Source organism: Pararge aegeria, chromosome 9, assembly GCF_905163445.1.
Source record: "Pararge aegeria chromosome 9, ilParAegt1.1, whole genome shotgun sequence".
Lineage (NCBI taxonomy): Eukaryota > Metazoa > Arthropoda > Insecta > Lepidoptera > Nymphalidae > Pararge > Pararge aegeria.
The window spans coordinates 16,835,806-16,957,701 of record NC_053188.1 but is presented as its reverse complement, the minus strand read 5'-3'; the positions used below and the strand labels follow the sequence as shown (position 1 = coordinate 16,957,701).

Here is a 121,896-nt window from a genome sequence, read left to right as displayed (position 1 = left end):
ATGTAGGTAGCGATAACATTTAATAACGATCGGTAATGAGGTTGAGTCAGACATAGTTGGCAAACAAACAGACACACTTTCTTAGTGTTTTATAGTACTCTGTAGTACTCTATCTAGTTATCTACAGTACTCTATGGGTATTGCTTTTGTAGTGATAATATGTGGCTAACGTTGTCTTCGAGGCACAGGAGTTTCAATGTCCATTTCATAGCTCCGGGCGAACTAAGAACTGCTTTACAGAAAAACATGATATCTCACATTCTTACCGGGGAATCATACACAGCACATATTGATCCGTTATCAAAAAGGCTGAGCGTTAAACCGAGAGGCAACGAGATAAATTACCTCGCGCAAGATTTCGATGGAGAGTTTCGGGATAGTTTTCACCTCAGCAGAATGTTTGATTAAAGTTCATTAGTTTGTTTGTTTAAGTTGAATTTAGAATGGGTTTCTTGATGTTTTTAAATTAAGGAATTGTTTTGAATTATGTTAACCCAATGTCTGGAACACTGGAATGCCTGCATTGTTATAACTCTTTATTTGTATACCTTATCAATTTAAGGTATATACATGAAGGTAGAATATAAAGGCGGATTTATCTTTTAGCAGCGATCACTGCCAGGCAACTTAAGAATGAGAAAAAAAGGAGAAGGTTGCAAGTGAATTATTTTCATTCTCAGGGGGTAATGAACTCATTAAAACCTCCATTATAATAGGTTTGTGTGTCATCACACTTTTGAAACAGTAACTCTAGCACTGGTTTGGAAGGCAGATTATGTTATGTCTTTAGCCAGACTAACCTGTAAGGGTTGGATATGGCAGTTGCTTTAAATCCATGCTCCTAAATGGTTTCGTCGCGAAATCGTAGCGGAACGTAAATCGCGTGGCGGCACCTCTTTTTTGAGAGGCTGTTAACTAGCAACGGCCGAAGCCTCCCGCCAGAGAACATTCACAACTCAAATTGGCTAAGTTTAGACCTTATAGCCCTATTTTTGGTTTTCATGAAATAGTTTACACAGAATCAAAACGTCATTCATGTTAGCGTAAGATTGAAATAATTTCGTAAGCAGAACCGACGTCAATATTGCATTTAAGTTACTTCTAAGTTTATTTATATCCGACTGGGTAACAAGTTCATATAAAAAAATTTCATTCTTTAGATGTTTTATTGGTATATAGCTTATTATCTAGAGGATTAAGATGGCATATAAAAGTAAATAAATTATAACGATATAATATCATAATCACATTGAATACGTCATTCGTTACATGTAAGTCCTATGTTAAACCTATTAATATTAATAAAAGCGGGGCCAATTTTGCATCTATTATTATATTATTAATGAGCTTATAAAGTTACGGTTATAATTTAGTTCGTTAAAGAGAACACGTTAACCATTAGTATATATTTGATGGCATGTGCTGCATTCACATTGCAGTCTTCAACGACTATAAAATAATAGTTGTAGGAATACGCTGCGAATTGTGGAAGATGGTTATAACAAAAGTCATGTTATTTGATCAAGGAGTTATTTAGTGCACTAGTTGAATAGATTTATCTCATTACCGAATAAATATTACTTGTTTCAAGGAAAACATCGTGAAGGAATCGGCATGCCTGAGAGTTATCCGCAATGATCTCAAAAGTGTGTAGAGACTACCAATCCGCACTTGGCCAGGGTGGTGAGCACGACGATTCGCACGACCTTTTTTATTCTGAGAGGAGACCCGTGCTTTGTAGTTGAACGGTAATGAGTTGATAATGATGGTGATGACGATCTAAACACATGATTTCTTAAAGTCAAAGTCAAAGTCAAAAATATCCTTATTCACGTAGGCCCATAGGTGGAACTTTTGATGCGTCTTATATATAGGGGTGGAGAAACAATTTCCAAAATAAACACTCTTGTGCTTCAGTTATCACTTAACTTTAAATTGATTGAACACTCGCATATTTACTCATATATAATTAGAACAATTGCACAATAATAATAATCATATTATTTCTACAAAAAGTTTTAGCAAAATCGGTTCAGCTTACCGTAAAATTTTATTTACCAATAAAAACACGAACCAAATCATCGTCTTAAATCATAGGACTTACCCTGATATTTCCTAGACTTGGATCTTTAGTGAGAAATTGATAAAAAATATCGCAGTAACTTAAGCTCAAAAAAGCTAAAGGGGCACTTAAACTCCAGAATAGATAGTACTTAACCTGGAAACCACACACAAGTAATTCCACAGCAAGTCAAAAACCACTAAACACAGCTTACACCTACTTTAAAATCAAAGCTCTCGGAACCGTTAAACTATATATAACAGAGTGGTATAAATAATAAAATTTCCCAAAAGCTATAGTTTTGTCCGAATGTATAATTTACCGCAAAGCGTGGAGACGTTATTTGGGGACTACGTCTGGAAACACTGCGCATGCCTATTCCATTTGCTAGTGATGTGGTATTGTCAATTGTTCTATCGATACAGCAATCCCTTCAGGCTCCATGAATTGCTTGATTCTCTCAATATAAGTAGATCTCTTGCTTTGGCTCTTTTCTACCACTTCCAGCTATCGGTCCCGTTGATCATACAAGTTCTAATATTTGTTTAAACCCAAACAACCTTGGGGTAATATCAGTTGATTATTGTTGAAATTTGTTGTGTGTGTGTATACGCATAACGATTTTCCTAGAACATCATTCGGTTCTCCTTTTACTAATACACTATTTTTGATGTTAATATCTCTGGTAGTTCTTTTAGAAAATCACTAACAATTCATAGTTCCAAAATGTTTTGCTTTACACGATAATGGATTAAACAGATAACATTAGTATTCAACTACTTATGTATAAGTAGTAGAAGATCTATTACAGTATTTGAGTACGTATGTGGTGAAGTAACTACGTTCTCAAAAACGCAATTTTTTGTCGTTTTCAATCCATTCTACAGAGCATTTGAAACCCGCGTTGCTTTAGTTTTAAGAAGTTCCAATACCTCACAAATCAGAAGTGATTCTTTTCCTATTTAAATATGTAATTTAAAAGACTCTAGTCATCCGTCCTTGATTTATGAAAACGCATGAATACATTACTAACGTGTTTAAGTAATAGTGTAATACTTCATTTAAAAACGAATAATGTTTGTGTTGCCTGTTTTCTTTACTGTTTTCCGTACAATCATGTGGCTCTTTTCTTCTTACAATTACAAACTAGGGTTTTAATGTTATTTTAATTATTTTATGAAACTTTGCCAAAACTTGAGCTACTCATTCACTTATTAATCTGACCAAGTCTAGACAGTACGGTCATTATTTCCAACTTATCACTATACAACGCCAACAAAGAAACCCCCATGTCGATACAACATTTTCACATCCCTATTCTCAGTAACCCGTAGTCCGCAGCCGGAGCTCCTAAACCGCGCCCGTGTTTTAATATTTTTGCTTTTAACACATAAATGAGTAAAATTTACCTATAAGTGACAGTGTGGCAATAGGTGCAGGGGATTTTGACACATGTGGCACAAGGGAATAAGGTTCGACACAGCGTGGCATAAGCCTGGGTAGTTCAGATTTCTCATTGTGCGACGGAATGACAGGGTAAGTTTCTAGTATAAAACAAAGAAGTTTGTTAGTAAACTAATTATAGATACCTACTTTAAATAACAATCATAAATATTAACAAGCTGAATAATAATTGTTTGCATGCACATCTGCATTATTAATAATCATAAAAACTAAATAAATTTCGTTAAACTTAACAAATTTATATTCGCGACTGTGTTTGCATGGAATTCAACATTCGACTTAAAAAAAAAAAGTAAACCTTATTAATAAAGAGCAGTTGTCTCATACTACTAGTGGAGGTGTGAAGAGGAAAAGAAAGGAAAGACAAATTTCTTTTCCTTTCCCAAAGCTGTTTTTCCTATTAAAAAAATAGCTGAACAACACTTTTAACCAATGATGCTATATATACTTACAGCTATTGCAAAACTTTTTATTAAATCCCTTCCATACCCTTTAAGCAGTTACCACCAGAAGGACAGAGAGTCTACCCTACCGTGCTACTCTGATGCGGGTTTCCGAGTTAGTGTACTGAATACTGTTATACTTTATCATCCGCCTATTTCCGTCCAGGACTGTTGCTAGATGCCTCTATAGAGCTTTTTGAAGAATATACCCACAATGCTGCTGCATTGCGGATATGTGGGCTTTAAAGTTTTTATATAACTACAAGTTCGCCCTCGACTGCAAGCTCACCAGGTGGTAAGCGATGATGCAGTCTAAGATAGTAGCGGGCTAGCCGGTTTGGTAGTATGGTCAATGGTCATACTCCTAATCGGTTTCCGCGCGACATCGCACCGGAACATTAAATCGCTTAGCGGTAGGTCTTTGTCGGTAGGGTGGTAACTAGCCACGACCAAAGCCTTACACCAGACCAGACTAGAGAAAATTCAGAAATTTTAATTTCCAATTTGCACCTGCCGGGAATCGAACCCAAGACCTTATAGTTAAATTCACAGCGCTCACCGTTGAGCCAGGGAGGTCGTAAGGAATTTTAATTATCATATTAGCAATAATAGCTCGGGAACGCTAGGGAAAAATTCCTAACTTCACTAAATATAAGATACTAATTATTTTTAACCGCACCGGTGCGTTTTAGGAGATACCGGAGCTTCCCATCATGTACTGCCCCGAGGGGGTCTAGTGGGTAGGAATCCCACGAAACCCAATTCTAGAATTCGCGTATCTCGTTATCAGGTTTTTGTATAACGAGAGATTGATATACCCAATAAACCTCCCTTGTCAGGGGATATAATTTTTTTTTTTGCTTATGCTAGCCGTGCAGGGTGAGTTAGTACACAGATCGGAGAAAGCAATCTAGACAGAGCAAACATGCAGTAAACGCCAGTAAGGGTTTGATAAAAATCACTACAGCCGTACGATGTTTTATGATACTTAAAAACGCAAATTTTACATTTTACATTCTACTACCATAATTATAATTTTTTGTTAAGATTAATATTAATGTTAGTATTACATATTGTTATTACACAACATTATTTATTAATTTAATTATTCCTCCATTTTAATTCACAGCTTATATATAAACATTATACACAAATACAATACTTAAAAGAATGATAACTAGACAAACGAGTGCTAAATTTAAATTCACAGTTTATAGGTTCTTTGATTGTATACAACGTGTAAATGAAACCGAAATAATACTTTACAGGCTTTAGAGGTTACTGTCTTTGAGACTGTGATAACGAAACGTTTATAGTTTTTGAGTAAACCTCTGACATAGGTTTTACTGAAAATAATCAGATACAACCCTAACATCACATGCAAAATTAAGCTCAAGAGACTCTTGTTAAAATACAAGTTAGGCCTTGACTGCAGTGGCTAGCACTTCATACATGCAAAAAAGCACTGCATACCCAAATTATTTTATATAACTCGTTTTTATAAACTTCGGGAATTTTTTCCATTTTGTGCCATGTACCTGCTTTATGCATACCCTGGTCAAAAACCCTGTGCACGCCATTGCTTGACTGCAATCTCACCTGAAGTCAAGGGCCAACTTGTACTGAAAAAAAAGCATGGTTTTAGCCATCTGGACAAGCTAGAAATACATTGTTTCACTCATTAGAAGCTTCGCCAGTCACATCGCGCATAAATTCTTGCGACTCGAATGTCCCGTGGCCAACACACAGTGGCGTGCACAGAGTTTTCGACCAGGGTATGCATAAAGAAGGAAGATGCCATAAAATGGAACAATCCTTCGCATTAATGAGTTATACAAAATGTTTAGGGTAGGCAGAGCTTTTGTGCATGTATGAAGTGCACGCCACTGCCAACACGTTACAGCAAATCAGACTAAATAGTCAGAGTTCTGTAATAACTTAAATTGCGGATTAAGGTTAAAAAGGAAACTTCAATAAGAGCTAAATAGGAAAGAACAATAAAATTCTTATGTGCATCATAATGTAAGCTAAGAGGTTCAAACGAACCTATTGAGACAAAAAGATGATTTCATCACGGAAATAAAAATGTACAGAAACCGTATAGGTACACGGCTAATATTAAAGCATCACCAACCACTCCACTTTAGTAATGTTTCTCGAACAGTTAGTCAGTTCATTCAGCAGCTCACAGGAATTATTTGACATTTAATGTTCGAGGTAAAATAAAAGTTTGCGAGCTAGCAACGTTCCGCGGGTGTGAAGTGAGACGTGCTTGGGGCATTTTCACTGTTTTTGGACACAATGCATGGGCAATAAAAGCTGAATGAGGGTTCTGTATGTTTCTAATACTATGGATTTCATATAGGATTACGCATTGCTCCTTGATTTGACCTTGTGATTTTTTAAAGTGATTTTGGACTTTGGCAAATGCTTAAACTCCTCTTTTGATTTTTACCTTCATTTACGATTTTACTGATACAACGGTAAGCGCTGTGGTTTTGCAATCGTGGTTTCGATTGTCGGCTGTGTCAATTTCTGATTTTTTTAGGTTTGGATTGGTGGGATCCTTTAGTTGTGGGTAATTACTAGCCTATCGATAAAGACACACCGCTAATCGAGAATGTTCAGCAAGCGGTAAATTTTGATATCATTCAATGGAAGATGTTATATTTAATGAAAATAAAATAATACGTTGATACATTATTGATTCACAAATAGCAATAATAATTATTACTATAGAAAATAAAGCGTTGGAGGATATAGCGCGTAGAAAACCATAAGAGGTACGGGTTTAACATAACTACCATATCTCTAACAGGTTAGCTCGTTATGAAATTATGAGGTTCGATTGCCGAGGATCTGTTTGGTGTGGAGTATACGGATTGAACTTAACGTTGACAAATTCAGTGACGGAGAGTAACGTAAAACGCATTCTAAACAAATATTACCATGAAATAAATCTAACTTAAAAACTTTAAACATAGTAATATTGGAACACCTGTATAACGTATGCATTCGGGGCAGCGCCAAACCGGTCGCTCGTATCTACTGAGCGACGCGATGGCTCGCAGTACAGAATTACCTACACTGGATTTATTAGTGTACTACCTGCTGTATACTGTATACTGTATTGCTTTTTAATGGTTAATATATGATATTGTATATATTTAAACTTATGAGATTTTAGAGGAATGTGCAGCGTCCAAATAAACTCATGTGAGTTTCAGGATGCGAAGAACAATAATTTTAGTAGTTTGTGTAATAAAAAAATAAATTAAATAAAAAATAAATAAGTAATTATGGATTACACCATACAGATTCTCCTGCTGTTTGCGGAGTATAGCAAATTAAGTTTAACTTTCATAATATATTTTTAATTTCCGCAAAGTAACGCCTGCTTCTATCCAATATCCAATGGTTCGCTCGTTATTATCTAAGACTGCATCATCACGTTCCAGAAGATGCGATTGCTGTCAAGGGCTAACTAGTAGTGGAATAATAAAAAAACAAGGTGTCAATAAGTATACATTTATAAGGAAATTCATCAAATATATAGTAACTTGCGGTGATAGGCCAGGGAGTAGGTGGTGCTTGAAACGGTAAAAGCTTGAAAGGTAGGACTTCGACTTCGCTTTCGGGGGGCCGTATATATGTAAGAGTAATATATGTGAAAACTATTAATAACTGTGTGTAGTAAATATATTATATAGGTCGTCACAGCGAAGAAATATATGTTATTCGCTTTACGAAACAATATTACAAAATGTTATATAATTACCAATTGTTATTAAAAATACTATAGGTACATGTAAACATAGTGATTTGATGATATTTAAATGTTTTTTTTATTTTTTATTTATACCAATCTTTCGTCGAAATGTACAAAAGTGGTAAAAATATAAAATTTAAAACTGAACTCAATGCCTCCTAGGAATCACCAAAAACGAATCGCAGCGAAACTATACTAAAATCGCATCCGGTAATTTCAAGCTCCAATTGAAAAAGTAACCTTGTATACAACAGAATTTGATAGCAATGAAAACCTAAAACTATAGCTGTTTTTCTCTACAATAGCATTGTGAAAAGGATATCACTACTTTAAGACTAACTTTTAGACTAAGAGAGATAACTAATTTAGTTTAGTTCAGAGATTCCTGTAAAACAGAATTGGTAACAATGCAGCTTGTGGCCTTGCTATTCACTCTTGATTTGAATGTACTGACATTATAGGAGGCGGGAAAAACGGAAACCGGAAGCCGGAATGGAATTCCGGATCTTTGCCGTGCGTGTAAGATACGGGAATAGCGCTTGTCACGTGTACACGTACGCTTAATATTTTTGAACTATATTTACAGTTTTTTATTGGTGTTAAACATTAGTTGGTTAGTTATCACCTTACCAACAAAAACGTAGTACGCTACGACGCTAGTAAAAACAGATTAGTAGCAAGACTTCAATACAACTGCTATGCACCTAACAGATTAGTCCATTAGCATCTTAGACTGCATCGTAACTTACCATCAGGTGGGATTGCAGTCAAGGGCCAACTTGTCGGAGGTTACAGACTGACAGACACACACTCAGACGCACACACGCACGCACACACGCACGCACACAGGCAAGCACTCACGCAAGCGTCGTTTTTGCGTGTGGGATTGAAAATAAAAACGGTGATATAATTCTTGGGGTTGTAAAGAAAATCAGTCGCTACGCAATTTCAATAATAAACGAAAGTTTCAAAGAAGTAGAAGTTTGATTACAGCCCGGCTGGGTAATTCAAAATTGAAGCTCTAATTACAATAATTTCCGACAACATTTTGTCGCTTTTACCTATAAAGTTTACTCAGGTTCACTGATAAAAGAAATTCAAGATTTTGCCTTAATTTTGCTTTTGCGTATAACCGTCATTTTGTATTTACGGCAGAATGCTCGGATATTTATAGCATTTAAACAAAAAATATTATTGAGAAAGAATATTATTTTTTTAAATTTCGAATCTGAATAAAAGCGGTCTTTCTTTTGTTAGATTCGATTTTGAATTGAGAATGAATAATGTACCATAAATACACATTCAAAGAAAAAAGTGTAGTTACACTAGATATGAGCACAGAAACCAAGATAGACCTCTTCCAATCTACCAAAGCCGTAAAAGGAAACAGCTTCTATATTAACCACACCAAAGTATATAAAACATAAATGATGCTTGGTGAAAATCTTAAGAATTTTCTTCTTCTTTCTTCTTCTTTTTGTTTTTCCAAACCATTGGCTTAGGATTGCAATACAAGATGTACTTCTTGGCCCCATGCTTCACTTTCATTGGATCGTGTCCGGTATGATGAGTTGTAACAGTTCGTATTTTCAGTTTCTCATTATGTTGCCGAGATATTCTTGCTTTTTTTCCTTCTAAATATATACCTTCTGGTTATTAAAATTTACATTAGGATGAAAGTTTGTGTCGCGATTGTTGACGCATTCTTTTTATTTTTATATAATTGACTTCAGCTTCTATCATCACTCTTCAAATCATAAAGATAAATTATTAAGAAAGTCAATGCCGATGGTCTGGATTTTATTCATAAGCATTTCTCTAAAAAGTGACTTATATTTTTTTTTTATATTGATGTTAGTTTGTAATTATTATTATGTGTTTTCTAATTTGAGTTATATTCATGTAAATTAATTTAAAAAAAAGTGACTTGAATGAAAATAAAATAAAAAATGTACGTAGAAAACAATTGACTTTCGCGAAAACTGACATAAACAATTGTCTATCTATAATTTAATATAATCTAATCGTATGATGTGTTTAAAGTAGTATTCGTACCAAGTCTATAAACAATAGTTACACAAAGATATAACATGATCGTTATATAATATAACGAGACGAAGGTAAGCACGGAGTTTTTGCGCAACTATCGTATTTCGAAGGACGCCATTAGCTTTCTTTGCCCAATACATACATTTACAGCGTTACATACATATAAGCAGGAAATTGAACCTTTCCTGTTATGCTGTCAATATATACGAGGCCAGGCACGTGTGACGGGTATCGTATGGTACCTTAACTAGGTCCTGATTTTCTATGGCATTGAGAATTTAACAACGTACGAAATGTTGATTGTAAACTTTTTTACAAATAGTGTGACTGTGATTTAAAAAATAGGTGTTGCCCGCGTTTTTCATTTATTATGATATTTTTAAATAACTCGTTGAACTGTTTGTTTTCGTGTCTCCGTCCTTTCAACTAACTCTATGCCATAAAACAAGTTGATCGGTTGCTGAAATAGGGCGTGAAGGAAGGACAAAGAAAGAAACAAACATAAAATTTTCCTCGGGAACTACTTAAGGAATGGGGTACTAAGGTAACCTATGTTCTTTTCCTTGTCAAAGGCTACATGCGTGCCAAATTACATCCAAATCCGATTAGCTGTTTTTGCGTGATTGAGTAACGAACATCCACACTTTCACATTTATAATATAAGTTGGATCAAAATCACGAATATAAATCTGAAGCGATAAATAAAGAGCTCCAAAGTAAAGCTAAAAGAAATGTAAAAGAAAAGTATGCTCTTATTATCTCTGAGCTACTAATATTTAAACTTAGGTTAGGTTATGCTAGAACATAAATATTCAAGAGGTGTGCACTGCGTACTTAGTTATATTAGGGTAATTCATAGTGAAGATGACTTTTAGTCGCCATGATTCCAAGACTTGTAGTCGCCAGAATACATTCGCTAGAAAGTCATATAAAATTATGATAGGTACCCAGAAAATCTTGTGCCGAGATATTAAGGACAGAAATCTGGTCTAAGTATATGTAGATTATTTAAATGTCCCGTATGTACCTTAAGATTATACTCCACTGCGGCATTGCCAACACTTGTTGACAAATTGTGTAGAAATTCACATTCCAGAGCAATAAAACAAAATATTTCGGTTCACTATAAATATTTATTTTTTATTGAAGAACGTCTCTATTTCATGATGCATGCAGAATTAGCCTATAAGTGGTGTATACAATGTAAAATTCAGAATATTACTGTTATGTTTATAATAATTTTAAGACATTGTATATAACGTTGGCTTCCTAAATAAATAAATAAATAAATTTATTATTGATCAGTAAACATCGAACACAGAAACAGCACTTGCAGACGCCAACGTTCACCGCCGACAGATGGCGTCACAGGGTGCAAATATTCTATTCCAAAATATTTGAGAGAAGCAACAGTGAAGTCACGGAATAAGCGCAGTCCTTTCTGATAGAACTAGGAGCTACTTTGAGCAAGTCAATCATATACAATGGAAATGACTGGTCTCTTGGCTGCACGCTATCCCTTTGCCAAGATTTGTTGACCTCCCTGGCGCATGGCGATCTGATCTCCAAAAAGACCAATTTGGGAATTCATAATTCCTCTACTTTTGTCGTTCTGGTCTGGCTTCAGGTGTGTATAGTTACTACCCTACACAAGACGTGCTTACCGATTTAGCGTTCCGGTACGATACCGCGTAGAAACGAAATAAGGATTGAGTTTAGTATAACTCCCAGATCCCTAGCAGATTGCAGTGGAATCAAAGAAAAAGTTTTTACTGAATCGGTTGAATTGTATACGGTACAAATCTTCGCCTCGGGTGGATAGTTGTCTGGGATAGAAAGACTCGTTTTATGTATTCGCTATTATTTGCGAGTTTAAGAACTTGGTGTTATTGTTAGGAATTGAAGTTTTCAGTCTAGCGAATTCTCAATACCGGCGAGGAGTTACGAAATTCTTGTTGAAAAACCCCTCATTCTCATCATCATCCCTTCAACCAATTGAAGTCCACTGCTGGACATAGGTCTTTTGTAGAGAGTTCCATAATCCACGGTCCTGGGCCGCTTGTTTCCAGCGACCAACACTGCGTTTACCTGTACGGGGTCGCCATTCCAACACCTTGGAACCCCAACGTCCATCGGTTTTCCGAGCTATGTAACTATCAAGTCCCCCCCCCCAACTATCCAGTTAATATCACCAGCTTGTATTCATTGTGGCACTGATGTGACAAAAGTCCGTTGTCCGCAGGCGCGGGAGGTTAAGGGTTATGAAGAAAAATTACGTTTTTGAGTAAATAAAGTATAGTTAGTTGGATCAATATCATCCTCATCATCATTACCGGCCCACTACAGGGCACGGGTCTCTTCTCAGAATGATCAATGAGAAAGGTTTAGGAAGTAGTCTACCAAGCTGGCTAAATGCTCATTTACAGTGTTTGGTTAGATGGTAATTACATCACGGTAAAGCTCTCTCTACCTAACGCAACTATATTCTAAGATAAGATAGAGATTCGTTGGAAATTCGTATAAATAGAAATTTCAATCGCGAGGACGGATTTAAGTTAGCGCCGAGTTGAATCTATTGATAGAGTTATGGATAAAGGTCGCACGGCTACAAAATTGAAAAGTGACGAATAGCTTTTGATAATAAACCTACAAATAGAATGACATAAGGCGCACCTTCACAGTCCTGTCGTGATCAAATTCAAATTTAAAATTCATGGGCCTATGACAGGCTCTTATGAAGCGTTCATACATATATGTTTACATAATTGTAAGAGGATGGTGTTAACTTCGTTCGCCAACTTAAACCTAAAGCTAGGGTTCCAAACGTTCCAACGCGCCCTGGTCTAAGAGCCCGCATAGCGTCCGCATAACAAACATAGCGTCGTTATCACCATCCCACAGTAAACTTATATTAAGCTATGAAGTATGAGCAATTCTCACCCAAGCTTTTTTATCGTTTTAGTAATCCTTAACATTATAATTGGATTTTTCTGTAAGCTTAAGTATTATATGAACTTTGAACTTATTGAGAGACAGCTCGATCTATTAAACAGGTCGAAATATTGTCAAATTTCAAACTATTATTATCGTATGTGATAACCTAGTGGCTAAAACTTATACCATTAGCAGTTTAAACTAATTATTTTACCTCTAATGTTCTAAACGTTAACCATGAAAAGGGAATATGAATAAATGTGGGATAGCAACATTCAGTGGGTGTAAAATGAGACGTGCGCGGGGCGTTTTCACTGTTTTTGGACATAATGCACTGCATACAATAATGTCATGAAGGAGGTTTCTGTATATTTATAATTCTATGATATTTGGGATATAGTTAATCGAAAAGACGAAAAGAAAGGACATTTATTACAGGGCTAATTTTTTTCCATGGAAAACAAACGTTTACCACGGGATTTGTATAAACGCATAATAAACGCGGACGCATAACTAGGACAATAAAAATCTAAACACCCTTGACTTGTAATATCGTGTACATTATTCTACAAGTCAAGTCCTTACATTGAGGGAGTGGTGAAAAACTTTTATTTCGCCTTATTTTCGCATTATTATTAGAACGATCGCGACTAATTGAACTTTCAAACAAAGATACAAAAACACAATCGGTTCATCCATTCAGGAGCGACGATGCCGCACATACACACACAGCATGTCAAACTATCTATAGTTTTTACGTCGGGGGTTAATAAAAGGACAGCTGTGTTGCGGACGATTACTGCGCCAGAAAGGTCGTGGGAACGCGGTTCGTTGCCAGCTTTCGTTTCTCATTGTTAAATATTAAACGAGCGCATAGCGCATTGCAAAGGAGGTTGGTGTTATGTATGGGAGCCTAGTTGCCGTAGCGAAAACCCATCGATGGCGACGGTTCTTCATCTTTATTTTGACCCACTACCGGCTCACTTCAGCGCCTGGGTCTCCTCCTAATATGAGAAGGGCTAAAGGGTTAAAGCCGTAGTCCACCACGCTGGCCCAGTGCGGATTGGTGGATTCCACACACCTTTGAGAACGTCATGGAGAACTCAATAAAAAGGGCAGGTTACCTCACGAAGTTTTCCTTCACCGTTAAAGCTACTGATATTTTAATTGCTTAAAACTTAGTGCATATAACTTGCGGCTGGAATTCGAACTCGGCCACCCCGAAAGTGAGGTCGAAGTCTTACCCACTGGGCTATTACCGCTACAATTGCGCCAATTAAACCATGCCAATTAGCGTTTCATTACGATGCAGTGTAGAAACCGATTAGGGGTTGTTAGTTTTAATACAACAGCCATAGCTAGCTCGCGACTAGTTAAGACAACATCTTCGCTTCCCACCAGCTCGGCACGAAACATCTGTCTCCTCGGGGGAAAGAATAAATTTGTAAATACTCCCACAGCTTAATCAACTCCCCGAACATCACCGCACAAGTGCAAATAATATTCAAATAATATACGTGTTACCGTTGGATATTGGATGATAAACGGGGGTTAACTTCTCCTATTCCCTGTTGCCATGCTTTGGCAGGTGGGCACATTATTTTTATCCCTTGTCAGAGTATATAATTTTGGTCTCATACCTATGCTAGCTGGGTAGATAAGATTGCGGCAAAGGGCCACCTTGTAGTGGATGAATGAATGCATGAATACATTTTTATCGTACACCACGCATAGAAAATTCACAAAATTCAAAAATTCGCAATTCATTTATTACAAGTGGCCTAGTTCATAAAGCACTTTAAAAACGTCCCGTCAGTCTATGTGTAGTAGTAGTACTCTACCACCGGTTTGGAAGGCATATAAATCCAATTTGAAAAGAGCGTTAAGGTAGAAGGTACAGTGAGGGTTGTCGCTATAGCGAACATTTCCAGGCAACCACAGGGAAAGGAGAAAATATATATATATAATAATAGATTTTTTGTAGCTGGTGCAACATATATATGTATATATAATTTTCACATATATACACATATATATTTAAATATATATTTGTTGTTACACGCTACGTCTTGCAACCCTTACGTACCATTCTAAAAAAATTGCAATAAAGTTTTTTTTTCAAAACTTAAAAACGTTTTGTTTACACACGGTATATTCAAATCTTGACGTCTTTCCTTTCTTCGTTGTATAGTGAAGCTCTTCAATCTCTCTCTCTCTTTATATCTTTGTCATTGTGTAAATATGTTTCTGTCTTTAGTACATCATTGAACCGACATGGTAGTCAAAGAGGATACCAACACAACGTTAGATTGCTTGTGAAAACTTTCTCCTATCCTTAACTTACCGTAGATAGCTTTTACAAATAATTTCTCACTATTAAATATTAAATCAGGCGCTTTGAAAATATTTACGGCAATGGCGTGTTCACATCTACTGCGGAAACATTGCGATTTCCCCGACAAATATTTAAGTTTTCTATAATCTTGATGAATTTTATGTTTTATTTTTATTTTCTTTGTTTGCCTGTGCTGTAATTTACATTGCCTTATCACTTTAATTTAAATTAAGGTTTTATTAATCAGTAACTTTTGTTTTTATGCGGACCTCCTGTTTTTTGTTATGCTATCAAGAATTTATTATATTTGTGTGTAATGATCCACTTTTCATGTTTTTAAATGGGTTTAAATTGATAACTAACCAATTAACGAGGCTGTCTTTTACTTTGTGTCTGTTAATCCTCGTGGCAATCTCGCGGCCATAAAGAAACTGACATGGTGCCTATACCATCGAATAAATCCCCGTGATACATGTACAAACTCGTAGTCTAATAGCTGGCTCTAGTTGACCCGACACTGGACACTGGAACTTCGAGATGCCTAATTTTGTTTGGGTTTATTTGTTCTTTAACTGTCTCTTTTCCATCCCTTGATCTGGTGCTTTATGTATGCGGGAAAGAAGAGCAATTCAACTAACACACTTTCGCAGATTAATAAAAACAAGTATTGATATATTTTTGCACTGCAAGTTGTATCAGAGGATACTTTTTAGTCCAGGAAACCTAAGGGCTTCTTTAGCCTGGAAAAACTGTCATTTTTTGCAGAATTAAAAAGAATTAGAAATCCTAATGAAGTCGATTGTTTTAATAGATATAGTTATGACGACAGTTTTAAAAAAAAAAACAAAACAAAAAGACCTAAGACCCTATCTGCACCCCAAAATGACGATTATGGAAGTATTGCGCTAAATCCGTAAGCGCCCAAGAATTGGCCATTGGCACAAATCCATCTGGCATTACACTTGTCCGTGAGAACTAGGGCAGTGTACAAGACGTATATTTAATAAAGTACACGAACGAACATGTTTAATGCTAATTATATTGTGTTTACAATCAGACTAAAGATAATACGTGTATACATATCATATAATACACATAGTTAGTAATATTCCAGCACATGAATGGTATGAAATCGGCATTCAAATTAACAACTTTGTCCCAAATATTGCTACAAGTTAGCTGTAATCTCATCTATTGGAGAGTGCTATTGCAGGTGTATGGCAGTTATATTAAGGCCATAACCCGAATCGGTTTCTACGCGACATCGTACCGGAACTGTAAATCGCTAAGCGGCAGAGGTAACACTCTTATGTACTAGATAGAACCAAAGAAAACTACTTTAATTGGGATAATAAATTCCGCACATGACCTACCGAATCGAGACGGTAAAGTTATTTTTTTTGTTTGTTTAACTTACAACACTTATTCAGGACTGAATTATTTTCATCAATTTGTTTTGTTATGTACAATACGATTGTTTCCTACTTTTATTTTATTTTAATTATACTCTTTATTTGTACACAAATAAAAATAAAGAAGAAGAATAAAAAAAAACACAGACAGAAAACAGAAGCAGTATACAAAAGGCGGCCTTATCGCTTCGTAGCGATCTCTTCCAGGCAACCTTAGGATAAGAAAAACAAAAGGATAACATACTGCAGGTTGTGCATATTAAAAAAATACATACTAATACCTACTTGAACTAGATTACACAAATAAAATAATAGATAGTATAATAAACATTAAAAAAAACTAATATATACTTTAACTTATCATAAATACATTAATAACAGTAAATACTATTACAAGTCGTCTTTAATGTATGGTAATGTAGTGGTTTGACAGCTTTCTACTTTTGCCGTTGCACAAGTGATATTTTGTTTGTGGGCTTACATTTAATGTGTTTCTTTGTGTATAGTAAGTATACTTTCTTTCCTTTTTGCTTTCTGTTTCTTAAGTTACTTATTGCCAACGTCTACGCTTATAACGGTTTTTACACATCCCGTGGGAACAGTTTCTTTTTCTGGGATAAAAAGTAGCCTATGTTATTTTCCATCCTTTCAACTAACTCTCTGCCAAAATTCAGGCTAACTGGTTGCACAGTTGTCTTCCGAACATACAGTTTAGATTTCCTAAATGCCTCTTAGTTATACTCGTATATTGATTTATATTCTAGAATAGATCCTAGAGACAAATAGAGAGGTTGAAAGGTGCCAAAGCAAATGATTGTTATATTCAACTTTACCGCAGTATAACTAACATAATGGGGATGGCTGTTGTACTAGATAGTGATCCACAGGGCCGTAGCGTTGAAGTCAAACCGCAAGGGTTAGTGACCGGATTATTTGCAGCCAGCGCTGTGGATGAAAATCAGACAATGAATAGTTATACGCCAGAAACAGGTTTCTTCTAATTAAAATTAAAAAAACCTCGACTTTTAATAAACTGTAGTATTCTACTAGAGAAGCAGTGATAGCGCAGTGGGTAGGGGTTCTTTCACTTTCGGGGGGCCAAGTTCGAATTCCAGCCCACACCTCTGACTTTTCTAAGTTATGTGCGTTTTTAGTAATTAAGAATGTCACTTGCTTCGACGGTGAAGGAAAACATCGTGAGGAAACCTGTAGGCCTAAGGTGTGTGGGGACTCGACCACCTTTGAGAACACCAATCCGCACTGGGCCAGCGTGGTGGACTACGACCTTAACCGCTCCGCATCGTGGGAGGAGACCCGTGTTCTGTGGTGGGCTGGTAATGGGTTGATATGATGATGATGATTGAGAGAGTTGAAAATTAGTAACTAACACCCCCGACTGACAGACACACACACAGGCACGTCAGACTTAGAACACCCCGTCGTTCTTGCCTCGAGGATTTAAAAGGCAAAGATAGGAAGGATTTTACTCGCCGGTGAAAGGACAATAATGTATTATTCCCCACAGCTCTATTCACTCCTCGAGCCTGGGCGCACGTGTGGTAATAATGGCCAAATATTATACATGTAATCGAATTGGATAGAAGCGGGCGTTACTTAGCGGAAATCCATGATAAAGTATGAAAATAAAGCTTAATTTGCTATAGTCCGCGAACAGCAGGAGAATATGTATGGTGTAATTTATAATGTCTTCTCTCCTTATACTCCACACCTGCTTTTCGCGGACTATAGCAAATTAAGCTTTATTTTAATAATATGTAATCGTGATCGTAAACGGTGACAGCCTAGTGGGTAGGACACCAGCTTTCCTTTCATTTCGATACGCGGCACGCACCACCGACTAGTTAGTTATGTGCGTATTTAATTTAATCAATTTAAGTATCATTGAAAAAGTAGATCGAAACTGCAACGTTTCCTACTAGATGACGCTACAGTCGCTATAAGACTGATGTGAAAGGCTACTAATTTCGACATCGACGGTAGGAGAGCCGTAGCTTAAATGGTGAAAGCGCTCAGGCCGCGATTGCCCGAGAGTCGCAGGTTCAAATCCTGTCGGTTCCGAAATTTTTTATATGCATTTTAAATTTATAAAATTGTACTCCATAATGTTCTCAAGAGCGTGTTAAGTTTACCAATCCACACTTGACCAGCGTGTTGCACTACGGTCTAAATCCATCTGATTCTGAGAGGAGGCTCGTGCTTTGTAGCAAGCCAGTAATGGTTTGATATTGATAAATATTTGCGCACCGGAAACGTAAACAAAACCTTCTTTGAGCAATAAAAACATTATATAAATATGGCCGCGAGGTAGACTACGGGCTTCGCTTCGCTACGCTTCTCATTCTTAGAGGAGACCCGTAGGGGGTAGGGGGTCGCTAATCCCTATCCCTATCCCTAATAATATTATAAATGTGAATGTAAGTTTGTTTGCTACGCAAAAACTACTTAATCCAATCCTCATGATACTTTGTACACATATTCTTGGAAGTGTTAGAAGTAATATAGAATACTTTTTATCCCGACATTAAGCTCGGTTCTTTTGGGAGGGATGAAAGTGTTTGACGATTTATACCATAACTCCGACAAATTATAACCGAATTAAATAATTATTTTTGTACTATAGAGGTTATAACATGTGTTTAATTTTGTCCAAATTGTGGTTGGAGATAGAGGACAGAACTCCTCAGCGGACAGCAGCAAACCCCTTATTTAAGGCTTAGCGATACTGAATTACTTTATTTTTTTTTAGAACTACAACTAATTTGAATGCCACATCAAAAAACAAAATCAAACGCAGACGAAGTCGCGGGAAAAATAGAAATAAATAAATAAATGTACTACGACAATATACACACCGCTATCTAGCCCCAAAGTAAGCATAACGATTTTTTTTAATGAATAATACATGTAAATACTTATAATATACATATAAACACACATATACTAAAAAACACTCATGTTCACCACACAAACATATTCCAGTTGTGAGAATCGAACCCACGGCCTTGGACTCGAAAAACAGGGTGGCTACCAACCCGTCACTACACAAGTCTCTCTACGGTATGAGGGGGCTCTCAAGCTGTTCCACTCCTCGTTGGCGTGGGAGCCCCAACAATCGGTTGGGGTGGTTGGTAGTCGTACGGGAGGTATACAACGGGTTCCCCGGGCATCTAACAAAGCCAACAAGAGGGACATGCTGTGGTGGTTTTTAGTTTGGGTATACCCCTTTAGAGGGGGGAATCCCAGATAACCTCTGTCCGGCCAAAGGGTCGGAGGTAGCAATAAAGCTATTCCAGATTGCTTAAAAAAATAAAGTTATTCCAGAACGCTTAAAAAAAAGCGTCGGTGCCCATTGTGCCAAACGGCCATGATGATAATGATACATGTAATAAGGAACGGGGGTAAACTTACTCTTATCTATGTTGCAGTGCCAGTGGACACTGTAATTTTAATCCTTGAAAGGGGACATAATTTTTGTCTTTTGACTATGCTGCCAAAGTACGTAATAAGGCAGGGCGTAGGGCGACAGGCAACAGGAGTAGGGTGTAATTACAGGAAAAACCCCAATAAATAATTGCTTGTTTTCCGATTCGGTAATCGATTGGACCTTATAATCCGTAACTTGTTAACTAATGACGCTAACGAGGCAGCGATTTTTTTGGACCGTTTGAATTATCTTAACTATTAAGTATTCTTTTTATTGCATCATCCTTTATTTGCGTCCTGTGGAAGGCATGAATAAACTCGCTTGGCAGACAAAGTTGGTTTGCCTGCCAAATGGAAAACATTGCAGTTCGCGACACTGAAACAATATTGGGATTTATATGGTGTGTGAAAGAGTATTTAATAATGTAGGACAGCGAATATTTTCAAAATTTTTATCGACTTCATTGGTCTTTGGTATGTTTATTTTTATTTTTTATTTATTTATATTCTTATTCTAACACTATCATTACAGAATACTTAAACCTAATGCGATAGTGTAGTTTTTTTTTTTTAAATAATCTTATCATTATAAATTCAAATTCAAAATTCATTTATTTCAAGTAGGCCTAATATAAGCACTTTTGAAACGTCAAGTCTGTCTGTTTGTAGTGAATCTACCACCGGTTCGGAAGGCAGATTCTACCGAGAAGAAGCCGGCAAGAAACTCAGCAGTTGCTCTTTTCCAACATCAACAATTTACATTTTGTATTTTAACATTCATTTTTCTATCTTGTGAGAGCTGAAAGCGGAGCCGGATGCTTCCAAGCAACCTTGTCATTAAAAAATTCATCAATTGTATAGTAACCTCGCTCTAATAAATGTGTTTTAACAAATTCTTTAAACTTGTGCATTGGCAGGTCCAAAATCACCTTAGGAATCATATTATAAAAGCGTATACTCAATCCCACAAATGATCCCTGTACCTTACGCAGACGATATGCAGATGACACTAATTTATGACCATTTCTTGTAAGTCGACTGTTTATGTCCACTTTTTGTGTATAAAGACTAATATGTTGTCTTACAAATACTATATTATTATAAATATATTGAGAAGCTACAGTAAGTATGCCTATTTCTTTAAACTTCTCACGGAGGGATTCGCGTGATTTAAGTTTATATATTGACCGTACAGCTCTTTTCTGCAATATAAATATAGTTTCGATATCAGCTGCTTTACCCCATAACAAGATTCCATAGGACATAACACTATGAAAGTACGCAAAATAAACTAGCCTAGCTATTCCAACGTCAGTAATCTGTCTAATTTTTCTGACTGCGTAGGCAGCCGAGCTTAGTTTACCCGCTAGTGAAACTATATGGGCACCCCACTGTAGCTTATTATCCAAGGTCACGCCCAGAAAAACTGTGGAAGTCTCTATTTTTAGTGATTCACCAATTATCATTATATTTTTATCAATTTTCTTTACATTTGGTAAGATAAATTCGACACACTTTGTTTTTTTTGCATTTAAAAGTAAGTTGTTAACTGTAAACCAGTGCGACACATGCGACATAACACGGTTTACTTCGTCAGAGTTATCTTTACTCCTATCAGTCTTAAAAATTAGAGATGTATCATCTGCAAACAATACAATGTCGCATGTTCCACTGACATGGTACGGTAGATCATTTATATACACTAAAAATAGAAAAGGACCCAAAATCGAGCCTTGTGGGACACCCATTGAGGTATTTGAACCCTGAGACTTTGCATCATTTATGCAAACTCTTTGGGTTCTATTGCTGAGATAAGAGGCAACCAAATTTAGTGCAACGTTTTGGATACCATAGTGGCTTAGCTTAAGAAGCAAGGTTTTATGATCAACACAATCGAAAGCTTTAGATAGATCACAAAAAACACCCATGGCGTTCTGTGAACATTCCCAGGCATCATAAACATGTTTTATAAGTTTAGCGCCTGCGTCCGTTGTGCTACGACCTTTAGTGAAGCCATACTGCTCAGGGTGTAGTAAGTTATTTACATTAAAATGATATAAGAGTTGATTTAATATAATTTTTTCAAATATCTTACTAAGAGCTGGTAAGATTGAGATAGGTCTGTAATTGTTTATATCATTTTTATTACCAGATTTAAATAGAGGAATGAGTTTACTATGTTTCATTAGGTTCGGAAAAGTACCTAAATCAACACATTCATTGAAAATTATGGCTAAAAGAGGAGCAATGACGTCAATAATTTGAGATATTACCTTTACCGACATTCCCCATATAATATTTAATTACCTATTCCTGTAACAAATAACCCACATTGCGATCCTTGTGAATTCACTCAGAGCGCTACAATACAAATCACATTGCTCTGATATGACATTGAGGATGCGGTGGCTGTCGTTTTATAAGTCCACTACTAGTTTTTATCTACCACTTGTTTTATTAGTGGTGATTTGGCCCGAAACCACAGGTTTCGATAAACTGTGTGTTACGTTTTTCAAATCCAGCTACACTGTCACTGACATTCTTTGCACAAAAAATGAGCCATCTGTTACCAGATGAGGCAATTAACCGCGGTGTTGTATGGCTCGTAACGATTTATTTGTGAAATATTACCTTCTCAATCTTACACGTATTGTAAGTGAAAAGCTTCTTAATATTTAATATTAAGAAGACGTAAGTCGACAAATAATCAAATTACGCAAATTGATCACGTTTTGTACTCCAGTTTAATAGCACGCAAGTTCGGCTGGCCTTCGCTAAAATCGACGAAGAAGCGGTGATAGTTTAGTTGAACTTCAACTTCACTTTGAGTCGGGCCGGGTTGAGTTCGAATCCCAACATGCACCTCTAACTTATACGCGTTTTTAGCAGGTCAAATATCACTTGCTTTAACGGTGAAGGAAAACATCGTGTGGAAACCTGCATGCCTGAGAGTCCTCCAAAGTGTTCTCAAAGGTGTGTGGAGTCCACCAATCCGCACTGGGGAAGCGTGGTGGATTACGGCCTAAACCCCTTCCTATTGTGGTTTGTTATGATGTTGCTGATGAAAGTAAATAAATAAAAAAATTACCCAAATTGACCACGTTCTACTCCAGTCTATTTGCACGCAAGTTCGGCTGGCCTTCGCTGAAATCGACGAAGATGGCTGCAACGAAGGACAAAAATATGTAGTTCTTTGTTCACGACGATTCATGTTAAAGTGCTCAATTAGTTCATTGGTAAGTACCGGCTTCACCTTCTGTTTAAGTTTTGTGGGCTAATACTAGTCGCTAGTCGTAGGTTTTGCTCGCGACTTCGTTCGTTTTGGTTTTGTAAAATATAAAAAGACAAACATTAACTAGATAAGTTTAGCTGTGCCACCGTGTACCTATTGATAACAAATGCAATGTATTTAATTATCATAATACAACATCATCATCTGATATCGTCTTCATACCATCTTAAGAAGATTTCGTTTGGTTGTTTGATCAAGTCTTGAAACGGCGTGTATTGTGAGCAGGCTCCTGACCCTGTACCACTGACCACCGGTTGTATGGGCATTCAAAAGCCCCGCCAGTGGAGCAAAGATTTTTTTATATTTTTTAAATGTAAATACATTAATATTGTTAAAAATTAAAAAAAAAATTAAATGAATACATGATAGATATTATACAATATTAATACCGTTATTTTTAAGATTTAATATCCATAGAATTTAATAATTACAATAATAATTGATGTTAGTAACAACTAGTTTTTAATAACTATGTTAGCAAATACAATTTGCTTGACTGTGTGCTTTTTGGAGCTTTCAGACAGGAGGTTAGCTTCTTTCTCAAGTATCTCGCAACTTTCATCGCTTTAAGCAGTATCATTTTTATATTATTGGCTTTTGCGTAATTCACCGATCTTTTTTTAAAGTCTCTTTGTCTCTCCTCCTCTCACCTCCACAACAAACCCGCACTATAACACTGGAAAGACCAGCTAACGGATACACGCTCTACAGCGGATAGATTTTCAAGTCATAAAATCAAAACTGCCTTCTCTAGACTTTGAAGAGAGATGTTTTCCAACAAACATGGCGAAGTTATATCTAAGCAATGCGTAGTCAGATCACGTACATGACTTTACCTTTACGAAAATTGTATGTTATTCTGGAGTGTTTACTTCAGTATTAAATACGGCTTCAGAATCCAAAATTGATGATATAAAATGCCCGTTTTTAGTTAATTGAATACTTTAATATTACTAATACGTATTAATTTTTAAAGTGTTAAGCTTGAGTTTATTTCAAAACTAGTTCCGATCGCGTTTTGATATTTTTAACTTGAAAATATATTCGTATTTTAACCGTTTTTCCTGAGGTTTGTTTTCGGAAGTCTCGCTGGTGTGGTTTGAGGAGGCTTTGGCTTTGGCTAGTTACCACTCTATCGACAAAGAAGTGCCGCCAAGCAATTTAGCTATAGCCTGGTATGATGTCACGAAGAAAAGAATAAGAGTAGGTATGGCTTTGACATACCCGCCCTAGCCTAACAGTTTGGCCCGTTACTATATTGGATTGCATCATCATTTACCATCATCGTAGTCAAGGGCTATCTAGAAGAGAAAAAACTTTTCTATTCCAAAATGTCCAGAATATATTTTTCTTTGCCTATGCAAAATAGTGAAGTAGGTAGAATAAAAAAGAAAGAAACACACGATACAGAAACTCTACCCGAAAATAGTTAATGAAAAATTCTACTCCGAATCAACAATAGAAGTAATATCAAAACAATACAAATAAAAGCTATACAGACTTACAAGAAAAAGCAATTAGTCTAGTTTCAGAATACATTTATAAGTCTAAAACAGACCGGCTTAAAATGGATGCATCAGTTTTATTTTGATAGTGGGGATTTTATATTTACCTACGTTTGTCCTGCAGTTTCACCGCGACATAACCAAAAATGAAAAAAAAAACTACAACATGTTACCTGTCCGCAGTAAGCGGGCTATCTAGACCATAAATCATGTTTCAAATCCGACTGGTAGTTCCTGAGATTACTTTCGAATATACATCCTACTAATATTATATCCTTTCCAATCTATCTATATTTCTATCTAATCTATCTTGAGACACTCACTACGTGATCAAATCAGAAATGAAGAGATCCGTTGAAGAACTAGACTGATGTAGCTCGGCAAGTCGCGAGGCTGGAGTGGGCGTGGGCTGAATGGGCGGGGAACATAGCTCGAAGAACCGATGGACGTTGGGGTCTTAAGGCGCTGGAAACGCTACCCCTCATCGGTTAATGCAGCGTAGATCGGCCTCCAACGAGGTGGACTGACGAGATCAGGCCAGTCGTTGGGAGCCGCTGGAGACAATCTAGAAAAGACAACAGAGGGCGTCAATTAGTTGAATTGATGATGATCCAATCTTACTTTCTACTTACTATCCCACTAATATTATAATGAGAAAGTTCGTTACTTTTTCACGTAAAATCTTCCAAATGATTCGATTAAAACATAGATTACTTTTTATCCCGGTACAAAGTATGGCTCCCACGGGCAACAGCTGATAGTGTTGGTACAAATATAAACAAGCAAGACCGACTAGTTGTGATAATAACTGGAATCATGCGATCTGCGATGCGTGGGGTGAAAGGCTTTCTACAGAAGTTCACTTGCAAAAGTCTAGACCACATAATTAATAATACACAGAACCCTCATTCAGCCATAATTGCATGCAGTGCATGTGTCCAAAAACAGTGAAAACGCCTCGGCGCACGTGTCACTTCACACTCGAGAAATGTTGCTAGCTCACGAACTTTTTCCCATTTTATGGTAAACATTAGATGTAAAATAATTACCATCAACTGTAGCTTAATCGTTTGAAGTGACTTACCGCCTGTTCGAGAAACACTACTAAAGTGGAATGGTTTTTGATGCTTCAATATAAGTCGTGTACGCGGTTTCTGTATGTTCTACATTCTTTCTGTATAGTCTAGACCTTTACCTAATATAAAAAGTATCGTTAATATCGATTTATAGTCAAAGTCAAAGTCAAAGTCCAATATTTCTTTATTCAAATAGGCACATATATTGCACATTTGATGCGTTCATTACATACAAAATGTGTACATAGTAGTGAGTAATGATGGCGTTAACTACATTCGTATACTTGAAACGAATTTAGAAGGTTCCAAATGCGCCCTGGTCTAAAAAGAAGCCCATGATTCATTCCCAGGTCCCATTTGACCTTACGTAAACACAGCTGATATAATGGTTGTCACCGCGTAGATTTTAAAACATTGCGTTTAGCAGCCGATCGGTGCAACGGGCAGTGACCCTGCTTTTCGAGTCCAAGGCTCCGGGTTTGATTCCCACAACTGGAAATGTTTGTGTGATGAACATTAACGTTTTCAGTGTCAGGGTGTTTATTTATATTTTATAAGTATTTATGTTTTTATTCGTAATAATATTCAGTCATCTTAGCTTATTTTAGACCTAGATAGCGATGTGCGTAGTGCTGCAGTATTAATTATTTATTTATTTACTGTTATTCCTACCAAAGTATTGATCCCAGGAAAAAGTGGTAGGACCAAAGTTTTTCAGTATTAAGAGGTACGGCATTAAATAACATATGTACAATGTATCTTCCTTCATCAGTTATCTTAGTACCCATAACACAAAGCTACGCTTACTTTGGGACTAGATGGCGGTGTGTGTATTGTCGAAGTTTATTTATTGTCTTTATCAACCTAGTGCCAGTGTTTTCTTTAATATAGTTCAACGGGTACATACCACGATAATATTTTAGGATAGGTCGATATTTCGACCCTGTTGCATGGAGTCTTGTCGTGACCACGATCCATGAAACTGGGTCGAAATATCGACAAACCCATAAATATTATTGTGGTATGTACCCGTTGATTTATATTTAAGAAATCTTGTTTAGCTACGAAAATCTTAGTTTAAAATCTCTAGTACCAGTCCACTACCGCTGTAGTCGGGTCTCTTTTTAGAATGAGAAGGATTTAGGCCTTAGTCCACCACGCTGACTAATTGCAAATTAGTAGACTTTACACGCCATTGAAAACATTAATGAGCACTCTTAGGCATGCAGGTTCCCATAAGATGTTTTCCTTTACCGTTAAAGCAAGTGATCATTTTATTGCTTTAATTAAATGGCACAAAACATAATAAAGTTTGAGGTGAGTGCCGGAGTTCGAACGTCCCCACGATAGTGAGCCAAAGCCCCAATCACTAGGCTACCACCGCTTCGAAAGTACCTATTGTTAATGTTACAGTTATTTTATAAAGTGACTAAGTAATTAAACTTGAACTAAAGATTAATATTGGCCAGATATTTTTTTAATAATATATAGACTAGGTTTTTTACAAATACGCCAGTTATTATTATGGAATTTAATAAATAGTTTCGATGTAAATACGACTGCATTATATACACTTCAGTCCTACATGGACTCGAACGGTGAATACCTTCCGGTGTCTTTTAAATCCAGTTCAGTTCAGTTTATTTTAAATCCAGTTCACCAACACGTCATTCTGCTTAATTACAAAGTTTCATCACTACACTGACTGAAGTTAGAGTTTCTAACTTCGACCTCTTACGATCCTCGTTTATATTCTGAAGCGGGCAAATAAAAGTCATTAAATAAAGCTTCAAGAGCAAATCTCTTGAAAATCTTTAGAAAGCTATTAGTTTATTAAACTTTGAAGCAAGAACATATGTTATTAAAAAAAATTTAAAACTCCTAAATTTCAAAAGAGTTTAAATTATTCCCTAGCCCTTTCATTTGATACCCATATTGAAGGAGTGGTGAAAAAAAATGTAATTTGCATACCATTTAGTAGATGACAGTAATTATTTGACATCTAATGTTTTGAGCGTTCACCTTAAATGTGAAAATGGGAAAAGTTTATGAACTAGTAACATTTAGGTGTAAAGTGAGACGTGCGCGGGGTTTTACTGATTTTGGACACAATGCACAATAACAATAATGGCTGAAAGAGGATTCCGTATGTTTTTATTTCAATGTGTAATATATTACCATAAGCAAACGAAATATACGATTTATTTTTATTCGATTTCTTACCCATAACATGTTAGCCCACTACCCTGCATTATTACTTACAATTCAAGGGCTGACCTGTAGTAGAATAAGAACAAAATAAACCATCCAGTTATTTAAATCGATTAGTACTGTCACAAATAGATAGTTTAAACCTCAAGGACGGAAAATGTCATTCAAACTACTACGATAAAGGACCGTTAGTTTTATGAGAGCTTCTACATGTTACCCTCATTTATAACTGGCAACGAGCTAATGAGTTTACTGCCCCGGAGTCAAAACTTGTTTTAATAGTTATTCGTTTATCCGCCACGAAATACCTTTTGCAGACGCTTATTATCGTATTATTTTTTAAAGTCAAACTTTTCAGATGGTGATTTGTCAGTTTTTTACGTGACAATAATAATAATAAATAATAATAAGAACCGAGACACTGTGATTTTTTAAATTTTAGGCCGCAATGGACGCAGTTTAGCGAAAAGGATCCCATTCTGATTGGTAGTTCCGTGACATTTAAATAATGTGGCGTAATGTCGCAATATTTATGCAACATTTTTTTCATCCACACTTTGACTGATGCATTCAGACGTTATGCCACGTTTCTGTCATCATAACCAACCCATTACCGACCCACTGCTAGACATAGGTCTCCTAGGACGGTAGGCCGTAGTTCATTACACTGGCCAAATGTGCATTGGTAGAATGTACACACCTTTGAGTACATTATGGAGATCTCTCAGGCATGCTAGTTTGCGCGCGATGTTTTCCTTCACGGTTAAGGCAAGTATTTTTTTTTTTTTTTTTTAAATATACTACGAAAATTCACACATCGCCGTCTAGCTCCAAAGTAAGCGTAGCTTGTGTTATGGGTACTAAGATGACGGATAAATACTTTTATGAATAATACATTATTCATAAAAGTATTCATCCGTCCACTGACACTGAAAAATCACCCAGACACTGAAAAATCATTCAAAAATCATTCATTGTAAAAATGGAGAAGTGAGGCACGGGTGTCGGTGAGCGAATTTGGTCTTACCTAAAAGAAGGTTAGAGCCGTCTTTAAAAATAAATCTCAAATTAGTTTACTTTTAATCTATTTCGTTACATGAGAGAGAAGAAAGAAGTAACGAAGAGGAAAGGAGAAACAGGACCAGGTATTTCTCATCATCATATTGAGTGCAAAGCGCATGATCGCTTTGTTCAAGAAGTTTCACTTCTACAAGTTTGTCAAACAATTAAGAAGATAACTGCTTGAAATACAACTTCCAACAAACCTTTGTTTCAGCAATTAGTAGAAGTTCAACAATGAACTTTATTAAAAGTCAAATATTTCTTTATAGGCCCATAGATGGTACTTTAGATGCGTACATTAGATTAAAGTTTGTGTATGGTAGCGAGATGATGGTTATAACTAAGTAAATTCGTAAACCGAGATAAAGCTACGAGGGTTCCGAACGCGCCCTTATCAAAGTTTCATTACTGGAGATTATAAAAGTTATTTTCAACTGAGTGCATAGCGATTCAAGGATTAATGAATATTAATTTATTTTCTCGGGATAAAAACTATCCCGTCTGTTTTCAATGCAAGCTATATATGAGAATCAATTTCACTAATAAACTGTGCGTAGGAAAGTACTAAAAATCTCGTAGCGGTCTCGCCGCCAGGTTAAAAATAATATATATAATGATAAAAAATTATAAACATAAAAAAAAAATTTCATATAAATTCTGGTGGGGCAATAGTGAAAGATATATGTGGTGTGTAGTGGTGCGTTTGCGTATATGTAAGTGTGTTTCTTGAGTAAGTTATTCAACGTGTATTATATTTCATAAGAAATCACCCTGTAGAAATATTAAATCAAAAGAAGAATATTTATTTTTCAATATAAAATTATTCAGAACTCTCACCCTATTGAAGACAAAACCGACACGCGCATAGTACCTACGCTACGCGAAGCGTACCTTATAAAGGTACAGGTCAAAAAAAGGTTTTTACATTTATCGTTGACGGCCTAACCTCATTCTAAATGGTAATGTGAATATGTAATGATTTTGTAGAATGAATTTGTCAACGGCTGGGCGTATGGAAAAAATGTTTTGAGTTTATGCTTACACCTTGAAATTAAAACTGTGATGTTTATTATGTGTGATGAGTCAATAAAAAAAAAAGGAGTAACTTAATTTCATTTTGCAAGTGATGTTCTGCCTGCATCTAATTTCTTTCTGTAAAACTATGGCAGTGGTTTACTCAAAAACTATGTGTGTTTCGATTTCACAGATAAGACTCAGAGTCTGTAAATAAAATAACTCTAAAGAGTGTAAAGTAATATTTCGGTTTTTCATTTACACGTTGTATCAGGTATTTTGATATGCTTAGAGGGATACAAAGTTTAAAGTCACCACGTTGCTTGAATGCAATTTGGTGATCTCATATCATCAATCGTAGTAGAAGGGTTTCAGGACCCTTAGGAAATCAAGCAAATGATTTTTATACACTTCATATTGTATCAACGAGCAAAAATCGTCTTCATAAATTAATCCAACCACTTGTTTTTGATTGCTTGTGATATGAGTATTCCCCTCGCACAGCTACGAGTACATCTGTGATATCAGAAATGTACATAATATTTTCGCGTTGAAATAACTTCGCATACACATTCAGACGTTCCCCCCATGGGAGTAAATCATATCTCGCGTATTATAAAGCGTTCATCTTCCGAGAGCGCCTTAGATGGTGCATAAAAGTGTTGGATTGGATATAATTTTATTGGATCAGTTAAGCATCTGTGTTGTTAAACCATCCATACAACATATGACAGTCTATTGGCGCAGTGGGCAGGAACCCTGCTTTCTGAGTCGAAGGCCGTGGGTTCGATTCCCACAACTGGAAAATGTTCAGTGTCTGGGTGTTTATCTAAATTTTATAAGTACTTATGTATGTTATCATAAAAAAATTCATCAGTCATCTTAGTACCCATGACACAAGCTACGCTTACTTTGGGGCTAGATGGCGATGTGTGTATTGTCGTAGTATATTTATTTATACTATTCATTAGTATAGAAGAGTGAATAGCACAATTCTACTATTATTAAAGAGGCGAAGAGGAGAAGCGGTGATAGCCCAGTGGGTAGGAGCTCGACTTCACTTTCAGGGGGGCGAGTTCGAATCCCAGCACGCACTTCTAAATTTTCCAAGTTATTGCGTTTTAAGTAATTAAAATATCACTTGCTTCAAAATTGAAGGAAAACATCGTGAGGAAACCCGCATTCCTGAGAGTTCTTCATAATGTTCTCTATGTGGAATCCACAAATCCGCACTGGGCCAGCGTGGTGGCTTCTTCTTATTGTGGAACGAGACCCGTGCCTTACTATTTTCGTATTACGTAAAAAACCATCGGCACGACACGATGCGTATTATTAAAAAAAACCATCTTCTAAAAAACTCTTTAGTCCAAAGATCGCTTTGAAAATGTAAAAAAATAATGAAAGCATTAATTCATATAGAATATCTAATTTTATTTCATTCGTTTATATTTATATCCATGTTTCTTTTTCTGCAATTTGAAAAAAATACTTTAAAAAGTAATAAAAAGTTTGTTTACATAATAAGACAAGTTAGACAATATAGGTACACATTTACTCTATCGTTTACAATACAAAGCAAAGTTCATTCGATTTTGCATTTACTTGTGTCCTTTTGAAGGATAATGACTATAAACGGAAAGCGGTAAGGTGTCGTCCCCGTTTAATAGATAACTTTTATCGAGCTCAAAGCCCGTGCCAGTCGCTGCCAGGCGCTAAGCAGAACCCCCCCTGTTATGACTATTTAATTATGACCAGGCAGCCATTTTGTTTACGTTAAAGCATAGACGATGGCAGTTTTGGCAATAAAATTTAGAGTAGCTTAGTTCTGGATTTGGAGTTGATTTGAATTGATTCCATAAAATATTCGTCTCGTCTCGTCTCGTCTTAACAACCAATTATCGGCCCACTACAGAGCACGGGTCTCCTCCCACAATGAGAAGGGGTTAAAGCCGTAGTACACCACGCTGGCCCAGTGAAATTCAAAATTCAATATTCACTTATTTCAAGTAGGCCTAATACAAGCACTTTTGAAACGTCAAGTCTGTCCGTGTGTAGTGACTCTACCACCGGTTCGGAAGGCAGATTCTACCGAGAAGAAGCCGGCAAGAAACTCAGCAGTTGCTCTTTTCCAACATCAAAAATTTACATTTTATATTTTAACATTCATTTTTCTATCTTGTGAGAGATGAAAGCGGAGCCGGATGCTTCCAAGCAACCTTGTCATTAAGAAACTCATCAATTGTATAATAACCTCGCTGTAATAAATGTGTTTTAACACATTCTTTAAACTTATGCATTGGTAGGTCCAAAATTACCTTAGGAATCATATTATAAAAGCGTATACTCAATCCCACAAATGACTTCTGCACCTTTCGCAGACGATATGTGAGGATTGGTGGACTCCACACACCTTTGAGAACATTATGGAGAACTCTCAGGAATGCAGGTTTTCTCACGATGTTTTCCTTCACCGTTAAAGCAAGTGATATTTTAATTGCTTAAAATGCACATAACTTAGAAAAGTTAGTGCATTGGAATGTTGGGATTGGAACTCGCCCCCGCGACAATACATACATCGCCATCTAGCCCCAAAGAAAGCGTAGCTTGTTTTATTACTAAGATAACTGAAGAAAAATATTTTATGAATATAATACACATAAATACTTATAATATACAGATAGAAACACCTTGACACTAAAAACATTCATGTTCAACATGCAAATTTTTTTTTCCAGTTGTGGGAATCGAACCCACGGCCTTGGACGCAGAAAGCAGGATCGCTGCCTACTGCGCCGACCGGCTGTATATATAATATTCACTTAATATCTTTTTGGTGCTCGTAAATACCTAGCTAAAGTTCAAATTTGGTTTACTTTGGTGGTAACACTAACAGAGATTAGTAAGATGTAAAATTTATGCCTAAAATTTTAATTTAATATGAGGATTTTATTATTGTCAAACCGATGCTTTTTTGACATTTTATTTAACTATCTGTTGCCTGATACAAGATCGGAGCTGTGAAACAGTGCATGAATAAAGCAAGATCGATGGTGCAGTGGTTCAGACGTACATAAGTAATAAACACAAATGAAAACACAATTAGCAGTTTTTTTTAAATAAAGCTCACTGCTACGGTTACGGTAACCAACATGCAGACGAAACTACAAGGATTTCATAGAAGCAAGTTTTTTAAGTAGGTTGCTTGCCACACAGTTTTAAGAGACAATGTGAGATGGTGTTAACAAAATGCATACCCAGACAAGTTTATTCTAGGCGCATTTTTCTTAGACCATAGCGCGTTTGCATCCCTCGTAGCGTTTAAGTTTACGAATGAAGTTATTACCATCGAGTCACAACAAAGTTAAAACGTGGACATACCCATTTGATGGGTACGTCCAAGTTTCCTTACTAAATTCTTCTAAGTTTGCTCTTCCTTTACGCTCTATCTCAGCAACTAATCGACTTTATTTTTAGCATATAGTTATTGGAAAGGACGCAGAGTAACATAGGCTATATTAGATCCTGGAAAGACACCATATTCCCAAAGATTGTTTACAGGAACTTTTTTATTTTTCCACCAAAAATCGTCCTTTCTTCACGTCCTAACAAAGTAACCAAAGACAATCAACACGGGTAACACAGCGGGACGCAGCTAGTACTATAAAAACAAAAGAATAAGTTGTAGCCAGTTTGCTATAATTTTCATTTAAAGGGTTGTTTGTAAATATTATAGCCCATATTATATTATAGCCCAGATTATTCCAAGTATTGGATAGGCGTTATTTTGCGGAAATCGATGATATATTATGAAAATTATCCTATACGCACGTTTCGCTCCGAAACCGGAGCATCATCAGGAGATGTGGACTTTACAATCTCCTGAGGATTCTCCGGTTACGGAGCGAAACGTGCGTAGAGGGTACATCGCCAAAGATATATTTGGTGTGCAGTATTTATTTACTCATAACAACAAAAACAACATAAAGAAAAACAAAACATAAGGAAACTTAAAAAGTAGGATACAAAAGGCGGCTTTATCGATTAATAGCGATCTCTCCCAGGCAACCTTAAGATTAGGAAAACCAAGACAAACCGATTGGTATTTGGTGTATTATTATTATATACATAAAATAAAATAGCCTTTAATTCCAAAACGTCATTTCATACACACTAAAAAACATTTATACTTTTAAATTTAATAAACATTAATATATTGAATTGTTAGGTTAGGTATAGTTTTACAAAAATATTGAATTAAAATTATGTACTTAAATTATTAATTGATTATGTCACGAGTTTCGGATTGCCGGTTGGCAAAGGCCTCCTCTAGCTCTCGCCACTGCTTCCTGTCGTGCGCTACTCTGCGCCAGTTATGTCCCGCGGTCTGTTTAATGTCTGTAAAATTATTATATACATTCATACGAATAATTACAATACTTATCCAGATTACACACATAAAATACTAATAATAATAAATATAAAAAAATAAACTTATAAATGAGGATGCAGGGAGCCAATCACTCACTCATCTGAAACCCACTACACGATTATGAAAGGAAAAGTAAAAATATCCGATCGAGCTAAACCAAAAAGACCCGGCTATGTTAAAACGGCTAATGAGTTTACCTTATGCACTTGGAACCTTCGGTCACTTCACCGATCTGCGGGACTTAAGTTGCTCAACCAACAACTTCAACAGCACAGGGCTGACGTAACAGCTCTACAAGAAATGAGATGGATAGGACAAGGAGTATTGGAAAAACCAGAGTGCGCTGTGTATTACAGCTGTCATAAAAAGCAGCACATTTTCGGTACAGGCTTCGCTATTAGTAAGAGACTTAAGCACTTAGTTATCGACTTTCAAGCAATTAACGAACGAATGTGTAGTATAAGGATAAAAGGGAGATTCCAAAACTTTACTTTTATAAATGTTCACGCGCCTACTGAGGAAACTGATGACGAAGAAAAAGAGCGTTGGTACTACGACCTGGAGAATACCTATGTACGGGCTCCAAAAGGTGACGTTAAAGTCATAATTGGCGATTTCAATGCTAAAATTGGCAAGGAAAGCATATTTCGCCCAACAATAGGTTTCCACAGTCTTCATGACAAGTGCAATGATAATGGAACACGGCTGGCTAATCTGGCAAGCTCCCTTAATATGATCATAGGCAGTACATGTTTCCCACATAAAAATATACATAAAATAACCTGGATATCTCCTGATGGCCGAACTCAAAACCAGATTGACCATGTTCTAATAGACTCTAGGCATTTCTCTAACCTTCTTGACGTAAGGACGCACCGAGGTGCAAACATAGACTCTGACCACCACCTTGTTGTTTGCAAAATACGCGCTCGCATCTCTAGGTATAAATATGGCAAAACGACAAAAATATCCAAACTCAATATAGAACCGATAAAAAGTGACAAAAACGTGCAATTGAAATATATTGATACTGTAAACCGTTTACTAATCGATAAAGAACCTGGATATAGCGAGGACGTTGAACAGCACTGGAGTCGACTAAAAAGCGTACTATATGCAGCTGGAGAGGAGACACTCACCGTACAAAAACACACAGAGCGTTCTAAGTGGTTCGACAAAAAATGCCAAGAAGTAACAAAGAAGAAAAATGTGGCATGGCATAATATGATGTCATCTAACACCCGGAGCAAGAAAGAAATTTATAAAACTCTACGAAGAGAAGAGAAAAGGTTACATAAAAAGAAGAAGAAAGCCTTCGAAAAGCAAGAACTTTTAGAACTCAGCAGGGAATATAACCAAAAGGAAACAAAAAACTTTTTCGGAAGAATAAATAAGGGACGTAAAAAATTTAAACCAACAACAATCGCATGCAGAAACCAACAAGGTGACATCTTAAATGATAAAGAAGATATTTTGGAAAGGTGGGTAGAACATTTCAATAATCTCTTAAATACTCCTAAACCCCTGGCAGCCACTCCCGAACTTGACCTAAATATCGATAATAATGAGCTACCGAGACCAACCCTCGAAGACGTTGAACGAGCAATCCAGCGCCTTAGAAACAATAAATCGCCAGGTTCTGATAATAGACAAGGCGAGCTAATTAAATACGGAGGACCGAGACTTCACAAAGAAATTCATACTCTTATAGATCAAATATGGAGTAAGGAAAGATTGCCCGATGAATGGAAAACAGCGATCATATCTCCATTACACAAAAAAGGTGATGTGCTGGAGTGCACTAACTACAGGGGTATTTCACTTCTCAATGTAGCTTATAAGATCTTTGCAAATGTTCTGTATGACAAGCTATTAAAGTACACTGAGCCCTTATTAGGGGAATTCCAATGTGGATTCCGGCCAAATAGATCCACTACCGACCAACTATTCTGTCTGCGGCAGATTCTGGAAAAGACTCGAGAATTTAATGTCGACACCCACCATCTGTTCATAGACTTTAAAGCTGCCTATGATAGTGTACATAGAAGCTTCCTAATCCAAGCCATGAAAGACATCAACATACCACCGAAATTGATATCTTTGACAAGAATGACCCTCGAAAAAACAGACTGCAGAATAAAAATCCAAGCAGACCTCTCGGACTCCTTTCTGGTGAATGACGGTTTGCGACAAGGTGATGCGCTATCTTGCCTGCTTTTTAATATTGTGCTAGACAAATGTATGCAAGCTTCAAAAATTGAAAAAGACGGCACCATTTTCTATAAATCTGTTCAGGTTTTAGGATACGCCGATGACTTGGACATTGTAAGCAGATCTCGACAAGCCCTGAACAATGCGTACCTAGCACTAGAGAGTGCAACCCAAGCAGCGGGAATGTGTGTCAACCAAGATAAGACTAAGTACATGCCGGTTTTAAGCGTCCAAAAGACCCCACTCGAAGAAAGTATTAAAATTGGCACGAACACCTTCGCCACAGTTAGGGATTTCGTATCAAGATATACGAAATCCCTAACTGTTCTCTTGTCACGGCGGACAACGAAATATCATCTGAAATTAACAGGAGAATCACATCGGCAAATAAATGTTACTTCGGACTTTTACCTTATCTTCGATCAAAGATTCTGTCGAGAAGTCTGAAAATACTCGTCTATAAGACCTTGCTCCGGCCAATACTTACATATGGCGCAGAATGTTGGGTCTTAAGCAAGAAAGACGAAAACAGTCTGCTCATTTTCGAACGAAAGGTCTTGCGACGAGTGTTTGGTGCTATGCAGGATGATGGTTTTTGGCGCATTCGGTATAACCACGAGCTATACGAACTATTTAAAGAACCGAATGTCGTCAGAACTATCAAACTGTTAAGAATGCAATGGGCAGGGCATGTGCAACGCATGGAAGGCACGAGAGCGCCAAAGAGGTTGATGGAGGGCACTTTGGAGGGGCGTAGAAGCCGAGGACGACCTAGGGGTCGGTGGAGTGATGGAGTTGAGAGGGATATGAGGGTTCTGGGAGTTCGGAGCTGGAAAGAAGCAGCTTCTGACCGCCTCAAATGGAAAAATATGCTTGACCAAGCCAAGGCCCACCCAGGGCTGTAGAGCTTTGATGATGATGATGATGAAACTTATAAATACTATAACGTACGATACATACTTAAATATAAGTCGTCCACCTAATGTCGTCTTCAAAAATCGTACAGATTCTCCTGCTTTTCGCGGAGCAACTTAAGCTTATTGGACAGAAGCAGGCGTTACTTTGCGGAAATACATTATATATTATGAAAATTAAGCTTAATTTGATATACTCCGCGAACAGCAGGAGAATCTGTACGGTGTTATTTATAATTTCTTCAATCCGTATTCTCCACAACAAACAGATCCTCGGCAATGTACCTTCTATGCACGTTTCGCTCCGAAACCGGAGCATCCTCTGGAGATGTTGACTTGACAATGAATAATTGTTAATTTTTTTATAATTATTTTATTTTTTATATTATTGAAGAATGAAATAACTAAACTGCATCGCGAGTGATAACAAATGATGTGAAATCATTCATTTTTGCACACTTACGAACACACGCACACACTTACGCACACTCACACCCACTCACACTCATTCATGCTGTTGTGAATACCGTAACTGATTATTTTGTATATTTTGTACTTGTACCTATTGCTTTATATATGTAATCTAGATTTGGCCTTATTTTACTAATAAGATAAACCCTTAACAAAAATTGTTTGTAACGCTGTTGGATTACTAATAAATAAATAAATAAATAAATAAATATTTATTCATTGTAAAGTCAAGTAAGCTTAATTTTCATAATATATTCCAAATATCGTTTCCATGACTAGGCTATTAGGGTTCTATTTAAAAATGTCGAGAGTGTTTGGGGTTGTCAGCGGATGTATTGATTCAGCAACGGTAACGCTGTTATCGCTCTTCGATGCGATAGGCTCAACTTTAATTGGAGGCTCACACCTCGACGTTTTGATGAGCCGATAGGGCGCTTTGATCAAGTTTGTTTTCTCTCAACATACGTATTATAATATATAATATTAATTCAAACGACAAGGCTACTTCAAAGCTGGCCGCTCAGCTCTCATCTCTCACAAGATAGAAAAAATTCTAAAGATTGCTAAAATGTAAATGATGGTGAAAAAGAACAATCTGCTGAGTTTTTTGTCGGCTTTTCTCGGTGGATTCTGCCTTCCGTACCGGTGGTAGAGCCACTACAAACAGATAGACTTGACGTTCCAAAATTCCTTATTTAAAATTCAAAATTCATTTATTTCAAGTATGTCTAGTTTATAAGAACTTTTGAATCGTCAAGTGTTGGTTTGTAGTGACTCTACTACCGGTTTGAAATGTTGGTTTTACCGAGAAGAAGCTGGCCAATAACTCAGCAGTTCAGCAGTAACTGTAGCTCTTTTACAACATCAGTATTTTAAAAATAATTATTCTGTCTTGTGAGAGATGAAGGGGATCCAAGCAACCTGATATTATTAAGAAGTTCATCAATTGTATAGTAACCTTGCTGTAATAAATGTGTTTACACATTCTTGAAACTTATGCATTGGTAGGTCCAAAATTGCCTTAATTGCATATTATAGAAAGATGCTTAGCGCCACAAATGACATATGTACTTTTTTCTGGCATTTCTTTGTCTATTTTTTGAACTCACAAATATGTTATAACTTATGACATAATTTACCCATAGTTCAGTATGATATAGAACTGAAATGTAATGTCTTAGACAACTACAAGATTATATATTCAGAGGGAGTGGCTTTTTATATCCTTATATTATAAACTAAATATCATAAATGCGAAAATGTGTTTGTATGATTTTTTTGTTTGTTTGTCCTTCCCACCTTAACTAGGCAACCAATCAACTTAATTTCATGCATAGAGTTAGTGGAAAGGACAGAGAGTAAGATAGGTTAAGCAGGACAACAACCGTTTTTAAAAAAACCGTTATAATCGCCGACGAAGACGCGGACAACAGCTAGTATTAAAGAATTTTAGAAAAAAATAATTTTATCTTACCGTTAATGGTATTTCTTTATAAAGGATATTAAAAATATCTGAATGTAAATATAAGCAGCAGAGGTAACCTAACAGATTGTTTCGCATTACTGGGAGATTGCCAAAATTATAACTACGCTCCGCTTAAGTACCGTAAAATACTAATGAAAAGAAATGAAATGAAATATTTAGCAAAAGCTAAATATAGGTTAGTTATTGGTGTTTAGGATATAAAGTTCCAACATATTCTGTTAACACATCAACATGCAAAATTTAAACATTAAGTTATATTAATAATAATCTTATTTGTTATCAATTATATAAATAATGCCGTAAGAGTGTAGTGTACATTACAAAAATTTAAGCGTTTTTTACGATGCTAAGCCTTATGAAAATTAAGCTTAATTTGCTATACTCCGCGAAAAGCAGGAGAATCGGTATGTTATTAATGAACACCGATGTAAAGTCAACATCTCCTGAGATTACATCGGGTTCGGAACGTCCGTAGAACCCGGGTACATTGCCGTAGATCTGTTTGGTGTGGAGTATAAGGATTGAAGAAATTATAAATTACACCATACTCCCGTATCCCGTATCATGGATTTCCGCAAAGTAACGCCGGCTTCTATCCAATAAAGATAAGCCGTCTAAGAAAAATTTAGATCACGGAAAATAATATTCTTGCTGTGGAAGCTCCCCATGGCACTATGGCATGCAATAACCCAATTTTCTAGCTTTGGTCTGGTATTTGTCTAATAGCCTTGCTTAGCTTCGGCTGACGGCTATCTATTGGGAAGCTTCGGCCTTTACCCTACCGTCAGAAACTCGTTGTCAAGGGATATAGCATTCTAGTACGATGCCGCGTAGAAACCGATCAGGGGTAAGGACTTGATATAACTGCATTTCCGTACTAAATCAGCCTGTTACTATCTTAGACTGCATGGTCACTTTCCAACAGTTGAGATAGATAGATAGATAGATAGATAAATTCTTTATTGCACACAATTTATAATATAAATTGAAAACATAAATATAAGAAGAATAAAAATGCGCAAAGGCGGTCTTATCGCTTTAAGCGATCTCCTCCAGACAACCCTTAAATAAAATAAAATAAATAAATATACTACGACAATACACACATCGCCACCTAGCCCCAAAGTAAGCGTAGCTTGTGTTATGGGTACTAAAGATGACTGATGAATATTTTTTAATGAATTATATATAGTATATACATAAATACTTAGAAAATACATATAAACACCCAGACACTGAAAAACACGTATGCTCATCACACAAACATTTTCCAGTTGTGGGAATCGAACCCACGGCCTTGGACTCAGAAAGCAGGGTCGCTGCCCACTGCGCCAGTCGGCCCTTAATGAAAGAAGAAAAGGAGTATGGAAACACTATTATATTGAGATTACAGACTTACAAAATAAAGTGTGTGCGTGTAACCATTACGCGTGATCGAATTTTTATTATTATTTATTAATGAAAGAGTAAAATGCTCCTGGGACTGCACCATTTCATTTTATATTCTATTTAAAATTGATTAATATCACTTTCACATTTTATAAATATTTACATTTGTTAAATAGAATAATTGAGCTACTCTTAATTGAAGGTTTAATCAGCACATGCCAATATAACCTTGTCACTGAATATTATAGAATGTCGCAATCGTCAGAATTTTTTTTAGTAATATATTTATAACAAAAGTATATAAATAAACAAGTATATTTAGAGATTTTCAAAAAAATTTGCAATTTAAAATATTTTTTTTTTCCCACAATTGATCCGTTTTAAAATATTGGAAATAAGTCGTAGAAGTCAAGAAGCGTGAAGTATATGATATATACTTACGACCAATCCAAATTATTATTTTTAAATAGCGGAATCTACAGAGACGTCTGACAGATGCATTAATTCTTTCAGAAAAAAGATCTAGTCGCGCCTAAAGAAGTTTTACTGCTATAATAATTTACTGAGATTTCCAATATCTATAAATCCGTGTTCTGTAAAAGAAAATGGAAAATGGACATATTCTTGGAAGTGTTAGAAGTAATATAGGATACTTTTTTTCCCGACATTAAGCTCGGTTGCTTTGGGAGAGGGGATGAAAGTGTTTGACGATTTTACACCATAACTCCGACAAATTATAACCGATTTAAATAATTATTTTTGTACTATAGAGGTTATAATATGTGTTTAATTTTGCCAAAACTTTGTGTAGATCTGAATGTGGTTGGAGATAGAGGACAGAACTCCTCAGCGGGCGGAAGAAAACCCCTCATTTAAGGCTTAGCGATACTGAATACTTTAATTTTTTTTAGAACTAAAACTAAATTGAACGCCACATCAAAAAACAAAATCAAATGCAGACGAAGTCGCGGGCAACAGATAGTATGTAATAAACACGTACATAATACGTACGGACGTAAACGTACATACACATCATATTATAGTTTCCGGAATAACTTACTCTCCTTGTGCAGTCGGGTAAAAACGTGCCATCATTGCCGGAACATCCATTCTACTTTATGTTGGAGGGAAATTTAATATTATGCAAATGATGCCGCGTCTACTGCCAAATGTCAAAACATTTTTTATAGCTGAATGTTTTTGCCTAATTACGTAAAATATTTTAAGTTTAAACTCATACCGTTTAGGCAATACGGTTTAGTTTTTTTATTATATACCTACTTTATGATAAAATACGTAACTATTATAAAGTATCTTATACATATATTTCTTGTGTGATGTGTGTATGTCACTGAACTCCTCCTAAACGGCTGGACCCATTTGAATCGATTTTTTGGTATGCGTTTGGGTGGCACCCTGGATGGTTTAGATTCACAAATCAGCCCGACAGATGGCGCTGGGGCCCGCTAGTACTATATATATATATATATATATAAACCTACGGACTAATAGTTCTTAACTGAAATTAAACTTAAATAAATTTGTCGTTTATTTTGTGGGCCATATAGGAAATATCTAATCCATTTTAAGAAAATTGTATGTGGTTCCTAATAAACTATTTCATGTCATATTTGATATGGCATTCAGAAAGTTTATTCTTTTCTACAAAAAAGTTAATACTTCCCTACTTACCTATCCCTACTAATATTATAAATGTCAATGTAAGTTTGTTTGTTACGCTTTCGCAAAAACTACTTAACCGATCCTCGTGAGACTTTGTACACATATTTTTGGAAGTGTTAGAAGTGTTAGAATATAGGATATACCCCAAAAAAAGCTCGGTTTCTTTGGGAGAGGGGATGAGTGTTTGACGATTTTACACCATAACTCCGACAAAGTATAAGCGATTTAAATAATTATTTTTGTACTATAGAGGTTATAGCATGTGTTTAATTTTGCCCAAACTGTGGTTGAAGATAGAGGACAGAACTCCACAGCGGACAGCAGCAAACCCCTCATTTAAGGCTCAGCGATACTGAATAAAACGCAGACGAAGACGCCGGCAACAGCCAGTACTCTTATAAATATGCTGTTATGATTATTACAAAAATGTATTTTGGATTAAAAAATCTTGGGTTTTGTAGTTATTTATGTGAAGCAGTGAATTATGGTATTTTTATGTTTTTTATGACCACTAGATGTTAGTAACTGTAATCTCTCCTGGTGTGTATGGTATAAGATGGTAGTGGGCTAAAGTGTATAGTAGGTACGAGTATATTAAACCCCTACCGGTATTCGGTTTCTATATAACATCATACCGTAACGCTAATTCTCTTGTCAATACGTCTTTGTCGGTAGGGTACTAACTAGCCTTGGTCTAAACCCCTCACTAGACAAAACCAAAGAAAATTCAGTTTTATAAATTCCCAAAATGCATCTGCTAGAGATTGAACTCAGGACCTTCACTTGTAAAATCACAACGCTATACGTGACAAACAGATCATCTAAAGTAACGTGAAGGTCATACTACAAAATTCTATGATTTTCAGCCTGAAAATATCATTATTGTGAGTGTTTATAGATATGTTATGTATTTACTCGTGTGTTGCTCCGCTTCAGCACGTCAAGTCGTTAGGGTCGTATAACGTGTAATCGATAGCTATCTTACTGTATCAGTAGTCACGAGATGTTTCAAGGGATACTTCTAGTAATATTGTAGTACTGTTATAAACTGTATTATCCCTCCTATACTTATTATCTCGTTATCCTTATTAAAAGGGACAAGGTATTAGTATTGTAATGCGAAAGTGTTTTTACTTATTTGTTTGTCCATCCTTTACGCCCTCACTAAGTAACCAATCGACTTGATTTTTTGCATAGAGTTAGTTGCAAGGCCAGCGAGTAACCTCAAGTTATATATACTTTTATCCCAGGAAATCGGAAAAACGGTTCCGACTCGCGGGCAACAGTTAGTAACATTACAAATGTATGTTAAAGACTCCCGAACGTGCGTAAAGAAGTTTTACTTTTAAAATTCTATCCCTCTAAAGCTTATAACATCCGAGGTCCAGATGATCCCCCGCATGCGCCTCGTACTTTTAGGAGTTGGAATAAAAATATCATTTGCTTTAACGCTGAAGGAAAATAGCCTGAGGAAACCTGCATGCCTGATAGTTCTCCGTGGAGTTCTCGAAGGCGTGTGTCCACTGATCTTCACTTGGCCAACGTGGTGGACTACGGCCTAAACCCTTGTCATTCCGAGAGGAGATATAAGAAGATGTAAAAATAATAAGTTGGGTTTTGCGAACTTGCTATAAAACTTAATATTTATTTTTATCTGTTCGTGTATAAAATATTCAGACAGATTTTAAACCGGTTCCAGTCAGTTTAAAAGCAACACAATCTTTTCATCTCAACAATAGGACAGATTGAGCCCGTTTGACCTTTTAAACTTCTCATGCAATCTTTCTGTAGCCGTTTTGTATCGATTTCGATTGGCCGGCCAAACGGGCTTTTCAGACGACGATTGGATAACTGTTAGGCGGAGCACAAACGTAGACACCGAAGTGAAGCTATAAACGCCGCGTTCTGCGCGCAACCAAAGACTCTTGCTTCAACGCGTGCTACTTTTAATTGGTCATACTGTTGACTCCGGCATTTGTTGTGATGAAAAAAATAAATACACATATTTCGCGGGCTATAATGCGTTTCATAAGAAGTCTCAGAGTTACTCAGCGGGCTATGGCGAGAGCTAAGTATTTCTACGTGATTAAATCAGTACCTAATGAGGAGTTCCGTAGAAAAACTAGATTTACCGACATAGCTCAACTAGTCGCGAAGCTAAAGCTGCTATGGGCGGAGCACATAGCTCGGTAAATCGATGGACGTTTGGGTCCCAAGTTGCTGGAACGAGGTGGATTTTTTATAAGTATAAAATAATTCTCCAATATTTCTTCGACATTGTCTTTAGCTAAATAAATTTACTATAGTTTGCAACGCGAACCTACAAAAGGTCTTTCTGCTTTTATGTGCTCAGGAGCTTAGCATATTGTTAAGCCAGAATTGCAGGCAGGTCCGTAGTTGTGCAAATATTCGACCAACACTAGAACGACTGACTGGTTTCTGAAAATAGACTGCCTTATAAAGATACATATTGATGATCCAATTTTATTATTCAGCTCAATAATAGTAAGCTTTTTAATTTATTTTTATCAAATTAAGTTTAAATGATGCTTTGTCAAGTGCATACACTTGTGGTTGACATGGATATCAGTGCAAGTTATTGTGTGTGCTGTATTAAAAAACATGTAATATATTTCTTGTCAGTGCTCTTAATAAATAAATAAATAGTATGCGAGAAATATACATGATAGTATTTAAGGGTTAAAAGAATGTACTACACTATACTAGGCAAACTTAAACGCCGCTGGATGCCGGGTGGATGCTGTTTTGTCAATGCCTTAATATGATACATTGGAAACTGTGGTTGCTGTATCCTTTGATGTCATTTGGAAATGGTCCCCGGGTGATACTAACGGTCACTGGCAACCATGTGAACATTTAATTCACCGCTTGTTTCTCTTCCGTTTACAAAGAATGCCGTCATATGTACGATGCAGGCGACTAAAGTATCCAAACTAGTACAATTGCATGGAACTTTATTTTTGTTGCTTTTGCCTTAAGCTGACAACATTTTAATAATAATAATAATAATTTTTTTTTTTTTATAAATTTTTAATAGTGTTTTTTAATTTATTCTTAAGCATTGTTAATAATTTAAAAAAAAAAAAAAAAAGAAAAATAATAAATGATAGACAATAATAATAATAAATCTTTATTTGGAACAGTTACAATGGCACTTAAAATACTAGCAAGGGTGGCACTGCAATAGTAAAAACTGTGCTGCATGTACCACCGCCCACCTCCGAGATAGTACAGTAATTATACAAATGTTCCACTAGATTTAGTGTGTGTGTGTGTGTTTGTGTGTGTGTGATCGTGTGTGTGTGTGTGTGTATGTGTTTATATGATAGATACTCGTACGTACTACAGGATGGCTAGGGATGTCATATATTTGATAGAATGAACTCTTTCGTTTGATCATAGCTCATTTGCAGTAGCCATGTAGTAATTTTCGTTTTAGCTAGGTATTTAGTCGTAGGATAGATATTTAATTTTTTAATGATCTTGTTATATATATAGGTAGCTAAGAATGAATGTTGGTGTTTAAAGAAGGATGTTCGAGGCTTGTAAATGATATCATTTACAAACGTATTTTAGTTTACTTGTAGTTTGTTTAAAGCAGTGATGAGATGAGTGGTTTATTATAGCTTAATTTCTGGTATGGTGGCTCGTGGCAAAGACGTGCCAAGCCATTTAATGTTCCTGTAAAATGCTGCCTAGAACCGATTAGGGGTATGTCTATAATAGACTACATAAAATTGCTAATTCATTCAAGGGTATATGTTGTATATTATTTTATAACAAATTACCGAATGAAATCTTTGAGATGTCTCTCAATAAGTTCAGTTTATATAAAACGTTAGCTTACAGAAAAATCCTATTAAAATGTTAAGGATTACTTAAACGATAAAAAAGCTTGGGTGTGAATTGCCTCAAAACTTAATATAAATTTACTGTGGGATGGTGATAAAAAAAATACCCAGCTAAGTTTGTTGTTGGCTCTTCTTAGACCAGGGCGCGTTTGGAACCCTCATACGAGTAGCTTTAGGTTTAAGTTGGCGAACGAAGTTATCACAATAATCTTACGATTATGTAAAGTTAATGTTTGAACGCTTCATAAGTGCCTGTGATAGGCCTACATGAATAAAGAAATTATGAATTTGAATTTGAATTTAGAGCCGAGCTGAAACCGATTTGGGGTATTTTTTAATAAAGTGTGAAGAAAAGTTAGCCCGCTACCATCTTAGACTGGATCATCATGGAATATATATTGGAATAGAATAAAAGTTATAACCATCTTCGGAATCTCACTGTCTTATCGTCCGCAGAAAACGTCACCCCACTACATCGCTTCATACCCTTATAAAAACATCTTAGCCAGAGTCATAATTCTATTTCGATTTTCAGTTAGTAACACACTTTTTTTCACATACCATATCACGAACATGGTTCGCAAACTATTATTACCAAAGTTCTAATGATTCATATAATAATCGTTTTAATGGCTTAATGATTCACATCGTACTAGCGTTTCACACGATAACTTTGCATAGTAAATAGTTTTTTTTTAATTATATTTATTTAGTTAACAATTTGTTAACCGCAACTGTACACCGAAATTGAAGTGTTTTTTAATTATTTTCATGTAAAGAATTTTTATTTTATCTGCACGATGTCTCAAATGTTAAAATTTTAAACTATAATTTTCGATTTGGATTTTATATGTTCTGCGAGTACTAACTAAAATTTGAAAAAGACTACGATCCACCAAGACGCAAAATACGATATGAAATTTCGATTTGTGATTGAATTTATTGCTGGGAACGAACACCACTCAGGTCTTTTGAAAGCACCGAATAAGTCACAAATCATAATAAGTCATGGGGGGTCATAAGGGGTGAACATTACATAAAACGAGTCGCTAGATCCCAGCGGTACAAAACCGTAGCAAGAGAAACATCTACAGAATACCTTTATCCAACGGTGGACGTCTTTTTGAGTGGTGAGGTTGAGACGATGATAATCATTTTGTCCAAGATTTCCCTGGGGCTAGTAAAAAATATGTCATTTTATTATGACATTGATGTTTCTTTTAAAATAAAGTGATGTATTTAAAATATTTAGTTCTGTTACGCACCAATATATATTTCAGATACTTAGTTGATATTCCAGTTGCGAACCAAATAACAGTTTTATGGATTGCTTTTTGTATTTTATTCCTCTATTGTATATGATTGGTAAAATACTTTGTAGATCAAATTGCTAGTTTGGTTTTAGATATCTACAATATTATTGTACCTGCCTGCTTACAAGGTAGAATTTCACTATTTTGTTTCAAATAATTGTACGTCTGTAATTGTATGCATAATTCCAGTTTCATTATAATATTTTAGATAAGCAGTCCGACACAAAATGTAACAGAATAATTGCCCCATTCTTGCTTTATACTGATGGTTATTTGTTGTGTGTTGAAATATTTCAACTAGGTTTAATATTTTACATCTGAAACTTCAAAACTGGCTGGTTCCAGAACAGATTCTACCGAGAAGGAGCCGGCAATAACATTTTAAGAATTTATATATAAGTCATAAATTGTTTAGAACTTGTGTATACAACGTGTAACTGAATTACAAAATAATATTGAAGGATGCATAAGTATATTTCATAAGGAAATAAAAATAATTTATTAAATCAAAAGAAGTATATGTATTTTTACATACAAACGAATTCAAAACATTGTAATTGTTTTCTTATGACAACCCTATTGTAGATAGAAGACCGGCACGCGCATAGAACTTACGTGACGGGAGCCACTGTATTTTAATTTTGAATGTGATGTTAGGGCTTTATCTGATTCCTTTCAGTAAAAACTATGGCAGTGGTTTACTCAAAAACTGTAGGGTTTCAGTTTCAAAGATAAATCACAGAGACAGTAGATAATGAACCTCTAAAGCCTGTGAAGTATTATAACGGTTTTCATTTACACGTTGTAAATAACGTTCAGGTGTAAAAACTTTGCTAGCGCGATGTAGGGTGTTCCGTTGATCATATATTTGTTATAACACGTGGATTCTTGTAGTGCCATCTAGTTTGATAATATGGAAACCGCAACAAGCTCGAAACATTTTTCATCCCAGTTTTGTACATACTGCTAAGGTGTGAAACGTCTTCTCGGCAACTGTGTTTCCTGCCGCGTATAACTTGAGTACCTTCAAGGCAAAAGTGAATAGGCATTTTCTAGGCAAGCGTGCTCCAACCTTGACCTCATCATTCTTGACTGTCATCATGCGCTGGCCTATCATACATTTTAATATATTCATGCCGTATTTTATATGCAAGTTTAAAAAAATCCAGATGGATAAACCTTCATATCATAATATTTTATAGATGTAATTTTTCTTGAAAACCTTTTTCAATTCGCTGCATACCTACCCTTAGGGGTTGCAGTGGCATAACAAAATCGTTTAATTTATAATTTGGAGAGCACTATGAACATTTTAAGAATAAGGGTTCAAATGTCAAAGGACTTGCTGCAGCCCTTTTTTATTCTATTTGACATCGAAAGATGTAGAGTGGTATGAAAACGCAATAAGAAGACTTCTGTCGAATTCCTCGACAGAAGTCTTCTCATATACAGAAGTTTTCTCTAAACTATATATCACTCATCGCACTAAACCCAAATAAACATAATTGGCCGATTGGCGCAGTTTGCAGCGACCCTGCTTTCTGAGTCCAAGGCCGTGGGTTCGACTCCCACAACTGGAGAATGTTTGTGTGATGAACATGAATGTTTTTCAGCGTCTGGGTGTTTATATGTATATTCTAGGTATTTATGTATATTATTCATAAAAATATTAATCAGTCATCTTAGTACCCATAACACAAGCTGCGCTTACTTTGGGGCTAGGTGGCGATGTGTGTATTGTCGTAGTATATTTATTTTATTATTATTTATAATGCAACTTTTTTCAGCGCGGTACGCATATTTTTAGATGAGATAAAATCTCTGCACGCGCGAATCCGTTCGAGACGCAGCTATTTGAATCCTTGAATAAAGAATCAATACACGATAGTGTATCAGCCAAGGTCCAGCCAAGAATAAAGAACTGGCTTCGCAGCTACCGTTTGTAATATTTACACGAACCATTTAAAGCCACTTTTACTTTCTTAATAACTCAAAATCTATTTAACATAAACGTTCATGCATTTGGTTTCACCTTCAATTTCATAAGTACAGCTCGAACGGTTATTGATATATTAACGTCTTAAAATCAGTTTCTATTTTAGATTGTAATAATTTTAATGATAATAATGATGATATATTGTCGAAATTGTAAATATATAAAATACATTTAATATTATTTTATGAATCATTGGATTCATAAAAAAATATGAAATGTATTTTAAAGTTTCTGATAATTAATAAAATAAAATGCAATTCATAACCCTTGTACCTATACATAAAATATCTAACGCGCCGAAATAATATATTTAATGAATTTAAAATGCATATAAAAATATAAAAAAAGCAATGTGTCATCTCTTGTTTCAAACGTGTCTTATTGTAATATGGACCTTTGAAAAAGTAGATCGAAACTGCAACGTTTCCTACTAGATGACGCTACAGTCGCTATAAGACTGATGTGAAAGGCATATACTAATTTCGGTATCGACGGTAGGAGAGCCAAATTGGTGAAAGCGCTCAGGCCGCGACTGCCCGAGAGTCGCGATTCAAATCCTGTCGGTTTCGAAAATTTTTATATGCATTTTAAATTTATTAAATTGATTATTCCTCCAAGTGTAGGTAAAAACACTAATAAAAATTATAAAAATGCGCGGAAATAAGTTTTAACTTCTGTCGGCACTCCCGGAGTGCAAACCGTAATTTTTTTATAACCTTTAAAGCCAACTGAGCTATGATAATAAGCACAATAGGAGAATAAACTGCGACCGTTAATTATTATTGCCAATGTTTATGTGATTGAGAAATTCAAATAGATAGTGTGTAGTTTTAGGTGGAATATGCCGGGTTCGATCGCCGGCTAGATAAATTTGAAAATTTCAGTATTTTCTCTGGTCTAGTCTGGTGGGAGACTGCCAAACGCCAAGCGATATAGCGTTGCGTCCAGGAGCCACGTACAAACAGATTAGGGTTTTGGGTTTAATATAACTGCCTTACCCTTAACAGGTTAGCCCGCTTCCATCTTATACTGCATTATCACTGACCTAATTTGTAAAACAATATGCATGAAATTACCGTCTTTTTTTAACGTAAGCGACAACAATATTAAGCAAGAACTGGCATCCGCTACGAAGGGTTTTAATAAATTCCTATTGCACCCATCCTATACATTTTGTGCGTAAATAAGCTGCGTTCCAAAAAAAATGGCTCAATGTTTAGTAAGGATGTTTGCGAATCATAAAATTTGTATACCTAATGTGGAGACGACGTTATTTATCTAAAATATGGAAATGAGCCAATTTTAAGCTAGGTTAAGACACTTAAAGCTGGCAAGTTGCATAGCCAATTGTTTGTGCGCGTTTTGTAAAGCAAACACAATGCAACCACTGATATACATATCTAGAAATACAGCTAGACATTTCTGTCAAACCGGTTAAGTGCTAGTCAGATTTCGCGCATCAAGAGTTTTTTCCTGAAAGGAAGAAGGTTTGATATTAATGGTTTAATAAGTAATCGTACAATATATAAAAAAATTGGCTAGTTTTCCATAAGGGTATTAACATCTATTCAAGTTATATTAATGTGGATTTCATGTTGAAGCGACATGTTTTTATAATGTATTATGTATTCATGAATTTTAAAACTGCAAAAGAGGCGAGCTCACATGTTTCTCGCAATCGAATTTAGTGCTAGACATAAATAATATCTGGTATTCCGCCCACCGATGTTGAAATTCTGTTCCGTTATACAATTTTGTGAAAATTGGATAAAACTGGAATAAAATTTTGGGAAAATGTGGTACCTACCTCATAAGAAGACTCAGAGTCACTCAGCGTGTGATAGAAAGAGCTATGTTAGGAGTATCTCTAAGTGATCAAATCAGAAATGAGGAGATTCATAGATGAACAAAAGTTATACCGACCTAGCTCAACCAGTCGCGAAGCTAAAGTGGCAATGGGTGGGGCACATAGCTCGGAGAACCGATGGACGTTGGGGTTCCAAAGTGTTTGAGTGGCAACACCGCACCGGTAAACGCAGAGTTAGTCGACCCCCAACCAGATGGGCAGACGACATCAAACCAGTCGCGGGAAGCCGCTGGTTACAAGCGGCCCAGAAATCGTGGAGTTTGGAATGCCCTATAAAAGACCTATGTCCAGGAGTGGACGTCAATCGGGTGATTTGATGATGATGATATCTCTATGTTACACATAAGAGACGCATTTCTAAGAAACTTAAAATGCTTACTTGCGAAGTGCATTTTGTGAACCTTAAAATTAAAAGACTAATTATCTTTGGTATTATTATATCAGTGTCTACAGTTAGAAATGAAGATAGAAGGATTCCCAGTTAAGGCTCATGCCGATGGAAAAAGGCAATTCGCAATGCTTAAAGTATACCTCCAGTTAGAGTACAGTTAAATTACTAAAAGCGAAAAATTAACTATAGGATGATATTTGTAAGTAAATTTATAGATTACTTAACTAGTTTACACTTTGTTTAACTATTAGCTTTATTTTCTATGTGAGAAGGATTGATTACACAATTTTCAAAGCAGCTACAATCAGTAGTAGTAGAGTTTTTTGTAACAGAGCTCGTCCAGGCACCAGGCTTAACACCTACTCCTCAGATTGATGTACAGATCATTTTTTAAGACGTGTTTCTTGCATGTCTTGTGAACTTTCTCTGTCTTTTTTTATAAGTTTAAAAAGCATATAAAAATTTTCGGAACCGACAGTTTTTGAACCAGCGACTCTCGGGCAATCGCGGCCTGAGCGCTTTCACCAATTAAGCTACGGCTCTCCTACCGTCGATGCCGAAATTAGTATATGCCTTTCACATCAGTCTTATAGCGACTGTAGCGTCATCTAGTAGGAAACGTTGCAGTTTCGATCTACTTTCCATAAGTTCCATATTACAATGAGACACGTTTGAAACAAGAGATGTTTTTTATATTTTTATAATTTTTATTCGTGTTTTTACCTACACTTTTAGGAATTATCAATTTTATAATTTTCTTTTTCTGTCTGTTATAGTTATCTGTTTATAGGTATTGGTTTCCAGTTGTCTTATGGTGGGAAACCTTTTCGGTCAGCCAATTTCACTTTATGAGAGATTATTTCTATACTTTCTATACAATCCGCACTACGGCCTTAACCCCTTGTCGTGCTCTGTGGGGGGTCAGTCATAAGTTGATGTAATGATGTTGATGATCTATACTTTCTGGGATAGCTTTTAACAAACGTAAGACACCGAAATAAATACCTGTGCAATATTCGTTCGCTGATGCAAAAGTGCTTTTAAATTGTCACTCTTAACTGTAACCTAAATATAGGTGGTATATATCAGGTTAATGGCCCTAACTTGAAATGGAACGGTGAAAAGTTTATTTTGCTGGTCAATTTTCGGCAGGAGCGTCCCAGGCGTATGAACGTTCCATTAAAGTATCCGGTTGCACTGAAATAGCTTACATGTTGAAATATTGATAATTTTGCTGATAAAATATTATATTTCCGCAAATGGTGATGTGTTTTGATAAATAATAAATATGAAATATACTACGACAATACACACATCGCCATCTAGCCCTAAAGTAAGCGTAGCTCGTGGTATGGGTACTAAGATGACAAGAATATTTTTATGAATAATATACATATAATATATAGATAAACACCCAGACACTGAAAAAAATCCATGTTCACCACACAACCATTTCCCAGTTGTGGGAATCGAACCCACGGCCTTGGACTCAGAAAGCAGCGTCGCTGCCCACTGCGCCAGTCGGCTGTCAAATAGTACAAATAATATAGTGTCAATGTAGTACAAGCTATTATAATATTTCAAAGGAAAAAGTGTGTGTTGGTTTTTTTTTTACCTACGAAGCCTTTTACACAAAGATAGTTTGCTAAAACGGTAATAGAACTTTTAGTCCAGTACAATAAACGGTTTATTCAGTTTTTTAAAAATCCGAAATGCGGACAGAGTGGCTTGCAACTCCTAATACTGCTAGTGGTGCGAATGTTCGACTGCAGATCACGCTGTCCTAGGTTCGATCCTATTTAGTCGGGTCATTGCTATTCACTCACAAATAAGGTTTATCTTTCAAGAAATTCTTAGTGGACGAGCACGAGAATAAATCTCCACTCAGGAAATGAGTGGAGATTTATTCTCGTGCCTGTGCCGGAGACATGTGGTCTCCGGCACAGGCACGAGAAGCAGACTTGCACCTGATCTCAATCTGGTAGTGTCGATGGAAGTAAGGGAATAGAAACTGCACATGAGTTTGTGCACACAATTGTACACTATAGTATTATCCCTGTAGTTGGAAATTGGAAAATCTCTCTGAAGATTAACTACCGTGGCGGAAATCGGCCAGGAAAAACTGTTTTATTTTAATATAACATAAACGGAAATTATGTTAGAATGGGTATATCCATATAGGATATTATAACACGATACCGAAGATAGATCTACCTTGTATATTAAATCTTTGTTAATAAGACAAGGCTGTTGGAAGAAGGCCGCTTTGTTTTCATTCACAAGATAGAAAAATTCTAAAGATTGTTATATGGCAAAGTGATGTTCAAAAGGAGTAACTGCTGAGTTTCTTCTCGGCTTCTTCCCAGTAGAATCTGCCTTCAAAACCGGTGTAGACTGACTTGACGTTTCTAATGCCCTTATAAACTAGACCTACTTGAAATAAATTTATTTTGAATTTTATACCAAAATTGTTTTGCTTCATTCGTTTTCCAGTATAATACTTTCCGTTGCCGTTATGGCGCCGTTGAAAAAGGCTCTATTTAAATCCTTCAACTATTCAAATGTCTTAACAAGTTCTTCAGTAAGATAAAAGTTAGCTTTTGACTGCAATGTACGTCAGTGATGATACAGTTTAAGATAAGTACCGGGCTAACCTGTAAAGCTAGATCTTTAGCGGCACGTCTTTGTTAGTAGCGTAATAACTAGCCAAGGTCTCCTAACAACAGAAAAGATAGGACTCCAAAGAAAATTCAGAAATAATTAATTTCCAAACCCGGAATCGAATCCTAGACATCCCATATAAAACCACAGCATTTATTGCTGCGCCAGAGATAAGTGCTGCGGGAGGTCACCAAAGTTCATTTTTATGTAAATACATAAATATTTAGTGGCACAGATTGTTTATATTCAAACTGAATAATTAATACAGTTTTTAAGTTACATCTTATTCCGTTAGCATAGATTTTACTATTTTTTTAGTTTTTACTGATCTTTTGATTAGTTCAGCACTAAAAAACTTTAACTATATTTAGAACTAAGCATAGATCCATTTCAGTAGTTTTGCAATCACTTGAAAATAACAACTGCAAATATAAATTGTCTTCGGAAAACTAACTTTAAGGCGTAAATGACCCCAAACACGTGACTGCATTCAATCAAGACCGTGCTTTTCTTCCCGGAATTTCCCTCAGTGACATGTTATCCAGTTCCACCATAACCTAAAACCGACCCTAAAACAAGGAGATTAGAGTTCAAATTCGCTTTTTTAAACTACGCATGCGTGGAACTATTACCGCAGTGCGCGGCGCCTAGAAGACGTGTACAAGCGTGAGGTTACCCCATTAAACTAAAAAAACTTTTACAGCAAATGTTTGGGCCAACGCAGCGCCAACAACCAATTTTCGAGTATGCAAGCAACTGCATGGTCGTGATAATAATTTTATACAAATCAAAACAAATTGCAAACATAATCCTTTTCCTTGAAAAAAAATTCGACTTCCTTTGCTTATATTTAAAGTACAACTTACACTAACATGTTCAAAACAAGGAAATTTTTACTGCCATTAGAAAAAAGTTACAAATATTTGCCTTCGAAGCAAAATGATTCTTTAGAAATCAGATTTGACGATGAAGGGTTTAGAATACTGCTAGATGACATTCAGGCTATACGGATTATTCATTACTAGTATAATAATTCTATCAATATTACTATTAGTTTGAGGAAAAAGTTTCTATGCATTTTTTAAGAAAATTCAAAACATTTTTTAATATAGTTTATTTATATTTAACTAGAGTATGTAGGTACCATTTTGTTTGAAAACTTTTTGCCATCTTGTAGGCAGAAACATAATCCCAGTGCTATAGAAATTTCGGGGCTTCTGATCAAAAATTTCGACAAGTAGTTAGTTTCGTGATGTTAACCTGACTCTGCCTTAAGAATTCTGAAGAGACCGAAACAGACTCCCTTAATTTTTGCTGAGTGGTTAAAGATGTGTGAGGTTAAGCGTTATCATGATGAAAAACTACACTCCTTCTGTTGATTAATTCCGGCCGCTTTCTCTTAACACGTCGTAATAAAGAATCACAAATGAGTACACAGTTCATTAGGTTTATTTCAGTGAGCTCGTAAGGTACCCAAATATCCAACTTTTTTGTGTACCCAGTTTTTTTCAAATGTGCCAAAACTGTTTTGTGGTCAATTCCCAGTTCTTCAGCTACGTTGTAACTACTGATATGCCGATCTTGCTCCACTGTTTCAAAAATGGCATCAATTTTATCCGTAATAGGGCGACCAGAGCGAGGTGCATCATTGACGTCAAAATTTCCGGATTGAAAACGCTTAAACCAAATTTGTGCTTTTCTCACAGACGCTGCACTAGGTCAAACTGAGTTTCTCAAAGCCAAATACTTTAAAGACACTGCAAATTTAACATGAACATTTCCTGAAGTCAAATGAAGTGAGGCATTACCATGGGTACGGAAAAAAGATTGAAATTAATAAAATTTTAAATGTGGAATTGGACTTATATTTACCACTTCACTTTTTTTATTATCTATGGAATTCGAAATTACATTCTAAACGTGGAATGTCTTTTGCAGCGTTTAAAATATCTGGCGGTGTGGTGTCAAAACTTGAAATAAGAATAGCTCATTTTTTTGTGCACAATAGTATATTGTGCAACAAGTGAGCAATCGACAACATCGCACGGGTTGCAGATACTATTTTTTATTACAAATGCGGAGATATATGTGGGCACAAAATCCCAAGTCCCAACAAACGGATGAAAAGTTAAAAAAAAAGAAACAAATATACTTTAAACAATAAATATATTTTACAATTAATTAAAACTATAAACTTTGTAATGTCAACCTCACTTCTTTTATATTGACAGTTAGATTGTTTTTTTTTTGTTATTTATTTTTTATTTTAGCAGTTTTTACAGTCATTTTGCGTGCGACAAGGATAGTTTGCGTGTGCTAAGTATAGTTTGCGTGGGCCAAGTAAACTTGTAGCACTCAAATAACAGTTCATTTACGAAAAAACTAACGCGTCATTTTAAAATGGGCAAACAGCTCTTTTTCAACCGCAACAGCGAGTACTAAGATACTACTTATCCCGCATGAGTAATAAAAAACAATAAAAATAGTAAAATTATAAGAAAAATTACCCGTGGAATGTCTTTTACAGCGTTTAAAATGTCTGGCGGTGTGCTGTCAAAGCTTGAAATTTTAATCGTTCATTTTTTTTGTACACAAAACAATAAAAATAGAAAAAATATAAGAAAAATGGCGTGGATTCGAATAACTTACTTTTATTTTACGGGCCGCTTTTTAAGGGTCGCTTTCTGGTATTCAATCGCGCGTGAATGACTATGGCCTTTTTTGAAATTCATACCGATACCATACCATGCATTGACCAGTTTGAATGTGGCTGTCTGTTGAGTGAAACGAAGAAAAAAAACAAGATATAAGTATGAAATTCAGTACAATATTATATCATCCGTTTGGATGATTTAATGGTTATTGGGACATTGTATGTTTTATTGTTGGCAATAAGCTAACCATTTCAGAACGTTTTATAGAGGTTGTAAAGCATGGAAGTTGGTAAAGATATTCATTAACTGAGTATTTATAATGAATGATACTTCTTATAACTGAGATCCGAGTTTTTTTAAATGACCTATATATATAAGTGAGAATAAAAAATGTGGTTACGAAAAAACACGAAGTTTTCACTTTAGGGAAAAATAATTTTCTAAAGTTCCTTTCTAAAGATTATATTTTTTATTGAGATACGCGATTTGATATTCATCACGAGCCTTAGCTTTTTTACGCCTCCAGAGTACGTGACTCTATCCTAAGTATTAGTACAAGAATATTTCCGAAACTCATCACAGTTCAACAACTTTTAGCCCAACTAAGCCTTCCGGAATAATTAAAGTTGAAGTTGTATATAAGATAGTATAGCACTCTTAAAGCACAGTTCTAGTACTTATACAACAATGTCATACTAATTGCTCTTATACAGCCTTTGAACTAGACAGGATGCTCTAGCGTTGATTAACCTACTTTTGTTGTTATTCAAGTATGTATCACTTTAACAGTGTGGAAACTATCTACCCACCTCCTTGTATCAACGCATAGGTGTTTGCTTCTTTTAGTAGTTCCGTACCAAAATTGTACAAAAGGGGGCAAAAACCTACGGGAAGCACCCTTACAGTGAGACGACTAGGTCAATATGGTTGGTAAGTTCGATTTCCAGAACTGGAAAAAAATGTTTGTGTGATGAATATGAATTTTTTTTCAGTGTGTGTTTATCCGTTTATTTTGAGTAATTATGTGTATTATATTCATAAAAAAATATTCATTCGCTATCTTAGCCATACTAATAACAAAACAAGCTACAACAAAACAAACTCAAACTCAAACAAGCTACGCTTAATTTAGGGCTAGATGGCGATTTGTGTATTGTGGAAATATATTTATTTATAATAGTTTTTGGAAAAAGAAGAAACACTTGTTTACAGCATACTTGTGAAATAATAGCATAAATATGAAGTTTATGTACTTTCCATAGAAAAGAAAACCAAGTCTCTAACTAGCATAGTTATTTAATTATAATCAATTAAAATAAGTCAATCCTTTAGGATAATACTTTTTCTTCTGGAGTAAGGGACCCTCGGTGCACGAGTATGTCGTCGTATGGCCGGTTATTTATTTTATAATATGATGACCTCAGTAATCATGTTATGGAAAAAATTAAGTTATATTGCCTTAGTCGCCTCGTACGATACCCGCGGGAAAGGGAGGGGTGGTGACAACTGTATTCTCATCTGCCTTCACCACAAGGCAAGAAAAATGTAATGCCAACTAAAAAGCAAGCAATAAATATTTTGCTCAGCATTTAGTTCGGTTAGCATGAAAATAGGAGGCATTGCTCGTTTTAGAAATAAACATAATATATTAAAAGTAATAAATAAATTAATAAATAAATATACTACGACAATACACACATCGCCATCTAGCCCCAAAGTAAGCGTAGATTGTTATGGGTACTAAGGTGACTGATGAATATTTTTATGAATAACATACATAAATACTTATAATATACATATAAACACCCAGACACTGAAAAACATTCATGTTCATCACACAAACATTTTCCAGTTGTGGAAATTGAGCCCAGGGCCTTGGTCTCAGAAAGCAGGATCGCTGCCCACTGCGTCAATCGGCCGTCTAAAGTGTATTACAAACATACAAAAGCAGCCTTATCACTACAAGCAATCTCTTACAGGGCTGTACTAGGCCAACCTGTTTGAATGGAAAAACTTGTCATTGAATAGAAAAAAAAATGCTAACTTGTCACTCCAGCTTCACCTCTTTATATAAATAAAATAGGTCGCGTTAAAAGCTCGCAGATACTCGTCTATCTTTCTATACTTATGCGGTATTCATAAATGAGCTTTGAATTTAAAACTTGATTGGATGTCGACGTGGTAAATAGACATTCCTTTCACACTGGGACATAATGCAATGGGTGAGAGTGTGACAGAATGATAGCAAGTTCATCGCGCTCAGCTCTATGCACTTTACACAAATTGAGGGTGGTGTTTTAAAAATGAAATAGGTTGAAGTTTCTTGGGGCACTCGTCAGAAGTAAAGCTTTTAACTTAACAGCTTTAACTCAGTTATTAATAAGTTTTCCAGTGATATTAATCATTCATCACTACGCAACCTAATGAATTGCCAAATATTTGATATCATCAGCATCAGATCATAATAAACGGCCCACAACAGGGCACGGGTCTCCTCTATAATGATAAGGCAGTGGTTCACCACTCAGGTCAAGTGCGGATTTATGGATCAAAACAGACTTGTTTGGTGGGAAAACTTTCGATTAGTGATTATTTATTTTACGATAAATAGAAAAATGCAATACTATAGAAACCGACTTTGCGAAAGAACTAAAAAGCAAGAAATAAATATTTTCTAAAACATTTTTAAGTCGATGCCTGATGGTGGAGATGCTTTAAAAAATTCTCTAATTGCTATAGGTGTGCCTATAATATATGAAGAGTTACCTTGATTTCTCCAGAATCCCTTTAACAAATCTTCGCCAAATTAAAATAGGACTACGTCTGAAGTATTACGTACCAATAAAAAAATAATGTTTAAAATCGATTTATAGATGGCGGAGTAATCGAAAACCATATTATAGTCGAATTGAGAATAAATACTGTAGAATAATTAATAGCATTTAGTCTCTTAGCTACAGTATTAGAAAAAATCCAAAACAGTACTTTAATCTGTATCTATAGGCTTCTCCAATGTTATAATTATTGTTATATTATAAGCAATATTGGTATTGGGACAAGAACAATATTTATTTTTTCCACAAATTTCATGAAAGCTTCAATGTGCGTGAGTTGCTGATGTTATGGGGACACTAAAACAGCATCAGTTTTATTAAAATAAAATTTTCAACAAGCTCCCAAACGTGTATATATATATTTTTTTTTAATTAGGTATTTTATATGAACGGTGCTTTTATCCGCTCTTAAAATCAGTTATATATAGCTTTTATTATTTAGGGATACTGAAAAAATACTCGTAAGGGAGGAGTAGGAGAGAACAAGTTGTGAACATTGAACATTCTTCCACATATATTTTCTTTAGTAATGAAATCTTTAAAAAGTCCGTCTAGAATAATATACGTACTGCATTTCACAGCCTCCTTTGTTAATTCAAAGGCTCCTCTCATATCTGCTCGTGTTTGTTATCTCTTACAGAAGAAGCCATTAAATTTTTCTTTTGTTCTCGAGCCTAGCTCAGCATCCAGCCGTGCAATTTAATCCTCATTAATTTTAAATGAAATTAGAAAATATAACTTCCGATTAAATAACTGCTTGCTCTAGTTTTAAGACCCTTTTATATATATATATACACTAAATGAATACATTGTGTCCTGTCTCACCCACAGTTCTATAAACTCTCCGACTAATGTGTGAAAATGATATTCAAATAATATACCTGTAATAATGAACGGGGTAAAACTTGTCCACTGTCGTGCTTTGGTAGGGCACGTAAATTTTATCCCTAGTTAGTTGATATAATTGGTAGATATCATTCCTGTTTCCTGGCTATGCCGTGGGGGGCATTTTTTTTTTAAATATACTACGATAATACACATATCGCCATCTAGCCACAAAGTAAGCGAAGCTTGTGTTATGGGTACTAAGATCACTGATGAATATTTTTATGAATAATACATATAAATACACACCCAGACACTGAATAACTTTCATGTTCATCACACAAACATTTTCCAGTTGTGGGAATCAAAATCACGACCTTGGAATCAGAGAGCAGAGTCGCTGCGAACTGCAGATATATATTAGATGCAGATATTGGCTGTCATTATATTATTGCCTCATTGCTGGGATAAGAAAATAATTATGAAATGTATTTATCGGAGTTGTGTCTTGTGAATTAATTATTATTGGAAATTGATCGATAAACCCACTGACCCGGCAATGATATGGCAAATTTATTTCACAGTCGCTGTTACCCGCTGTTTCACCGGCGACAACAATATCCGAAAACGAAATGTTATATTAAATCATGTCGCGCCTTATTCGTAGACTTAAAATACCCGTTACAATTTAAATTGACCCTTTCAATATGGGCATCAAATTAAAGGGCTTTGCTACTAAAATAATGTACACTGTATTGAAATACGGGGGTTTGTTAAATTAAAGCTATACCGTAGGTATACGAGTATGTTATAAAAACTAAGGTTTATCTTCATAAGATTGTGCAATGCTAATGATTATCGTGTTAGTGATGATAGCTTTGACTGATGGCGGAATTCTACGCCATTAATTAACGCTTGTTTATGGACAGGTACCTATGAGTTAAGTAGTCTGTACCAAAATTTTAAAAATAAAAAACTAAGTTTTTTAAAAACAAAATAAAAAGTTATTGCTGGATATAAAGGATTCCTATACACTGTATCAAACACTAGCGGATGCTCGTGACTTTTTCTGCGTTGGTTTTCTGATTTACTGTGGGTAAGAAGTGTTTTTGTCTTGTCGTACCCTGCCGTCTCCGCCGCAGGTTATGTAAATCGGCACTTTATAGCACCAGATCATCGCCGATAACTTTCAAATTATTTGTTCTGATCATCAGTTGTATAGTAACCTTGCTGTAATAAATGTTTTAACACATTGTTTAAACTTATGCATTGGTAGGTCCAAAATTACATTTGGAATGTGTTTGGAATCATGTTCTATCAAAAGCATCTAAAAAAGATTTTTTTACCTTTCGCAGGCTCTATGCGGGTAGCGTTTATTATTATCCGTTTCTAGTAAGTTGATTATTGACATCAAGACTTTCTTTATGCTGAGTAATATTACTATATTATTAACAAAATTTAAAAAATTAGGGAGCTAAGCAATTGCTACCTATTTTTAGATTTTTTTATAAACGAGTCGAATAGGGCATATCATATTATGAAAATTAAGCTTAATTTGCCATACTCCGCGAAAAGCAGGAGCATCTGTATGCCAAACAGACAGAGAAAAGGCATCTCTTAAAAATTATTCATTTTAAAGTCTACATCTCCTGCGGATGCTCCGGTTTCGCGAAATGTGCGTAGATTGCCGAAGATCTGCTTGGTGTGGAGTATAAGGATTGAAGAAATTATAAATAACACCACACAGATTCTCCTGCTTTTCGCGGAGTATAGCAAATTAAGCTTAATTTTCATAATATTTAATGGATTTCCGCAAAGTAACGCCTGCTTCTATCCAATATATAGCACATCAGTCTGATTATACAATCCTATTTAAACTAAAAAATAATAACTGAATGGAAAATTAAAAAAGCTTTTATATTACACTTGTACACACTGTATTCTGTATTCGGGACAAATTGGTAACACTCTAAACACTTTGTCAGCAGCGAGCCTTTGTTTTCAGCTTCCATGCATGTCGGTGGAACATCAAGCGAGCTCTCGTGATGTTTTGTCGTTATGAATACTACGTCACGCAGTTATATAACCTTACTGCACACCAACATAACTATTACATATTGTCAGGTGGTCATATAAAGTGATTAGATTTTTGTTTGTATAATGTAAAATGGTAAAAAAATTATATTAATACTAATCCAAACTAGCCGCTCCGGTACCACTTTTCCAATGTAAGCGCACAAAAAATATGTTTCGATACTGCAGCGCAAAACATATTATGAATTATTATAATATAAATATTTGAATTTATTTATGTATACTCTTTATGTGCACATAAAAAATACAGAAGAAGAATAAAAAAACAGACAGTAGCAGTATGCAATAGGCGGCCTTATCTTTGCCAGGCAACCTTAAGTTCAACCTTAACCTTGAATTTATTGGCCTTTCTCTCCTATAACATGCATGTATAGCAAATATAAACTTTCCCCTAGAATCACTGTTATCTATTACTGAAAACTGCATGTAAATACATTGCGTAGTTTTAAAGAGTTATAGTAAGCGTATTTTTATTTGTGTTAATGTTCAGCTGAACTACTGCACTAATATTGTTGAAATTTAGCACACATATGACTTGCTTTAGATGAACGGATGGATGGACTTTTCATTCCGGAAAAGTACTCGGGTGACGTTCTCGGGGGATTCTAGGTACGGCTTCACAGGTACATTGTTCTTCGCAAATTTTTCATTGGCATAGCTAGGAACCTAGATATACAGGGCAATCAGGGTAATCCGTAGGAACGAATTGCAATTTATAATTTATTTTATTTTTAAACTCAACATCACACGGTATGTCGCATAACCATTTAAATACATCATCATCATCATCATTTCAGCCGATTGAAGTCCACTGCTGGACATAGGTCTTTCAGGGAGTGTAGGGTGTAGGGAGTTCCAAAATTCACGGTCCTCAGCCGCCTGTTTCCAGCGGCTCCCAGCGACTCGATGTCGTAATTTTTGATGACGACATAAATAATGCATATATGCAAATATAAACCCTGAAAACATTACACTTCTTTTTTGGGAAGTCGTGTAAATAAATTGTTATTTCTCCCTACTTAATTTAGGAACCTCATTTTACCAGGTTTATTAATGCAAGTTCCAAAGAAAATACGAGTTCTAAATATCACCAATTATTTATTCAACGGTTCAATCTTGATGTAAATTTTGTTTCACTTTTGTATGGAATTATGAACGTTGTAGCTATTTGCTACGGCAGGTTTCGTGATTCAATGTTTGTAATAAAGCTACACAAAGAACAATATTGCGTATAAGGAGGTTGATGAATTAATTTTCTCTGTGTTTTCCCTTATTCTCTTATTTCTAACGTCAAACTGAACAAAGTTGAGTGGAACGAATGAACGATATTAGAATTGGACGATAAGGAACAGAACGGCATAGGGTCTATGAATCTAGTATATGAGAGAAAATAAATAAGATAATAATATTCTATGCCATAGACTATTATTATCATATCCCAAAACATACGACATACAACGGCTTACGATACTTTGAGACTATTGCTCAATGAATCGAAAAAAAGGCTCAAACTATGGCACAGAATGCTAGCACAACCTGTCTTCCTAATCAATCTGTGGCGGTAAATCCAAACACTACAGTGGCTTATATCTCCAAACTACGAGTAATTCACATTCAGTGAATTACTCGTAGTTTGGTAGTTTGGCTCATTAAATACAAACAGGCTGAGATGGCGATCCACTCCTTCGAATAAAAAATAATTATCCAAACCATTTAAGATTTGACGGAAATGTGGCGCAACATAACCAATTTAAGTTTACTCGATTTAACCTCTTTTTAGAAGACATTAAAAAAAACCATCAGTGTACATGCAGCCTACGATTTCTACAACAAGCAAAGTATGCCAGTTATTTCCTAGTTTGTTATAACTTGAAGCCGTAGTTACTAAGTTTTTTTGTATCAAAGCTAATTATTTCAACCCAGTTGCTTGCGCATTTTATTTGTGTGTCAAGCTTAACCCGGAGTGAATAATAACACATTTCAAAACTCACTTCGAAATTATTTCAGTCAAGGCCGTTTTTGATTGTAGGTGGAAACAATGCTTTATGTCCCCTCTTTTACTTTGTATACTATGTATATAATTATTACACCAGAGGTAAGATTGTTTTTGCTTTTGTTTTTTTCCGTTTAACTAAGCCAAAGGTAGGCGAATTGCAAAAGTAAATCTTTGCAGTCGCCCATTGCACCATTTTTTTTGACGGTCCGTATCAATACGTAGTGAATTTTTGCAAACATTGTCCTAATTTCTTCCCAAGATGTTAACTAAATGCCTGAAACATTATCGTTACCATAATAAATTTATGATTGGGCAATTTTTGGAATTTTAGAGAAACGCCTAGTAATCAATTCAAAAAGTTTACGTGAATGGAAAGCGATCTAGCGAAGCGGTCATTTGTGAAAGAAGGTGTCTCTCAGGGTCTATATTAGGGTCTTTTCTGTTCCTCATGTAAATTAATGACTTTACCATGTTAAGGACAAGCACGGGATTGTTTACTGATGGTACATCAATGATGTTACAGATTAAACGACGTGAAACAAATCTTGACCATGAAAACTCGCTAAAGTAGTACAATGGTGATTTGGGGCTAACAATTTAACTCTTAACGAAAAAAATCCAGGTGTATTAAATTCACGTCATCGAATGTAACAAGAAAAACCATTATATAACTTAATAATAAGGATCGGGAGGATACGGCAATATTTATTAAGAATAGCTCTGCAGCATACATGGTTAAAAATATACGTCATATGACAGATATAGAAACTCCTGTGCAATATAGAAGATATAGATACATATTCGAAAATTTTATTTATTCGTTAAAATCATATAAAAATATTAAAGATTACATGAACGACAAATAACTTGAGTATGAATTGTTCTAAATCCATAGCTAAATATTTATTGACTGTGAGATGGTGATAACAAAAAAAAACCAACTTAATTTATTGTAAGCTCGTCTTAGATCACGATGCGTTTGGAAGCTCGTAGCTTTAGATTTAAGTTAGCGAATGTAGTTATCACCATTACCTCACAATTGGTAAAATATAATATATATATATACGCTTCAAAAGTGCCTGTGATAAAAAAGATGATAAAATATTTGAATGGTTTTAATATTAATAGAAAATCATAGTTAATGCTTGCAATATCCCGTTCATGTTGTCTAAAGGAGATTGCTTCACTTATAAAACAGCTTTTTGCCAAGTGCCAGGGTGGTCAAGAAAATAGACGTCATTAAACTAAGTACATCTATAAAACTAGGAGCTCGTAAGAAAAAGAAGCTTGCTATGGCTACCGATTAACCATTAACTAGGCTTCGCTTAAACTCGAACTCTTACGAACGAACGTTAGTCTGAGCAGTAGGTATAATAAAAATAATTGAAACGTGCGTGTGTCACGCTCGTGAAACCCCTGCTAATCAATGCACGTAGGAGGGGAATGGTTGGTCTAAAATGTTTTCAGCGAACTAGTGTAAGTGTAGTGTACTGTAGAAATTAAACTGCTTTGATCGACTTTAAAATCCACTTATAATAATTCTTTATCAACCCATTACTGGCACAGCTGGCACGGGTCTCATCTATGAATGAGAAGGATATAGACCGTAGTTCACCACGCTAGCCGAGTGCAGATTGGAAGACTTTTCATACCTTTTACTTAACACAGCGTATGCAAATTGAAGGCCTTATTGTTACATAGCGATATCTTCCAGACACCTAATGGCGTAATAATATTAAGGTACTTAAATTAAAAACAAAGAACAGAAAAGTAAACTATTACTTGCCCTTAGACGACTGAGACAAAGAGTGTGTTAACGTATTTTGCCTCCCTGATAGCTGAAGGCAATGCGTTCCAAAGCTTAGTCTTAATACTGAAAGAAGAATTATATAAGGGCACCTTTAGGATCAGTTTCCTCGCAGTACGAAGAACTTCACCTGGGCGATCTACAAATTCAAAATCTAAAAACTACTAAGTTATTTTACCAGTTTCTCTTGGGTAGAATCAGCTTTCTGAACCGCTGTATAGCGGTAGAGTTGCAATAGACAAACATGACCCTTTAAGTGCTTATATAGTAGGTCTACTCGTAGTTGAAATCAATGAAAAACTAACCAACCCAGCTAGCATACATTAAAATCACGTTCACGTAACACGGTAAACATTTAACATTCTAACTTGAGAATTTAATCTTAAAAAATTCTCTGCCAAATCAAGTACATTGGTTGACCCAAAATGAATTTGGGTGTCAAGGAAAGGCAAACACAAACATACAAACACACTTTCGCATTTAAAATGTTAGGTAGGATAAAGGTAAGTCAAATAGATCTTTGGGCGCACGAGCTTAGTCACGTAATTGACTCATCAATCACTTTGCGAATGAAAAAAAATATGTAACTTGAAAACGCTCAGCGATTTTTGACACAAGAAAAACAATTTTGTTTGAATGATCGTGCTAAAATTGGTGACTTGCAACGACAACATTAAGTCGTTAGCGTCAGTTTCTTTTACTTATTTAATCATTGGACAGACAGCATTTATCTACAAGGTTTCGATTACCTACACTCATGATCATCATATCAAGAAATAGACGTCGAGTGCTACCCATAGGTATTTTCTAGGCAGTTCCAAATTCCACGGTTTTGTGCCACTTGCGTCCAGCGGCTCCCTGCGACGCTCTTGATATAGTCTGTCCACCTCGTTGGTGCTCGACCAACGCTGCCCTTACCAGTGTGGGGCTGCCATTCCAGCACCTTGGGACCCAAACGTCCATCCGTTCTCCGAGCTATGTGCACCGCCGATTGCCACTTCAGCTTCGTGACTCGTTGTGCTATGTCAGTAATTCTGGTTCTTCTACAGATTTCCTCTTTCTGATTTGATCACGTAGTGATACTCCGAGCATAGCTCTCTAAATGACTCTGAGTCTTCTTTTGAGGCCCATAGTTAACGACCATGTTTCAGAATCACTTGCAACACGCACTGTTAGAAGTCTTACCTACACTATTGATAATAAATTACTGCCTACTACTTATTACCTACCAAGGATAGTCATGTCCAATGCAACCACTTAATCTTACATCCCATTAGTCTATTAACGTGCCACTGTTAGGTACAGAGCACAGGCTTCCTCTGTCATATTAAGAGTTAAAGCATATACCCACCACGCGGCTCCAATGCAGTTATGCGGGCTTTAACGATTACGATTTTTTAGTTGACCGAGCGAACGTCTTTACTTCAAGTCTGCCAATTTTTACTTCCTTTTGTCATATTTATAAAACCCATCTTGGATTTGAAATTTATCATAATATTCTGTAGAATAGTCAAGCACTTTCATTTGATACCCATATTGTAAAAAAAATACGTAATCCGCCATTTTGTGGCGACGGCCATCTTGGACGGTTTTCATCAAACATAGCGACTTACTTCCATTTCAAACAAAAAAGAACGAAATCAAATTCGGTTCTTCTCGGTATCTGCAATGACATTGGCCACCACAATAAACACATTTTTATTCTGATGAAAACATTTACATGTTGCCATGCAAACTATATTCAATGTCGTTCAATCCAATTTGTAGCTACACAAAGTAAATCAAATATCGTAATTCACAATAAAGACTGTTTTATGAATATAAAAGTTTCTCATCATCAGATCTCAGATCCCTGTAAGGAAAGTTGAATTTGTAATAAAATTTTACGTCTGCCGTTGCTAAGGTTGAACAAACTTAATAAACGGAATTTTATTGAGGTGTTTTATGGACGAAGAATCTTTCTTTCAGTGTTAATATTGAATAACAGGTACACCTGGCTTACGCAGTATAATGAAATAATAGGCGACATGTTTAATTCAATTCAAGACCCTGCTTTCCGAGTCCAAGGCTGTTTCTGTTTATGTGATGACCATGATTTATTTTCAGTGGCTGGGTGTTTATCTGTATGTTATTCATAAAAATATTCATCTGTCATCTTAGTGCCCATAAGAAAAGCAACGTTTACTTTGGGGCTAGATGTCGATGTGTGTGTTGTCGTGGTATATTTTTAATTATTAAACTATAAAATGATGTTGGAAAAAGCAATCTGCTAATTTTCTTTCCGGCTCTTCTCAGTGGAATCCGCTTTCGAACTAGTGGTAGAGATACTACAAACAGACTAATTTGACGTTTCAAAAGTTGTTATAAACTACATTAAATGAATGAATTTTGTATTTTGAGTTTTGTTACTTTTTATTTCGAAATTAAGTACTTCTTCTGGATCGTGTTATGCTGAAAAATGTTTTGTAAGAAATAAGGTCAAAGTTAAAATATTATCTTATTTTATATAAAAAAAACTATATAGAATTCAACCTCATTTAAAAGCACTCAGCATCACAAACAAACGGATGTGTAATTTCGAGAGTCACTGAGTACTTGCACTCCACTAAATTGTCACTGGTACAGTCGCTGTCAGTATAATTTCGTACCAAAAGGCAAAATGAATTGAAATAAACCTGCCTATCTTATAAGGATTTTTGAAATAAAACTTCTTTAGGCGCCACTAGGAAGTAACTCAGATTTTTTTCTAACGGAAGTAATGCGTAGTTTCCGCTATTTAAAAATAATAATTTGGATTGGTCGTAAGTTTATATCGTATACTCCACGCTTCTTGACTTATACGAAAGCTAGTGGCAAATATAATAATCAATTAGGATAATCATTCTATTTAACAAATGAAAACGTTTATAAAATGTGAAAGTGATATTAATGAATTTTAAATAGAATATAAAATGAAATAGTGAATATTAAATAAAATGGCGCAGTCCCAGGAACATTTTACTCTTACATCAATAAATAATCATAAAAGTTTTACTTCAATCGCGCGTAAAGGTTACACGCATAAACTATTTTTTTGTTCCACTACAAGTTAGTTCTAGAATGTTATGTCACTTGGTGGTAAGTAATTACGCAGTCGTATATAATAGCGGGCTAACCTATTACGGAGTATGGTAGTTCTAACCCATACTTCTAATCGGTTTTTAGGTAACATCGCACGCTAAATCGCTTATCGGCACGGCTTTGTCGCTTGGGTGGTAACTAGCCACGGCGAAATTCCCAGACCGGTGTAGAGAAAACTGAGAAATTATAAATTCCCATATTGTACCTACCGGATATCGAACACGGGCCTTACAATTTAAAGTAACAGCGCTCATTTCATTGTACAAAATTATTTTCTATAATTCTATTTTATGCACATTTTTATAAAAATACTCGAATAATTTAATTTGGATTACGTATTCTTGGTTTCGGTTTGTGTAAAATAGTTATTTTAAACCTAAAAATAAAGTTAAAAAGTTATATACAGCAGTTAGTCTAAGATTGTTTTATTTTATGATTAAATTAGCACATAAGACAGTAAGCGGCAAAGCACAAAAACAACATTTAACATAATATTAAGTGGTGCAATCTCTTCTCATTGTTAGGTTCATTTGTTACCACAGTGAATACAATAGGTTAATATAAGTAGGTTAATATAAATTCTAGCTCGCTCACCTCTGCGCCATGGAGTTTGTCAGAATGTGTAAGCTTATTAGATATACACTCAAACCTGCATTCAATAGCAACGGATTGAGATTGCATAAAAAATAAAGCAATTAAAAACAAACAAAATGTATAAAGAAAGATAAAGTATCATATATTTATTATTAATAAAAACAGAAGTGTTCTGTAATTAAAAATGGGTATGGCAAAGCTCTGCGGTTCGGTCTTTTATATTCTAAATAACACAAGTAAGTATTACTAAAGCAAGAGGTGTATTTCAAAAATAAACGTTACACACTAGTATCATAATGTACTATTGTATCTACCATCACATCATTGCCCAAATCATCACCTTTATCACAAAGGTGATGATTTGGTTGAGCGAACTTTAATAAGACTGCTTCATAAATCTAAATCAGTCCTGCGGCCTTATAGCTCGTTTTGCCGTCATTTCACCCACTTAACTCCCTAAGCCTCTTAACTTGGGACGGTCTATGAATGCTTAAAGCAACGGGCGTGGGTGGTTAAATGACTTAAGTACTTCCCAGCAATTTCAACCTTATGTGTTGGGATCATATGTTCGACGCGCAAGCTTTTATAAGCTTTTTTTTTATTTTATTTTTTATTATTTTAAAATCATTATTTGTTTGAGACATAGGTGGTATGTCGTGGGCGCGGTCTACATCTACCTACATCCCCGTTTCTAGCCACCTTTGAATCTGTCCAGTGTCATCTGTACATTTATTTACCTCGCGCCAGTATTTGCGCGGTGCGAATGTCATCAAGCCCCAATGCGTTAGGTGACTCAAGTGACCTCCTCATAATTATCACCCACTATAGGACACGTGACTCTCATCAGAATGAGAAGGGTTTGGGTCACTTAACAGCGTGGTGGACTACGGAGTCGACCACGCTGGTCAATTCCGGACTGGTACAAAATACAACTTTGAAAACGAGGCAATATCTGAGGCATCAGGATTTCCTCAAGAAGTTTTCCTTCACCATTAAAAGAAGTGATATTTAATTTAAGGCGAGATTCCCAATAAAACACACAACTCAAGTTAAGAGAGATTCCTAAAAATTGCGCAGATATATTTTCAGTGATTTATTAGAAGTCTAGGGTACCTAATGACTGAAAGTACTTGTTACTAGTGTTGTATCTTAGATTGTGCAAACTGTAATTTCGTTTAACTGTGTTCCAGGTTGTTTGTTGGCATGTGACGAGGGCGCGCAAGCGGCATGCGGGCCGGGCGGTCGAGGCGGGCGGCGCTCGCCGCACTCGCGGCGCTGCTCGCGCTCGGGCCCTGCTCGGCAGAGCTGGAAGTCACCACCTCCGCTGCGTTTGGTTAGTGCCGTATATTATGCACACGTCTTCTTTAACAGGATAAGTGAGTGAGCAGCATGCGGAAGACACCTAAGGGCGAGCAGCGCTGCTCTCGCTCGGGCCCTGCTCAGCCAAACTGGAAGTCACCAGCTCCGCTGCGTTTGGTCAGTGTCACATAATATACACACGTCTCTTCTCACGTTGGTCACTAAACGGTTGACACGCCGTCGCCTTGTCGACTGCGAGTCGTCAACGAGTGTTCAACGCATCGTCAACGAATTGGCAACGCATCGGCAGCCAGTCTACAGCTGCATCTAATATCACTTCTACTACAGCTCAGTGGACCTGCAGCGCTGCTCACGCTCGGGCCCCACTCGGCCGAGCTGGAAACCGTCTTATGCTTGTCTTTCATAAGATGGTTTACAACAGGAGTGTTCAACAGGCGGATAACGCAACCAGCCTATCCTAGCCTAGCCGATATATAATATTAGCGCACGGTGAAAGCGTTGTTAACGTGTTGGCTATGAGTCGTTGACGCGTCGGTAACGCACTAACGACGAGTGAAGTAAGTAAAGCGGGCGACTATTATCTTTTAAAGCAACTTTCTCCTTTGCCCAAAGACTTTATTTTCCAATTCCTTATTTTAGTGGAGTTACTATAAAATCGACGAATCAATACGGTATGGGAAAGCCTTTAGTTTGTAAATTTTGAACTGGAATGTGGAACAAACAAATTTCGAACTAGAATAACCGCATAATGTAGTCATGCACTCCAGTTATCTAGAGTTTCTGCGTAATCTAAATATAAAGCTGAAATATTTATGAAATGTAAGTTTTTATGTTTTAAGAAAACAGAGCAATAGAAAAACCCTCCAATCTGTTTAATATGGGTTTGTATGTAGGTTAATATTGGTCAGATCGTAGGGAAAATTCGAAGCTTTTATTTTTCCTAATTTTTAGCTCTAATGCTCGTCGGTAGCAACTAAACAAAAATAGAGAAAAGAAAATTGGGAGTATAGATTTTTACCGGGACTGTTTTCACTATTTTCTCTTTTGTCTCCTTATTACGATTATTATTGCGATTTCATATTTTGGGCTATAAAAACTGTTTTCCAATTGATTTTCATTGATAATGCTGAAGCTAGTAAAACAAATAACAATTCCGTATAGATTACGCAGTAGAGTATCACATGCATTCATAATATCCTTGACTTGCTTGAATTATGGGGCTGGACATTGTCGATTTCTTAATTCCTGGCTGGCACGGCGAAACTCAAACATACCATAATTTACTTAATCACATCAAGCTCATTCGTTTAACGTCCCACTACTAGGAACATTTCTCCAGGAGTTGGGGTTTAGAGACATAGATCCACCACGCACGCCACCACCAATGTGTATTCATAGGATACTTACATACAGCTAAAAAACATTAATAAATTGCTTTCAGGATTTAGATCTTGAGATTATTCCAACTAACTATTATTTCATCCCGTGTAGAAATAAAACAAGGAAATAGACAAAACTATCTCATTCCAAAGCTTTATTGATTTAGCAAATGTTAGCGAGTAATATTTGTTAGTTATTCATGAAGTTTTATTGATATCTATACAGATCCATCAAAACGCGGCTCCATGATGTATGGGGACGTTTGCTCAACGGTCATGGACTGCGGGTTCGCGGAGTCGGTGTGCGACCAGGTTCTAAAGACCTGCCGCTGCCATCCCGACTTTCAAGCCACCAACCATGTCGACAAATGTGGAAAACGTAAGTAACGTTTTACCATTATATCTTAGAGTAGTCACCTAATACGGCAAAATTTTGCAGCGTGCATCGCGACAACCGCAAAACAACCGCGATACAGTCGCGATTTTGTCACTGGTTGCATTCTCTTGCGCACCTAACCAGGGTTTTGAATCGCTACTATCGCGATTCAGCATTTTTATAATAATCATCAGCAATTCCGTTAACGGGCCACTACAGGGCACGGATCTCCTCCCACAGTGAAAAGGGCTTACGCCGTAGTCCGCCAGTGGCTCAGTGTGAATTGGTGGACTTCAACACGCCTTTGAGAACATTACGGAGAACTCTCAGGCGGGAAGGTTTCCTCACGATGTTTGAAACGCACATACCTTCGAAAAGTTAAAGGCCTGCCAGAGATCAACTCGGTCCCTCCGAGAGTGAGGCCGAAGTCCTAGCCACTATTACAGCATATAACCGTGTACACTTAATTTATTGGTTACCCGCCTCTTCAATGTCACCCGAAACATTAACAGTCAGAGAAACAGTTGCGCGTTATCAGTATTGTATCGCTACTAAACCGCTACTGTTACGCGTTGCAAAAGTGAAAAACCAGCATCCAAAATCGTTATGCAGACGCACTACGAATCACGTTACTACATCTCTACAACGATGGGCGACCTCTCAAATTAATTATTTTTTATTTACGAATCAGGAAAATAAATTAAAAAGAAAAATAGATTGATTCAGAAAATATACCTTAAATACAAATTATTTAAAACATAATAACCCTAGAACACATCTATTATATTTTTAATATCAGAAGTGTAACGGTCATGACTTTTTAAATAACATTGAAACTGCAAAATTTATTGTCAATTTATTATTCATTTCATTAACGTGTAAAAGGAAATAACATCCAGGATGAGAATATTACTTAGATTGGATTGTTAGTGGAATTTTAGACATCAATTTTTCAACTGAGTTTAAATTTCTGCGAAATGAAGATAGGAAAACCTTTTCATCAATCACAACGAAGACGTGTGGATGTAAAGATTTAAAGGAACTCTATTCATGTAGCTTTTCTTTACACCAAGCTTTGTACATTTTTATGACGTATCTATGAGGGTAGGAAAAAATTTAATGTCGAGGTTCTTTTATGTATTAAACTTGAACATGCTAATATTTTTTTATATAATTTAAAACTTAAGATAAGACTGCAACATTGCACACTTACCCTGTGTTTAATTTTTATTCTTAATTTACGTCTATCCATTATTTAGTGATTAAAATTACTTGATTATTCGAATTGAAACATATAATTAGTACCTAGATATCAGCAGTATTTTACGCTACGGTACTTTTTGTTTTTTTAAGGAACAATTTATTATTTTGTACTTAAATTTTTTACGTCACTGAGTTTCTAAAAAGGAATAATGTTTATTGTATAAACAGCTTCCAAACGCAATTTTTGTAGGTATTAAATGGCTTCTTTTTGGAAATGGTTATTTATTTACTATAATAAAAAATATCTGCATATATCCAGGATATTTGTTTTTAAAAATTGTAGTACACGCTACCATATGAAGTGTCACGGTCGCCAAATTGTACCTACCAATCAATAATTGTTTAAGGACTTTTTGTGTCTTCAATTACACGATTCATACATTTTTAATTTACTAAATAATTTTAATAAATTATTGCTGAAGATTAACATAGAATTATGAGATGTATAACTATTCTGAATAAGTTTATAAAAGAAAGCTGCGAAATAGACAACTAATTTACAGAAAAACATAACGATACGCTGCCTACTTCTATGTTTATTAGTAGTTTTATGCGTTAAAACTGACTTCAAAACCTTGGGTAGCTAAAGTTGCCATGGGTGAGACATAGCTCGGAGAACTGATAAACGCTGAGGACCCGATGAGTTGAAATAAAGTCCTTGTATAGTCAAATTAAGGGTTGGTGGCCACTCTAGGTATACAAACAAACTGACTGTAAAAACAACAAAAAACGTGCCGGAGAATGCCGCTTAGCAATGGCGGCACAAGACCGAATAGTTTGAGAATTCCTTTAAAAGACTTACGTCCGGTCCTTGAAGTGTATTGGTTGATAATAATATGGTGATGATGATAAACGAAACAGGCTGCAAATGACCGTGAATTTCGTAACTCTCCTTAAAATGCCTATGTCTAACAGAGGAAGTCAATAGGTTAAAATCATGACTTTGATGAGACTACAAAAACGAAGTAACAAAAATATGCCATGAGTATATGCTATGAACTCCATAACTCTTTCTAAATGTTAATTTTATGAATGCTTAATAATTTAATAATAACACTGTGTATGTATTAAGTTAAAGGAAGTTATACTTCCTTTGAAAAAGCAAGACGTTGTAAGAACAAAGCTCGCTTGAAAGACTAAAGCCGTCGAATTTAAATTGGTTTTCTTTTTGGAGTGCTCTTAGGGAAGAACAAAACGCTCATTTTAACATAAATGAACTTGGCCTTTGAAGTGTAAAAGGTTGATCGTTAGGAAAAGCCGGTTGTAATGAAATATTAATTTAGGCATAAGCCATATTATTAAAAATTATATACCAAATTGTTGGCGGCCGATTAGCGCAGTGGCTAGTGACCCTTCTTTCTGTGGGTTTGATTCCCAAAACTGGAAAACGTTTGTGTTTCTGGTTGATTATCTGTATTTTATATGTATTTATGTATATTATACATAAAAAATATTCTGTCAAATTTCTGTCATCTTAGTACCCATAAAATAAGTTACGGTTACTTTGGGGCTAGATAGCAACGTATTTTATGTCGTTGGTTAATTATTTATTTTTATTTCATTTTCAAATATTATGACTTGTTATCTGATCCCGCAATATCCACAGAACATCTTTAAAATAGTTAAATAGGTACATGCCACGATTGTATTTTGAAATTTGACTACTTGTTTTTGTTACATGGATCGTGGTTACGACGGGACTCAAACGGGACGGGATGGTTACCTTCGTGACCACGAGCGTGAAATGTCGATTGACCATGAAAATCTTAGTTTAAAATCTACCGCATTGATAAACTAAGCTTTTCTTAGACATCAGATATTATCACGGGGTAAATAGTAGTCTTAATTCATCTGCAGTATGCTACTCAGATATAAAATATCACCCATATTTATCATATACAGAGATATATTATACCTTCCATAAAGGTTGTGTCTCAATTACGATTTAGATTTACACTAATAACAGAAATTCCATAAAAACTTTCACCCCAGTTTCATGACATTATTTATAAGTTTTCGTAAAATCCTTTCTTAGTAAGTCAGTCAAAAGAGCTGTTTTATTTAAAGGAGTAACTTTGCCATATGTTTATTTTTTATATGTATTTTAATATTTATAGGTTCAAAATATTTCTGTATTTTAATTTCAAATTTAGTATGTATATTTATGCATGTAAGTTTATTTTATATCTTTAATTTGCGTACCATCCGCTGTCTGTTATACTACTAGTAGAAGATCACTTTTAGTGATAAGGCCGCCTTTGCACCCTAATACTTTGTACATTTGTCTCTTGATATTCTTTGTTTGGTTGCAGTAAAGCTATTAACACATAACACTCAACAGATAGATATTATCTGTTGAGTGTTACGACGTGATATAGACGGACCAGCACAAACAAATAATAATAAATCTAATCTAAGATCTACGGAAACGGTGATAGGCCAGTGGGTAGGAGCTCGGCTTCTCGTTCGGGGGGCCGAGTTCGAATCACAGCAGGCACCTCATACTTAAGTTATGTGCGTTTTAAGTAATTAAAATATCACTTGCTTCACCGGTGAAAGAAAATATCGCGAGGAAACATGCTTGGGAGTTACATAATGTTCTCAAAGGTGTGTGGAGTCCACCAGTCCGCACTGGGCAAGCATGGTGGACTATTGCCTTAACCCTTTCTGAGACGCGTGCCCTGTTGTGGGCCGGTTATGGGTTGATATGATGATAAAGATCTACACATGGCAGATTGAATTCTTGTAGAACTATTCATTTCCCACTCTCCCCATTGTTTAGAATAGCAATCGACCATCACTATCCTTACAAATAATAATAATATATAAAAATAAATGTCAATGTAAGTTTGTTTGTTACGCTTTCACGCAAAAACTACTTAACCGATCCTCATGAAACTTTGTACACATATTCTTGGAAGTGTAAGAAGTATTATAGGATACTTTTTATCCCGACACTAAGCTCGGTTCCTTTGGGAGAGGGGATGAGTGTTTGACGATTTTACACCATAACTCCGACAAATTATAACCGATTTAAATAATTATTTTTGTACTAAAGAGGTTATATATGTGTTTTATTAACCAAACTGTGGTTGGAGATAGAGGACAGAACTCCTCAGCGGACAGCGGCAAACCCCTTATTTAAGGCTTAGCGATACTGAATACTTTAATTTTTTCTAGATCTATAAATAAATGCCACATCAAAAAACAAAATCAAACGCCGACGAAGTCGCGGGCAACAGCTAGTATTTACATAAATTAAATTCGGGCTAAATTAGAACATTCCTCATTTGCGTTTGAGGTTAAAATTGGAGCAGGAGACACTAAAAATGCACCGGATCGATGCTGCGTCCAAAGTAGAGCGTCGCGTGTCCACTGCGGTGTTATACATAATGAAATACGACACCTGTTATGACAATAATGTACCTTTCTATCCATACAATTAAATATATGATAGATACTGTCATATATTTAATTGTATGGATAGAAAGATTTTATTTATTTTGTGTTCTGGGAAGCCTTTAGGTACTTTTAATACAAACTAGCTGACCCGTGCAACTTCGTCTGCATTACTGGAAAACACGAATAAAATGTCATTTTCTAAAAATGAATCCTAGCTAGATCGATTTATTGCCCCCGAAACCCTCTGTATACTAAATTTCATGAAAATCGTTGGGAGCTGTTTCCGTGATTCCAATTATAAATATATATATTTAAAAGAATAATATTATATTTATAATTTTGCTCGTTTAAAGATATCTTGAAAATCGTTGGGAGCTGATTCCGAGATTCCAATTATAAATATATATATTTACAAGAATTGCTCGTTTAAAGATATAAGATACCTTAATAATAATTTAACATACACAATTGATGTTAATTTTTGGGTAAATGTCGCCTCTACGGCGTAGGCTAATCAAGTCAAGCTTGCCGTATATAGCCCCGGTCCACACCTCTGATTGAAATAATATCGCTACCTCTTCGGCGTTTTACTGCCTCTTATGAAGCTCATAAGATGATCGCTGCTAAAGATTACAGACTGGTAATTTTATCAAGATTAGCGTGAACACACTGAAGTGTTTCCCTTTAAGGACGTGGAGCAAGATTATGAGCAATTCGCCAGCTCGCTTAGTCTCGCAAACTGACGCGATATTCTGAGCATTATTCTTTGATTCCCCAATGAAAGAGCTTTACGATATTGGAGATCTTTTTTTCTTCAACCTTGTGATTTTTCAAGAGGATTCTGCATTCTGAATTACCTCTATTTGTTGCCTGGATAGTGCCTTAATCTTTTTTTATAATATCAAAGTGTAGTGTGACATGTAGCTATCCATTGAATTAATAACATACAGAACCCTCATTCAGCTATTATTATTGCGTATTGTGTCCAAGTGTCAGTTAACGAGTTCCCTAAACGTTACGCACCGCTGAATCGGTGTCGTAACTTTAGATAGCGCATCACATCGTTAGTGGTCATCTAAGAGTTGGTGTAACTTTTCTCTACGCATCACCCAAATTTTTTTGCATCTGATTTAAGCGTGTCATAAATTTAGTGATAACGGGCACCAACATATCATATTATCCGGGTTACCGGTTTTAGGTTATTAACCGTAACAAAAATATATTTTAACCGGCTCCTAACCATCACTTACTACATTATTCTAATACGATAGTAAGTAGATGAGTGTATGCTTTTGAGCCCAAATATTTTCCTCGTACCTTACAAACGTTAAGCTGCTAAGTCCCTGTCATTTACTTATCGCGCCTCATCTTTGATGTAAACTGGCCTATATTCCCAAAACTGTCCTTAAAACTTTAGTAACGTAGATCGTTATTATAGTTCTAAGCAGAATGTTTTGTATAAATACTTGCCCTCGTGTTATATCTATATTATTACCTACTTGAACTATTTACTAGAAAAGTATGATGTAATATAATATATTTTTAATTTTCTAATTGAAATCGCGTGCTCTTTTGAATTCTATTTGCCGTTTTCATACACAATTACTAGCATAAAGGTATCACGTATTATGCAGCAAATTATCAACATAACGAACATAAAAATAAGTGAAGAGCTTACATTATGTTAAATGGAAATTCCGCGAAAAGAAGTCATTGACTGCGGCTACACTGAAATGCACTTACTCAATAGAGTCGTTGAACTGAATTAATGATCAAAAGTTCCTATGTATAGCCTATTATGTTTCATTTGATTTTTGTTTTGTTTTTTTTTCAGATTGGTAACGTTAACTGGTAAATAGAATGGCTAAGTAACGAGTAGCAACTAAGCTTTTTGTCACAGAGCTCGTCCGGAGAAGTCTTACCACATGCTTATTTCTTCCGCTGAGTATCTTCGCCGGCTGAGTGGCGCAGTGGACAGAGACCCTGCTTTCTGAGTCAAAGGTCGTGGGTTCGATTCCCACAACTGGAAAATGTTTGTGTGATGAACATGAATATTTTTCAGTGTCTGGGTAAGCATCTGTGTCATCATGTTGAGGCCCCAGCGTCCACGTTCTCGAAGCAATGTGCTCCGTTACCACGTCAGTATCGCGATTCATTGAGCTATGTCGGTAGCTCTAGTTCTTCTACGGATCTCCACATTTCTGATTTCATCACGTAAAGATACTCTTTACATAGTTTCCTCCATCGCCCACTGAGTGACTCTTAGCTTCCTATGAGGGAAGGACTAACGTATAGCATAAAATCAGTCTGTTTTTTTCATTCCTCTAACAGTCAGCTCTTAAATGTATTCTCACATCTGAACCTAAGTGAGCTCAGATGTGAGATAAGGAGGAATCTAAGGGGTTCAACATGCTTGCAGTGGTTTACAATTCTGCTCTATTTATGAACATATAACAAGGTTTTTGATCAAAGTAGTACGTTTTGTGATTAGGTGAAAATTAGCACGCCCCCGCGAACTAGATATGTTGGATTTACATTTCAAGGAACGTTCAATGTTTATTGTATTTACCCACTTACTACTAGACAATTGTACATCAGTCGCTGAGGTTACTGAAGCTTGAGATTGTATAGTTACAGCTATAAGTATATTGTCTGTGGTAAACTGTTAGCTCTTATATTGCGAAACATTTGATTCCAGCGGCTGGCATCAACGAAACTTGCTCATTCAATGAACAATGCGACGAGATTGTGCGGATGACCGAGTGCAGGAACGAGCGCTGTGTCTGTCTCTACGAGATGGTCGCTGAGCTGAGCGTCGACGGAGGGTTCGTATGTAACCGTGAGTATTGATTACATCTTTCTTCGGGTGGTTTATGTTGTCCTAGTATCAATCAAGAATTGAATTTGTAGATCTAAAAACATTTATGGCTAATTGCTATGAATTATGTTGTTTTAGTATCAAGTGACTTATCTTAGTGAGGATTTCAGTGTTATTTCTGGGGAGAATGGTTAAATATAATTTTGACAGTACCAAATACTGAGCGATTTTGTTGACAAAGCAGCGTTGATCCAAAACGCTAGCAGAAGTAACCTTCCTGCTGGATCAAGACAATTTTCATGAAACGTAAAACTAATTACTCAGTTAAAGAATATTTGGCATTAAAACTAGTCCTAAAAGTTGTTGCGTGTAGAGAGCTGGGTGGTTTTGTAGGTTCTATATCCACCTCTCTCTCCTAAGAGAGAGAAGTCCGTCGTGAGCACTTGGACTAAGCTTATGTGACATCCTGATATTTATCACAAAAACATGCCAAACACAGCATTATTCTGGAATCAAAATTTTTGTTTCAGCGGTGAAGCAGATAGATGAACCTATAAGGACTCTGGATCCGGCAATGATTGGTGTTTTGGTTGGCATGGCTCTGATGTTCGTCATTATTTGCGTCGTACTCCGTTTGTTTAGCAAGTAAGTTAAGCTTTTTTCACCGTCCTATCTGCAAATGAAACACCGATATACGTAATGCTCTAATGCAATCGAGCAGCAGAACAACGCGCAGTACACCTTGGCTCCTCAGCAATACTCCATGAAGCAGTAGGTGACCTGGGCGGCCTGCTAAACTTTTGGAGTGATCTCGGCTGGCTGAAGTGATCCAGTGCGAAGCCGCATTAGTGGCTATACGTACGGACGGTTTCAGACCAACCAAGTGCGGAAACGGCCCAGGAACAGAAGAAGAAGAAGAACCTTTAGCCAAACGCTCGATAATGCTCAAATACAAGACTTGTAGCCTTAATACGAGATTTGATCTCTCGCAATCGAGGTGTCGTTTCGGCATCATCATCAGTCCACTGCTCGACTAAAGGCTTCTCCCAACTGGAGGATTTGCCCATAATGACCACGCTGGGCAGGTGGGTTGGTGATTGCAGTAGATGGTTGTAGTATCACAGAGCACGCTGCTGCCCGCTCTCCGTTGTATTTCCTAAGTCGCCTCGTACGACACCCGCGTAAAGAAGAGGGGACAACTGTATTCCGATTTTCCGCCACCAAACAGCGACACGTTTTGGCATATCAACCTTCAAAGCAAAATGTAATTTATTTTTATCGTTTTGAGTCGCAAATCCATCCATCAAAAAATTTAAATTAATACGTTTAAGATCCATTTTACTGTTATATTTAAGTATTTTATACTCGAAAGACTCCTTTTTTTGTTATCTAAAGTCAAAGAATGTCATTACATTAACAGTGTTAAGGGGGGTTGTAGTGATAAACCAATATAGATTACCTTTACGGGTTTCCATAAATAATATAAGTTTGTTTTATGTAGTGTATATGGGTATTTCTTTGACACAACACCAGTATTTCATTCTAATTAGCGTTTTGGTTACACTTCAGAGCCAGATGGAGGGAAAATCGCACCATCTTTAATACGCCCAACCCTCGTCTCATGAACGTATCGCTGCTACGAGATTCTAAGCTCTTGCATTCACAGGTACGTTATTGTATGTTACTTATAGTTTTCAATGCCTATTTTGCCATTTCCTAATATCAGAGCAGTACTTTATATTGCTTCAAGATCACATAAACAGATTACCGGCCCACTGCAGAGCACGGGTATTCTCCCACGAGTAGAAAGGGTTAAGGACGTAGTCCACAATGCTGGCCCAGTGCGTATTTGTAGACTCAACTCACCTTTGAAAGCATTATGTAGATCTCTCAGGCATGCAGATTTACGCACGTTTTTTCCTTCACCGTTGAAGCAAGTGATATTTTAATAACTTAAATAGCACATAACTCAGAAAATTAGAGGTGCAGGCAGGAATTCGAACTCGGCCCCGGAAAGTGAAGTCAAGCTCCTACCCAATTTTTATTGCTTATTTTTAATAAAATTAAAGCCAATTTAAATTGGATTTTAGATTGAAATCTAAGGGGTCTGTTTGTCTGTACCTTCTTCTATCAAAAACTTAGGATCTTAAAATATAAATTATAATCAACATAAAATATCCAAGAATAATATCACATTTATTTGCATAAAGCTGCATTCTCCATGTGAGTACCTAAATAGCGTCGCAAATAACGCAATTTTTAATCCAAGTTTTAATGAAAGATATAACTATCTATCTAGCAAATCAATCGTTACTAATAAATATATGCTATTGCTGGGCTGTATTATTTTTAAGTACCTCTTAAAAGTAAGTTATATAAATTTATTTTTGGTGACTTGGTTTGCAACATTTTTTTCCCCCTATGTTAAAACTTAACTAGGCTAAACTATCCCTATCCCTATCCCTATCCCTACTAATATTATAAATGTCAATGTAAGTTTGTTTGTTACGCTTTCACGCAAAAACTACTTTACCGATCCTCATGAAACTTTGTACACATATTCTTGGAAGTGTTAGAAGTAATATAGGATACTTTTTATCCCGACATTAAGAGCGGTTCCTTTGGGAGAGGGGATGAAAGTTTTTGACGATTTTACACCATAACTCCGACAAATTATAACCGATTTAAATAATTATTATTGTACTATAGAGGTTATAATATGTATTTAATTTTGCCCAAACTTTATGTAGGTCTGATGAATGTGGTTGGAGTAAGAGGCAGAAACCCCTCATTTAAGGCTTAGCGATACTGAATACTTTAAATTTTGTTAGAACTAAAACTAAATTGAATGCCACATCAAAAAACAAAATCAAACGCAGCCAAGTCGCGGGCAACAGCTAGTAATACATAAAAACCAACTGTACAAAAACGCAGGCAACAACTAGTAATCAATAATTTTCTGCTTACAGGATCGCCGAGGGTCTCGTGTGAGCATGCGTCCACCATCGAGGCAGGCGAGTCAACAGGAGCTGAGACCACATTCTCCGAGCCCTGGTAATTATATACCTTCTTCTTCTTCTTCTTCTAATCTCTAACTGTCTCTTTCTTTCTTATAATTTACCTATAATTTTATTCTATTTCTAAATGTTGCTCATGATATTTGGTTTCTGTTTATTGAATTTGTCCTAAGTTTGGTATTGGCTTTATATTGCCTATATTGCTGTGCTTTTAATGTATTATATTGTGATTGTGAATATTATATGTAAATTTTGATTAGTTTTTTATAAATGATAATTTTTATAAAAAGTATTCAGTAAACTTAAATTTTGTTGTACAATTTATCTTTATTTTTCTTTCTAAAGTCTTCTTCTCCATTTTCTATATTATTCTCTTCTGACTTTCTTCACTAAATGGCTATATTCACAATACATTTTATGTTCGCTGTTTTGTAATATATCACATTACTCATACATTTTTCATCTACCGGCAGCACGACCCCACCAAAGCCATCAGATACACCGAAAACCTTCAGGTTACTTGGATTATATTTTATTTTTGCATCGTTTGCTAATACAGAATACAGTTATATGCATGTAATTTTAATATATGCAATAATATGCTATAATAATTATAATATAATGGTTTTTGATAAGAATGCTATAATTTTTCTTGCTCAATCTTATTTTTTTAGTTCAAAGTCAACTTCTGATTGCCCAAAGAAAATGATGAAAAACTTAATTTACAACTTTCGCAAGGTTTGCTTTTACTTCTTTTTAAACGGCAAAAGAACCAAAGATAAGTAGTTATTGACCTACAAAAGCATGATTCTTGTGAAATACCTACAATAACACAAAGCGTGACTATCTAGCTTATTAATATAAAGATAGAATAGATGAAAAGTTTTCACCCTTACATCCACGAATAAACTTACTTGTAAATACGTATGGTTTTGAATTTGTATACTATAACTAGGATCGCAAGATTGATTAATTCGCTGGAATAGCTTAAAACTTACTAACTTGTAGATATTTTCAACATGCTCATTAAAAAATTTGATTTCAGATTTTTAGTAGGAAATAAAAAAACTCATACTAACATTTTAAAGCAGCATGCAAGTTCTAGTTCACTAATAAAAAGGTTTTGAGCTGAGCATGTCTTTGAACCGCAAGCTTTGTTTTTGTAAATGTCTTATTTGTTTTTACTGCTTTAGGGTCAAGACGTGGATCAAGAGCAAGTAGTGGACATTCTGCGACTTCCTTAAGATCTGCCACACTAAGATCTCCCACCGCACAAGGACCCACATCAGTTACTGTTGAGATTCGTGCACCCGATGCTTAAGCCAGATTACTAAAACACAAGAATGACAAATCGTCAACCAAAATAAAAATAAAGATTAAGACGTAAAAAGAGAAAAATGCTTTAGGTAAAATTAAAGGTTAAGGCAAAGAAATGTAAAAATCATTTTTAAAAAGATGTGACTGGAAAATCCACGCATTGTTTTGAAATTTGAAACAACATTCAGTCCAAATGCTTACAATGTTTGTGATAAACTTCGACATTATATTTAGCTTATTTAAAAAAAAAACAAATATGAAGACTCTTGCCATTTGTAGCAATAAGTTGGAGCACTATTGTGTGTGTTAATACAGCCACATAAAAAGTGCCTCTAAATGAAATGCGTGAAGTTTGTCGGTCATAAAAATTATATATTATACATAAGCCAGTAAGTTTAAAAATAATTTATTGAACACATAGGTTTATATTAACAGTTTATCTACAGATAGTCTTATTAATCTTGATTCAAAAATTAGACACGATTTATATTATAAGTATAGAGCACATACATTCAACGATATTCATAGAGATATATAAATTAGATAATATAATCAATAAAATGAGTGAAGAATTTTAGCTTTTTTGGCGATGAATAATGCTTTTCAGCATTTTTGTAGATCGATAGTTTGAGAACTAGTATTAAATTAATTTATAGAATATTACTGATCTTCTTTTTCAGATATCCTTGTAAGAGTGCTAGATTTGTGATTCCCTGCCTTAGATATTTAATTAGGTCACAGTAAGTAAAACAATTAGATCTAAAACTTATTTACGGGGACCACCTCCTTCGATGGGAGAGTTCTGAGTTATGTTTTAGGATGGATGTTTATAATAGAAGGGAAGCTTCAATGCTGCTTTGAGTAAATTTAAGAATTTCGAATTTTAGCTTTAATCCGTATGAAGATTAGCTTTTCGTAAAACCCATTTCTATGAGAGAGAGTTGTGAATCGATTTTAAGATTTCCGTTGTTTGTTTTCAGTCTTAGTGTTTCCTTATTAATGTAACCTGATGTGTAAAGACGGGGAAATTTACACATATTAGTGGTAAGGCTTCTCTGCACTGTGGAAGCTTAGACCAATGAAATTCGCAAAAAGCGCACAAGCGTTGTCGTAATTTAATTAGAAGATCTACTACGAAATAACTTGTAATCTTTCATTAAAAAAACTCACTTAAATATTCATCGTCATAAAGTACGGGTCGCACAACAATTAGGGGAAGAATTGATGTATGCCCCGTACGATTAAAATATTCACCGTCATTTTCGAATAACGCAAGTCGTAAAAAAATAAGCTATTTGTATTTTTAAAATGAATAACTATGCTCACAATCTGATATTATATATTTCGAACACTGTGCTAGTTTATATATCTATTAAAAATGCTGTAATTTACTTATATGAACTTTTATTATAACTTATACTTCTAAGAACCCGTTTTTCATTTCACCTTATTCTTAGAACTTTTGTTTATTTGGATAAAAAGTTAGCGATCGACTACCTGTTAAGCTAAATATAAAATTAATAATGTGATTTAAGATGGAAATACACTAACCTATATTAAATAAAGTAGTTTATTAAACTTATTATAACTTTAAGTGAATTCACCATGCTTATTCTCTAAATTTTCCAGTGACTCGTTGGTCTTACGGTGAGCATGTTCAACTACGGATAACGAAGTTCTAGGATCGAATCCCAGGTCAGACCAAAAATGTTTAGGTATCGTGTTTTTATGTCAAATAATTTTCAGTACCAGCACGAAGCTAGAAAATTAGCAGTGTGACAGAGAGCACATTAAGCCTCGGTTGAAAACGTTTATTTGTGATAAAAGTCGTTAAAGCCCACTAAGCCCCATTGGAGTAGCGTGGTTGCTCTATGCTCTGAAACCATCTCCAATGAGAGAAGAGGCCAGTGTGCCCAGTATTGGGACGTGTATAAGCTGCCAATGAATATGTATTTGGCAAAATTTAGGATATAAGGAAGGTCAGCTAGCTGTCGAAGAGTCCATCCAGGTATACCATTTTATCAGTTCTAAAATTAACCCTTAAATATACCGCTCATAAAATCATAAGAACTAAAAGCATCTTAAATTCTACCCCTCGGCCCTGGACTCTCAGGGGGGACTAAAAACTAAGTTTAGTCCTTTTTCAAAATTCAAAATTCAAAATTTATTTATTTCAAGTAGGCCTAATATAAGCACTTTTGAAACGTCAAGTCTGTCTGTTTGTAGTGATTCTACCACCGGTTCGAAAGGCAGATTCTACCGAGAAGAAGCCGGCAAGAAACTCAGCAGTTGCTCTTCTCCAACATCAACAATTTACATTTTGCATTTTAACATTCATTTTTCTATCTTGTGTGAGCTGAAAGCGGAGCCGGAAGCTTCCAAGCAACCTTGTCATTAAAAAATTCATCAATTGTATAGTAACCTCGCTGTAATAAGTGTGTTTTAACAAATTCTTTAAACTTGTGCATTGGCAGGTCCAAAATCACCTTAGGAATCATATTATAAAAGCGTATACTCAATCCCGCAAATGATCCCTGTACCTTACGCAGACGATATGCAGATGACACTAATTTATGACCATTTCTTGTAAGTCGACTGTTTATGTCCACTTTTTGTTTATAAATACTAATATGTTGTCTTACAAATACTATATTGTTATAAATATATTGTGAAGCTACAGTAAGTATGCCTATTTCTTTAAACTTCTCACGGAGGGATTCGCGTGATTTAAGTTTATATATTGACCGTACGGCTCTTTTCTGCAATATAAATATAGTTTCGATATCAGCTGCTTTACCCCATAACAAGATTCCATAGGACATAACACTATGAAAGTACGCAAAATAAACTAGCCTAGCTATTTCAACGTCAGTAATCTGTCTAATTTTTCTGACTGCGTAGGCAGCCGAGCTTAGTTTACCCGCTAGTGAATCTATATGGGCACCCCACTGTAGCTTATTATCCAAGGTCACGCCCAGAAAAACTGTGGAAGTTTCTATTCTTAGTGATTCACCATTTATCATTATATTTTTATCAATTTTCTTTACATTTGGTAAGATAAATTCGACACACTTTGTTTTTTTTGCATTTAAAAGTAAGTTGTTAACTGTAAACCAGTGTGACACATGCGACATAACACGGTTTACTTCGTCAGAGTTATCTTTACTCCTATCAGTCTTAAAAATTAGAGATGTATCATCTGCAAACAATACAATGTCGCATGTTCCACTGACATGGTACGGTAGATCATTTATATACACTAAAAATAGAAAAGGACCCAAAATTGAGCCTTGTGGGACACCCATTGAGGTATTTGAACCCTGAGACTTTACATCATTTATGCAAACTCTTTGGGTTCTATTTCTGAGATAAGAGGCAACCAAATTTAGTGCAACGTTTTGGATACCATAGTGGCTTAGCTTAAGAAGCAAGGTTTTATGATCAACACAATCGAAAGCTTTAGATAGATCACAAAAAACACCCATGGCGTTCTGTGAACATTCCCAGGCATCATAAACATGTTTTATAAGTTTAGCACCTGCGTCCGTTGTGCTACGACCTTTAGTAAAGCCATACTGCTCAGGGTGTAGTAAGTTATTTACATTAAAATGATATAAAATTGGATTTAATATAATTTTTTCAAATATCTTACTAAGAGCTGGTAAGATTGAGATAGGTCTGTAATTGTTTATATCATTTTTATTACCAGATTTAAATAGAGGAATGAGTTTACTATGTTTCATTAGGTTCGGGAAAGTACCTAAATCAACACATTCATTGAAAATTATGGCTAAAAGAGGAGCAATGACGTCAATAATATGAGATATTACCTTTACCGACATTCCCCATATATCACCTGTTTTCTTTAATTTTAACAACTTGAAGTTTTTAATGATATCCGATGCATCTATATGTTTGAAATGAAATAAAACTTTGCACTCATTAATGTTGCCTCTTAATAAATTCTGAGCTGCAGTAGGTGAGGAATTTAGTGAATCTGTTAACAAAATAGGAACATTCTGAAAAAAGTTTTCAAAAGTACTTGCAACTTCTGCATCAGTAGTTACCATATTATTATTAATAATTAATTCAAAATTTCCGTCCCGAGATTTAGTTTTCCCAGATTCATTATTAACAATTTTCCAGGTTGTTTGTATTTTGTTTTCAGATTTTATTATCCGATCTTTAATGTATAGCGACTTAGCTTGTCTACAAACATTTTTAAATGTTTTGGAGTAACTTTTTACATATTCAAGGAAAGTTGGAGTTTGATTGTATTGTTTTTCATCATATAGCTCATACAACTTATCCCTGCTTTTGTAAATGCCTATAGTTGCCCAATCACTAAACCTCATTTTTTTATTAAAATCTATGTATTTAATATTAAATACTTTATTAAATGCACTTTCCATTTCATTGAAAAGCGTACGATAAAGATTGTCGGGATGACAGTTTTCAAAAAAGAGAGCAGGAATTTTGGCTGATATTTCACCTTTAAATCGCGTTAGTTTACTCTGAGTTATCGGCCTGTACTTAACAATATGTTTATTTCTATTTGTACCAACAACAGTAATTTGTTGGCCACAATGATCTGACCTTAAATTGTTTAATATCGATTTACCTAAGATATCACAGTTAAAAAAAATATTATTTAAACAAGATGCTGAAGTTGCTGTGATTCTAGTAGGTTCATCGAAAGCATTATTCAAATTAAAGCATTTAAATAAGTTTAACAACCTAGTCGTAGTAGTATTATGTAATAAGATATCAACATTGAAATCCCCGCATACTATTACGTTTTTAGTAGACATACACAATCGCTCAAGGACATCTTCCATTACATCCTCGAATTGGTTGAAATCACCTGAGGGGGGATGGTACACACACACTATTATAAAACGCTCCAGCTCCACACAAGACAGTTCAATTATGCGCTCCACAGAAAGACTAACTATATCTTTTCGCTCCTTACAAGTTATATTATTGCGTACAAAAATTAAGGATCCACCATGAATAGCAGTCTTTCTAAAGAACACACTTGACATTTTGAAGTTATCGATGTTAACTGCTATTTGTGCTCCAGTGAGCCAATGCTCAGTTATACACAATATGTGTATATTGAATTTTTCAACAAACAGTTCTATTTCTAATTCTTTGCCGGTGAAGCTCTGTATGTTTTGATGTACAATGTTCATATTACAGAGCTTCCCCGTTGTCTCACTGTCTAGTTTAAATAACTATTTGAATTAATTATAGTACTAGAACAAGTACTAGGGTCAATATTAGAAATATTGGTGGTACTTGAAGTACAATATGTAGAGGTGTTAAAAGACTTAGTTACAATACTTGTAACAGTATCATTTAAGTTGTAAGCTAGTAAAGATGCCAAGTGATGCTTACTTTTCTTAGACAAAATTAAACTATCTCTAGACAATAGGGATGACATGCATTTATTGATGTCAAAATAAAAAACTGCGTCACTATGACGGCATGTCAGGTTATAAATTAATAAATTTAAATTATAAATATGTTCATTCTGCTTTGAACTAAAAGTGCCACGGTAAGGAAAGGCACACATAATGAATTTACATTGAGTTTTACTATGTAAAGCTAGTAATTTATCAATGCATCTTATAATTTGATGCTTTTTGACATTCAAACTGTCTCCTATTAAGAGAACAACATTGTTATTTACATCTAAATAGTCACTATTCAAACTATTAATAAGATAATCTAAGCTAGCCCCCGGTGAACATCTATTAGTCACTGAGTGATCTAGGTAATGGTTCATAATAGGTCCAAAACCCTTACCTAACATGTCGGAAAATATAATTGTCAACTTTTGTTTTAATAACAAGAAAGTCTCAGTCCCTGTGCTTGATGAAAGCATCCTTTGGCCTGATATGCTATCAGTCTTAAAGACTCAACTGCCTCAGATAAGGAATTTATTTAAAAATCGACCACCGGTGTATATCTTAGTCGTATTTATAAAAACTTTATTTATATCATTTAAAGTTTAAAAATTACGTTTGTTGTTAATGCCATCTACTGGAAAAAGTACAAACGACAATATGTAGGCGACGTCTAGTTTTAATACCAGTGTTGGTTTAAAAACATATAAACTTGCTATTGCCATCTGTTGAGTAAACGGCTAAGTAAAAAAGCGACATCTTACAAAGAGGTAATTGTGAACTAAAGTTGTTTCAATGAATAATAATGACTAGGAAATGTTCAGCTTTAACAAAAGAGGGCGCTTATTTCATTTTTCAATTGTTCGTCCATCTGCTAATATAATTTGTATGAATTTTTATAATATCTAAATAAGACCATTGTTTGGTTTTGAAAAAAATGTACGAGCCCCCACGGGTCGCCAGGCCGATGTGAAACATTGAAATTGCTTTGTATAAGTTATCCCTATCCCTATCCCTACTTCCCTATCCCTATCCCTACAAATATTATAAATTTCAATGTAAGTTTGTTTGTTACTCTTTCACGCAAAAACTACTTAACCGATCATCATGAAACTTTGTACACATATTCTTGGAAGTGTTAGAAGTAATATAGGATAATAAATTTTCTCCCAATATTAAGCTCGGCTCCTTTGGGAGAGGGGATGAAAGTGTTTGACGATTTTACCCCATAACTCCGACAAATTATAACCGACTTTTTGAATGCCACGTCGCAGACTCAGTCGCGGGCAACAGCTAGTATAATAAAGGATAATAACATAAAGGAACAGATTAAAACAGGAGTCAGATGTTGCATACAGCATTACAATCATAGTTTGATTTCGCTTTATTTGTAGGAGGCTGCATACTTTCACGTCCTAAATTATTGCTGTCAGAAATATTTTATTGTAAAAAATATTAGTAATATTATAAATGTGAAAGTTTGGATGTTTGTTACTCAATCACGTCAAGATGACTAAACGGATTTGGATGAAATTTGGCATGCATGTAACTTTTATTTTAAAGAAACCGAAATAGATTTGCGTGCTGTTAAGCAGAATTTGGCTAAGGAAAGAACAAATTTTAAATTGAAAAGAAATACATATATAAACAAACAGTATCAAAGTCAAACTAAAATCTGACTAAGAACTTTAGAGTGTTATGTCATTGCAGTGCCTTAAATTATTGGTGTAGTCCCATTACGATCGTAACTCTTCCTATTTAGTATACTGGTATACTTTAGGATTTAGTTTGAAACTAAATTTATTGTGATTGTTAAAGAGGTAGAAAAAAAAAACAATAAAAAAGTAATTAAAAAGTGATAGTAGGTAATTGGTCAATAACATTGATTAGCATAATTTGCTTTCCATTTTCGTAGATAAAGATAGTGTTTCCTTGATAAAACATTGATAATAGGATAAAACCGACTTCTGATATTTGCGTGGGAATACGAATAAAATAAAATAAATGTCAAGTAGGTAGATGTACCCACGCGATACTTACGTTTTTACGTTGGCATGGAACAGAAAAAAGTATTATTTTCCTTTTATCCCACTTCTGAATTGAAGGCCTAGCACCAGGAAACAGGAACTTTAAATAATTTTCACAACACTGATTTTAACACATCTTATATTTTGGAATTCTACCAATCGTGCTCACACAATATCGTCTAATGCCACGTCCGTCCGCCTCATCGTATGACCACCTCCCACCCTCAATCAAAAAAACTACCGCACAGATGTACCCTCAAAAGTATCGTTGATTGATTATTTTATAACTAGTTTGTGTTTCTACATTTTAATTATTATTAATATAATTCACACGTATATTTATAGGAATTTCGAAAAAGAAAATAACAAATATTAGTGCAACAATTATCAAGATCAATTACTGCATATAACTCAATATCACAAATATACGTAACTTTTAATGTAGTTATTTATACGCTAGCTATAATAATTATTAGTAGGCTTACAACATATTCTTGGAAGTGTTAGAAGTAATATAGGATAATAAATTTTCTCCCAATATTAAGCTCGGCTCCTTTGGGAGAGGGGATGAAAGTGTTTGACGATTTTACCCCATAACTCCGACAAATTATAACCGACTTTTTGAATGCCACGTCGCAGACTCAGTCGCGGGCAACAGCTAGTATAATAAAGGATAATAACATAAAGGAACAGATTAAAACAGGAGTCAGATGTTGCATACAGCATTACAATCATAGTTTGATTTCGCTTTATTTGTAGGAGGCTGCATACTTTCACGTCCTAAATTATTGCTGTCAGAAATATTTTATTGTAAAAAATATTAGTAATATTATAAATGTGAAAGTTTGGATGTTTGTTACTCAATCACGTCAAGATGACTAAACGGATTTGGATGAAATTTGGCATGCATGTAGCCTTTGATAAGGAAAAAAACATAGGCTACCTTGTATCCCGATTCCTAAAGTAGTTCCCGAGGAAAAATTTAAAGTTGTTTTCGAGCTTAGCCACGGGCAGACCACTTTGAAATTTCGTATGCATGTCGCTGTTGCTATGGAAAAGCAACGGCGACATGCATACGCCGTTGCTAGGACGTGGTAGGATTAAAAATTGTTGACGAGCGAAGCTTTAGACCCAATTCTGAAGTCCACGCAGACGAAGTTAACCTCACATGAGTAGCGTAGTAAACAATACTGTAAACACTAAACACACTACTACGTATGGACTACGTATAGTAGGTACATATAGCGTGGCGATGCGTCGCCACGGCCTGTATCGCCACGCCAACAATCATGTTTGCCCTCGCATATTGATGTATCACATCAAAAATAGATTCCAAACTTGTTTGCTTAGTGTTACAGTAATTTTAAAAAGTGGGTAAATAATTAAACTTTAGATAACTTTAATATTTGCCAGATATTTTATTAAATTTATCAGGATTTTTACTAATTTGATTAAAAACCAATGTTCATGACATGGAGTTGGTGGGTATTTGATATAAATAACAGTTCCGCCTCGTTGTGTTATCAACGCCCCAGAACTGATATAAATTTCTGCAGGATCGGTGAATTCAGTTATTCTGCTAAGATATTCAAGATCTGTGATCTGCCTGATAGCAGACTGGCTATAAAAAAAAAAAAACTAAAAAAACAATTTTACTTCAATTTCACCTGAAGTTATTTAAAATCCATACCCCTCACATCAGTTTCTACGCTACATGGTACTGGAACCTAAAAGTGTAACTTAATCGCTATTAAAGATCTCTCCGTAAGGTTATATCATTTCTTAAATAGTACTGGCGGATGATCATTATGCTCCCAACCTTGTTGTCCCATTATAACTCGAGACTTTTAGAGCGTCAAAAGCAACGAGTTCTCAAGATCAGATTTTTCTGAAATGGCATTAAAATAGGAACCACTAGATTATTTTAACACAGAATGTCTCTTTCACTCATCATTCAATACATCATAGCATATTCAACTTCGTATCCCTACTTCAGGCATTCATATCTCCGTTTAACGTATTCACTATGTATCACTCCTTCCTCTAAGTAGAGGAAGAAGTATCTTATGGTACCATTATCTATTTTTTAAATAATGGTAGTTGCGAGCTCCAACATACGCAGCGCAAAGGTGGACTCCTACCCGAGCTCGGACTAGAAACAAATTCGTTACAGTATTGACCAGTCATGGCCTAAGCCTTCGAACAGAGCGTCCCAGACCTGCGAAAATGCAGGAATTATAATTGTCCAAATTGCTTCTGGCAGACCTTCCGATAATCTCACCACTACGCTATAACGGAGGTCATCGAAAATACTATATTCCCTGTGTACGTAACGTAAAAAGCAACAAAAACCTACATTGTACACCTATCTCCACAAAAGTAAGAGCAAACATCGGATAATAGCGACGCCAACAACCCCCTAGCTGAATACGAGAACGGGTAGCAAAGAAGCTTAGACCACAAGCGTAGCTCACTGTGGGAGCGGACGCGGACCATAACAATAAATAACTAATTCTGACTAATATGTTAAACGTATGTCTGGTTGTTTTTTTTCCTTCCTCCACTCCCTAAGTAAGCAAATTATGCAATTGATTTTTGGCATAGAGTTAGTTGAAAGGACGGAGAGTAAAATAGGCTACTTTTTATCTCAAGCAAACAGACGGTTCCCACGGGATTTGCTAAAAAAACCACAACAATCACGGAAGAAAAATACGGGGAAACTAGTAGGAGTTATAAAAAAGTGTCTGAGGTGGATATCTGTATCCCGATATCGGTATCTGATGATACTGTCTAAGGTGGTAGCGCGCTAACGTGTTAGGGAGTGTGAATATAACACCACAAAAAAATGCTGTATTTTTTATTGCACTACAGGTAAGCCCTTGACTGCAATCTCACCTGGTGGTAAATTATGATGATGTCTAAGATGGTAGCGGGCTTACCTCTTAGGGAGTATGGTAATCATACCCCTAAATTATACATCATTCGGTTTCTACGTGACATTGCAGCAGAACAATAATCGCTAAAGCGGCACGTCATTTTCGGTAGGGTGGTAGGGCCAAAGCCTCCCACCAGACAGTTGGACTTGCACACAAAATTTGACTTACCAAGGTGCAACATTAATAACATTGTTAATAATAAAATTAACATTTTTACGTATTTTTATTATCATTTTTTGACAGCCGATTGGCGCAGTCGGAATCGACCCTGCTTTCTGAGTCCAAGCCTGTGGGTTCGATTCCCACAGCTGGAAATGAATGTTTTTCAGTGTCTGGGTGTTTATGTATATATTATAAGTAATTCATCAGTCATCGTAGTACCCAAAACCAAGCTACACGTACTTAGCTGGCGATGTCTGCATTGATGCCTAAAACTTTTGTTCTTTTGTTTATTCTTTATTTTATGTATATTTTGATGTTGGCGTGCGATAAAGTATTTTCCTTCTTCTTCTAATATTCATAATAGTAAGGTTGTATTTATTTAGTTTGAGGTAAAAATTGTGTATCAACCGCTGTTTTATGTAACGTGATTCGAGGCTTATGAATCTAGGGCGGCGAGTTTAGAATGTTTGAGTTCCGTGGTAAGTCGGTATTATGAATTTTCTTTGAACTTTATTTATTAGCTACTCGGAGAATCCGATCGTTGAGAGCTGTCTATGAGCATTTTGTGCTGATAGCGAACACGGAAGTTTGTTTGTTTGTACTTCCTACACGCCCTAAATAAGCAACTTATATACTTCATTTTTGCCATAAAGTTAGTTGAAAAGACAGAGACTAAGATATACAACTTTTATTCCAGGAAAACAAACGGCAACCTCTACTTAATATGGTAAATTTCTAAAGTTGGATCAAAAGATGAAGATGGTTCAGTCTTAAACAAACTTAACTGGGTGGTCTTTTTGTTATCACCATCTCACATTGTCATACGAAAAAATCAAGCCCGTTACCATTTTAGACTGCATCATAACTTACCAGCAGGTGAGTTTATCAAGGGTTAAGTTGTAGCAAAATAAAAAAAACAAACTAGAAATATGTTTATCTATTTCAGTAAACATTTAAGTCAAATTCAAAGTTACAGACAGAGTAAAATATGCGTTTATTGAAATAGGTCTTTATAAGACACTATTGATACGAACGTTAAATGTTTACAGGGTAGTGATATGATGGTGATAAAAACATTTGTTTACAAAAAATTAAAGCTTTACAGGAGTTCCAAACTCGTATTGGTCTAAGAAAAGCAATATGATCTCAGTACCATGATTTTAAATAATATTATACGCTATGAATATTAAGCTTAAGTCGCTGTACTCCGCGAAAAGTAGGAGAATCTGTATAGTGTCATTTATATTTTTTTCAATCTTTATTAACAAACAGATCTTCGGCGTTCTCTACGCACGTTCTACGTTCTTGCTCCGAAAGTGAAGAATCCTCAGGAGATGTTGACTTTACAATAAATAATTGTTAAGTTAATTTGAATATTTTATGTTATAAAAGGTACTTTAACTGTGTTTAAGTACACAGTTGAAGTACAGTTTAGTAGTGGTAGAGCTTTTTCTGACAGAGCTCATCCGGGGACGTTCTGCCGACAAGCTTATTTTTTTTTTTTCCCTAAGCAGCATTGTTGCAAGGTTCTGAATTCTGGTTTGAACGTGGTTGCTGGTGTAATTACAGGCACGTTAGGCTTGACACCTGTGCCTCAGGTCGATAGAAAACGGACGGCAAGTTGCACGCGCATGCCCTGCGAAGTATTCTGTTCATAGACATAGCTTCCCCTTACAATTATGTAAACATATATGTATGAACGCTTCATAAGTGCCTGTAATAGGCCTCCATGAATAAAGAAATTTTGAATTTGAATTTGAATTTGACGATGGTTTTCTCTTGGTGGCCAATTAGTCCGTCAATTATAAAAAAAAAAAATGGTCAGTAGAATTCAGACATTATGTTTTAAGGATACCGTCGGCCAACAAAGATTTCCTGAACTCACGGATTGCAAAAAATATGTTGTTATTATTGTGATGTATTAATAACAATATTATACAAAAAAAGCAAAAGAATTCTTCACTCTTTCATTACAATTCCACAAAGGATAAGGATATTGTATGGCGAAAGAAATAAAAAGCAAACTTTTGACAAAGGAAATGTAATTACCGGTGTCGGGTTCAAAGAGAAGTTCATATAATACTTGTGTACAATACAGCACAGGAGCTCCTGTGGTGCTAATGTTAGTTATAACACTGTAAGTAGGTGTTAAAACTTTGTTTGTATAACGAAACTAGGCGAGGTACCTATGTTACGGATTTCCCAAATGAAATGAGATTCTAACATAGTGCTACTTGCTAGGGTTCGAGAATTTGGAATAAGAACACCTAATGACTCATGTTAGACTATGGTTCTCATTTGCAATCACTTGCATTCCATCACTCACTTGTAGATCAATCGAAGTCCATAATGGTAGCTGAGGTCACTAGATCACTCGTTTCTATTATAATTTCCACTTTTAACCCCTGACGCAAAAACTAGGTGTGTGTGTGTATGTGTGTGTGTGTGTCTGTATGATGTTACTGTATTGGTAAGTTCTATATTTAAACAGAATCGATAACAAATATCGATCGAGCTTTAGTGGTACTTTTAGAAGAAATATGCAAGTAGGTAATCCCTTTTAATGGTCGGCGTGGAATGTACTTTTTTGTTCTTCATAGTTACTGAAAAAACTGTAAACAAAAACCTCAGTTTTATAATAATATTTGTCTGAAAGTTTTTCCCGCAATAACCAAAAAATATACCCTATAAATTATTATAAGCAAGCTATGAAACGCATAAATATTTCCATAAATCAGACTGGACATTTGAACACACTGTTTGAGTATAGATAACCGTAAAATTTCCTCATTTGAACCTAATTAAAAACTGCAACCACACCTTAACCAGGCTTAACATTTCCCACGAATCTGTGCAAAACCGGCGTACATATCATAACACAAAAATTACGCATGTGAAAACGGCCTCATTGTTTTGAAGCCAGTTAAAAACCAGCTTGCATGAGAACAAAAACTCTAGTTACGTAGAGTTCGGATTTATATCCGGAACAGCAAACACACAAACTACACAAGTTTCCTCGTTACCAGCGGCGACCGGACCCGCGACACCGCTGATTGGCTTGCAGGAACTTACTAATTTGTAGCCGGTTGTATATACGAGCTCACGGAAACTGGTCTGTACTCGGCACTAGGACAATAGCTGTAGCGAATACAAAACTAAATACCACTCTTGTTACTAGACTCACCCTGTTCTAACTCTAGATAGAGTCTAGTTATACATTAATAATAACAAGATAAACTTTTAGAGAAAACCTCACTCGAATGTGGGCAGTGTAAATTTAAGTAGCAATTGCCAGGGTGTTATTACATCCACTGGATTCATATTGGTCGATGGCATTGATGAACATAAATATTAATAGATTGTTATAGACTGCTCTACCCCCTACCTTGTGTGTTAGTTGACAAGTCAAAGCTGTAATCAATCGATGATAGTTCGACCTGAGATTTTTCGGCACTAGCACTGTAGTCGTATAGTTTAAAAAAAATTTAATACAAATCTTCTCAAAAGTCTCACCCTCCTGGTCTAACCCTAGGCGGAGTCTGGTTACTATTAAACATTAACACGGCCAACTCTCGAATGAGGGTGATGCGGATAAAGTAGTAAGTTGCTACGATTAGGGTGTTAATACAACCACTTGATTGATCTAGGTCGGTAAAACTGAGTAACATCAAAAAGCGTCGAACGTTGATATTTTTGTGAACAAATCTGCCTATGCTTGATCAAAATCTTCCGATCTGAAAAAAAATTACAACTATTGTTGTGCTAAAATGAACATAAAATACCATTCTTATTACTAGTATCTCTCTGCTACTAGTACTAACTTTGGGGAGAATCTGGCTATTCACAAATATTAACAAGGCAAACTTTCCAGTTAGGGTGGCGCAACTCAGTCCGTTGTAGTGGTCAGGGTGTAATAACACCCACTCGATTGTCACAGGTCTGTGTTACTGATAAGCCCCTAATTATAGACCCCCTGACGTCATATCTTGCATCTACGCTCTAAAACTCGTCTCTATGAGAGAGGAAGCATGTGCTCAGAAGTGGGATGGCAAAAGCCAAAAAAAAAACCAAAAAAAGCCAAAAATTGTGGCTTCCAAAAGGGACGACTTTATTAATTATTTGTTCAACATCTATTAACTTATACTATTTGTTGTATAATAAACTGCTTATTTCATGCAATATTCATCGTGTCATAGAATAAATTAAGCCATAGACGCGTTGCCAATATGAATGCTAATTTCATATCGGCCGTACCATTGTTACACGCTGTACTGCTAATTTAAATATTTTAATTACCGATTCGAATATTTGTTCGCAAAGGTAATGAATGTAAACGTAACCTCCGAACTTATTATGACGATATCGTGCTGATCCGGTTCTTGAACATCAGAATAATTGATAAATACATATGCTACAGTTTTTGAAGTAAAACTTCTTTTGCACGACTAGGGTAGTAGCTAGTAACGCAGATTTTTTTTCTGACGGAAGTAACGCTTACGTCAGACCTCTGTGTAGTTTTCGCTATTTAAAAATTATAATTTGGATTTGTCGTAAGTTTATGTCATACACGCCAGATAGTGGCAAATATCATAATCAATTAGGATTATTTATTTCCAATGTTTTCAAACGGATCAATTGTGAATAAGTAAATAAAAATTCATCAGTTTAAAAAAAAATATTTCAAATTATCTGAGTTGCTGATATTAATAAAATAAATAAAAATAAATAAAAAAAATACAGTTAGTAGAAGCAAGAAAAGGTAAGCACAAATATATTATTTAATCGTCGATCTGTTAACACCCCTAAGCCGTTTTTACGCGACATCGCACCGCTAAACAATCTTAATATTAAATATCATTAAAATTATTCAACTGTATGTTTACATTCAAAAACTGACAGCCGATTTGCGCAGTGGGCAACCCTGCTTTCCGCGTCCGAAGCCGTGGGTTCGATTCCCACAACTGGAAAAATGTTTGATTGATGAACATGAATGTTTTGAGTGTCTGGGTGTTTATCGATATATTATAAGTATTTATGTGTATTATATTCATATAAATATTCATCAACTATCTTAGTACCCATAACACAAGCTACGCTAACTTTTGGGCTAGATAGCGATCTGTATATTGTCGTAGTACATTTAAACAAAAAAAAAAATTGCACTTAGAATTTATTAGATAGGAACCGTGCATTTTTGCGAGATAAGCCTACTTAATACCTATGTCACTCTACGCCCCCATAAACTATCATTGAACAAAAAATCACGTCAAAAGGAGGAAAAACCAACAGACTTAGTTTCGCATTCGTAATAAACGTAAGGATTGAAAGCTTTCGGGTTATCATAAAAGTAATAACTGAAATAGCAAAAAAATATTTGTAGGTACCATAGACGATTTATCATTCACGATACTAGAATTCCTATTTTTTGGCACTGTTATGTGCTTTATTTACAATTTTGTTTACTAATAATGTTCGTTGTCAATCGCGTGAACGAATAAAGTTCTATATTTTTTATAATAAAAGAAATGTAAAATATGAGATTCATTTCGGTAACCAATCTAATTTTATTGGAACAAAACTAATATAATTTGGAACAGCAGCGTTTGAACCTTCAATATTTTAGATTAAACTAAGCGCAATTTATTCATAAGGTAGGTATATGGAAGATGGTCCCACGTCTCTTATGCTAATACGGGCCGCTGATTTAAAGCTACGTAAGTCCATTTTTGAGAATTATGCTCAATATTCTGAATATCTTTTTACGTGTGAAATGTACGCAATCTGTTTTTATCGTGTTTACGTTCCTTGCGGTTTCACCCACGTAAACTGTGATACTTAATATTCCATTAACTTTTTTCATATATACTAAATGCAAGTATATTTGTAGTATTCAATCATCATTGATAACCTTAAATATTAATAATAAATAAATATACTACGACAATACGTACATCGCCATCTAGACCCAAAGTAAGCGTGTTATGGGTACTAAGATGACTGGTGAATATTTTTATGAATAATATACATAAATACTTATAATATACAGATAAACACCCAGATACTAAAAACAATCATTTTCTCATCAGAAACATCTTCCAGTTGTGGGAATTGAACCCAGAAAGCCTTGGACTCAGAAAGCAGGGTCGCTGGCCACTGCACAAATTGGCTGTCAAAAGTCCACAGCTGGGCTAAAGGCCTCTTCCAATGGGAGAATTAGCCCATAATCATCACGCAGACAGGTAGGTGATCGCAGTAGTATATAGTATTGGATAGAAGCAGGCGTTACTTCACGGAAATCCATAATATATTATGAAAATTAAGCTTAATTTGCTATACTCCGCGAACAGCAGGAGAATCTGTATGATGTTATTTAGAATTACTTCGATCCGTATACTCCACACCAAACAGATCCTCGGCAATGTACCCTCTACGCACGTTTCGCTCCGAAACCGGAGCATCCTCAGGAGATGTTGACTTTACAATGAATAATTGTTAAGGACAACCAATTAAGCTTAATTAAATATTTTTTTTTAATTTATCAAATAAAACAATTACAATAAAATGGTTAGTATAAAAGCACCGAAAAAACCGCAGAGGTTTGTCCTCGTTGCCTATCTGCAACGATTACCTAAGGTGTTAGTTTGAAGAATAAAACCAGCTGTGGGAAAAACATACTGCTACATTGTAGAACGACAGGAAGATGAAGATCATAATGTAGTATATAGTAGATAATAGTAGTAGTAGCACGGAGGACAATGCTGCCCATTCTATTCGTTATGTTCCCTTAGTTGCCTCGTACGAAACTCGCGGGAAGAGGGAGCAACTGTAACCTAACATTATGGAGCCGATTCCGAGAGTCAATAATGGCGTTTCATGCATAAATACTTTGGCGTGTGGATGGTATGGGCATAAATACGCCAAAGTATTTATGCATGAAACGCCATTATTGACTAAATAGTCCGCCTATTTAGTCAATAATGACGTTTATTCTACTTAAAATTGTGCTGGAATTAAAAGCATTAGTCAACTTTTAAATAGTCAAAGTTTTAACATGGACTACCAATTAATTTTTAAAATCTTTATATAGCAAATCTTATATCTTTAAACGAGCAGTTGTTGTATATATATAATTGGAATCTCGGAATCGGCTCCAACGATTTTCATTAAATTTAGTATGCAGCGGGGTTTCGGGGGCGATAAATCGATGTAGCTAGGATTCATTTTTAGAAAATGACATTTTATTCGTATTTTATCGATAAATATATATTTATATATATAATTAGAATCTCGGAATCTTACACTTACATTGTCTAAAAAAGATTGATAAATGACTAAAAAATGAATGTATTTGTATTGCAATCTACATAAAAAATATATAACGAAGAACAAAAATATAGAGCAAGTCGGATAGAGGGTACAATTAGGTGACCTTATCACTACAGTCCGATAAGGATGGTATTTAGCTAAACGGTTATACCCCAAATATGTTACTTTTGTGACTTGAGACCCTTTCGCTGATAGCTGCATAAAACTGAATTGCCTTATTTTATGAAAAAGTGTAATTGACTTATTACAACTACCTTTCATTTTGAAGTTTAATTTTTAAATATTTAAATAACTTCTTAGTATCTTAATTAAAAAGTGTATTTGTTGGCATCAATATAAATGAATAAATTCAGTCCTGCGGATAAACAAATTTCACTAATTGGACCCACAACTTGTTGTATTCAGTTTAATGCTCATGTTTGTACAGCGTTAACTCGTGCGCCAACTTGGTGCGTTTTTATGTTTAGAACCGATGAATTGGTACCACTTTGTTTGTTGACCCGTTAATTACGTATTAATATATTATGTATATGGTTTCTTAGCACAAACCGTTCTTCTTCATGCTATGATGGCTGAATGCATTGTAAAGAACTTTGTAAAAATTGGATCTTAGATCTTAGAATATTAATTTCCAGACCCATGATACTTGTGCAGTTTGAAAAAGGTTAAAAAACCGATACAATAGCTTGATACTTATTTATTTATTTTTCTCTTTAAATCCTTATGAACTAAATATAAATTTTGTTCTAAATCATAATAATTGTCTAACCGTTTTTTTTTTGTTTCCTATTATTTCTGTTTGCTTTCTTTTTCACTACTAAGAAGATGGATTTATTATTGTTATTCAATAATTTTTACTTTTAATTTTTTTTTTCTTTTGCCATTAATTTCTCTGTTGACAAAATCCCTCAGTGCCTGAAGACAAAAGTCTTCGAACAGTGCGTGTTGCCAGTGATGACCTATGGCTCTGAAACATGGTCGTTAACTATGGGCCTCATAAGCAGGCTCAGAGTCACTCAGCGGGCGATGGAGAGAGCTATGCTTGGAGTATCTCTACGCGATCAAATCAGAAATGTGGAGATTCGTAGAAGAACCAGAGTTACCGACATAGCTCCACGAGTCGCGAAGCTGAAGTGGCAATGGGCCGGGCACATAGTTCGGAGAAAGGATGGATGTCGGGGTCCCAAGGTGCTGGAATAGCAGCCCCAAAATGGTAAGCGCAGCGTTGGTCGGCCCCCAACTAGGTGGACAGACGACATTAAACGCGTCGCAGGTAGCCGCTGGATCCAAGCGGCTCAGAACCGTGGAACTTGGAACTCCCTACAAAAGACCTATGTCCAGCAGTGGACGTCTATCGGTTGATGTGATGATGATGATGATGAGTTTGACTGATACTGTTCAATGCACCCCTTTTTAACTATAGCTTTATAAATGCGGACGTTACTTGTAATCCAGCTACTTTTAAGTGCGTTTCTGACGTGTGTTAGTTGGTCATTTAAAACTGTAATAAAAATTTAAGGTATGCTAGGAGTATCACGTGATCGTGACGTCATCAAATGAGAAATGAGAAGATCCGTTAAAGAACTAGGTTTACCGACATAGCTTAACGAGTCGCGAAGCTGAAGTGACAATGGGTGGGGCACATAGCTCGGAAAAACATGGACGTTTGGATCCCAAAGTGCTAGAATGGCAGCCACGCACTGCTAAGCGCAGCGTTGGTCGACCCCCAACGAGGAGGGCAGACGACTTTAAGCGCGTCGCAGGTAGCCTCTGGACCCAAGCGGCACAAAACCGTGGAATTTGGAACTCCGTACAAACTACCTAGGTCCACCTTAGCGCCAATCTGTTGTTATGATGATAATGAGTTAAATATTTCGCAGTATTTTCAAGCAAAAACATAATCCGTAAAGTTTAATTTCATAAGAGATCTTTACTGTATAAGGGTAACCATTGCTGATGCGCAACTTATTAAATTGGATGGAACTAATTTGATGAAGGAACGCCTTCGCATCGCAAAGGTCACCTACGCATTAACTAAATTATTTTTTGGCCCCGCTGCAAAGAAATGTATTAGTGTAAGCATATTTGTTATATAAGGTTTATTGATCCAGCCATTTTGTTTTTCGGAGAGATTTAGCATGTTCGGTGTAGTTCGCGGTTTGGACCAAAAATTAGAGTGGACTTTTCTTCTTCTTGACTATAACCTGACCTGACTTTTATATTAAATGTTGTGTCAAACAAAAAGTTAATTTTAGTCAAGCTTCAATACTATGCACTAGAACTAGTTTCCAGTTGTGAAAAATTAAGCAATTACCACTAAATTTGATAGAAAATGTGGGTCCCTCATAAACTAAATACATCTGCGTAATGTATCATGAAAATTAAGCTTAATTTTCTAATTCCGCGAACAGCAGGAGAATCTGTATGGTGTATTTTATAATTTCTTCAATCCTTATACTCAACACCAAACCGATCTTCGGCAATGTATCCTCTACGCACGTTTCGCTCCGAAACCAGTGCATCTTCAGGAGATGTTGACTTTAAAATGAATAATTGTTAAGTCAATACAGATTCGCGGAGTATTGAAAATTAAGCTTAATTTTCATAATATATTATGGATTTCCGCAAAGTAACGCCTGCTCATCCAACATCTGCGTAACCTTTTCGAGGGTATAGACATAATGTTTTGTAGTGTGGTTGCGTAAACAATGCACATTTATGCACTAGCTGTCGTTGTTGAGTTGCTGTATTTTTTTTGAAGAGTTGTCTCTTGAACTCGTCATCAGATCAATTTGAAAGAGACCATTTCGGAATAAAAACTCCTTTCGAACAGAAAATAAATTTAGCAAATCCATCAATAAATGACGTAATTATGTTCGAACAAACATAAAATGAAAACTAATATGCGAATTGATAATCTTCTTCTTTTCGAAGTTGGTTAAAAAGAAAATCTCTATCTCTAAACAAGAACCTTATGAGGGCTCCCAATGCTTAGTAGCCCGGACTTAGGAAATATATTTGTTTATTCCGAGATTCAATCTGAAAGCAAGTAAGGCCTTTATTTCTAGTTCTATCAAAAAACTATTATTTCAGTTTTATGCAATGGTTTTATGAAGCTGTTATAAATCATGGTTTTTATATGTAAATTCTTTCCATAACATCTTATTTGCTTCAAAACTCCCTTTTTCTGATGGACAAAATCATATTTCCTACTCCTTTCTCAAGGATACCTATATAGGCTTTTATGCTAGGGTACCTAGAAAGCAGGCGAATAATTGTATGCAAAACCCCTTGCTGTTATGAACGTATGTTGAAATAACATAATAAGACTTTTTCTTAAACCATACGACTCGAAATACATTTTATAGATAAATGTTACTTCCTAAGCACATGTTAGGTCAGGTGATATTGAATCTCAAAATTCTTGGCGGACGGTATTATGACCACACTAAGACACCACCAAGGATTTGCGGGCTTTCATCCATCCATTGTCTACGTTTCTTCCAGCTTCTTACGCTCAGGTTGTATTTAAAAGATTATTTTACATAATAAGACTGCCATTGCATTATTTATTATCTTTGTTTCCTTGTAATATTACTTTGATGCAATAAATATTTTATATAAAACTGAAAAATCAAATGTATCCACTTAATAGAAGTTTCATTTGGGCTCACGAATACAAGATGTATGGTCCTAAACCAAATTCAGTATACTAATAACAAAGATTATTTACCGGGAATTTATGTCGGCAAGGAGGTTATCTATTGCAGGCTGTGGCAATTTATATATCCGGACCCAGCCCTGGTGGTTAGAATTCGATATCCGCTGAATAAATATACATTCGTCTATAAATCTGGAAGGTGTAATGTTGAGACTTATTCCTTTAGTTTGATGACCTGTCTAGCTCAGCGAGGAGTACTGTGGGCTTTATAAATGGGATGTACAGGATTCAATTCCCAGTGGGCATAAATTTTGGTAATTATCTCTGATGTATTTGGCAGCTTCTACTGCGGTTTATTATATATATTATATAAGTTATTATATATTAAGGTATTATATGCGGCTTATTATATATATATAAATAGGAAAAATTGAATTGGAAATTAATACAACATTTCGGTATGATGCCGCGAGAAAACCCAGTAAGTTTATGGATCTAAAAAAACTTTCATAACCCCATGTTAATGCGCTTCCATCTTTACATTTCTTTCTCCGTATTATAATTTTCGACAGCTTTGTATGAAAAAAATATTATTATCAACAATTTTTACGTTTAGAAATATTATTTTACAAATAAATAAATCGAAAAAAAAAAAAAAATTAAAAATCGAACATTGATCGGAGCCTATTTAAATAAAGAAATGTTAGTAGACTTTAATGTTGACTCTAAAATTATGAAATACGTGATATAATATTATTTTATCAGGTATTTCATATTTAAAGAGTCGGTAGGGTTTTCCCATAACCACCACGCAGGGCAGACGTGATCGCAGTAGATGGTAGTAGTAGCGCAGAGAATGCTACTAGTACACACTGCTACTACTACTGTCTAATAACCAAAAAAAATGGTTTTATTGCCGTGCTAATAAAAAGGCAACCTTTTTTGAATTTTGAAAAAACTGAGCTTCCGATTTTTCCTGCATCTGCAAAATTATCTCGTAAGCGTAAGTCTCGGGACTATTTCTTCGGTATTCTATGTCTGAGGATTTTGGAGAAAGAGAAATAATTGAGTACTTAGTGATAGTCCAGTGGGTAGGACTTCACTTTTGAGGGGCCGAGTTCGAATCCCGGCAACTTATTACTTAACTTATCTAAGTTATTGCGTTTTACGCAATTGAAATATCACTTGCTTCAACAGTGAGTGAAAACGTGAGGAAACCTGCATGCCTGAGAGTTCTCCATGTTGTTCTCAAAGGTGTGTGGAGTCTACCGATCCGCACTTGACCAGCGCGGTTGTCTTAACCCCTCCTTATTGTTGAAAGAGACCCGTACCTTGAAGTGGGCCGGTAATGATATGATCGAGGTACGTATTAAGAGCTCCTTTAGCAGATGCATGACAAGTTTGAAAATCATTTTTAGCAAAATGTCAAAAACTCGCCCTACATACAAAATATCTGTAAGTATTATTTTTGGATTAATATACTTACAGATATTTTGTCATGAACAAAATGTAACTTAATATTTCAGCCCGACGCGACGCGACGATCGCTGTTTGATATCAGCTCTGTCTTGTTTCAGAATAACTTCCAAATTAACTTGACGTGTGTGGAAAATAAATGAACTGTCATACCGACCGTATAAAGTAAAGGTTAACGTACACTTTGTATGAATAACGTTTACAAAAACTTATTTCTGAGGTATTGTCAAACTGTCATAAAAACTTATAATTTTAATTTTCTAACTTTATTTCGTCGTGTAATGTCATAAAAAGGGGATAAAAACCAGTGTTTGCAACACATGAGTGTTTTCTATATTATTTAACCTATTAATAAAAATTAAAAAATAGAATTTCTTTAGGACTTTGCCAGTATTTCGTTTTTTTTTACATTTTTATAATATACTTTACAATAAAATATAATAAAAAGATCGTTCACATTATCATAAAGCTCACCAGCTTGCTAGAGTTTTAGTGTTGTTTTTTTAAGACTAGCTAGTACCGCGGTTTAACTCATAATTTAATTTAAAATTCAAAACTACCAGTGGCGCTGTCTCGCGCTATAACCTTATTTTCGCTTAAGTTCCTTCTTCTTTTAGCTCGTCTTCCGAGGATTCTAAGATTCAAGAATTGGAATATCAAATGCCAAAAAACATTTTTAATTGAACTGGTAGTTAGCGTGGTGACAAATAAACAATCATAAGGTAAGTAGTCCTTTGGATTTGGATTTTTTATAAATCCTTTCGTCGATATGACATGACAAATAATGGACTTTCATACTAACTTCCATCTCCCTTTAGGAGTGATTTGTAAAAGCTATATAGCCTACAGCATTTTTTAAGAATCAATGAAAGATTTTTCAAATCCGTAGTTCTAGAGATTTGTGCGTCCAAACAAAAAAGAAAAACGGTTTTATATTAGAATAGACTAATAAAATGGTTATACTACCTTTAAAATAATTCACGCGTCAATGGCGTGCACTTCATACATGCAGAAAAGCTCTGCCTACCCTAAAATTATGAATGCCAAGGATTTTTCCATTGGCATCTCCCTTCTTTATGCATACCCCGGTCAAAAGCCCTGTGTACGCCACTGGTGAGCGTAAACCTTTATGGTTTATAATAGCACACAATAAATTACCCGAATAAACAATTAAGACAAGCAACGCATAAAGTTCTGTAATAAATTTATGGTGTCATATGTTATACCTTGACATCCACAATTTACTTCGTTTGTTATGGAGCTAAATTTTCATAAGCAAAATTAATGATACTTAACTCTCGGTGCAAGTATTGGATAGATGCAGACGTTACTTTGCGGAATTCCATGCAACTACTACATATACTATGAAAATTAAGCTTAATTTGCTATATTCCGCGAAAAGCAGGAGAATCTGTACGGTGTACAATGGCAATGGCAGCAACTACTATATAAAATTAAGCTTAATTTGCAATGTACTCTCTCTCTACGCACGTTTCGCTCCGACACCGTAACATACTCAGTCAAATAAAGTCTCCTGAACGGAACGTGCGTTGAGAGTAAATTGAAAAATCTGTTTGATGTAAAGTATAAAGATTGGAGAAATTATAAATTGCAGTGTACAGATTCTCCTGCGTTTTGCGGAGTATAACAAATTAAGCCTAATTTTCATAGTATACTCGGTACGAATCTAATTCTTAACGTTCTTCATATTTTGATAACCTTTTAAAGAACTATGAACCGATACAATTGATGAGTTTTATCAACGAAACGGCTGTTCAAACTTTTACCTTTTAAACTAGTAGCAAATCTAAAGATAACGAGCAATATTATTACTACGAATATATAGTATTACTATAAAACATAAAACGCTCGTTATTGTTAACATATTACAGCCATTTTTCAGCGTGTATATGCATAACGGAATTTTTATCGGTAGTTCTTTGAACTTGTTTTATCATTAAAGATTTTAAAATAAGATTTTCATGGTTAATCATACTTTCTTAAATATAGTTCAACTGGTACCACGATAATATTTTTAGGTTTTTCGATTTTCGACCCAGTTGCATGGATCGTGGACACGACGGGACTGCGTAGGTACGAGATGTCAAGTTCGATGTCACGGGCAGAATCTGACTAGCCGCTTTCGTGTTCTTTTTGTCGGTATTTCACGAAAGGTTCGGCACACTACACTGACAACACTTTTAAATAAAGAAGCTGTACGATGCTTTCCTGGTTTGTATAATTCTACCACTGGATTCCACACACTTGCTAATTTAAAACCGTCCTCCGACCGACTTGAAGTTTTTGTGCTTCCGTAATATTATCGTGGTATTTATGTACCCGTTGAACTATATTTAAGAATTGTTTTATTATTATCATATAAACCTATTACCGGGCCACTACAGGACACGGGTCTACTCCCTCAATGAAAAGGGGTTTAAAGCCGTAGTCCACAACGCTGGCCTAGTGCGGATTGTTGGTCTTCGTACACCTTTGATAACATTATGAAGAACTCTCAGGTATGTAGGTTTCCTAACGAGGTTTACCTTCAGTGTGGAAGGAAGTGATATTTAATTCGTTAAAACCCAATTAACTTAGGAGAGTTAGAGGTGCGTGCTGGGATTCGAACTGAAACCGAAAATGAAGTCAAAGTCCTACCCATTGGTCTATCACCGCTTATGTTTGTTTAGCTGATTATATTACGATAAATTAATATTAATTAAGTTAAATATTACTGTTTGAATTGGACCCGTCTGAAATGTACGCTTTCGTTTACTTCGGTACAATACCTTTCTCAGACACGGAAATCGGGCGCTGCTTTGCAAAATGGACTCGCCACGTCGTTAGTACTCTACCTTAGCTTGAATGTTTCAGTTATAGTAGTCGTATTAGACGTTCAACAAAATCAATCCCTATCCGTACTTCCCTAATATTATAAATGTCAATGTTAGTTTGTTTGTTACGCTTTCACGCTTAACAAACAAACTACTTAACCGATACTCATGAAACTTTGTACACATATTTTTGGAAGTATTAGAAGTAATATAGAATATTTTTTATCCCGACATTAAGCTCGGTTCCTTTGGGAGAGGGGATGAAAGTGTTTGACGATTTTACACCATGACTCCGACATATTATAACCGATTTAAATAAATATTTTTGTACTATAGAGGTTATAATATGTGTTTAATTTTGCCCAAACTGTGGTTGGAGATAGAGGCAGCAGCAAACCCTCATTTTAAGGCTTAGCGATACTGAATACTTTAAATTTTACTACTACTAAATTTAATGTCACACCAAAAAACAAAATTAAACGCAGACGAAATCGCGGGCAACAGCTAGTAATTCAATAAATCACTCATAATTTTTTAACAATTAAGTTAGGACCCACCTGTCAACTCACGCTCATCTTGTCCTAATCCTAAGGTTTCCTGGAAGAGATCGCTACTAAGCGATAAGGCCGCCCTTTGTATTCTACATTTTAAGTTTATTTTTGTTGTGTCCATTGTTTTTTTTCTTCCTATTCGTGGTGTACAAATAAAGTGTTTATATAAATAAATACTCCTAACAGGTTAACCCGCATTTATCTCGAAGTAACGCCTGCTTCTATCAAATATACAAACCACAAGGAAAAAAGTTATAGTTCTTAGTGCTAGGGTACATAGGCGGCCTTATCACTAAAAGTGTTCTTAAAGACAACCTGAGCGTTCTAAACCGCTAAAAAGGTGGAAAGTAGATGATGCACAAAGTAGGTTACGAAACATAAAATAAACATACTACATTTAAATAATAACTACAAAAATACCGATATACATGTATATATATACTAGAATAGATATTTGTGATATATATTTATGCTATTATAAACTAATTTTATTTATTTATTCTTTAAAATAATTGTTGTATAAATATAACCTAAAATAAACTATTTAAAACTAAATAAAATCTAAAACGTCCTCGAAACCATCGCAGCGAGGCACAGTTCCTAAGATGCTGGCAGCATAAACTATTAAAACATTAACACATTATTACATTTAATATTATAAACTTACATAATACTTAATACTATTTATTGATTGAAATATACCTTACTTTTACCAATCTAATTTAGAGTCTCAAGGTCTGATCAAACTGAGGCGAATCTCGCCCGAAACACATCAATTGATTTTCATCGATTCTTACGCTTGCTTATCCTCGATAGTGTTATTCTTGGATTTCCATTAGTCAAAGGTGACTGAGAGTTTTGAGTGTAGGTTGAACACACTGTTCTTTATACAAGTGCAGAGATAGTGCACGAACAGCAGACTGCGGTTAGAGCACAGTACAGCGAGCGTCGCTGAAACAGTTTGAGATTATTGTGCAGCGTTTGACCTGAACCTGCAGCGTCACTTGCAGCAGCCATCTTGGGATCTTGCGACCATTGCAGATTTTAACTACTTACTTCACTGTAGCGGAGCAGTAATATTCCAGTGGTAAGGGCTTCGATTTCGCGGTGCCAAGTTCATATCCCAGCACGCACCTCTAACTTTTGCAATTTATGAGCGTTTTAAGTAATTAAAATATCACTTGCTTCAAAAGTCAAATTCAAATTCAAAATTCATTTATAGCAAGTAGGCCTAATTAGTATGCACTTTTGAAACGTCAAGTCAGTCTGTTTGTAGTGACTCTACCACCGGTTCGGAAGGCAGATTCTACTGAGAATCCGGCAAGAAACTCAGCCGGCAAGAAACTCAGCAGTCAAGCAGTCAAGGAAAACATCGTAAAGAAACCCGCTCGCCTGGGAGATTTCCATAATGTTCTCGAAGGCGTGTGAAGTCCACCAATCTGCAATGGGCCAGTATTACTAGGACTACGGCCTGATCCCTTCTCACTGTGGGAAGAGACCCATGCCGTGTAGTGGACCGGTAAAAGGTTGATGTGATGATGATCATGACTAACTAGTAGTAGTACAGCTATGTCAGAACCCTTCCTTGAAAGTAAATTCAAATTTCATTTATTTCAAGTAGGCAAAATATAAGCACTTTTGAAACGTCAAGTATATCTGTTTGTAGTGACTCTACCACCGGTTCCGCCGGAGCCGCAAAGGAATTCAGCAGTTGCTGTTTTCCAACATAATTTTACAATTTTAAGATCATTGTTCTATCTTGTGTGAGATGAAAGCAGAGCGGCTTGCTTCCGGGCAACCTTGTCCTACCGTGGAAGTAGTTCCCTTCCGATATTTAAGACTCGTCTGAAGGACTACTACCTCTCTTTGAGTGATGGAATTTGAAGTAGATTCTTTAAATTCTTTTTTTTTTTAAACTGTGTGTTAAAATGTACTTATATATATTATGTTTGTTATATATTTATATATTACGTATATTTATTTAAATTATATACGAGTATGTATTTGTATCATTACATTTTGTTATTTATGTATATCTATCAACATTCTTGGCACTATCCCGTTCTCTTGCTGTAAGTCCTATCTACAAAGGTTGCCTGTAAGAGATTGCTTGCAGCAATAAGGCCGTCTTTGCATGTCTACATTGTGTACTGTATACTCCTTACTGTTTCTTTTCCTGTATGTTATACGTGCAATAAAGTGTTTTTTCTTCTTCTTCTTCTTGTCATTAAGAAGAAGAATAGTATAGTAACCTGGATCCATTAAATGTGTTTTTATACATTCTTTAAAATTATGTTGTGGTAAATCCAATATTACTACAGTACCATCGCCATACTTATTTCTGCCTCTAAGCAGCATTGTTGCGATGCTGTGTTCCGGTCAGAAGGGCGTAGTTGCCGGTGTCATTACAGGCTCATGAGGTTTTACATCCACGCCTCAGGTTGATCAGGACACAGGGCGCACTTTGTGGGGTGTTACTTGCATGCCTTCGAAGTGTTGCTACGGTTACAGGCGATAATTTTTCCATTACCATCAGATGGGTTATTTGCTTGGCTCGTCACATATTACTATTAAAGAAACACTGTTAGCTATAATTCATGCGCACGTCAATATGTCGCTATGAGAACAGCGACATACCGCAAGAAAAGACAACAAATTGCGAGTGGATTATAGTGTAACCAGCATTTTTTTATACCATTATTCGAAAGCCCTGACAGCAATCTCACCTGGTGATAAGAGATGATGGAGTCTTAAATTGTAGAAGTTCCTTATAAGTTCCTTATAAGAGCAACTATTGAGTTTCTGGCCTACTCTTCTCGGTAGAATCTGCTTTCCGAACCGGTGGTAGAGTCACTACAAACAGACATACTTGACGTTTCAAAAGTGCTTATAAAGCAGGCCTACTTGAAATAAATGAATTTTGAATTTTATAGATGTAAGATGTATTGATAATACATTATTTCCCGCTGTATTGAATAATGTATTACCAAATGGCTCAATAAACAGTAGTCAGTCAAGCGCGACGGTAATCTATCATCATGACGGAACGCACGTCGCCGCGGAAATGGATATGCTATTTAATATTTCAATATAACCACCAATTTGTATGTTTGTACATAGCTTTACAAAGTACGGAGTATCTTATAAAGGTTCGCCGAAGCAGTCAAGTAGTTTAAGTAGTAGTTCAGCTTTTTGTGACATGTTTATCTAACCGAGCGTAGGTATTAAGCCTCATACACTCGCAACCAAACCCTTCAGACCGGAACACAGCATTGCAACAATAAATAAATAAATAAATATACTACGACAATACACACATCGCCATCTAGTCCCAAAGAAAGCGTACCTTGTGTTATGGGTACTGATGAATAATTTTTATGAATAATATACATAAATAATTATAATATATAGATAAATACCCAGACACTGAAAAACATTCATGTTCATCACACAAATATTGTCCAGTTGTGGGAATCGAACCCACGGCATTGGACTCAAAAAGCAGGGTCTTAGGCATAGTACTTCCCCGGACAAGCTCTGTAATAAATATCTTCTATGCATTATCATATCAACTCATTACCGGCCCACTACAAAGCACGGGTCTCCTCCCACAATGAAAAGGTGCTTAGGCCGTAGTCCACCACGCTGACCCAGTGCGGATTGGTGGACTTCGCACACCTTTGAGAACATTATTTTTTTTAGAGTTATTAGAAATAGGTTTTCAAAAAACCTATTTCTAATAACTGTAAAAAAAATAAACTCTAAACGTTCATTTTGAACCTAAGGTAAGGCCTAATATTTTAATTTCGTTTACTAATTCTATTGTACTTACTGTCATCATTAAGCATGGGTTGTCATAATTTTTTGGTTAAAACCATAACGTTAGTTTTATGTGCCGCAAATTTAAGCTTGTTTTTGTTTCCCCGGGTGTTGATAAAATTAAGTGTGTCTTTTGCTTTTGTTTGTATATTTTCTGAAGATTTTGAGAAGAAAATAAGGACAACGTCGTCTGCGAATGCTTGGAAATATAGTCGTTGCTCATCTAATGCAAATGATGCAGCTCAGGCATACAGGTTTCCTCACGATGTTTTCCTTTACCGTTGAAGCAAGTGATATTTTAATTACTTAAAACGCATAAAACTTAGAAAAGTTACAGTCGCGTGCTGTGATTTGAACTCGCCCTCTCCGAAAATGAATTCAAGCTCTACCCACTGGGCTATCACCGCTTCCTCTCTTCTATTACTAATCCTAACGATAATGTTCAGCACAAAGGTTATTCACGTCACTGACCTCAGGAATATCAATAATCCTTAGTAAAGGAGAGGACAAACAAAACGACAATCTCGACGAGGCATAATTAAAGAGAAGCCTGAACCAGTCGCTGAATTAAGGATTGCTCGAGTTCAAACCGTAATCATTTGAAGGTTTCACAGTCTGAGAAGTTTTTATTAAAGAATATTGTGTTTACGAAAAAGGTTTTTTTTGTGTACCACTGAAAGGTACCAAACAATATAAAATTAATCTAGTTTTTACACGATTTAAGTTAACTTAATAAATAGGACAGAAATCCGAAGATGGTGCTGTCGGTAGGTTTAGTATTACTTAGGACAGTGGTGAAGACTTATTTATTTATGTGTATTACACGTTTTTAATTATCTCTCTCTACGTCGTTTTCCTCATTGCTGGGGTTCGTGACCCCTTCACAACCACTTCTTTCGGACGATTTTGTGCCATTTAACTCTACTTTTAGCAACGTGTAAAGCAATATGCACTTTGGTGTCGAGAGCAGTGCGGATTTGTTCCAACCAAAGAATCGGGCTACGTCCTCGAGGTCTCTTTCCTTCTGGGTCTCTTTGCCAGTGACCACTATCTTTTCAAGATTGTCTCCACCTCTTCTGGCAATGTAACCGAAGTACTCAAGAATCCTCTGAAGATAGGTGATTGATAATTTTCAGCTGTCTCAATAGCGATGCGGTCCTGTGTGCCGTCCACGGGATTCGCAGCATTCTCCTCCAGCACCACATCTTAAAAGCGTCTATACGTGGTCTATAAGCTGCTTTAATGGTCCATGTCTCAGTTGCATACGTAAATATAGGAATAATAAGTGCGCGGACCAGACGCACTTTTGTCTTGACTGAGATATTCTTGTGTTTCCAAGTCCTATGTAGCTGTGACATAGCGCTTTTGGCCATTTCGATTCTCCTTCGTATTTCAGTTTCACAAGAACTAGGGGCACTAATATTTGTACCTTGAATATTGAGTGTTTATGTGTATATTATAAGTATTTATGTATATTATTCATAAAAATATTTATCAGTCATCTCAGTACCCATAACACAAGCTACGCTTACTTTGGGGCTAGATGGTGATGTGTGAATTGTCGTAGTCTATTTTGTTATTTTATTATATCTGATTTTTCTTTGTCTTAGCAATACACACCTTGCCACAAAGGTAAAATGCAAAATGCCACGTAGAAAACAATTACGGACATATGGGTTTGGTAAAACTGCCTAACAGGTTGTACAAATATAATATATGGCGATCAGAAATTTGTTGGTTGAAATTATAGCATATTAATATATCATGAATTGAAAGAAAATTTGAGGTTTAAAAATAAATAAAACCTGAAATGAAAAATTAAATGCGTATCACTAATGAGTTATGTGAATGGTGTCTCATTAATTTCCACAGACTACTCGAACTAGAAATAATGAGAACTTAAAATTGTCAACAGTCTATGCAGCAGAACTGTATACATTATCATCGACTTCAAGTACAAGTACTGAACTAGTTTAAACAGTAAACCTTTTTGTGTTTCAGTAGTAAACCTTTCTTAATTATACAGAGAAATTACACAAATGAGCAAATAGTGGGAGATTTCAACAAAGAGGTATTTTTGTTATTTAATATTAAATGATAGCATGCAAATATATTTTTTTTATTTATATAAATAAAAGCAAGGTTTACTATGACCCAAAAATATTTGAATACATTTACTAGTTGTTAATGTATTAAAACATTTATTCAAAACATGCAAATATGTTGTAGTGTTTGTGTATGTGTATATATAGAGGGTGTGAAGTGAATGTATGTATATATGTATGTAAAGGAATATGTGTATGAGTATATTAGTGAGAACTCTCTAGCACGCAGGTTTCCTCACGTTGTTGTCCTTACCCGTTAAAGCCAGTAATATTGATTGCTTAAAAGAAAAACGCACATTACTGCAAAAAGCTACCCAGGGCTAAAAACTTAAAATTTTGACAGCAGGTTTTTTATGACGCAAGCCTTAAAATTGAAATTCAGTAGGTAAGCCAAGTTCCTTATAATTTTATTTAGCCGTAAGCTGCTCCCGTAGGTATATGTAGCTTCTACCAAAAAAAATGTGTGGGAAGTTAAACTTCTTTATGACATCATTTTTCTTTTATTATTACAATTAATTAATGTTTACTGGATTCACAGCCATATTAATTAATAATTGCTTGTTGTTATAAAAGTGTTTACATTCACTGATATTAACAATAAAAAACTGAGGTTGTGTTGAGGTGAGGAGCCTTACATAACTTAAAAAAATACCATAATCACACCCACGTGTTGAATGTATTAAAAATAAATATGGCGCGTAACAGAAAAACGTATTTTTTTCTAACTTGCTTGCTTGATTTTCCTAATCATAAGGTTGCCTGGAAGAGATCGCTACTAAGCGATAAGGCCGCCTTTTGTATCCTACTTTTTAACTTTCCTCTTATTCCTTTTTATTCTATTTGTGGACGTATGGGATAAATTTAAAAAAAAATTGTCCCATACGTCAATAACAGAAAAACTATCTTATGATAAAAAAATATGTGGCAACTTTGCGCAAATAAAAATAACAAAAAAGGATTTGCTCTACGACAAAAAGGTTTATATTTAATTCCACCTGCAAAGGGAAGACTTTGTATGCAAAACCAAATTTGGGCATTTGGTTTAAAGAAATCGAACATGCATTTTACAGTATTTTAAAATTCAACTCCTAAATGGGTGAAATAGGAAATAAAATTTTGTATTTTGTTGTGTATATATTATTACAAATTATATCCAAATATAGTATACAGGATGTTTGGTGCATCGTGTGCCAAATCGAATCTGATGATTGGAGGGGTCTTTGGCTATCTCTTCAGCCCTCGTAAAAAAATCTTGCTCAAACGGTTTTTTTTATACTGATTTTAAATTGTTTTTTTAAAAATTGTAAAAATTCTACATTTAAATTTTAATAAAAAATAAAGTTGTTAAGTATTAATTAATTTTCTTTTTAATCTTTAATTTGTAACGTTTTACGCTTCTTTTGAAACTAGAATTACACGCCAGCAACATCTAGTTTTTGTTTTACAGCCCCGCAAAGTTTTTTTTACGTAAAAAAATAAGCTTGAACGTCAACTTTCGGTTTTAATAAAAAAAAAACTAAAAGTGATCATGTTCTTCCAATTTTTTTAAAACATCTCTGGACTGTCCCCTTTCTAATGGTGTGCAATATGCCATGAAAAGTAATTAGTAACATCACTAATTTTCAAATTTTCTAAACTTGGTCGCAATTTTCTAATATTCAACAGGTGAAAGAAAAACAAGGGTTTGCGTAAATAACACTCACAATTCACAAGGCAGATGACATTTTCTGTCTCTTTCATAAAGTTATACGCCCGTTGTTCGTTTAAACAGGCAAAAATAGTTTTTTCACTCTAGTGAAGCGAAATCTATCTTCTATTCCTTTCTTGCATAGTGCAAACCTGTTTGAACCAATCGCGAACGGGCCCCGCGTCGCGTCGACACGGCGGCCATCTTATTTTTTAGTCGAGACATCACTGCCTCTGCTGCCTAACGTGTGTGCTAGCTTACTGTACTCCACGATTCTTTTATTTAGTTTTCGTTAAGTTTTGTTGTTTTTTGTTACGTTTTATTTACTTTTGGTGTTATTGTTAAACTTTGTTGACTTTTTTGTTGTTGCAATGACGACATACTCTAACGAGGAATATGCGGACATCATAATGGTTTATGGTGCAGCCCGTGGTGTCGCTCGTGCAGCGCAACGACTTTACCAGGAACGCTTTCCTGGTCGACGATTACCTGGCCGCAGAGTCTTCCAAGACACATACCGACGTTTACGCGAGACTGGGAGTGTCAATTTTCATGAACCAAGGGGACATGTTGTGCGACATAATGTTGAAGTGGACGAGAGAATACTGGCACTTTTTGAGGAAGACGACACAAGAAGCATTAGATATGTGGCGGCACAACTTGATATTTCAATATGGAAAGTGTGGAAAGTCCTTCGACAAAACGAAAAATATCCATTCCACGAGACTCCGGTTCAAGGTACGTAATTTAAAACCTTTGTTTGACGTTGCCTTTGTTTAGCAGGTATCCATAATCTTCTAGTGCAATTAATTACTGCTCAAGGGGAATTAAAAAGATTTTTGGTTGTTGCAGGTCTTGAGGGTGGCGACTTTGACAGACGAATGCACTTTTGTCGGTTTTTGTTACACACAGATGTGGATAATCCTGATTTTTTAAAAAGAATACTGTGGACTGACGAATCCAAATTTACCAGAGAAGGGATTCTTAACTTGCACAATTTACACCATTGGGCACCGAAACGGCAAAACCCACATGCCAAAAGACAGCAATCTTTTCAAAGACGGTTTAGTGTGAACGTTTGGGCAGGAGTGATTGGGAATCAGGTAATTGGACCGCACTACCTGCCTGATAACTTAAATGGCGATAATTATTTAGAGTTCCTGCAAAATGATCTGCCGGAATTATTGGCCGAGGTGCCCGTGTTTAATGAAGATGTGCCCATAGTATTTCAAAATGACGGCTGTCCCGCGCATTGGCGTTTAACTGTGAGGGAATACCTCGATAATGTGTTCCCCAATTCGTGGATTGGGCGCGATGGGCCTATTGCATGGCCTCCACGTTCCCCAGACTTAACTCCGTTAGATTTTTATGTCTGGGGACGTGCCAAAGAGCTAGTATACGCCACAGAAGTCCCAACGAGGGAGGTACTAATACAACGCATAGAAGCGGCCTTCGGTACAATTAAGAACGAAATACGGCTTCGGACTACAACTGTAACAATACGTCAAAGATGTCGGGCCTGCATTCGAAACAGGGGTGAACAATTTGAGCAGAATTTGTAAAAATTATGAAATAAATGTTTCAAATGCAATGTATTATTTTTATTTCAAGTAAAACCTACGAAATTTAAAAATTTTACCTGCTTGTGAGTTTTATTTACGCAAAAACTTGTTTTTCTTTCATCTGTTGAATATTAGAAAATTGTGACTAAGTTTAGAAAATTTGAAAATTAGTGATGTTACTAATTACTTTTCATGGCATATTGCACACCATTAGAAAGGGGACAGTCCAGAGATGTTTTAAAAAAATTGGAAGAACATGATCACTTTTAGTTTTTTTTTTATTAAAACCGAAAGTTGACGTTCAAGCTTATTTTTTTACGTAAAAAAAACTTTGCGGGGCTGTAAAACAAAAACTAGATGTTGCTGGCGTGTAATTCTAGTTTCAAAAGAAGCGTAAAACGTTACAAATTAAAGATTAAAAAGAAAATTAATTAATACTTAACAACTTTATTTTTTATTAAAATTTAAATGTAGAATTTTTACAATTTTTAAAAAAACAATTTAAAATCAGTATAAAAAAAACCGTTTGAGCAAGATTTTTTTACGAGGGCTGAAGAGATAGCCAAAGACCCCTCCAATCATCAGATTCGATTTGGCACACGATGCACCAAACATCCGGTATAATTCCATACGTTATTTAACAACGCGCTACGCTCTCAGGATTCGGCAAACGAGTAGGTTTGTATGGAAACGCTAGTAAATAATAAAGCTGTTTATTTGTTTGTTTTGTTTCAAACAATGTTTCTGAATTTAGACGCTAAGTGGCTT

At 35.6% G+C, this 121,896-nt stretch overlaps 1 protein-coding gene across 3 annotated transcripts; it reads left to right on the top strand.

The window, feature by feature from the left end:
* The first annotated feature begins 3,408 nt into the window (after positions 1-3,408).
* Positions 3,409-86,912, top strand: LOC120626542. 3 transcript variants are annotated; one of them, XM_039894088.1, is made up of 10 exons: positions 3,409-3,598; positions 71,870-72,012; positions 73,605-73,757; positions 81,118-81,258; positions 81,768-81,882; positions 82,807-82,903; positions 84,207-84,291; positions 84,728-84,769; positions 84,929-84,992; positions 85,448-85,581. In XM_039894088.1, exons 2-9 carry the CDS (start codon positions 71,907-71,909, stop codon positions 84,961-84,963), a joined length of 774 nt encoding a protein of 257 aa, XP_039750022.1. In that variant the 5' UTR covers positions 3,409-3,598; positions 71,870-71,906; the 3' UTR covers positions 84,964-84,992; positions 85,448-85,581. The 3 variants fall into 3 exon arrangements, with proteins under 3 accessions (XP_039750022.1, XP_039750020.1, XP_039750021.1); XM_039894086.1 differs by lacking the exon at positions 84,929-84,992 and having other exon boundaries at positions 85,448-86,912; XM_039894087.1 differs by lacking the exons at positions 84,728-84,769; positions 84,929-84,992 and having other exon boundaries at positions 85,448-86,912.
* Positions 86,913-121,896: the final 34,984 nt, after the last annotated feature.

What these genes read in the sequence shown, in the direction of transcription:
- LOC120626542 (XM_039894086.1), top strand. Translation starts at nt 71,907, where the DNA reads ATGCGGGCCGGGCGGTCGAGGCGGGCGGCGCTCGCCGCACTCGCGGCG. An exon ending in TGTCGACAAATGTGGAAAAC is followed by an intron (nt 73,758 to 81,117) that starts GTAAGTAACGTT and finishes ATTTGATTCCAG; the next exon opens with CGGCTGGCATCAACGAAACT. An exon ending in ACCACATTCTCCGAGCCCTG is followed by an intron (nt 84,292 to 84,727) that starts GTAATTATATAC and finishes ATCTACCGGCAG; the next exon opens with CACGACCCCACCAAAGCCAT.